The sequence below is a fragment of the Triturus cristatus genome, chromosome 2_2, assembly GCF_964204655.1.
Source record: "Triturus cristatus chromosome 2_2, aTriCri1.1, whole genome shotgun sequence".
NCBI lineage: Eukaryota > Metazoa > Chordata > Amphibia > Caudata > Salamandridae > Triturus > Triturus cristatus.
This window is the reverse complement of record NC_140582.1, coordinates 733447797-733591975: the sequence shown is the minus strand read 5'-3', so window position 1 is coordinate 733591975 and position 144179 is coordinate 733447797.

Below are 144179 nucleotides of genomic sequence, written 5' to 3'. Positions count from 1 at the left end.
ACCTTCCGTATGTACCCTTCCCTTAGGTTGAATGAATGTATGCATTGTTCCAGGAAGGCCCATGGAACTGTCGAAGGCCTTCTCGGCATCTTGGGTGATAGCCACAGCTGGCTCTGTCAGTTTAGCGATGTGATCTAGAATGTGGCAGAGGAGTCTGGTATTGTCATTAGACATACGGGTCTTTAGGAAGCCTACTTGTGAGTTGCTTATTAGACTGGGTAGGACGGGGTTTAGTCTTGTTTCCAGGATTTTTGCATATATTTTGCAGTCCACATTAATTAAGGATATGGGCCTGTAATTCTTGGGTAGCAGTTCATCCTTGCCTTCCTTTAGGATTACAATTATGTTGGCCTCGGACATGGATTGTGATACCAGCCCATTCTCCGCACAATGGTTGAACACCTTTTTCATGGTGGGTTTCAGGTGATCAAGAGAGGACTTGTAAAAAGTGGCTGTGTACCCGTCTGGGCCTGGGGCTTTATTGTCCTTCATAGACTTGACCGCCATTTCAATCTCGGCCATACTAATTTCTTGCCCTAATCTCTGTGCTTCTACATTTGTTAGCTTACGGAGGCCGAGTCTGTTAAGGTATTTTGTGCACGCCTCCAGGTTTAGGGATTGGTCGGTTTTATAGAGTTCCTGGTAAAACTCTTGGAAGGTTTTTAGGATGTCTTTGTGCCTTGTGTGGGTATTGTTGTGTGAATCAGTGATGGATGAGATGGTAAATTGGTTGCGTTTGTGCTTTAGGTAGGAGGCTAGTAGGTTCCCCGCTCTGTTAGCTTCGCAAAGGTTAATGGCCTTGTATTTGTTGACCCACAGTCCGGCCCTCTCACTCAGGATTTTGTTATATTCGTACATTTTTCTGTTTAGGTCCGATAGGGTTCTAGTGTTGTGGGTGGCTCTGGTGTGGGCAGTTTCTAAATTTTTGATGTCCTGCTCGAGCTGGCTCAGTTGTAGGTTTGTGTTTTTGTTAATTTTGGACTTAATTTCGATTATTGTGCCTCTGACTGTCGCCTTGAGTGCGTCCCATAAGGTAGTGGGGATGGTCTCCTGTGTATCATTGTGTCTAAAGTATTCTTTTATGGCCTCCTCAATCTTTTTTTTGTTTTCTGGGTCAGCCAAGACGTCACTGTTAAAACGCCACCTTCGGGGGATGTCTTTATTGTGGCAACCGCTCAGCTTTAGGCTAATGCATGAGTGGTCTGACACTAGCCTAGGCGCTATGTCAGTATGCTCTATCAGGTGTGTGTGTGGGCCTGTGATTAATATGTAATCTATCCTGCTGTATGAGTTGTGCGGGTTGGAGTAGAAGGTGTAGTCTGGGGTGTCCGGGTGCTGGAGTCGCCATGGGTCTTTGAGGTTGAATTTGGCACAGATGTTCTTTAGCATGGAGTGTGCGCTTGTGGGTTGGGAGTGGCAGAGTGATTGTCTGTCGTGTATATGGTCCAGAGGAGTGTTAGGGTCCCCCGCCACCACCGTAAGGTCGTCCTGTGGGAGGCTATCAAGTTTGTGCCATACCCCCTCCCAGAATGCGGGGTCGTCTATGTTAGGGCCGTAAATGTTGGCAACATGAATGAGCTCCTCCCCCCTTCTCCAGTATGTTATCAAGAGTCTTCCTACCTCATCATGATAATGCAATTCTATTGTTAGGTTGGAGTTTTTAGATATCAGTGTAATTAACCCATGTTTCTTCCCTTCTGCCGGTGTACACTCCACCTGTGATATCCAGTTGGCTTTCACTAGTTTGAGATCATCCAGGGATAGTTTGGTTTCTTGTATCAGGACCACATCCCCCTTACTCTTAGCAAGGTAGTCGAGTATCTTCTTCCTCTTGATGGGGTGGTTGAGCCCCTTGACATTGAGGGATACTATCTTTAGATCAGACGCCAGGTTAAGCTTGTTGGTGGGTGCCATTATCTATGGTGAGGAAACTCTGGTAAACCTAATCTGCACCCCCAGCTCTCGTTTATTGTGTTTCCTCCTCTCCCGCTAGTCCCAGTTTTCTGGTGTAGGGCGGGTGTCTGTCCCGTGCACGCCCCAGTGTTATGTCTACCGCTTCTGAGTATTATTCAGGTCAAAGTGTACCTTCTTGTAAGGAAATGTGATAGTAAGGAAGTGAAAATAGAGTAGACGACAGTGACAAACGAAAAATAAGAAGAAAATAGTGCCCCTTCACCCCCTCCCCACCCTTCCCCCTACATAAAAACATCGAATGCTGAACGTGCGACGACAGGATCGCCGCTCCGTCTCCCTGGGAGTTGTTAGTTACTATTCTGTGTTTTGCCATTCCCAAGAGTCCATCTTTACAGTCTTTCTACAGTCTATTTGCCGTGCCAAAGTCTGTGTTGGTTCCCCCCCTCCCCGCCCTCTTACGTTTCCCTGACAGATTAGGTAAAAAGGATATGTTGGTAGTACTCGATTCCGTGCGAAGAGACGGTGTGACACTTGTGCTGGTTGCTACTTCGAGTGTCTGTTGTCCTGGGCATAATCACGACTTGGTATTGTTGAGAGATCTCCATCGAGGTAGTTGGTGTTGTAACCGTGTTCTGTGGGTCTGGTGCAACTGCGCCTGGCTTGACATGATTGTTTGGTTCTGGCCCGTCAAAAGGGTAGGACCGCTGTGTCTGGGCTTCCGCGGTTACGGTGAGACTTGCTGGTATTTGTGCTGTTTGTGCCTCTTGTGGTATCTTGAGGTAGTTAGGTAGCTAGTACCTGCTACTTAAAGACTATTTAGCTATTTAGGTAGATAAGGTTACTATTACAGTTCATTACGAGCTTTTCCTTACAAGAATTGTACCGGTTTTTGACCCACTCATTCCACCTTCAGCTCCTGTGAGGCTCTTCTCATACTGGTGCCTGCTTGGGAGGTGTCCATTTCTTGTGCTGCTGGACCATCCAGGTATCTGCCTAGTTCTCTCGGGTCATCGAAGACATGAGAGTGGCCATTGTCGCTTATCCGGAATTTTGCCAGACCGATGAATGAGAACAGAATGTGTTTCTTCCTCATTTTGTCACGTAGGGCGAGGAATCCCTTCCTAATGTCCACTGTGGGCTTGGAGTAGGCCTGCGTGAGAATTATCTTCTGCCCATTCTACGTGATCTGGTGGTTTTTCCGTGTGAAGCTTAAAATTGTTTCTGTGTGTTGTGTTCTCAGCGGTTTGCATATTATTGGTCGAGCTCCGGTCTTTGTTGCGGATCTGAAGGTAGGAGCTCTATAATCTCTATCCAGCTCAAAGGGATGGTCGAATTTGAGGTTTGTAATTGAGACCCCCCATTTCTAACAGTAATATATTTCTTAGCCTGCGAGGTGTATGCTGCTGATGTGAAAACAGTAGCAGCTAATTTCAATAAGTCATTTCTCTGGAGAAATTAGGAAAAATAACTCACACTGCTTGTAGGTTTAAGATATATTCAGAAACAACAGTAACTCTGATGTACCCATACACCCTACAGAATATTTCACAGAGTGTATCCACACTCACTCAGATTCATACAACTGTCGGATGTCATCGAGGGGCACTTCACTGACAGATAATGCTGTGTGATGCCTTAATGAGAACCATATGTGTTTGTGTACAGTGTATCGAGGTGAACCATATCTGCACTCGTCACTCTGCTTGCCTTAGTGATAGCAACGTGTTACAGGTGAAATAATCTTTATATGACCACAGTAGCACATTTCTATTTATGTGCTAATTTCTCCTAACAGAAACACACCTTTTCCGCACAAACCATGGAATGAATTTTCATATTAACACAACCCCGTGATTACGAGTAGAATTGATGGGGCTGACATATTTACCACACCGCGGGGTGAGGTGTTAATTGGATGCAATAAACACTTCCTACTGCCAGTCTTCAAGTTTTCATTTAAAAGAAAGTGTGGTTAACATGCACAATTCAGTGATAACCAGACCAAATCACTAATTTATCAGTATTTATCAGGCATTTTGTTCCCACAGTAAATTTCATCAGGTTTGACCTTCCGAAATTTATAGTGGGACATTGCCGAGGTGCGATAATGGCTTCTTATCTGAGAATTACCATCCCTTCACAAATAGTGTAGGTATCATAATTTTGCCTTCCAGTTTTGACTAATGTCATGGACCACAATTTTAAATGTGTTGTTGTCATACGTGCTTGTAGTGCGCAAAGGCAAGTGACACAAAGTCTCTCGCTCCCATACTCGGCCATTCTCTCCTTGTGTGGTACCTGCCTATTATTCCCACACTCACCCTTCTCTCCCTTGCTCCTTCTCTTTTTGCCCGGCATCATGAAACCTCCACAGGATGCTAGGCAGAACCACTCACTGTTCTTTCTCTCGTCGCAATTCGTTTAATTTTTACTTTCCCTCCAAGGTTTCCAAAAACGCAGCAAAAACCTTCAAGCACAAAGCTCTCAAATCACATCCTGCAACACTTTTTCTCGATTACTATTTTTGCATTAACAAGAGTACATTAATTAATGACCTTATATTTTTCACCTTTTGTCGTGCTCAGTGGAGAAATGCCCAATCCTCAGTTCTCAAACCCACCACCACTAAGAAAATATCTCACAGTCACAAACTAACTATTTCACCCTCCCCTTTTTGCAAGCGACTTTCTCCATCTATAACACTGGCATAGTGCTCATTCAGTCTTCTGACCGCAACATGGAACTTTTCGACTATGTCTTCCCGTTCCTCAAGGACAAACTCAACACTGACTTTACCTCACCCCACCTATCCCAACTACCTACGGATCCCCCTCCCATTAACCTACACTGCCCATCCATTCCTATCCACTCGTACTCGGAGTCCTAACTTTACTACCACTAAACTGAGAAAAATCCTAATATTAAGACTTTCGGTATTCACAGAAGGCATTTAGGAGTCCTAAAGTTAGGAGTCCTAACTTCTGTGAATACCAAAATGAGTAAGTGCCTTCTGTGAATACCAAAATGAGTAAGTGCCTTCTGTGAATACCAAAATGGCAGTAAGTTTAGGATTTTGTCTTAAGTTAGTTCTGTGAATCGGGCCCTCTGTCTTACTTACAGAGCACTCTTCATGACTCTGGACCTTTATTTTGGAAAAAAACACTAACCTGGTATGCACGGACTAGAAACTTAAGATCCTCATGGGCTTTTAAAGTCAATATTGTTAGATTTAAGAAAGTAAAATGGGGAGAAAGTAGTTTTGGGGTGAGAGCATCAAGAGCTTGGAACCTTCTTCTGCTACCCCAAAGGGCAGCCCCATCCCTTCTCCAATTCAGAAAAAACTTAAAGACATGGTTATTCAATCAGTAAGCTCCCATCTCAAGTTGACTTACAGTTGTTCTGCAGAAATTAGCGCTAAGACACCTCCGGGTATACGCTGGGCTCTACAAATTGGCTAACATAACATGTGTCAGTGGTTCTTAATACCTGGGAGATTGTTGTACTTTGCTGTTTTCACATCTACCTTTTACAACATTTTAGTCAACTGTATGCTTGTACCATACACGTTTGCTTTTGTCCTTACTTTGCGGTTTCATGAAGATGATCTTCTATACAGTCTTGGAGTGTCTTCTGTATCTTTTTTCGGTAGGTCCTAAAATCTATACAAACACGTCAATAAAATAAAGGCACAAAAGATCGACTGTCTTGATTGTGCACGGATATTACTTACTCATTTCGGTATTCACATTATCCAAATGTGCAAGATCTATGTATGCACTAAAGGGAGATTTAGCCCTGCTTATCTCCCTCAGCGACAACCTCTTATGATTCGTCAAAATGTCCAGTAGCAACCTTTTTTCCGTAATCTGGATTTCATGAGTTAATACAGACTCTGCTTGAGTTAGAAAGGCATCCAGTGCCCCCACTAAGCTTCCCGCACCACCTAGGGAAGAGCGAGTCTCCTTACGTTTAGGGCGTTTGGTCATTTTGAGTTAAGCAATGGGCTGAACAGTATAATAAACAGTACCTTCTCAAACTGACAGCTCAGTGCCCCCTCTCTTGGGTTGGTCGTCAGAGGATGGGCCCAGCCTAGTCTTCTCTGGTCTTTGACAGGCAAGGACGGACCCACTCTTGGCCCGGGCTTAGCCCGGCATGCGCACACGCGCGTCCCATGAAGCGGGTGATGCATGGTCTCATATATGCCCTCTGGGCGCGAGCAACAGCGGCGGTGCCTCCCGGCGTGGTATGCACAGCCTTCTGGGTGTTGGAGTCCCCTCTCACAATGTAAGCAGTCAGTTCCCAGCAAATTGGCTCCCGCGAAGCGGGTGCCGCGCGGTCTTATATATGCCCCTGGGCGCCAACAACAGCGGCGGCGCCTCCTGGCGCGGTATGCACAGCCTTCTGGGGGTTGGAGTCCCCTCTCACAATGTCAGCAGTCAGTTCCCAGCAAAGTCATAACTTTACTACTCCTAAAGTGATAAAAATCCTAACATTATGACTTTCGGTATTCACAGAAGGCGTTTAGGAGTCCTAAAGTTAGGAGTCCTAACTTTACTACTAAACTGAGAAAAATCCTAACATTAAGACTTTCGGTATTCACAGTAGGCATTTAGGAGTCCTAAAGTTACGACTCCTAACTTCTGTGAATACCGAAATGAGTAAGTGCCTTCTGTGAATACCAAAATGAGAAAGTGCCTTCTGTGAATACCAAAATGGTGGTAAGTTTAGGATTTTGTCTTTAGTTAGTTCTGTGAATCGGGCCCAGAGTGCTTTATACGTGATTCTGTGTTTGACCTTCAACCAGTGAAGGTCTTTCAGTGCCTGGGAGGCAGATTGATGTCTAGGAAGTCCCAATAGTGACCTAGCTGCAGAGTTTTGAAGAACTTGCAGTTTGTTCAAATATTGGGCTTGTAAGCGATTGTAGAGACCGTTGCAGTAATCGATGTTAGATAAAACAAGTGTGGAGATGACTGATTTCCTAACTGCAATGGGGAGGAAATTCATTATCTTCTTTAGAATTCTTAGCACGTTATATGATGACGAGATTACTGCATTGACTTGTTTGCCTAAATTTAGGTAATCATCTAAGATGACTCCCAAGCACTTTGCTTTGCTACCTGGAATAGGGAGGGGACCCAATTCGAACGGCCAGCAAGAAGCTGACCAGAAGTTAGGATTATTCCCAAACAATATTGCTGGAGCAGGGTTTTCTATTGAAAATTTATTTAGATTTAAATTCCAGTTTATGTTTATATGTCATAATTAAAATTACTGATAATTAATTGTTAATTATTAATTTTGTTGAAGTTTCTGATTAACCAACATTACTAATGAAAGAATTACACGTGGGAATGCATTTATGTTGCTTCATTAATACGTGAACTAAGTCAGTGAGCGAATTAATTAAATAAGTGTCGCAAAAGTGCTATTTGTTTCGTGCTTGCGCTTTAAAATAACGTGCTTTAATGCTTTTATATGTCGCAGACGGCTAGATAATTACATACACATAAGGGTATTAGTGGGAATTAACACTGTATTATCATTACGATGTAGTAACTTTGTTTTGTATTTCTTTTAATTAAGATGGTCTGTTTTGGCCTAATCCAAGATGGCCGATATTTACAGCCTGCATTTGAGTTGCTGAAATGCGAAGAGAGGCCTTGCTGAATATGGTTAGAAACCACCTGACTTCGGCCTCTGACTGTATTAAAAGTTTCCGTGAGGACAGCAGCTCCACAATGGTTCCGAGGAAGAGCATTCATGGATGTTTCATTTTTTAGTTTGAGCTTCCTTCTTCCGTGTTTTTATTTTTGTGATTTTCGAGAGCGGAGATTTTCTAAATGTTGCAAGTCAACATCCTTTCCTGCTCGCTCTGCTCAATGGCTCAACGGACGTTTAGAGTTTGTTACTTTCAATTTGTTAGTTTCCCTATAAATAATGTTAGACTAGAGAGGGTCTAAGGCCACTTCTTCTTGAACCTATGCTCGAGAGGATCGACGCTGATTGAGTGGACGGCGACTCGGGAGACTTTACTGAGAGACCTGTCCTGACTCAAATGACACTTAGCTAGAATAGGTAACTATGAGAATAATAATTTCGCTATTGATTGACTTTCTTTGAACTAATTTAGATAAAAGATAACCTTTGTTTGAATTACAGTGTCGGGTGGTTATTTCTTTGTCATTTATTGAGTTTCAAATGTATCTCCAATGCTTAAAAATCATGACTCAAGACAGTTTCTTTAGGTTGCATTGACCTCGCTTTAGACGCAGATTGTTTAGGATTTCTCCTATATATTCAGTGTGGATAGAGTAATAGAATGAATGTTTGTGTGATGGGCCCTAACGTATGATGAGTGTATGTGCGTATGACTGTGGAATTACTCTGTCCGTGGAAGTAGGGAGAATTTATATGTTCCGATCTGCAGCAGTTTCCTGGTAGCAGTATGATGGTTAGATTATTGTCTTGATCTGATAGATTGCTTGTACATAGGCTTTTGGATTCATTGATTTATTGAATGATGTTGGTATATGTACTAATACAATATGTTGAAGTCGTTGTATTGAGTTATATGTAGTGTGTACGGCTTCTGGAACGAAGGGAGCTGGTGACGGTTCCGTAGTAGGGCAGAGGGAAGTGAGTGCTGCTCTCGGGAAAGACGGGATTGTTGGCCCTGTACGTATGTGGGGAAAAACGTGTGACAATTGAAGTTGCGCGTCACATTGTCTGGGTTCGGAATCAGTGACATTGTCGTGTGTTACTATTAGAGACATATTTTCAGTATAAAAGGAGTGCGTATGGTAGCAAAGGTTATCTGTGAAACTCTGGTCTTAAGTCCCAGGGATCCGTAAGGTTTGCCGTTAAAGCTTACTGCTGGAGAAGTAATAGGTATTCTCTGAGCTTGTTTGAAGGACTGGGCAGAGGTAAGCGCTGCTTGGTTAACGTGTGTTATAATTCTGTAGTGGGACAGACTGTTTGCTGTTCTCAGGAAAGGCAGGATTCTGTGTGGGTGTACTACATTTTCTAGTGTGAAAGTGCGTGAATGTATGAGCATTTAGTTGATTGTGAGACTCTTTGGAGCATTCCTGGAGGAAACAGTTAATGGATGCATGTTAGAAGGGCAGAGTAGAGGGATGTGCTACTGTGTCAACGAAAGTAATAATTCCGTGGTAGAGCAGAGGCAAGCGCTGTTCTAGAGAGAAGCGGGATTCTTGTGAGAAAGACTTTCTTTACTATTCTGTGGATAGCGAAGCAGACGATGGAGATGTTTATATGTTGTAACTAATAGATTTTGTAGAATCTGAAACGAAGTCTACTGAGAAGGCTTTGTAAAGGAGGGGTAGACGAGTGACAGGAGACAGAGTAGAAGCGACTGCAGTGACTACTGACGTCAGACAGACCGCACTGTGATTGGGCAGTGGATTAGAACAGTGCTCGCGCTGGGATTGGTGCGTTGGTGTGAGCCGCGCAGGGATTGGAAGGAGTACAGGGTGACGTAGACGCTCCAGGATTGGTGCGTTAGTGTGAGTCGCGCTGTTATTGGACAAAAGATCGTACAGTTGCGGAAAGGACTAGAGGGTTGTAGTAAACGCGAAAATGTATTATCAACCGGAGGAAAAGAAGAAGAAATCCTTGTTCGGTAAAATTAAAAGGTGGTTCGACAAGGATAAGGACATAATAACTAGAGAAGGTGAATTGCTACCGCCGACAAGAACTCCTGCATCCTTCATGGTTGCGAAATATGGGTATCATACCTGTATTTGGTTAGACAACTGGGCTAAGTACACTAAGGAGGATGGTGTTTTAGCGTTGCCGGAACATGGTTCATTTAATCTGGCCGTGTTGAGAAATTTACGGGAAAAGATGATGTGTCTAGAGCCTAGACCAAGGCCGACACAGTTTGAGGCGTTGGTGGAATGGGAAGATGAGGTGCATGAGCGAGAAAAGCAGAGGAGTGGAGGCGATTATAGGTATATTTTTGGGAGGAAATATGATCGTGAAACTCATCATGATCGAATGAGGAGATGGCGAGATGCTAGTATGTCAGAGGGATTATATCCTATGAGAACTGTTGAGGAAGCGGAAGGGAGAAAAGGTGCAGAAAAGGTACCTGATACAGAAGTGAGAAGGTATGGGGCTAATGATTATGAGGATGAGGTCTTGGATGACATGATTTATAAGAGACCACCTCCATATAGACCAGAACCAGAAGAGAGAACGCCGGTTGCTACTCCCATAAGAGATACTTTACGAATTGTTAAAACTGAGATTGTGACACCTGATTTGAAAAGTGGTAGCTCTTTCATGGAAAGGGAGAGAGAGAGAGAGCAAGAGAGAGAGAGTCAAATTGATGATGAGAAAACAAGAGAATTAGCCAGAACCACATCTGAGCTGACTGAGAAAATTAGAGAGCTGACGAAAAATCTAGAAGCTGTTACAGTGCCTGTAACCATAGGTCCGGTTGTGCCTATTTTTGATAAGCAAAGAATGGGTGAAAATGGTTTGACAGTTCCCTATGTAGGAAATGGTTTGGTTGGTTCTTGTTCTTTGGAGGAATCAGGAATGAGGACGGGAGAAAATAATTTGAGACAGCTGAGACATGACACATGTAGTGGAGGATCAGATGTACAGCCTAGTTCAGGATTGAATACTGGTTGTATGGGAGGAACGATTTTGGAACCACAGAGGATGGCAAAACAAGTGGGTGCAGTAAAGAGGTCTACAGAAATAACGGCTGAGGATTTGAATGATTGGTTGAAAGTTCTTCAAAAGAAGGATAAAGATTCACAGGCAGTGGATGTAGCCAGATTGCGCATAGAACTGGAGGAACTCATAGCAGGGACAATTCCTACAGAAATGTTGAAAAATCATCATGATGGAGAGTTGTTCATGTGCAAGAGTATCACCTGGAGGGCTAAGAGTACCCATGATAGGTTAAAAGCAATAGCGAGTGAACTAGGAGTTGACATGGTTAAAGTGAAAGCTTTGCAGAAGCCTTACAGGGTGGATTTCTCTGATAAGGACATTGAGAATCTAAATGATGTTGGCAGAACAGGGCAGATTAAGGAAATGATTTCCTTATTGCGAAAATGGGGTGATGTGGAAAAATGGAAGGATAGGTGGTACAAGAAAAGGGAAGATTCAGTGGACAGGACTTACTCAGCTTTTCCTATGAGAGAAAAAGAGAAAACAGCGGATGCTTATCCTATGAGAGAGATTCCTGGAGGAGGATATGTACATGTCCCATGGACTAGACAGGATATTTTGTCATTTACGAATGATTTTCCTCGACTGAGAGAAAAGCCCGTCGAGTGTTATAGGCAGGTAGACAGGTTTGTGAAATTGTCAAAAGTGCTGTGGATTGACCTGAATAGTCTGTTTGATATAATTGTTCCAGCAGACTTGTGGGCAGAGTGTAAAATAGTTGTAGATTGGCCTGCTAAGGAGTACCCAAGAGATCCGAAAACGGGAGCACCAGACCCAGAGGTGATGAAGAAGTATGAACAGGTTATTGTGTTTCTGAAAAATAGGGTACCCCCTAAAGAGACAGACTGAATTAAAAAAGATCGAACACATCAGGAAGCAAAAAAATCAGTTCATGCTTTTTATGAAAGGCTGATACTGGCTTTTAAACAGTTTAGTGGAGATGAACACCTGGGTGCTAAGGATTTGAGTCATTTTGTATACAGATTTGTATATGGCTTGAGACCTGAAATCAGTGAAAGGATTCGAGAGCATACAGTTGACTGGCAGAGTAAAAAGATTGATGAAATCTTGAGACATGCGAAGTACTTCAGTGATGAGATTGAGGCAAAACAAAGAAAGCTGAAAGAGAAAGCAATGTGGGCACAGGTGAAAGTTGCTGAAAGACAAGAAGCACAGATGGTGGAACAAGCAAATAATCCAGGAAATAGGCCCAGATATGGTACAGGAAAAGGAAAGGGGAATTTAGAGGAGGCCAAGAAAAAGTTCCCATGTCACAACTGTGGACAATTGGGGCATTGGAGATCCGAGTGTACCAATCCACCATTAGTGAGTAATGAGAATAAATCATTGAATCAACAGGTGCAGAACGAGGGGTGTAATCATCAGCAACAACAGCAGAAGGTTGTCAGATAGCAGAGTCAAGAGCCAAAACCGCCCTTGCCGCAGAAAAGAGGGTCCCAAAAGTATAACCAAGACTCAGGATTCTACAATGATGAGCAGGTAAACAAACCGAGACGTTCAAACCTGGTACAGCAGTACTGGTTAAAGAATGAGGGGAGTGAGTCTGAAGGGGACTATTGACGGTGCCGAAGAGAGGAGGAAGAGTGCATACTTGGAGCAACTCTAGAAATAGACCAGGCAGGACCATTTGTAGATGGGAAAATAGTTACTTTTTTGGTAGACACAGGAGCGACGAGATCAACTGTCAGGTCAGCAGATATAAGAAATCTTCCTCTCTCGGACGAAGCAATCCAAGTGGTTGGTGTAGGTAATACACAGATTAAGACTCGTCTTACCGAACCAGTAAGGGTAAGAATAGGGAAATTTTCAGACATGCACAGATTTGTAGTCTGTGACACTAGTCCAGTGAACTTGTTAGGTAGGGACTTATTGTGTAAGATGAATTGCACAATTTTCTGTACTCCGGATGGAATAGCTTTTGAGACACCAGATGAGGATGTTCTGTACAGGATGACTCTAGATAATAGAGAGAGTGAGATTGTTGGTACGTATGCTGTGTTCAATCCAGATGATTTGCCTCAAGAGTTGAGACACACAGTGAAAACAGCGGTTTGCGATTTTACTGGAGAAGATGTGGGATTGATGAATAATGTAGATCCAGTGAATATTTCAGTGAAAGAGGGAATCGTTTATCCTAATATCCCACAGTACAGATTAACACCAGAGATAATTGAGGGAATAACCCCTATAATTGATAAGATGATTCAACAGCGTGTTTTGAGAGAGTTACTGAGTAGCCCGTGTAATTCTCCGATAATGGGGCTAAAGAAACCTAATGGAAAGTTCAGGATTGTACAAGATTTGAGAAAAGTTAACAAAATTGTGGTGGCATGTTGTCCCATTGTGCCAAATCCGTCAGTGATTTTGTATCAGATTCCTCATGATGCTGAATGGTACACGGTAATTGATTTGTGTCATGCTTTCTTTTCAATTCCATTGCATCATGACAGCCAGCCGATTTTTGCATTTCGGTTTGGACAGCGTATTTTGGCATGGTGTCGTATCCCACAGGGGTATACAAAGAGTCCTTCGATTTTCAATCAGTTGTTGAAGAAATCATTGGAGAGTTTGATCATGCCTGAAAGCTCAGTACTAGTGCAGTACATCGATGACCTACTTGTGACATCGAAGACACGTGAAGCTTGTGAAGTAGATACCATAGCTTTACTGAATCATCTGGCAGATGGAGGGTTAAAGGTATCTCCAGCTAAATTGCAATTTTGCAAGAAAGAGGTGCATTATCTTGGACACAATATTGAAAAAGGTCTGAGAAAGGTGACCGATGACAGGATTAAAATAATCAGAGGAATGAGAGCCCCAATGACCCAGAGAGAAGTGAGGATGTTTCTGGGAATGGTGGGTTATTGTCGTCAGTGGATAAGTAATTTCTCCCTGATAGCAAAGCCATTGATTAAATTGACCAAAAGTGAAGTGAAAGACCCATTGGAACTGAATGCAGAACAAATGGCAGCATTTGAAGAGTTAAAGAGCAGAATGTGTGAAGCTCCTGCTTTGGGAATGCCAGACTATGAGAAAGAGTTTGAGTTGTATTGCAGTGAGAGAAATGGTTGTGCACTTTCAGTGTTAATTCAGGAACATGGACAACTGAGAAGGCCAATTGCGTACTTCTCATCAACACTTGACCCCGTAGCTGTGGGTTTGCCAGGTTGCCTGAAAGCAGTAGCTGCTACATGCAGAAGCTTGGAACAAAGTGAGGGTATAATAATGGGATATCCTGTACGGGTATTTGTACCTCATGATGTAGCAATTCTTTTGACAAGAAGCAGGACTCAATATATGTCACACAGTCGGTTGACTAAATATGAGAAAATTATTCTGGGAGCATCAAATGTGACTCTTGAGAGATGTGTGAATGTGAATCCAGCAACTCTGTTGCCAGATGCTGAAAATGTGAGTGTGGGAGATGATGTTGATCATGATTGTTTGGATGTGCTTGACTACTGCACAAAACCCAGACCAGACAGAAGAGATTTGCCATTACCTGAGAGTGATCATGTGCTGTTTGTGGATGGATCATGTCTGAGAACTGATGATGGTGTGCTGAGTGCAGCATATGCAGTGTGCAAGGTTTCAGAAGTTATGGAAGCTTCGTCTCTGAAAGGAGTAAGATCTGCTCAAGTGGCTGAATTGGTGGCATTGACAAAAGCTTGCAAGATTGGGAAAAATTTGAGAGTGACTGTGATGACTGATAGTCAGTATAGATTTGGAGTGGTTCATGATTTTGGCCAACTTTGGCTTCAGAGAGGTTTCTTGACGTCAGGTGGAACTCCGATAAAGAATGCTGAGGTGATTGGGAAGTTGCTTGAGGCGATACAGCTGCCGAAAGAGCTAGCAGTTGTGAAATGTGCTGCTCATGGACAAGGAGATGATTTTGTTACTCTTGGTAATCGTTTTGCTAATGACATAGCACAGTATTGTGCAAAGAATAATCATTCGATTAACCGTGGACGAGAAAGGGAGATGTCTTTTTGTTCTGTGATGTTTACTAATGTCCTAGAAACGTGGGATGAAGTGAAACAGTTGCAGGATGAAGCAGGAGATGAGGAAATGAGAGATTGGATCAAGGCAGGTTGTGCCCCAAGAGAGACAGATCATGTTTGGATCTATAGAGATGGAAGACCAGTCATGCCTAACTCGATGTTATCAACAATGGCAAGGATGTATCATGGCCAGGGACATCTGGGGAGGGACGCAATGATTAGATCCTTTAAGCAAACCTGGTACAATGCAAAGTTCAGGCTGATTGCAGAGAGCATCTGTCAAAGATGTTTGATTTGTCAGCAGTTCAATACAGGAAAAAAGACAGTGGTGAGCCTAGGAACAATAGGCAGAGAAGGAGGTCCTTTTACCAGAATGCAAATAGATTTCATTGAAATGCCTCAAGTGAATAGATTGAGGTATGTTCTAGTGGTAGTCTGTTTGTTCTCAAGATGGGTGGAGGCCTATCCGACTAGGAGGAATGATGGAATAACAGTGGCAAAGTTACTGTTAAGAGAGTTGATTCCTAGGTACGGGTTCCCAGTGACAATTGAGTCAGACAGAGGTGGACACTTCTACAATGAGCTCATGGGTTTAATTTGTGAAGCATTGAGCATACAGCAGAAGCTACATTGTGCATACAGACCAGAGGCTTCTGGTGTTGTTGAACAGATGAATGGCACAATAAAAAAACGAATTGGTAAGATGTGTTTAGCCACTGGAATGAAATGGCCTGATGTCTTGCCTCTAGTGCTAATGACTATTAGGTCTACTCCAGATAGAACCACAGGGTTGAGTCCACATGAAATATTGATGGGACGTGCGATGAGACATGCTTTCGTGCCTGTCAACAAGTTGATGACAATAACTGATGACATGATTTTGGATTACTGTAAAGGCCTGGCTGACGCAGTTCATTCTGTGTTTCACCAGGTTGGAGAAGACGCCACCACACTTGAAAAGAAGCAAGCCCATGATCTGAGTCCAGGGGACTGGGTGAGGATAAAGGTGCACAGAAGAAGAAATTGCTTGGTTCCAAGGTGGGGAAGGCCAAGACAAGTTATTCTGACTACGACAACTGCAGTAAAGTGTGCTGGTGTGACAAACTGGGTTCATGCAAGTCATACTCTGAGAGTTCCGAATCCAAAGGATGGGACTGGTAAGGAGTATTTTGAAGAGTCAGATTCCAGTGATGATGCGGAGACTGAACCAGTGAGAAGAAAAAAGAATCCTGAAAGGGGGGAAGGAGAAAGAGAGTCAGAGTCAGGTGATTCTTTTTTCTTTCCGAGAGAGACTTCAAGGGAAACATTGAGAGCCTCAGAGGAGAGATCGGATTCTGTAAGAGTGCCTGAAGTTCCAACAAGCAGTGGAGAGGAAAGAGGGGAAAAGAACAAATCCGCAGAGACTACACCTGAATCAGATGAGGAGGTTGAAAATCCGCTTGAGATTACTCCTGAAGAAGTAGGGTCAGTAGAAGATAGAGAGGGACAGATTGCGGAAGACCCCTGAGGAGGTGTAGGGAACATTCCTGATAAGCTAGGTGAAGGGACAAGTAGACAGCAAGAAGATTGCGTGTCGGAGACCCGAGGAGGGACAGTTGCAGGGAAATCTCAATCGGTGGGAAAGAAGTCTGTGGAGCAAAAGAGAATTGTTGAATAACAAGAGGCAAATGAAACAGAATCAGATGAAAGTGAGAATGAGAAATCAGAGGGTCGAGTTCTGAGAAAGAGAACTTGGATCGGAGAGAGAAATAATAAAGAAGTGAGACCGAAAAGGAGTGTAAGAGGAGATCTTTGGCCTCACAAGATAAAGAGGCTGAGGTACAGACTGACACGAGCAAGTGCAAGTTCAAGTTCATCAAAAGCTGAACAGGTGAACGAGGTGTCGAGTCAGAATCAAGCAAAAGGTGAACACCGAGAAGAATCAAAAGAACCAGAGGAGATCAAGAGAATCAGAAAACCTAACCAGAAGTATAGGTCACCGGAATGGACGTACGTGGCACTGTCTGAAGGTGAAGAGGCAGAGAGTCAAGGAAATCCAGAGGGGACCTTACGAGAAGTGGTTGAGGAAGAGAAAACAGTTGGAGTCCTGAAAGTTATCTTGACTGACATTGGAGAATAGTCAGATGCTCAGGATGTTGAAGATCTGATACAATGTGATGTTGCTGAAGAAGAAATAAAAAGTGATGAAAATCCAAATTGAGTGAATTAAAGGAGTCGCTTGGAGAAAAGTGAAAAAAAAGAAATCCAAAACTAGCAGATTGGAATAATCTAGTGTTCTAGTGTTTCCAGTAGTGGAGTAGAAGAGGCTAAGTCAAAAGACACTGCCAAAGTAATAAAATCGCTAACACAGAAAATAATCAAAGTAGATGTTCCTTCTTGAAAAGATGGTGTAGAATGTGCTGCTGCTGTACAGGATTATTAATGCTGTTATGGGGTGTACTTGCTCTATTAGTTACTTTTAGAGTTACAATAGACACTTTTGGAATACATACTAAAAATGTGACTAACATAGAGAAGAGTTCACAGACGGTAGTTCCAACTAGAAGTAGTAACATTTACATACATAAAGATAGATCGATTAATGATTTTTCTAGTAATGTTTTTTCAAAGTTGTTGTACGAATACGTAAAGACGATGGAAGTTAGGGATTGCTACGTCTGTATGCAATTACCTGCATCCGTTTCAGAGGGTGTTACTTATCATCATTTACCAGCTACGTATGGGATTTCATGTAGTGTGCTAAGTAGTGTTATTTATTTGTTAGGGAAAATAGATTATGAGATGTCTAACAAAGATAACATTTTTGGGCAATTACCTATGAATAAGAAGCTGAATCCAGATAAAGAAGCTAACATTTTTGGTGAGATTTTTATTGAGACAGAAGAATTAACATTAGATTACATTTTTAGAAACAATTTAACTTGCAGTTTGAAAGAAGAAGAAAAAGCTTTTCTAGACATGGTAGAGAAAAGAAGAGTGAGCATGCATGAAGAGGCAGGGAAATATAAAGTGAGTGAGACAATATGGGATATTGAGATGGGAAAGGAGTTGAGGAATGGGGCCAGTCCAACTTTGGCTTTAGATGCACCACAGAAGGGTAAATTATGCATTACCAGAAGGAAATCCCAATATGATAGGTATTTTGTTGGGACTAGTGAGAGTCATGATACATACTTTATTGCAACAGGATGGGGTTTTAAAGGTGGAGAAGATCCAGTTTTCCCGGGAGTGTATTATATTTGTGGGAATAGGGCTTATTACAGGTTGCCTGACCATTGGTATGGCACGTGTTATGTTGGCCTGGTCTTTCCAAAGATTTTTCATATAGATAAGATAGAAGATGTAGAACACATTAATTTACTAACACGCTTTAAGAGAGAAACTTGATCAGAAATTGTAGGTGATATTTTTGGAGCTTTAATTCCAGCAGTGGGAATTTCATTAAATGCATATGGAATTCGGAAGCTGTCAACAGTGGTGGATCGCTTATCGAAAAGTACCGCTGGAGGGTATCTTTTGGTAAATACGGAGATGATTGCCGTACCCGCGATGTCTATGCAAAATCGACTTGCCCTTGATATTCTATTGGCCAAGGAGGGTGGAGTCTGTGGAATGCTGAAAGTTCAACATTGTTGTACTTACATTCCTGACGAAAGCAGAGATCTAAAGGTCTATATCAAAAATATTACTGATTTGCATGAAGAATTAGTACCACTGGAAGCTGAAGGTATCTGGACTAAAATGGCTAATAAGCTACTTGCTGTTAAAAGTTTTATTGCTAAGATAGGTAGTGCCATTATTGGTAAGATATTATTTCCTTTGACATGTGTAATTGTTGCTTTATTGATGCTTAGATTAGGGTGTTTGTGTTGTAAAAACAGGGGAGGGAAAAAGAGAATAATTAGACAGAATACTGAAAAGAAACAAAAGAGGTCAAAAAGAGACCCACAAGAAATAGAATTAGAAGAATTGAGGGAGAGTGTTTACTTGGAGTCGAAGAGGGATGATGAAAGAGAGACTGGTGTGTAGTGTCGTAAAAAGACATTTCAATTTCTCATAAAAATGGGGACTACATTTTTTTTTTTGGGTTGGTTTTTGTGGTGATATATATCACCAAAGGGGGGATTGCTGGAGCAGGGTTTTCTATTGAAAATTTATTTAGATTTAAATTCCAGTTTATGTTTATATGTCATAATTAAAATTACTGATAATTAATTGTTAATTATTGATTTTGTTGAAGTTTCTGATTAACCAACATTACTAATAAAAGAATTACATGCGGGAATGCATTTATGTTGCTTCATTAATACGTGAACTAAGTCAGTGAGCGAATTAATTACATAAGTGTCGCAAAAGTGCTATTTGTTTCGTGCTTGCGCTTTAAAATAACGTGCTTTAATGCTTTTATATGTCGCAGACGGCTAGATAATTACATACACATAAGGGTATTAGTGGGAAATAACACTGTATTATAATTACGATGTAGTAACGTTGTTTTGTATTTCTTTTAATTAAGATGGTCTGTTTTGGCCTAATCCAAGATGGCCGATATTTACAGCCTGCATTTTCGTTGCTGAAATGCGGAGAGACCTTGCTGAATATGGTTAGAAACCACCTGACTTCGGCCTCTGACTGTATTAAAAGTTTCCGTGATGACAGCAGCTCCAGGCATACTGCCAGTTGCCCTTGGAGAAGAATAAAGCCACAATGAACTCTGATAAACTTGTGGTGGCTTCACAATGGTTCCGAGGAAGAGCATTCATGGATGTTTCATTTTTTAGTTTGAGCTTCCTTCTTCCGTGTTTTTATTTTTGTGATTTTCGAGAGCGGAGATTTTCTAAATGTTGCAAGTCAACATCCTTTCCTGCTCGCTCTGCTCAGTGGCTCAACGGACGTTTAGAGTTTGTTTGTTACTTTCAATTTGTTAGTTTCCCTATAAATAATGTTAGACTAGAGAGGGTCTAAGGCCACTTCTTCTTGAACCTATGCTCGAGAGGATCGACGCTGATTGAGTGGACGGCGACTCGGGAGACTTTACTGAGAGACCTGTCCTGACTCAAATGACACTTAGCTAGAATAGGTAACTATGAGAATAATAATTTCGCTATTGATTGACTTTCTTTGAACTAATTTAGATAAAAGATAACCTTTGTTTGAATTACAGTGTCGGGTGGTTATTTCTTTGTCATTTATTGAGTTTCAAATGTATCTCCAATGCTTAAAAATCATGACTCAAGACAGTTTCTTTAGGTTGCATTGACCTCGCTTTAGTCGCAGATTGTTTAGGATTTCTCCTATATATTAAGTGTGGATAGAGTAATAGAATGAATGTTAGTGTGATGGGCCCTAGCGTATGATGAGTGTATGTGCGTATGACTGTGGAATTACTCTGTCCGTGGAAGTAGGGAGAATTTATATGTTCCGATCTGCAGCAGTTTCACCTCTGTTTTCCCGTCATTAAGCTTGAGACAGTGTTTATCCATTCAAATGTTAATATGTCCCATGCATTGCTGAATGTGATGACTCATCTCATTGGAAGTGTTTCGCATCATACCTCAAAATACATTGCCCAAAAACACTCAAATATACTGTGCACTGTAGATTGGCATCAGTGACCCGGCATGAGTTTTTCTGCCTCATATTATATAACTAGCGATGAGCTACAACCACAAAAACACAGCGTGCAGGCTTTATAACAGGAACATCATGATCCTAATCTACATTTTGTTCTTTTATGTAAATATTTTTCTCATCTTAGGAGACTGTTTCTTAAAACTTTATTAAAAGACTTGAGATTTAGGCATGCTCGTGTTGCTTTACTGTATCTGCAGCTTCTGCCCAATGTTCGCATGCTTTTTATAGTAATGAACTTTCTAAGAGCAGCTTTAAGACCCAGAACTTCTAGATGTGACTGATGGCTGTTAGGACTTTTGTGACTTTACACAAAATTTGACATGATGTTTGTAAGTGAATTGTTGCTCTTTTTATATTTCTGTAGTTTCGTCTTTTATGGCTGTGACTACTTCCGAATTAAGATTATTCATTCATTTGTCCTAATCTAAGGCATAACTAGAAGCAAAAATGATGAGAACAATGAAGTGATAACGTATGCACCACCTCAGTACTGTCAAAGTATTTATTTATCAAGCCGAGCCACATCTACTCCAACAGGGACTCAAGGGATAACAGCTATGCATAGAATCCCATGATGTCAATGGGAATTCTGTGACGTGGTCACACTCTGCACATTACATCACCACTGGCACAAACACACTGATCATGAAGTATAAGAGAAGTAAAAATGATATGCCATGTTACCAAACACATACACTTTGTGTAGGTATGTTTACTTCAAGAAACCAAATTTGATGGCTGTTGTAATGTGAATCCAATATATTGGCCAACACTCAAGATCATGATAATAATTGAGCACACGAAAAACATTGTTTCACATTTATCAAAAACTATTCCTTAAATACATTCACAAATTGGGAAACACAGTTTCAGTGCATCATTCCCGCCCAAAAGTCTACACAGAACATCACCCATTTGACAGAGGAGTGTGCACATTGTCATTCAATTGTTTACTGCAGTTATTGGAAACTCTGATTTATTGCTACTGGGAACAATTGTTAACATTTTCAACATTTGGGAAAGAGCAACTCAGAAGAAAGGGCACATGATATTCAGAGGAGTATTCTGTGCAACCTCTGACTGACACAGTTATCCTGGCATACTTTTGAGAAAGTGCTGTAGATTTATGAGTTTTCATTGTTAATCAGGCCTTTGGTTTTATATGTGAATGAATACTCTTCTGAACATCCGTGACGGGGCACATTTATTAAGGTGGAAACAAATCACTTCTCCAATCAGAAAAAACATAAGTGTGAAAGTCGTTTGTGACTTAATAACTTCAATTTCAGTTTCACTTTTATGGCCCCCAAAACAATATAAATAAACAGAGAACAAGAAAATATGATTCTCTTCCTGGTGAATAGAAAATAAGATATGAAACAGAATTGGAAAAAATTATTTCTCAAGTAACAAGTCATTTTATGTTATTTTCTAAAACAACAAACTTAAATTGTGCAATTTAGGATGTGCACATTAACCGGCACTTTGAGCTATTATCCTTTTTATTCAAAAATTTCTGTAAATGCATTTTGTTTTAGAGAATCTGTAATATCATTTGTGTTGGGGTTGCCACAATGATTATAGCCAAGTTCCTTCATGGGATAATAAGCTTCATAAATCTAGGCATTGTGTATTCTTTCAATATATACAAACTCGGTTTGTGTAGCAAGCAATAAAGGATTTTATTGTTGGAGCATTCCGTCAAATTTATTATTTTAATTTCAACTAGCAGAGTGTTTGGGAAAATCTCATTGCAAGTCAAGAATTTAAGTGAAAGCACAATTTATGCTATTGGTTTAAAAAGAGCTTAATATGACAGTGTGTTGTGTATCTAGATACGGGTTCTTGACCTTAATATAGCAAAAAATAATATATATATATTACGTTATAGTTAGTTGGACATTTCACTCGTACAAAACCAGAGAAATTCTGCCGTTATAGTTAGTTCAGCTAACTATAACTCGTGCCCCCACAATGCACTGCTGATGACGTCACATATTACATCACTCATGACATGGTCAGTGACATCACTCATGACATCACTGATGACATCTCAAATGACATCACTGATGACATCACTGATGACATCATCCTTGTGTAAGAGTGGCAGACCTCCTCTTATCCGAATATAAACTTTGTTACACACATTGAAAAATACAAACTAAGGTTTTGAATACTATAGAGATATCAATATCAGTTAGAACAACCTATTCAGTAATTCCAAAATCTACATGCGCATCCACTCATTCATGAACACTTTTATATAGTCACTCATACATGTACTCAGTCATCATATGTACTCATACACCTATACATCCTGTTACACACCTACACTCATACATAGAGTTACTCACACACATACTCACACATGCAAATAAACATCTATTTACTTGCATGTACAGCTATACACACACCAGTACACTTACTTCTACAGAAACGTACACATACTTACTCTCTAAAACAATCACTTATAGAAACACATACTTATTTATACAGGAACTCTTCCAATCTCTCACTCTCATATATCCTCACTTATATACATAAATACTCACATATACTAGTTCAAAACATATGGACTTACTCATAAAGACACTATTGAGAAAGTCATTCACACTCTTACTCACCCATACACACACTCATCCACCCATACTGTCCTGCTCACATACGGTCTTCAAAATACATACAAACAGTGAGTCACTCATTCATGCATCCATACGCTAAGTAACATCCCCCACTGAACCATACACTTTATATGGCTAACATGACACTTACTTTCACTTAAAACTTTTGCATAGGCGTATTCGCCGACGCTACTTCATGGACCACAATGCCTTGGGGTAACACGCTGGTAGGACGAGCAGAGTGCAGCCAATCAGATTTTTGTTTGTATTCAGGCACCTTAAGCCGGTGGGGCTGCCGAGCCCATGGATCAGCACCTGCGCGCCATGAGTGGTACTTTACCTGAGAATACTTTTTTGGCAGCCTACGCAGCAACCCTACACATATACCTACTCCCTGCTGACGAGAAGCAACTACCTCGAAACACGTGTCTAGGGATGGCTAACGCGACACTTACTTTCACTTAAAACTTTGGCACAGGCGTATTTGCCGACGCTACTTCATGGACCACAATACCTTGGGGTAACACGCTGGTCGGACGAGCAGAGTGCGGCCAATCAGACTTTTGTTTGTATTCAGGCTCCCTTGAGCCGGTGGGGCTGACGAGCCCATGGATCAGCACCTGCGCACCATGAGTGGTACTTTACCTGAGAATACTTTTTTGGCAGCCTACGCAGCAACCCTACACATATACCTACTCCCTGCTGACGAGAGGCAACTACCTCGAAACACGTCTCCAGGGATGGCTAACGCGACACTTACTTTCACTTAAAACTTTGGCACAGGCGTATTCGCCAACGCTACTTCATGGACCACAATGCCTTGGGGTAACACGCTGGTAGGACGAGCAAAGTGCGGCCAATCGGATTTTTGTTTGTATTCAGGCTCCCTTGAGCCGGTGGGGCTGACGAGCCCATGGATCAGCACCTGCGCGCCATGAGTGGTACTTTACCTGAGAATACTTTTTTGGCAGCCTACGCAGCAACCCTACACATATACCTACTCCCTGCTGACGAGAGGCAACTACCTCGAAACACATGTCCAGGGATGGCTAAAGCGACACTTACTTTCACTTAAAACTTTGGCACAGGCGTATTCGCCGACGCTACTTCATGGACCACAATGCCTTGGGGTAAAACGCTGGTAGGACGAGCAGAGTGCGGCCAATCAGATTTTTGTTTGTATTCAGGCTCCCTTGAGTAGGCCTGGGCAAAAATTTCGTTCCGTTCGCGGAAATTGCGATAATTTGACATTTTTGCGTTCCGCGGAGAGCGCGAAAATGTCAAAAATTCCGGTTTCCGCATCTTGGCGATAATTTGTTTCTTGCTCGCGCTGTAAAATAATACATTCTCGCGCGCGCGCGATCGCCTTACCTGAATCCCTGCTTTCGCCGACAAGTTTTCTTGATCCGGTCGCGTTCTCCATGAGATGTTGTATTGTTTTTAGCCATTTGCGCTGTCTCGCGACAGTTCGCGCCCGCAGTGACGTCATGCGTCGCGCGATCACGTCTTTCTTCTCGCGATCATGCACCGCGAGAACAACTCAAATCAAGATGGCCGCGCCCGCAAGCAACCACATGGGTAAGTTGGCGACCCGCAACCATGCAGAAAATCTCGCGAACATGCCGGAAAAAAACTTCCGCATCTTCGCGATATTTCTGCTTGTTTGCGATAATTTTAAACATTCTCGCGATAATTTGCGAAGGTTAATTCCGCAAATTCCGCCCACCCCTACCCTTGAGCCGGTGGGGCTGACGAGCCCATGGATCAGCACGTGCGCGCCATGAGTGATACTTTACCTGAGAATACTTTTTTGGCAGCCTACGCAGCAACCCTACACATATACCTACTCCCTGCTGACGAGAGGCAACTACCTCGAAACACGTGTCCAGGGATGGCTAACGCGACACTTACTTTCACTTAAAACTTTGGCACAGGCATATTCGCCGACGCTACTTCATGGACCACAATGCCTTGGGGTAACACGCTGGTAGGACGAGCAGAGTGCGGGCAATCGGATTTTTGTTTGTATTCAGGCTCCCTTGAGCCGGTGGGGCTGACGAGCCCATGGATCAGCACCTGCACGCCATGAGTGGTACTTTACCTGAGAATACTTGTTTGGCAGCCTACGCAGCAACCCTACACATATACCTACTCCGTGCTGACGAGAGGCAACTACCTCGAAACACGTGTCCAGGGATGGCTAAGGCGACACTTACTTTCACTTAAAACTTTGGCACAGGCGTATTCGCCGACGCTACTTCATGGACCACAATGCCTTGGGGTAACATGCTGGTAGGACGAGCGGAGTGCGGCCAATCAGATTTTTTCTTGTATTCAGGCTCCCTTGAGCCGGTGGGGCTGACGAGCCCATGGATCAGCACCTGCACGCCATGAGTGGTACTTTACCTGAGAATACTTTTTTGGCATCCTACGCAGCAACCCTACACATATACCTTCTCCCTGCTGACGAGAGGCAACTACCTGGAAACACGTGTCCAGTGATGGCTAACGCAACACTTACTTTCACTTAAAACTTTGGCACAGGTGTATTCGCCGACGCTTCTTCATGGACCACAATGCCTTGGGGTAACACGCTGGTAGGACGAGCAGAGTGCGGCCAATCGGAATTTTGTTTGTATTCAGGCTCCCTTGAGCCGGTGGGGCTGACGAGCCCATGGATCAGCACCTGCACGCCATGAGTGGTACTTTACCTGAGAATACTTTTTCGGCAGCCTACGCAGCAACCCTACACATATACCTACTCCCTGCTGACGAGAGGCAACTACCTCGAAACACGTGTCCAGGGATGGCTAACGCGACACTTACTTTCACTTAAAACTTTGGCACAGGGGTATTCGCCGACGCTACTTCATGGACCACAATGCCTTGGGGTAACACGCTGGTAGGACGAGCAGAGTGCGGCCAATCAGATTTTTGTTTGTATTCAGGCTCCCTTGAGCCGGTGGGGCTGACGAGCCCATGGATCAGCACCTGCGCGCCATGAGTGGTACTTTACCTGCGAATACTTTTTTGGCAGCCTACGCAGCAACCATACACATATACTTACTCCCTGCTGACGTGAGGCAACTACCTCGAAACACGTGTCCAGGGATGGCTAACGCGACACTTACTTTCACTTAAAACTTTGGCACAGGCGTATTCGCCGACGCTACTTCATGGACCACAATGCCTTGGGGTAACATGCTGGTAGGACGAGCAGAGTGCGGCCAATCGGATTTTTTTTTGTATTCAGGCTCCCTTGAGTCGGTGGGGCTGACGAGCCCATGGATCAGCACCTGCGCGCCATGAGTGGTACTTTACCTGAGAATACTTTTTTGGCAGCCTACGCAGCAACCCTACACATATACCTACTCCCTGCTGACGAGAGGCAACTACCTCGAAGCACGTGTCCAGGGATGGCTAACGCGACACTTACTTTCACTTAAAACTTTGGCGCAGGCGTATTTGCCGACGCTACTTCATGGACCACAATGCCTTGGGGTAACACGCTGGTAGGACGAGCAGAGTGCGGCCAATCGGATTTTTGTTTGTATTCAGGCTCCCTTGAGCCGGTGGGGCTGACGAGCCCATGGATCATCACCTGCGCGCCATGAGTGGTACTTTACCTGAGAATACTTTTTTGGCAGCCTACGCAGCAACCCTACACATATACCTACTCCCTGCTGACGAGAGGCAACTACCTCGAAACACGTGTCCAGGGATGGCTAACGCGACACTTACTTTCACTTAAAACTGTGGCACAGGCGTATTCGCCGACGCTACTTCATGGACCACAATGCCTTGGGGTAACATGCTGGTAGGATGAGCAGAGTGCGGCCAATCGGATTTTTTTTTGTATTCAGGCTCCCTTGAGCCGGTGGGGCTGACGAGCCCATGGATCAGCACCTGCGCGCCATGAGTGGTACTTTACCTGAGAATACTTTTTTGGCAGCCTACGCAGCAACCCTACACATATACCTACTCCCTGCTAACGAGAGGCAACTACCTCGAAGCACGTGTCCAGGGATGGCTAACGCAACACTTACTTTCACTTAAAACTTTGGTGCAGGCGTATTCGCCGACGCTGCTTCATGGACCACAATGCCTTGGGGTAACACGCTGGTAGGACGAGCAGTGTGCGGCCAATCGGATTTTTGTTTGTATTCAGGCTCCCTTGAGCCGGTGGGGCTGACGAGCCCATGGATCATCACCTGCGCGCCATGAATGGTACTTTACCTGAGAATACTTTTTTGGCAGCCTACGCAGCAACCCTACACATGTACCTACTCCCTGCTGACGAGAGGCAACTACCTCGAAACACGTGTCCAGGGATGGCTAACGCGACACTTACTTTCACTTAAAACTTTGGCACAGGCGTATTCGCCGACGCTACTTCATGGACCACAATGCCTTGGGGTAACACGCTGGTAGGACGAGCAGAGTGCGGCCAATCGGATTTTTGTTTGTATTCAGGCTCCCTTGAGCCGGTGAGGCTGACGAGCCCATGGATCAGCACTGCGCGCCATGAGTGGTACTTTACCTTAGAATACTTTTTTGGCAGCCTACGCAGCAACCCTACACATATACCTACTCCCTGCTGACGAGAGGCAACTACCTCGAAACACGTGTCCAGGGATGGCTGACGCGACACTTACTTTCACTTAAAACTTTGGCACAGGCGTATTCGCCAACGCTACTTCATGGACCACAATGCCTTGTGGTAACACGCTGGTAGGACGAGCAGAGTGCGGCCAATCGGATAAATATAATATATTTATATATAATATGGCCATGTTCAATTATTCTAAAATGTGAAATAGATAGATAGATAGATAGATAGATAGATAGATAGATAGATAGATAGATAGATAGATAGATAGATAGATAGATAGATAGATAGATAGACAGATAGACAGATAGACAGATAGACAGATAGACAGATAGATAGATAGACAGATAGACAGATAGACAGATAGATAGATAGATAGATAGATAGATAGATAGATAGATAGATAGATAGATAGATAGATAGATAGATAGATAGATAGATAGATAGATAGATAGATAGATAGATAGATAGATAGATAGATAGATAGATAGATAGATAGATAGATAGATAGATAGATAGATAGATAGATAGATAGATAGATAGATAGATAGATAGATAGATAGATAGATAGATAGATAGATAGATAGATAGATAGATAGATAGATAGATAGATAGATAGACAGATAGATAGATAGATAGACAGATAGATTGATAGACAGACACATGCCCTCTGGTGTAAAAAGGACATTTTATTTATGAGTATGGTTATAGGTTCAGGCAAAAGACTTTTCAATGTTAGTGAATGTCACTCACAGAAATAAATGCACTTTTTGCAGTTTCATCCATTGTCTCTGTTCCAAAAGGAGTGGGCAACTGGGCATGTAATGTAAAATGCTTCAGGGTGTATATATCCACTGCTGAGTGCATCAAAGCCCAGAGTTATATAAAATTCACACAGCACATGGCAGTTATATAATTTTCTGCGCTGCTTTATAGGGACAGGACAGGAACGTGACAAATGTATTAATTTAGAAATGCTGCATTCCTGTTCTCTCCCTGCGCTGATACAGTGAGTGCTACCTGTCACCACCGTAGGTACCCTTGCCTCATGGTGCAGGATGCCACATTACACTGCACCCTGCATTGTTGTTGTGCAGGAAGGGGACACCGCCTGCATAAAAACAATACTAAGAGTCCAGGGCACCACTAACCCTTGATAAATCTGGACCCTGAGTGCAACGGTGCATGGTGCCTGCCTGACCAGGAGGATGTTGGATCATAGGAGTGGAGCGAATGTCGAGTGAATGATACTGCCTGGATTCTTTTCTAGTGTTAGTTAGCCAGGGGCTCGCTTGAAATGTTTTAACCCTGATACTGCTAGGCTTTCTCCCCCACAATGTTAACCCCTTCAGCGCGGCGCGGATTTCCGCGCCGCGCTGAAGATTCCGTGCGCGGGCGGGGCCATGATGGAGCGGTTCCGTCATGCGCACAGCGCAACCGACGCACGTGACGGAACCGCTCCGTCACAAGCGTCGAACAGGTTAAGACTTTTTTTGTGTTGCTATTTGGGGTAGTTTGCACTTAGGCCTCCAGAATGTTTTGTCCAGATAAGGTATCCATGCTAAATGTTTGTCCTTTTTTTTCAACATCCTGTGATTCTAAAAGTACCCAGGGTTTGTGTATTCTCCTCGAGGGGAGCATGCAATTGGGAAGAAATGAAAAAAGTGCTGCCGGAGAGAGAATCATTGAAGGGTTTGTGGTGCTAAAATCACCATCTTCTCAGCTTTCAGGAACAGGCAGACTTGAACCAGAAAAGCACATTTTTCAACACCATTTTTGCATTTTACTGAGAGATAGACCATTTTTTCTATTTTTGTGCTATTAACCTCCTTCCAGTTTGTGGTAGAAACAGGTATGCATCCCATGGTGGACCCTGAAAAGCTAAACATTTCTGAAAACTGGACAAAAATCGGAATTTAGCAAGGGGTCACTTGTGTAGATCCTTCAAAATCTTCCTATAAAATGTAGCAGTAGAAATAAAATAAATTGAAATTGAGTTGAAAAACACAGCCATTTTTGTTTACATTTTCATCTGTAATGTCCTGTTACTATGGCAGATGTTCAAAAGCAATATACCATTATGTCTGCTGGACCTTTCTGGTTGCGGTGACATATGGGGCTTGCAGGTTCTCTAAGAACCCGAGGTACCCCGAGTCAGCAACCGAGCTGCACTTTACAATGGATTTTCATTGTATAGTGACTATTCATCAATTCATTTGATAAATTATAAAGAATATAAAAAGGGTATGAAGGAAAGGCACAAACATAGAAATATTCAATTGGTGATAACAAATATTCTACTATTCTGTATTCCCACATTTCTCCCAATAAAAGTGGTACCCCACATTTGTGGCTGGGCCTTGTGCCTATGACACAAAAGGTGACCTATGAAACATCCTATTTCAGCCAGCAGAATGCATGGTTTCTTTACAAAGTGGGTATTTGTATTTTGGTCCCTAACTAAGCCGGCATCTAGAGAAACAACAAATTTTTTAAAACTAGGCACCCGGGGAAGTCCAGGGTGGGGTGACTAAGGCAGATCTCACAAGGTTTTTTTGCTCAGAATTCGCTGCGAAGCTCAAACTTTGAGCAATAAAAATCCACCATACAGTAATCAAAATAGGAATATTGCAAAAATAGTCTAAAAATACAGGACCTCATTTATGAAAAGTGACGCATCGCTGCGTGAAAACAGCAATGCGTCACTTTACATTGTGCCTACCTTGAGACATGATGGATGCATCATATTTACTGTATGACCCATCATGTCGCAAGGAATGACAGATACGTCAGTTTTACTGGCGTATCTGTTGGTGCAAAAATGATGCATTGCTGGAGTTGTGTCGGAAGCATGATGCAACTCCAGCAATGCAGGGGGAGGGCTATGGATATAGCCCTGTGTCACCCTTACCCCTGCCATGAGGCAAACGTAAGGTTTTAACACATTTGCGTCCTAGATGTGATGCAGTGAAATCTCATAGATTTTACTGCATCACTTCTACGAGGCTTACTTGCATGGGAACGACCCCCCAACATACATTATACATGACGCAGGTATAATGTAGCACAGGGGTTTACAAAGTGATGCATCTTCTTAGATGTGTCACTTTGTAAACAGGGCACAACAGGGGGCATGTTTTTTGCTGCTGATGCATCATAAAAAGTGACGCAACGGCAGCGCAAAACTGTTGCAAGGCCACATAAATAAGGCCCACAGTCCTTGAAGTTGATAGCTCCATCTGGGGCTATCTGGGCATCGAGAACAAACAAATCTGTGGCATTGCAGGCCAGCTACGGTGTCAGAAAGACCCACAAACAGTACCTTGGAAATATAGGGTCATCGTGGACCTTGCGTGAGCTCCGAAAAAGCGGCATTGTTGGTTCCAAGGGTAGTGCAGGAGTCATCAGGCCCTTGAAGTAACATGAGTTGCCGATCAAACTCCGGTGACAGCAGTGATAGGGGCAGGGGTGTGAAGAGGAGCGGTGCAACATGCAGTGTCATCAGATTGCAGTACAGGCAGCGACCCGTGACAGCATCCAATGGCGTCGGTGAGACTGTGGCTGTGGTGCGAAGTGGGACAGTGTTTGTCGCGGGCTGGTAGGTCACAAAACAAAGTGCTGTAATAGGTAGATGATCTAGAGTCGAAGATGGGGCAAGGCTGCGGTGTGGGATGGAGCGGTGCATCGAGTAACTTACGAGCTGTGCCCCCGGGCCACGGTGCAGGAAGTGGCATCAGTGTTGATGTGGATTGTCTCCTTCGGGGATACCAGGGTGGCAATGTGAAGTGAGGTGGTGCGAAGTGCAGTGCCCTAAGGTCACATTTCAAGCAGCGGCTCGGTGGTGGCATCGGTAGTTGGCAGCGGTGAGACCAGGTTTGGGGTGCAAATTGGGGTGGGGTTCTATGCATTGTCAACAGGTCGCAGAGCCAGCAGCAGCGTCATTGACGTTGTTGGGTTGCTTTATCTTCTGTTGCAGCACAGCACACACAGGGGCAGATTTACAAACCCTCTACACCACCATTGCATCACTATTTTTGATGCAACGGCGGCGCTGCATCTGCTCCATAATTACATGGATGCAGATTCGTCACTTTTCTACAGGCTGCATCAGTTTTCACCTGTGTGAAAATCACCTGTGCCGCCTTAGATTTTAATTCATGCAAGGGAGGCATTCTGTCGGAAACACCTACCTTGAAAATGCTCCAATGGTATTTACTACTTTTTTTATGGCAATGCCTTTATCTGCACAGCAAATGTGTCACAATCTCTATGCCTGCTAAACCCAGGTGTAGGGATGACGCATTGGCTGTGCAGAAGGGGCCACACCAGCTGTAGTAACGCCTGCAATATGCAATCAAGTCACAAGGTAAATGAGCCACCTAAGGTAAGTATATGCATGTAATGTCACAATGAGTGACATTACGTACTGACATCACACATACAAGTGGGCACTATGTCCACTTGTATGCGTCACATCCAGTGCCAATATGTGTGAGTGCAAAGTGATTTTGTCACCTTTTTAAGCTCCAACACATTGGTCCCCATTCAGTAGACGATGTGTAAGTTAAAACTGACTCATCAGCTCTAATTTTGATGGATTGCTGGAGTTGCGTTGGTTTTCATGACAACTCCAGCAATGTACCAGAAACCCCTACGTCATGTAGTGACATATTGTAAATACGGTGCATCCATTGGTGGCACAAGAGTTTCTCCTGCAGGCGCAAGAAAACTCACGCATCGCTGCTTTAACGCAACGATGCATCACTTTTGTTAATCTGCCCCACAGTTCTCAGTGCTGATAGCAGATGATCTTGAAGTCTTTGCTGTTCCTGAGACTTCTCGAACAGGGGACAAGTTCTACCTCAAGCCCTTGGAGAAACTCAGGAAATTAAGTTGCAGAAAGTCCAGTTCAGTCCTTTCACTGCCCAAGTCAGGAGCAGCCACTGCAGCAAAACACACAGCAAAATGGTAGTTCTTCCTCACAGCTTCCCCAGCTCTTCATCTTGGCAGGTTCCATAGTCCAAGAGAGTTCTAAAGTTCTGGTGTGAGGACCCCAATATTTACACTACTTTTCCCTTTGAAGTTTTAGGCAGAAAGTCTTTGTTGCTCAGTGGAAACCACGTATGTCCTCTCTAGTACAGCTTTACTGCAGGAGGTGGAGACAGCATTGTGCATGGCAGACACAGCCAATTCAGGTGCTAGTGAAATCTCCTCCCACCACTCTAAGCACAAAAGGATCGATTCAGCCTGCCTATGATTCTCCCAGGAAAGGCAGGACATACCTCAACCCCGCCTTGTGACTGTCTAGTTTGAATGCACCTCCCCAGCCCTGTCACTCAAAAACCAGATGGTGAAAACACAAACAGGCAGAGATACATGGAATGGTTAAGTAGGAAAATGCCCTCTTTCTAAAAGTAAAAGACACACAGATGATGGAATGAATGCAGAGCAAATCAAATATTCACCCCCAGTCAAGAGATCTGGGTTAAATCCATTGTTCTTTTGCTCACATTACCACCTCACTATAGACCCAGCAGTATGCAAATGAATATTGACCCTGTGCCTCATGGGAACAGTCCAGCCCGAACTGCCAAGCCGGGTCCTCACTGGAGCAGAAACAAGCATCCTGGGACCGGTTTCGGAACATCACCCCTCATCAGCTAGGCTAGCTTGAATCCAGTGGCACAGTGATCCCGGGACCCATGTCTGGGCATACTCAGTGCACTTAGGGCAAAGAAGCAAAAGACAAATAGATGATGGATGGAATGCAGAGAAAATCAAACATTCACACCCAGTCGCGGGATCTGGGTTAAATCTATCTTTCTTTGCTCACTATGCCAATCCAGTTTAGAAACAGCCATAAGCAAACCAGTCTTAACCTTGTGCCTCATGGGAACAGTCCAGCCGAACTGCCAAGTAATGTCCTCACTTGACCGGACACAAGCATCCTGGGACTAGTTTTGGGGCATCGCCCCTAATCAGCCAGGCTAGCTTTAATCCAGTGGCAGAGTGAGCCCGGGACCCACGTCTGGGCATACTCAGTGGACTTAGGGCAAAGACGCAACATACACACAGATGTTGGAGGGTATGCAGAGCAAATCAAACATTCACCCCATGTCAAGAAATCAGGGTTAAATCCATTGTTCTTTTGCTTATCATGCAAACCCCATTTTAGACCCAGCCATATGCCAATCAGTCTTGACCCTGTGCCTCATGGGAACAGTCCAGCCTGAACTACCAAGCTAGGTTCTCACTGGACTGGAAACAAACATCCTGGGACCGGTTTCAGGTAATCACCCCTCATCAGGACAGGCTATCTTGAATCCGGTGGCACAGTGAGCCCGGGACCAACGTCTGGGCATACCCGGTGCACTTAGGGCCAAGAAGCAAAAGACACACAGATGATGGATAGAATGCAGAACAATTAAAAACATTCACACCCAGTCACAAGATCTGGGTTAAATCCATCGTTCCTTTGCTCACTATGCCTCTCCAGTTTAGAAACAACCATATGCAAAACAGTCTTGATGCTGTGCCTCATAGGAACAGTCCAGGCCAAACTGCCAAGCCATGAACTTACTTGATCGGACACAAGCATCCTGGGACTGGTTTTGGGGCATCACCCCTTATCAGCCAGGCTAGCTTCAGTTCAGTGGCACAGTGAACCCAGGACACACGTCTGGGCATGCGCCGCACACTTAGGGTGAAGACACAAAAGACACAGAGATGATGGCTGGAATGCAGAGCAAATCAAACATTTTCCCCCAGTCAAGAGATTTCAGTTAAATGTATTGTTCTTTTTCTCACCATGCCACCCCATGTTATACTCAGGAATATGCAAATCAGTCTTGACCCTATGCCTCATGGGAACAGTCCAGACCGAACTACCAAGCCAGGTCCTCACAGAACCGGAAACAAGCATCCTGGGACCAGTTTTGGGGCATCACCCCATTTCAGAGAGGCTAGCTTGAATCCCGTGGCACAGTGAGCCCGGGACCTACGTCTGGGCATACCCGGTGCACTTAGGGCAAAGATGCAAAAGACACACCGATGATTGATGGAATACAGAGCAAATCAAACATTCACCCCAGTCAAAAGATCTGGGTTAAATCCATTGATATTTGCTCACCATGATACCCCAGCTTAGACCCAGCCATATGCAAATAAGTCTTGACCCTGTGCCTCATGGGAACAGTCCAGCCCGAACTGCCAAGCCACGTTCTTACTGGACTGGAAACAAGCATACTGGAATTGGTTTCGGAGCATCACCCCTCATCAGCCACGCTAGCTTGAATCCAGTGGCACAGTGAGCCTGGGATGTACTTCTGGGCATATCTGGCACACTGAGAGCAAAGAAGCAAAAGACACACAGAAGATGGATGAAATCCAATAAAACAATCACCCCAGGCAAGAGATCTGGGTTAAATGCTTTGTACATTTGTTAACCATTCAACCGCAGTTTAGACCGATACATATGCAAATCAGTCTTGACCCTGTGCCTCTTGGGAACAGTCCAGCCTGAACTGCCAAGCCTGGTCCTCGCCAGTCTGGAAACAAGCATCCTGGGACCGGTTTTGGGACATCACCAATATCAGCCAGGCTGGCTTGAATCCAGTGGCACAGTAAGCTCGGGACCCATGTCGGGCATACCCGGAGCATTTAGGGCGAAGATGAAAAAGACACACAGATGATGGATGGAATGCAGACCAAGTCAAAAATTCACCCCCAGTCAACAGACCTGGGTTAAATCCATTGTTCTTTTGCTCACCATGGCACCCCAGTTTGGACCCAGCCATATGCAAATCAGTCTGTACCCTTTATCTCACGGGAACAGTTCAGGCCAAACTGCCAAGCCAGGTCCTCTCTTGACCAGAAACAAGCATCCTGGGACCAGTTTCAGGGCATCATTCCTCATCAGCCAGGCTCGCTTGAATCCAGTGGCACAGTAAGCCCGGGACCCATGTCGGGCATACCCGGAGCATTTAGGGCGAAGACACAAAAGACACACAGATGATGGATGGAATGCAGACCTAGTCAAACATTCACCCCCAGTCAACAGATCTGGGTTAAATCCACTGTTCTTTTGCTTACCATAACACCCTAGTTTAGACCCAGCCATATGCAAATCAGTCTTGACCCTGTGCCTTAAGGGAACAGTTCAGCCTGAACTGCCAAGCCAGGTCCTCTCTGGACCAGAAACAAGCATCCTGGGACCGGTTTTGGAGCATCACCCTTCATCATCCAGGCTAGCTTGAATCCAGTGGCACAGTGAGCCCAGACCCACGTTGGGCATGCCCGATTCACATACGGTGAAGACGCAAAAGACACACAGATGATGGACGGAATGCAGAGCAAATCAAACATTCACCCCCAGTTAAGAGATCTGTGTTAAATCCATTGCTCTTTTGATCACCATGCCAACCAGATTTAGAACCAGTCATATGCAAATCAGTCTTGACCCTGTGCCTCATGGGAACAGTTCAGGCTGAACTGCCAAGCCAGGTCCTCACTGGACTGGAAACAAGCATCCTGGGACTGATTTCGGGGCATCACCCCAGATGACCCAGGCTAGCTTGAATCTAGTAGCACAGTGAGCCCGGGACCCACATCTCAACATACCCGGTGCACTTATGGCAAAGATGCAAAAGACACACAGATGATGGACAGAATGCAGAGCAAATTAAACATTCACCCCAGTAAAGAGATCTGGGTTAAATCCATTGTTCTTTTGCTCACCATGATACCCCAGCTTAGACCCAGCCATATGCAAATCAGTCTTGACCCTGTGCCTCATTGGACAAATCCAGCCCGAACTGCCAAGCCAGATTCTCACTGTACCAGAAACTAGCATTATGGGACTGGTTTTGGGGCATCTCTCTAAAAGTGGCATTTTCCAACACCCAATTTAAAAACCTTCTTTACTAAAAGATGTGTTATTGTGAGACCGGCCTCGTGGCGTGGGCCCTCCCGACCAGCAAGTTACCCTGCAACCACGCCAAACCTCGTTGATACAGCCTTCCGGCTCCCGTGAGCCAACATCCCGAGGGCCGACCAGATCCCCAACACGCATGCCCGGCCGAGGGAGAGCGAAACCCCCCCAAACCAGACCGAGAGGCGCCGATCCTGTCACACCTCTGGTCTCTCCCCCGAGGGAGGTTTCGATCGACCACCAGGCCCCCGGGGAGCAGGCGCCTCGGCTGCTGGGTGTCTGGAGTCCCTCCCGGACCTACCTGAACAGATCAAAGGGCCGAGCGACAGGAAACCCCGACACACCTCCCCCCAGGCACCAGACCCCTCTCCGCGAGGACTCCGGACTTCAAAGAGGAGGGGGAGTATAACAAGGGGTGCTGAAGGGACGAGAGCAGAGAAGACCTGGACTGACGAGAGCCTGCTGACCTGGTCGCGGCTCAATCGCTCCCCGAACCGAAGAACGCTACCCGAACTCTGAACCATCTGAGCCCTGCTGACGCTGTCGCGGCTCCCCGAACTCTGAACCATCTGAGCCCTGCTGACGCTGTCGCGGCTCCCCGAACTCCGAACCATCTGAGCCCTGCTGACGCTGTCGCGGCTCCCCGAACTCTGAACCATCTGAGCCCTTCTGACGCTGTCGCGGCTCCCCGAACTCTGAACCATCTGAGCCCTGCTGACGCTGTCGCGGCTCCCCGAACTACGAACCTCCGGTGCCTGCTGAGTGACTCGCGGCCCGCTCGTCCAAGAGAAACGGCAGAGATTGCCGAGAGAAGCAACATCCCCTTAGCTCGAGGATTGAGAGCTGTGCGCCGGATACCTCGCAGAGACACTGATTCAAAGACTGTCCCGCTACCCTTTTTCCCTCATCACGAGATCGCTGCCGTTTGTGGCATTAATTCGGCACCTGCCTGCCGGATCATAAAGATCCCTGACAACTACCGATAAAAGCATATTGTCTTACAACGAATTACTGTGTGGTGTCCCTCTATCCGAAGAGAGAGTAAGCGCAGCGTGTGCGATCCTAGGTACGAGACCCTTCCAGGAAGGGCCTCCCCGCTCTTGCTCGGCCTAACTCTGGGAAAGGTGGGCCTCCGGGTGGTCGGGAACGTATTCCGTAGCCTCCCCGGGGAACGCCTTCCAACATTTGGTTGCAGGCGACGGGATCCGAGCCAACACCTAGAGATCGTGCAGTAGACGGCTTACGCACTACCAAGAAGAAATGGAAGGAGAAACTTCCCTAGGTGCCGCAGGCACCAACCCGAGCACGACATTCCAAACGGACCAGTTAGAATCGTATACGCACCGAGAACTGAAACAATTTTGCAAAGACTTTGGAATCGCTACCACCGGACTAAGCACGAAAGAGGACTTCCAGGGGGCATTAAAAACCTGGGTCGAGGTGGGAACTCCCCGGACACAAACAGAAGGAGAGCCTCCCAACGAACCACGAAGCACCCCGGGGAGGAACGGCGCCCCCGAGGGGGGACTATCCCCAGAGGAACTAGCGGACGGAGAAAGAGGTCGCAACCACGAACTAGAACAAGCAAAATTAAAAATCGAAGGAGAGCTAAAACTGGCTGAATAAAAGCTGGCGGTGGAACAGTTACGCCTACAAGGAGAACTCGAGGAAAAGAAACGACAAAGAGAACACGAAGAAAGAAAACTCCAACTAGAGCACGAACGTAGCCTAAAAGAGATCGAGCTCAAGGCTAAGAATGCGGAGGCCAGACCCTCGGAAACCCAACCCCTCTTCTCCACCTTGGAACCAAAGGTCCACATCCCCAAAGATGTGGTGAAAGAATACTATAAGAACGACGACATCCAGCAATGGTTCAAAGCCTACGAAGTCGCCATGACCTCCCACCGAGTCCTGCAGAAAGACTGGGGGGCTGGGCTGTGGGGCCGGTTCCTGAGCGAGGGGAGAGATACCCTGCTGGACCTGCCCTCCACGGTGATGAACTCCTACAGTCACATGAAAGAGGCCCTAGTAGCCAGATATGGGCTCACCCCTGAAATGTACCGGCAACGGTTTAGAGACTGCAAGAAGATACCCGGTACCACCTGGGTGGAGTACATGAACTTTTACAGCCGGGCCTTGGACGGATGGATCAAGGGCAGCAAGGTCTCCACCTTTGAGGAGCTGTTCGACCTAATCGCATGGGAACACTTGTCCGCTAATTGCTTTGTAGAGCTGTGCCAGCACCTCCTGGACAGCAAACTCACAGACCCTCGGAAACTGGCCGTCGAGGCTGACCGGTGGGTAAACACCCGGGCCTCCCGGGGCCCCGTGGGAGACTACAGTATCCACAGTCAGGGACCCCCCCGCCGGAGGGGCAGAGGGAATCAAGGCCGGCCAAGGGAACTCCCGGGGGGATCCCCGCTTAGCCCCCCCAGAGGACAACCTCCACCTTTCCAGCTCCACCTCCGGCCAGCACCGGGCCACCAGGGAGGCCGGGGCCCCGAGTGAGGATCACCTGTTTCCGCTGCCAACAGACCGGACACTATGCAAGCGACCCTCAATGTCCCATGTACCAGCGAACCGCCACAACAACCCCGCCGGCTCAACAAATGGCCTCCGTAGCCCTGGGGGAAGAGATGGAAGACTCCGAAGAATGGGAACCAGCCGCCATGGCCTTGGTCTCCCTAGGGGACCGGGAGATGGTCCCCGGAATGTCCCTGCCCGCCAACACGAAGAAGTACTGACAGCAGGTAACGGTCAACGGTCACCACGTCGAGGGCCTCCGGGACACGGGGGCGAGTATCACGGCGGTTCATTGTCACCTGGTCTCCGAAGATCAGATCCTGCCCGGCGCCTTTTGTCCCGTCATATCATCAGACAATTCCGAGAACCTCTGCCGGATGGCCCTAGTACCCTTCGAATGGGGGGGAGTCACCGGTAAGTTAAAGGTGGCGGTCCAAACCTCCCAGCCCGTGGACTGCCTCCTGGGCAACGACCTTGAGAACTCCCCGTGGGGACAAGTGGAACGAAGAGCCCATCTCGAGATGATGGGCCTAGCCGAATGGGTATGCGCCACCACGCGCTCGATGACTCTCAGAGTGCCTTCCTCCGAGGGGGGAGAAGCCCTGCCGCTAAGCACCGCCACCATCCCCGAGGTCCAGAATACGCCACCAGGGGCCAACGACCCCCTTCTGGACGAAACGACCGCTCCCGACGAAGGGTCCGTGCCTTCCGACCCCGAATCCCTGACCGAACTCGGGGACTTGCCAGAACTGGCCCAGTGGCAGTGCGAAGGGGGCCCCTCCCGTGAAGAATTCTGCCAAGAACAATCCACCTGCCCATCCCTCATTGGACCCCGACAACAGGCCGAGGCCCAAGCAGCAGGCGACCGGACCGGCACCCACTGGGTATACTGGGAAAATGGCCTCCTGTACAGCGAACAGAAGTCGGCCGAGTTGGGATCGGCCCGAGTACTAGTGGTACCCCTGCGCTTCCGAAGTCTCCTCCTGGGCCTGGCCAATGATGTACCCCTGGCCGGACACTTAGGCCAAGATAAGACCTACCAACGACTCGTCACCCACTTCTATTGGCCCAAGATGCGAGCAAATGTGGAGGCCCACTGCAAGTCCTGTCCCACGTGCCAGGCCAGTGGAAAGAGTTGGGGCAAGTGCAAGGCTCCGCTACAACCCTTCCCGGTCGTCAGTACCCCTTTTGAGCGGGTAGGAATCGACATCGTGGGACCACTGGACCCCAAGACCGCCCAGGGCCACCGGTTCATCCTCGTCCTGGTGGATCATGCCACCTGTTACCCCGAAGCCATCCCTCTCCGCACCGTGACGGCCCCTGTGGTAGGCCAGGCCTTGATGGGGATCTTCTCCCACGTGGGGTACCCCCGCGAAGTCGTGAGTGACCGGGGTATGAACTTTATCTCCCGATATATGAGATCCCTCTGGCAGCAGTGCGGAGTATCATACAAGTTCACCACCCCGTACCACCCCCAAGGAAACGGCCTAGTCGAGCGCTTTAACAAAACACTGAAAGGAATGATCATGGGCCTCGAGGAACCCCTACGCCGGAGGTGGGACGTCCTCCTCCCATGCCTCCTGTTCGCCTACCGGGAGGTTCCACAAAAATCCCTGGGATTCAGCCCATTCGAACTACTATATGGACACCCCGTCCGGGGACCCCTGAGCCTGGTCAAGGAGGGATGGGAAACGACTCCCCGGGGGACCCCTCCGGATGTGTTCCGATACATCTTGGCGCTCCGCAACCAGACCCGGAAATTCCGAGACCTCGCAGAAGCAAACCTCGAGGCTAGCCAGGAAGAGATGAAGCGCTGGTATGACCAGAATGCTACGCTGGTCGAGTTTCAGCCGGGCCAACAAGTCTGGGTCATGGCCCCGGTGAAACCCTGCGCCCTCCAAGATAAATGGACTGGACCCTTCAAGGTGGTCAAGCGGAAGAGCCAAGTCACCTATCTCATCGATGTGCAGTCCCCGCGGAACCCCCTCCGGGTTCTCCACGTGAACCGCCTCAAACCCCACTTTGTACGGACAGAATTGAGTTTACTCCCGGCCACCGACGATGGGGCCGAAGAAGACACCGAGCCCCTTCCAGACCCCCTGGGGGCGAAAGAGACCGATGGTTCCGTGGAGGGGGTGAGACTATCAACCACCCTCACAGCCCAACAGTCCGACAACTGTTGCCAGCTACTAAGGCGGTTCGCGGACCTCTTCTCCCTAACCCCTGGGGTCACCAACTAGTGTGTCCACGACGTGAACACCGGCGACAGCCTGCCAGTGAGACACCGGGCCTGCCGGGTCCCTGATCGGGTCCAAACCTGCATCCAGACCGAGGTGGCGAAGATGCTGGACCTCGGGGTGATTGAACCCTCCGACAGCCCCTGGGCCAGCCCGGTAGTCCTGGTTCCGAAAGCGGCTACCCCGGGTGTCGCCCCCGAGCTGAGGTTTTGCGTGGACTACCGAGGACTCAATGCGGTCACCCGAGCGGACGCTCACCCTATCCCCCGTGCCGACGAGCTCATTGACCGCCTCGGGGCCGCTCGCTACCTCAGCACCTTCGACCTGACTAGTGGATACTGGCAGATTGCCCTCACCGAGGGAGCCAAGGAGCGCTCCGCCTTCTCCACCCCGGATGGGCACTACCGCTTTAGGGTGATGCCGTTTGGAATGAAGAATGCCCCGGCCACCTTCCAGCGGCTGGTGAACAGGGTCCTGTCCGGACTAGAGGGGTTCAGCGCAGCATACCTCGACGATATAGCGGTATTCGGCTCCCAATGGACCGAGCACCTCCAGCACCTCCGGCAAGTCCTGCTGGCTCTGCGCCGGGACGGCCTCACCATCAAAGCCAGCAAATGTCAAGTTGGGCACGGCTCCGTAACCTATCAGGGGCACCACGTGGGAAGTGGGCAGGTCGCCCCCCTCCAGCCGAAGATCGACGCCATCTTGTCCTGGGAACCCCCCACGACCCAAACGGAAGTCCGGGCCTTCCTGGGCCTCACCGGTTACTACCGGAGGTTTATTAAGAACTATGGCAGCATCGCAGGCCCCCTCAAAGAACTAACCTCCAAAAAACACCCCAAGAAAATACACTGGACTCCCTCCTGCCAGAAGGCATTCGACACCCTAAAGGCTGCCATGTGCGCGGCTCCGGTGCTCAAAGCACCCGACTACGCCCAGGAGTTTGTGGTCCAGACGGACGCCTCGGAACACGGCATCGGGGCAGTCCTCTCCCAGTTCGACGACAAGGGCATAGATCGGCCCATAGCCTTCATCAGCCGAAGGTTGCTGCCCCGAGAACAGCGGTGGAGCACCATTGAGAGAGAGACCTTCGCAGTAGTCTGGGCCCTCAAAAAGCTACGGCCCTACCTGTTCGGAACACACTTCCGAGTACAAACGGATCACCGCCCCTTGCGGTGGTTGATGCAGATGCGAGGGGAAAACCCCAAGCTGCTACGCTGGTCCATCTCCCTCCAGGGGATGGATTTCACGGTGGAACATCGCCCCGGGATGGACCACGCCAACGCGGACGGCCTGTCCCGATTCTTCCGCTTCAGCGAGGAGAACCCCCAAGTGGATGGGTAGTTCTCCCCGCCTTTCAGCTGGGGGGGGCACGTGTGAGACTGGCCTTGTGGCGTGGGCCCTCCCGACCAGCAAGTTACCCTGCAACCACGCCGAACCTCGTTGATACAGCCTTCCGGCTCCCGTGGGCCAACATCCCGAGGGCCGACCAGATCCCCAACACGCATGCCCGGCCGAGGGAGAGCGAAACCCCCTCAAACCAGACCGAGAGGCGCCGATTCTGTCACACCTCTGGTCTCTCCCCCGAGGGAGGTTTCGATCGACCACCAGGCTCCCGGGGAGCAGGCGCCTCGGCCGCTGGGTGTCTGGAGTCCCTCCCGGATCCACCTGAACATATCAAAGGGCCGAGTGACAGGAAACCCCGACACACCGCCCCCCAGGCACCAGACCCCTCTCCGCGAGGACTCCGGACTTCAAAGAGGAGGGGGAGTATAACAAGGGGTGCTGAAGGGACGAGAGCAGAGAAGACCTGGACTGACAAGAGCCTGCTGACCTGGTCGCGGCTCGATCGCTCCCCGAACCGAAGAACGCTACCCGAACTCTAAACCATCTGAGCCCTGCTGACGCTGTCGCAGCTCCCCGAACTCTGAACCATCTGAGCCCTGCTGACACTGTCGCGGCTCCCCGAACTCAGAACCATCTGAGCCCTGCTGACGCTGTCGCGGCTCCCCGAACTCTGAACCATCTGAGCCCTGCTGACGCTGTCGCGGCTCCCCGAACTCTGAACAATCTGAGCCCTGCTGACGCCGTCGCGGCTCCCCGAACTACGAACCTCCGGTGCCTGCTGAGTGACTCGCGGCCCGCTCGTCCAAGAGAAACGGCAGAGATTGCTGAGAGAAGCAACATCCCCTCAGCTCGAGGATTGAGAGCTGTGCGCCGGATACCTCGCAGAGACACTGATTCAAAGACTGTCCCGCTACCCCTTTTCCCTCATCACGAGATCGCTGCCGCTTGTGGCATTAATTCGGCACCTGCCTGCCGGATCATAAAAATCCCTGACAACTACCGATAAAAACATATTGTCTTACAACGAATTACTGTGTGGTGTCCCTCTATCCGAAGAGAGAGTAAGCGCAGCGTGTGCGATCCTAGGTACGAGACCCTTCCAGGAAGGGCCTCCACGCTCTTGCTCGGCCTAACTCTGGGAAAGGTGGGCCTCCGGGTGGTCGGGAACGCATTCCATAGCCTCCCCGGGGAACGCCTTCCAACAGTTATTAAATTTGGAGCTTAGGGTGCCTAAACTCCATCTTTATATCTTTTCCCAATTGAAAGTTATGCTTGTAAAAGATTTCAAGGCAGCTCCAACAATGTTATGTTATGTTATTGTGTTTATAAAGCGCTCAACTCACCCTGGGGCATCTCGGCGCTGCCTAGTAGACCAACAACTTAGACAAATGAAAACCAGCAGAAAAGACTAGGAGCAAGTTCAGAACAAAATAGCTTTAAGCTTTTTCTTGAAAAATTCATATCTGGGTGTTGCTCGCAGAGCAAACGGGAGCTGGTTCCAATATTTTGGGGCCAGATAAGAGAAAGATCTGCCCCCTGACTGAGAAAGACGGAAACGGGGGACCTGCAGAAGACCCTGAGAGCTCGATCTGAGATTCCTTGCGGGACAATATTTAAAAAGGTTTTTTTTGTAAATAGAGAGGTCCACTATTGTTAATAGCAGAATAGGTGAAGCAGCAGATCTTAAAGAAAGCTCTCTTTTTCACCGTTAGCCAGTGGAGTTCTCTAAGTAGTGGTCGAGAGGGGGTGCCTGTAGGTTGATTCAAGATCATCCTTGCAGCTGTGTTCTGGACTACCTGCAGCTTAGCTAGGTGGGTCTCGCCTACTTCTGCCATCAATGCATTGCCATAATCCAGCCGACTGGTGACCAGGGCTTGTACCAGAGTTCTGCGATGGTAGGTAGGCATATAAGGGAGGATTTTCCGCAAAAGTCGAAGGCTATAGTAGCAGGATGTAGTTGTGGACACGATATGCTCTTTCATAGACAGTGCCCTGTCAATTTTTATGCCCAGGTCATTGACTGAGATTATTGGGGTGGGGGCAGAGCCCAGTTTAGTTGGCCACCAATCGCTTGACCAGGCATCGGTTGCTTTACCCAGTAACATAATCTCTGATTTGTCTGGGTTTACTTGTCGGAAGTTTGCCGTTATCCAATCATATATTGTCTCCAGACCATTTACAAAGCAAATTTTTTCCTCCTCTAAGTTACCCCCGATATTGAACAAGAGCTGCGTATCATCTGCGTAAGAGATGATCTCGAAACCTAACTGTTCAGCTATTCTTGCCAGAGGAGACATGTACATATTGAAGAGGGTCGGGCTCAAACAAGAGCCTTGCGGGACACCTCTCTTCAAGGGCATCTTTGGCGAGGAATAGGGACCCAGGATAACTGTTTGGGATCTATCCGCCAGGAAATGTTTTAGCCATTTCAGAGCCATTCCTTTAATACCCCCCCCCGAAACTAGTTTCTCCGCAAGCTTAGTATGCGAGATGGTATCAAAAGCTGCGGAGAGATCTACAAGGATCAGTATTACTGCACCCCCTGCATCAATTGTTCGTCTAAGTGAATCAGTTACTTCCAGCACGACTGTTTCTGCACTGAATCCTTTCCGAAAGCCCGATTGAGAGGGTTTTAGAATTTCATTTTGTTCAAGGTAAGAACAAAGTTGTTTATTTACAAAACCTTCCAACAATTTACCCAAAAGTGGTAAAAGGGAGATGGGACGGTAATTGGAAAGAATAGCTGGGTCCGCTGAGGGCTTTTTCAGAATAGGACGGACAGATGCCTCTTTCCAAGCCGTAGGGATGGTGCCTGTAATTAGAGAAGAGTTGAGAATGTCTCTAACGGCAGGAGCACAGCTAGTGGCTAAAAGGGCCATGGTTCTTGGGGGACCTAGGTCATTAGGGGAGCCTGATTTTGCCTTGGACAGGCCCTTTATGATCACATCAGTGGTTGTTAATTCAAAGTGCTCCAAAAAACCCTTAACCTTTGGGGCTCCAACAATCACCTATGGGAAAGACAATAGTGAAAATCGAAATGCACAGTATTTCACTATCAGGACATAAAACACACACTACTTCATGTCCTACCTTTTACATACACTGCACCTTGGGCCAACCTTAAGTGTGAGTCATATGTGAGAAAAGAGAAATATAGGGCCTGGAACGTGGGTGCACGTGCCTGGTCAAAATGGAAATAAAAACTGCACACAGACACTGCAGTGGCAGGCCTGAGACACCTTTGAAATGCTATTTGTATGGGTAGCACACCCAGTACTACAGACCCATTAGTATCATTTGATTTGCAGGTCCTAGGCACACACAGTGCACTGTACTAGGAACTTACTAGTAAATCAACTATATCAATCATGGAAACCCATTCATAACACAACTTACAGCAGGAGCATTTACACTTTAACGCTGAATAGCAGTGAAAAAGTGCTCAGAGACACTAAACCAGCATACCATCAAAAAAGGACGTCAGAAGGCAAAAAAACAGGAGAAAACATTCCAAACGATGCCACGTCTAACAGACTCACATTAGGGAATTCCTTTGTCAATACAATACAATATCTGGTAAACACTCTAAATATCTAGTTTTTTATTTCGACCTACAAGAACATGGAGTTGGAAACATCGTAGGGACATAATATCGAAGTCAAGAATATCAACGACTAGAATATCAACCTGAAGGTAAGAAATATCGTTTTTGTTAATATATATCTTTTTTTGTTAACAAAAGATCTAGCAAGTGACAGAGTGTGAGCTGTAGCAAGTCTTATTTTTAGGTCTCACCTGATACAGCTCACACTCTGTCACTTGCTACATCTTTTGTTAACAAAAAAAGATATATATTTTTTTAAAAGGGCTTACAGTCATCCCATTATGTACTATTGGTTGGGCTTCATTGTCAAGCTCATTTCCTTACTTTTTAATGGTCAGCGCATGCCAGTTTTGCTTTCTGTTCATTTGTTTGTCCCTTCGATGGAATATGGACCGCAACGGGCCCCCAAATGAGGAAACCGCATGCCTTTCAGTCTGCTTCCCTTTGCCATCCTAATATGGATGGTGGTGTCTAGCAGACACCGCCACCATATCAGGCCCCTTTTCTGCCCGGTCACCTGTGTGACCGTCGGAAAACCGGCGGACGGTCTTTCAGTCCTCCTGGGTCCCCCCGCCATACTAATATGGTGGGGGGCAAATGGCATGCGGGCGGAGGAGAATGTTGGGTGGATCACCACCTCCATGCGGGTGGTGGCGATCCGCCCGACATTCTAATAGACCTCTCAGTATCCAATATTTGAGTTCCACAGTGCCGGAGAGAATCTTAAAGGAGGTGATGGCCTTTGCTGTCTGTACACTAGATATATGGAGAGTAAGACATTGGATTATTATTTGGGCTATTTGACTGCCCACCTTAAAGAATATTCACAACTGTTGTCAAGGTGCACCCTTAAATAACTACATTTTCCTGAGCTCAAACTCTGCTGTTTGTTATGGCACAGACCAGAAACGCTTAATGTAAGGCAATGTGGAAAGTATTTTTGGAGTACTAACACTGTAATAAGGTCAAAACATCAAGCAATACAAATCCCAAAATGATTATAAAGCTAGAGGGAACCAGGATATGATCTAAATAGAAATAGCACCTAAAAGCGGAAAGCACCAATGATTTTGCAAGGTCACGGTAGACCTGGACCTAGGCGCAATTTGAGACCAGCCTTGATGCAACCCTGGGTGGATACAACAAGTGAGTTGGTAAACAGTCTAAATATCGAGTTTTTTATTTCGACCTACAAGAACATCGAGTTGGAAACATCGTAGGGACATAAATCGAAGTCAAGAATATCGGCGACTAGAATATCAACCTGAAGGTAAGAAATATCGTTTTTGTTAATATATATCTTTTTTTGTTAACAAAAGATCTAGCAAGTGACAGAGTGTGAGCTGTAGCAGGTCTTATTTTTAGGTCTCACCTGATACAGCTCACACTCTGTCACTTGCTACATCTTTTGTTAACAAAAAAGGATATATATTTTTTTAAAAGGGCTTACAGTCAGCCCATTCTGTACTATTGGTTGGGCTTCATTGTCAAGCTCATTTCCTTACTTTTTAATGGTCAGCGCATGCCAGTTTTGCTTTCTGTTCATTTGTTTGTCCCTTCGATGGAATATGGACCGCAACGGGCCCCCAAATGAGGAAACCGCGTGCCTTTCAGTCTGCTTCCCTTTGCCATCCTAATATGGATGGTGTTGTCTAGCAGACACCGCCACCATATCAGGCCCCTTTTCTGCCCGGTCACCTGTGTGACCGTCGGAAAACCGGCGGACGGTTTTTCAGTCCTCCTGGGTCCCCCCGCTATACTAATATGGTGGGGGGCAAATGGCATGTGGGCGGAGGAGAATGTTGGGTGGATCACCACCTCCATGCGGGTGGTGGCGATCCGCCCGACATTCTAATAGACCTCTCAGTATCCAATATTTGAGTTCCACAGTGCCGGAGAGAATCTTAAAGGAGGTGATGGCCTTTGCTGTCTGTACACTAGATATATGGAGAGAAAGACATTGGATTATTATTTGGGCTATTTGACTGCCCACCTTAAAGAATATTCACAACTGTTGTCAAGGTGCACCCTTAAATAACTACATTTTCCTGAGCTCAAACTCTGCTGTTTGTTATGGCACAGACCAGAAAGGCTTAATGTAAGGCAATGTGGAAAGTATTTATGGAGTACTAACACTGTAATAAGGTCAAAACATCAAGCAATACAAATCCCAAAATGATTATAAAGCTAGAGGGAACCAGGATATGATCTTAATAGAAATAGCACCTAAAAGCGGAAAGCACCAATGATTTTGCAAGGTCACGGTAGACCTGGACCTAGGCGCAATTTGAGACCAGCCTTGATGCAACCCTGGGTGGATACAACAAGTGAGTTGGTCATGTAAAAAAGTATGGAAGTCCAAATTCAACAGGATCTCTAAATCCTAATTCAAAAAGGACCATTGTCACCATTTTGAGTTGAAAAGGCTATCCACGCAGGTCAAAGTTAAAACTGTAGCTACCACCGTGGATCCACAGTTAAGCTACTGAAAGCAGGTTGGTCCTGGTAATGCTCTGGATTGTTTGCATTTTTGGTCAAAAATTCTTTTAAGTTCCAAAGCAGAAAGGGACTTTATCATTTTTTGACAAGTGACACTGTTAGTTTTAGACTGCAGTAGGCAGGCTACACACAGTATGCCAATAGGCATGCTTGTAGGACCACAATAGTGGATAGCACAAGAGATGCTGCAGTATACAAATGGTATTTGACTTTTAAGCCCTAGCTAGATTTTATACACCGTATACTAGGCTTTATAGTCAAGTTAAAGTTGTCAATCCGGAATAAGCCAATTTTTAAAGGAAGATATACCTCCTGGTTAGATGGGATAAGGCACACAGAGTTCTAAATCCAGCAAAGCATATAGTAAAAAAATCTGGAGGCATGTCAAACAAAAAATGATCATTTCCTACATGGAGTTATAATCGGATTTAGTTGTCAGAGGTACAGAGAACTTGTCTAAAAAATATGGTCACAATTTGCAACCAGTAATTTTGCAACCTGTAAAGAATTTTATGAAGCACCCTTCGTACTTAAAGGGCACTTCATAAAAATCTGAATCAGAGTTGGCCGCAATCAGATCAACATACCTCATGAATATTAATGACTTACCGCAATTGAAGACCATCAGGGGGATGGTGCTCTGCTAGGGTCAGCAGATCTCCTTGTATGTGATTGCTTTCCAATAAAGAAACGTTTTTTCTTTAGATGTAGTCCGTTTGTTGGACCTTTTACTTTCTGCGGGGGTCACCCCAGATTTTTGCCTTCCTTTGTATTTCTTTGATGAGCCCGTTTTTGTCAGCTTTTAAGACTGTGCACTTTTTTCCTGCTAGCCAGTGGTAAAGTGCCCCCGCTCTCTCCCACAAACTTGATACAATTTGTCTACATATAAATTGTACATTTAATTTGAATTACCTAGTAAATGGAACTATATGTACCAAGGGTCTGTAAATGAGATGCTACTAGTGTGCTGCAGCACTCACTACTACTGGGCTGCAGCACTCATTGCACACACAGTGGGGCATATTTACAATAACTGGCGCATCCCTGCATATCAGCAGGGATGCGCCAGTTATTGTGCGCCACAGCTCCACCACCATGGATGCGCCGCATTTACAATGCGGCGCACCATGGGGTAAAAACGGCACAGATGCGTGACGCATCTGTGCCGTAAAAGTGACGCATCTCCCAGATGCGTCACGTTGTAAGTACCCCGCACCATGGCGCAGGATTTGCGCCGCCGCTGCATCACAAAAGTGACGCACCGGCGGAGTAAATGAGGCGCAAGTGGCTTGTAAATCTGCCCCAGTATCTTTTATAACACGTCTCAGACCTGCCACTGCAGCCTGGAGTGCAGTTTTAAACTGCCATTTTGACCTGGTAAAATAAACATTTGCCAGGCCTAAACCTTCCTTCTTATTACTTATTCCTATGGTTTAAACTAAGGGTCCAAAGGGTCACAGGTCAGGGTGTATGATAATTAAAAAGTAGGACATGTGTGTTTAGGTTTTACCTGTCCTGGCAGTGAGACCCTCCTAATGTCTTTTTTCACTGGTGGAAGGCCTAGCTCTCCTATAGACTAACAAGGGGTTACTGTATTCAAACAAATTTAATAAATGCTAATTTCAGATTGGGAGCAGATAGAGCTATGCTGTTTGCTCTAAAACATTAAGATGCTTTTTAATGTTGAAGTTGAGTTACAATTTTGAAAATGTCATTTTAAGAAAGTTGGCATGTTCTTGTCCTAACCAGCTGACAGTGTCTTGACTGTTGTATGTATGGCTTTGCTGATGGGGTTTGTCTATTGCTTCCAGATAGTGACACAAAAGAAGGCTATGTGTGAGGATGAGGATCTTCCTGACAGGATGGCTGGGGAGGAGCTCTCCCTTGCCCTGATCACATTTCAAAAGGCTTTGCCTGCAGCACACACCAAGTAACATGACATCAGGCCAGTTCTGCCTTTTTTTACCCTAGACAGCTTGGAGCCATGACCAGGTGAAGGGGAAAAACTGACCAGAAACAGTTTTGGGGTTAGGTAGGGAATACCTCCACACAGACGCTGGTGCCAGGTATAAAAGTAGGACCTTCAGAACCTGTCATCAGAATACACCTGGACCTGTGGAAAATTCAGAAGAAGGACTGCTCTGCTGCTAGAATTGGCTTTTTGTCAGGAGTTTCTGGTGCTTGAAAAACTAAGATCGGCCTGCTTGGTTTGATCCAAGGCTACCCAGAGTGACCAAGGGTAAGTTGGCTGACATCCTGTGTGAGCTACAGGGACACAGCCAGCTCCCGGTGATCTCTCAGCAACTTCCTAGTTGACTAGCACAAAATGAATATGTCTGGACCTGCCTGAGCTTTGCTGCTGGCCTCTGCTGGAGTGAGTCTTGATCCCCAAGAGGTAACACCCAGCATCTGATTCCTTGGCTGGCATCAGTGAGAGCATTTCCTGAAGAAAAGTATAAAATCCTGATGTTTGGGCTCCTTGCAACTGCCAAGTGATCTTAGCAACAAGATTCAACTGCCCATGATGATGGCCAATGCAGAACTCCAGCAGGACCTTCTCTCTGTGTCAATATTGACTACCCATGATGACTGGAAACCCAAGCCTAGCACTTCACCTGTCAGTGTCCATCAGTGACGATTAACCATCGTAAAGCTAAAGCAACAGCCAGCTCTTTGTGCAACATCAGTAACCACCCTCAACGCACACATTGCTCTTCATACTGAGAGCCTCCACCTCTCGACCTCCTCCAGCATGAAGGGAATACCGGAATCAAGAAGGCAGCTCTTTGGAAGGACTACCCTTGACCCTGTAGCTGACCCCATAAATAAAGTACACTTCAAAATATCCTGAAATTTGTCCCATCCCCAGTGTAGTACCACCACAAGTGGCACTTTAGCTACTTTTTTGCTGTTCTGATATCATTTTATTCATTAAAATTTACTCTATTTTTCTAAATTGTTTAGCTGTAGTCTGTTTGCTGTAAACTGGCCTCCGTGGGGTGAGGCATGTGTGCTGTAAACTGGACACAATGGCACTCAGTTGAATCATCCCCTAGGAAAGTAGACTTGTGTTGTAATTCCTAATGCACTAATGAAGAGACACTGATGAGTGAGGTCCCTGATGCCACTGCCAGGAGTGGAGATGCTGTGAGGAGGAGTAGATGGTGACAAGTGAGAATGCTGCCCCTGCTGCTGCCACAGCCAGTAGAGAGTGCACAGTGTGTGTGACATGTCCTCCCGGGTGCCAAAAGAGGGAGTAGTGGCCGAGGGGTGGGCCACGATGGTGAGAGGAGAGCCCAGGGCTTAAGAGTGAAGGTCACACTAAGTACTCACAGAGGTGCACAGGCCCTCATTAGGCTCCTGACTCTGAAACTTCTCTGGCGCAACCCTGTTGTTACAGCCTCTGCTGCAGGTGATGGCATCTGGGGGATGAGCTGCGAAGGAGTCGGGCTTGCCGTACAGATTTGAGGCTTGTCTCTAATACGTACACTTTGTTCTTCTGGCATTCTGATCTCTTGTCATTTTCTCCTTGCCTCAAGTTTTTGATATTCTTTAGTTGCTGTGGTGTTTGTGCCAGGACCCATAGTCCAGCATTGCATACTTTAGTAGGGGTAGGTGCAACATACCTCGATCTGCAGAACCCATCCCTTGGGGTCCCTCCGAAGCCTGAGGATTTGGGACATAAATAGGGTCCGTCTTCTGGAGTGGGGAAGTAGGGGTTGGGGAGAACAACTCCTCAGTCAGGGCTGATCATGTGTGGTCTGAGCAGCACCAGTGAGTACACAGCTGAGAGACACTAAGGAGCATAGTAGGATGGCGGGTGGTGGCACCACCGTGGTGCTGGCGGTGCAGAAAAATGAATTTTACCACCCGCAAGCAGCGGACCCCACGCCTGCCGTATTAGTATGGCCAAACATAGCCCATTTCCCGTCCGCCGTGGTGCAACGTGAACCGCCATCAAAGTGTGCCCGCCACCATGGCTGTGTGAGCCAATGGAGACTCACCACCGTGTGGAATGACGTCCGCCACGCTCCACAAATTAGGATGCCCCAAACAAGCAGTCGCACCACAGCGGACAAACTGCCCAACCAGAGATGGTGGAAGCTCGACAGCGGAGCACGAAACCAGAGTCCCGGTCCACACCACCCAGACACGACCGCATTGGACCCAGCCCTACACATTTTTCCGGTGCTGTATCTGATACAACACCAGCAACTCATGGACCACCGCGGATGCCGCTGCAGGTACGCAATAACACAAACACAACACACAACTCATGGGCTGCTACAGGGTCCAAATCTACATCAGACACCCTGGTGGGGGCAGTAACACATCCACAAGTGCACCCACACATGACCCACCTGCCACCAAGTCACCCCACCGCATCCTGGACACATGTTTTCTGCGATCATGCAGTAATGTCCCGGTCATGTTACCGCAGCGGTGAAGAGAAGGGAATACATGCGCACAATGCAGAAGGCAGGGCCAGTGAGAGGCATGGGCAGGGCACAAAGTGCACAGGGCCACACCTCTAACCTCCACACACTAGCACACCCCATGAAGGCACATGCCATGTGCCCCTCCTGTGCACCCCCATGTACAACAACAAGACAGGTAAATCCACACCTTGCACCACACAACAAACAACCAGGGAGACAGCCACAGCAGGAGTGGCTGCAGAGGAACACACAGCACAGTAGAACAGGGCCAGGGAAACACACACACCTCAACACCCCCACACTCATGGCAATAAACATGAGTACAAGCACCAAATGAACACACACACATACAAGGAACAAACATCCTACTGGATACACATCCTGCCAAGTCACACATACATACCCCATAATGACACACAGACACATACACACACCACATGCCAACAGCAATGGAGCACAACAAATAGAAAAGCCAAAGTGGGGTGCACACAAATGGAAGGCCATGGAGACAAACAACAAGCATGTGTACATCACATGCAAGACAAGGAACAGAGAACAACACCCTCAGACCATCAAAGCACACATGGCTGGTACAGTCAGTGAGGACAAACCACAGACATCACAGTGCAAAAACACAGGGAGACAGCAAGGCAAATAATATAGAGGCACAAGGATGAAATGAAGGCCCTGAAGTCAAACTGTGAACAGCCACACATATGTATACAACTACTTCACAGGAGTACGCCAGCAGCACTACACACAGGGCCCATTGACACACCCCATGACTGACAAACACCAGTAGGAATCTACACACATAACCCCCCTCACACCAGCAGCACACAGCACCAGTGTCAAACACACTGAAGGCTGGCAATACTTGCCAGGCAACACACACACAAACAATCACACACTCTGGGGGTAGCCATAAACATCACACACACACAGGGATGCCACAACAAATGTCTGCACAAAAACAACACACAAACGCATAACCCAACATAAACACACACATAACCACAACAAGACCACATATTCCCTGTGCAGCTAAACTGTAGAAAGGCAATGGGAGCACAGACACAACAGAAGGGCACAACATCATCCCTCAGGAACAATGCACTGACAAAATACCACAACACACACAAGAAGTGCACCATCACAGAACAACACAGCCACATCAAACAAACAACAGATGCACTGGCAAAAAAATCAAATAGCAAACACAGCAGGACATCAGGGGATGCACACCAGGCAATGACAAGGCAACATACACACACAGCACTGCATGCACAACAAGCAGTGTGTGCACACCAAGCATACCAACCCCACACAGACATGAGTGACATAACATTAACCCACACAACGCCAATCAGCACAGCACAAAGACAACAGCACACGCAGGAGGTGAAGCAGTACCACAGCCAACACACATATATCTAACACAACACCAAGGGATGCACAAGTCTGGGACAGAAAGGTGGAAACAACTTGACCAGAGGACTGGGCAGCACACACAGTTTAACTGCATATGAGCAACCATGACTGCCAAACAGCACAAGAACATGACATATAACCCATTGGGGAAATTCCTTGAGTGACACATTGCTCCTGGCCAAAGAACTACACCACAAAGCACAGTGTCACAAATGAAGTGATGGGGAGGCACACACACATGTAAACCAAGGGGACAGCTGACATCAAAGTAAAATCTACTGCATGTCAGTAGGGGACATGGCAGGAGTGTGCAGTACACAAATAGAGGTAGTGCAGACTCACAATGGGTAGGCATCTGAAGCACAGATTGGGGATGGTATGACACCACACACAACATGCCATACTGGAGGTAAAAAGGCACCATGTGACAGCAATGCATGAGAAAATACAACCACAATGGCAGTGTGGAGCAGCAGGTCTGCACTGTCTCCGCAAACAGTAACAAGACACATGGATGATCAACAAAACACAACACTGACTTGCCAGTCACACACTCTGCATACTCACAAGTGGGGAAAACAACAAGTAGGAGTCAGCCAGAACTGCAAGGACACACCAACACACTGCACAGTGCACAGCATACAACTCACACATGTGCATACAACCACATCCACAGAGCTGAACAATCAAAACAACACGCAAACAACTCCTGGGTGACACGTGTGTAGTTGACAATGCAGGGGCATGCACACATCAACACTCCCAACAAAGTCACCCCCTTCACACTGCACACTTCTTGACCACCCAAGAGCACACATTGAAAGTAATCCAAGGGACTAGGATGACAAGCCATCACAAGATGACCACACACATACACCACTGGGCACATATAAAGGAAGAATACACATACATGATGACCCTGGCCAGCCTGCCTGCAATACTGTGAATATAATCCCACTCTGTGCTGGCAGTGCCCCCCAACCTTACATGTGTACAATATAGCCAACATGAACAAATTAAGAAACTGAAAATTGCTTTTCATTTAAAATTGACATCATTGCCCCCACAAGTATCAGGGTCAGGAAGAACTGAAGTCACTGTCACCCCTGTAAAAAATAGAATAAGTGAGCCAAGACATTGGCTATGTTGACGTGGCACACAGACCATGTGGCACAGTAAACCATATGCACACAGCAAAAGAACTTTATTCAGTAAGGACACTGACAAAACAGACAACAGGTTTATTCACATATTGCACAGATAGGCACCATGAGTAGAGAAGAGCAAGGCACAAAATGTAGAGTATGTCCATGAGAAGCTGTAGAGGCAAGGGGCACACAGCAGTGAATGACAAGGCCAGTTGGCAGGGCAAAGTGAAGAGTATGTCCATGAGAAGCTGCACAGGCAAGGGCAAAACAGCAAGGCCAGTGGCCAGTTTAGGGTGCAGAATATGACCATGAGAAGCTGCACAGGGAATACTTGAACACAGCAAAGAGCAACAAGGCTAGTGGCTAAAATGAAGTTCAGAGTATGTCCATGAGAAGCTGCACAGGCAAGGGCAAAACAGCAAGGCCAGTGGCCAGGGCCAAGTGCAGAGTATGTCCATGAGAAGCTGCACAGGCAAAGCCAAAACAGCAAGGCCAGTGGCCAGGCCAGGGTGCAGAGTATGTCCATGAGAAGCTGCACTGGGAATACTTGAACACAGCAAAGAGCAACAAGGCCAGTGGTAAAAACGAAGTGCAGAGTATGTCGAGGAGAGGCTGCACAGGGAATGTGTGTGACTGTACCTTTCCATGGTCAGCAACACAGTCAGGGGGTAACAATGTGCAGTACAGGCCCACCTGTGTGAGAGACAGGTGTGTGAGGTTGAATACCACTCTGACTTGGCTGTCAGGAAGACTGGGAGCTGGCTGTGTCTCTGGGACTGTCGAGGCACTTGACCGGAAGGAGAGCGGCCTAGCTGAGGTAGAGATATCAGTGGCTTGGCAAGCCGGAGGGCTGCTTGGACCAGGTGATGTAGTGGCACGTGGAGGCGGAGTCATACAGACGGGAGACACGGTATGGCTGGGAGATTATGGAGGGGTGTCTTTCCACTTCTTGGGGATCCTAACTGGCTTGACTGACATTGGATCAATGGGAAGTGGTGTGACCACAACAGGCACTCACCACCAAAGCTGCATCAGGTGCAGATGCTGGCACGCCCTCTGGTGATATGCTGGATCCAGCGGAACACTTTGCCTGGCTATGCCTTTGCCGCTCCCTCCCCTGTTTACTATGTGTTTCCCCTTTAGTGCCCTCTTTCCCCTGCTTCACTGGGCTTGGAATGGGAGTCGAGGTGGTGGGTGAATGTGCCTTGGAGCCCTTCCTAGGTGTACCCTTGGCATGCACCACCTTCTTGGTGGGCACAAAAACTGTATGCTTCTCTTTGCAAGATGCTTTAGAAACAGGAGAGTCCTTGGATGGGGATGCCTCTGAGGCATGTGAGCCTGAGGTATGCTTCTTAGCATTTTTGCCCCTGGTGTCGCCTGATGGGCTTTTGTCCTTGCGCTCTGGGGTGGCTTTGGTCTTCTGTGGGGATGGTGTCTGCGCCTGTGACTGCTTGGGTTGTTGATGCTGTGTGCTTTGTGTGCTGTATCGTGACTTTGAGGTATGACCATGTGCCTGTTGAAGAGCTGACGTCACTGTGGAGGACAAAGCCTGGACAGTCCGGTGCAGCCCACCCACGTCTGAATGTATGCCCTCCATGAAAGCAACCAGCTGTGCCAATTTATTGTCATGGTCAATGAAGGCATTGAGGAGAGCTGTCTGGCCTACACACAGCTGGCGCAAAAGGTCCACAGACTCAGCACTGATGGAAGCAGGGGAGACAGGGGCAGTAGTGCCCGGGGTGAAGGACACTCTTTCTCTCTTACTGAGGCGAGCACAGACAGCACCAGAGGAAGTGGCTGGGAGGGTGGGCACTGGCCGCTGTGTGGTGGAAGACGATGCAGAGTCCCCGTTCCCTGAGCCGGCCAACATGGATGCATCCCCGCTGGCATCAAATGATGTGGTACTTTGCGTCTCAGGCTGGGATTCCTCCAGCAGACTCCTGTCCCCCTCTGAGGCGCTGGTGACATCTGTGTCACTGGGCTCCTGTGCAGCTGCTGTGCTTGTTTCACCCCCACTGGTGTCCGTCTCCTGTCCCTCCGTGACCACAGGAGATGCTGCATGAGAGAGAGAGAGATTAAGGGTCAGTTCAGTGGCAGCAACAGAACAAACATATGCAAGCAATGTATAACAAAAGATGACTAAATCTACATTTTGCACACCACCCTGTGCAATCACATTGTGCTAACTCACTATAATGACTCAAACAGTGCGTGGAAACTGGAAATTCAGCCATAAGTGAGCCATTTGATGACCACACAGTACAACACCCTGCTAGTGGCTCTGTTCAACCAGACACACAAATAGCTCTGAGCACACCTATGGACATGATGGGGGCACACTACTTGCTACCACTGACAGATCTGGATGGAACAGGAGTGGACAACACAGACACAGACTACAACATGACTTTCCACAATGCCCATGGGCCCATGCCACCCACCATGTTGTACTTTGCGGCCCAAAGACTGGTACACATTGTTGTCAGATATGTAGGCCTCCCAAATCTGAGTGCATGCAATGGACGCATTGATGAAGGCACACTCAGATCGGGCACACTGCCGTTCCCTCCCATGGTATTCCCCACACTACCCCAATGCAGACGGTACCTGAAGACCACGACTGCAATGGGAATGCACAGTATTCAAATTACCTTTCTAAGTACAGGTAGGGCAAATGCGTAACACCTGCACCCAGCCCAGCAGCCACTTACATGCCACTGCATCACACTACCAACATCACATAGGCCAGCGCTGGCACAGGCTCTGTACACATGCAGCGACTCCCAGCCAAAGTCACCCTTCCCAGAAAGCTGACCCCTGGCTTGCTGCTGATGCTCCTTCAAACGTGCATCCAGCTCAGGCTGTGTCACCGCCAAGATGCGGCCCATTAGTGGTGTCATGCTGCGCCGTGCCAAACAGCCAGTGCGAGGAAGCAGCCCCAAGATCATCTCCGCCACGTTCTTTGCCAGCTGGCTGATGTCGTCCCACCTCTTGTGGCAGTGGGTGCGCCGTCAGTTTGAGACACCCAGAGCCTGCACCTTGGTTGCAATGGCCCTCCACACTGCCTTATGCTGGTGTACCTTGAGCTGTAGGCATGGGAGACAAGAGGGGGAAATGATCAGTGACACAGTGTTATGTACCTATGTTAGAATCCGGGTTGGCACAGGTAGGTACTTGTGTCAAGCAGGGAACCTTTCCTCCAGTCAGGGTAGGGGGTACACTCCAACAATAACCCCTGCTCACCCTCTAGGTAGCTTGGCGCGAGCAGACAAGGCCTATCTCAGAGCGTTCAGGTTAAGCATTTGTGAACACACACACAGTAACTCATTGACAACCCCACAAATGGATTCCACATTGGGATATATAAAAATAATACTTTATATATATATATAGTTTAGGCTCAGCACAAGACCAGATAACATTTAAACGGCCCACAATACTTATTAAACAAAGAGTTCTTGGTTTTAGCGTAGTTTCAAAGTTCTGTGCTCTTCGTTCCTGTCCGTACACTTCGTACGCAGTGAAAACTGCTTGGGAACGGGTCTCACACGCACTGTAGGCGCTTCGGGATGAAGCGTACACCCTACGGTGCGAACAGGCACAGTACCTTTACTTGGTGAGTTCATCACGGATGCTGCGCTGGCATCAAGCGCGATGTATGGTGCGTTGTCCTCTTGGTGCGATGCGTACTACATTACATTAGACCTTGGGTGTGCAGGGCTTCAGGGGACGGTGCGTAGGTACGGTGCGTACAAAGTTCGTCGTGGCGTTTGTGCCGTACCATGAGATCAGCAATCTTGATTCGAAGTGCTGGATACAAGCGAACAGTACACTCTGCACAGGGGAGACGTACGCAACTACCGTACGCACCGCAGCCTTTCCAAAGCAGAGGAGAGGAGCGTACGCCGGCAGTACGGTTCGTAGGGGATAGAAGCAAGTACGGTTCGCAGTCCTTCCGTTACGGTGCGAGCTACGGCTCGTAGGGGCCTGTTAGTCGCATAACTCAGGCCAGACGATACCTTCCTTTGTGGTGAGAGCTACGGCTCATAGAGGGGCCTTAGTCACGTTGTTCGGGCTGGACAGCGGGATAGCAGCTTTCAGGGGGTATGCTGCGATCAGCGAGACGTACGCAGCAGTTCGAGTCGAAGATGCAGGGAAAATGGTCCGTTTTCCAAGGCGATCTCACGGCGGTGAAGTCCACTGGTCCTGGGACTTCGTTCAGGGGGCAAGCTCACTCACAAGCCCTTGGAGATCTCTCAGCACAAGTCAGATAAAAGTTCCTTGAGTCTTTTCTTCCTCTTCTTCAGCAGCAAGGCAACCACTGCAGGCCAATCCCCCAGGTCAGGGACAGTACTCCTCCATGCAGCTTTTTCAGTTCCTTCAGGTCGGACAGAGGTTTCTTCTTGGCAGGACAGGATCTAGTTTCTTAGGAGCAGGGCTCCTACATTTATACCACAGATCCTTTGTTCTCTCAGGCCAGGGTGGTCCTTGCCTAGTTCAGTCCAGTTCTGGAGCACTTTGTTGATGCGATGCAGGCTTCTTCTTTCAGGGTGCAGGGCAGAGCCATCAGACGATCCACAGGGGGCGGAGCCAGTATTGTGGTGGCAGAGCACAGCCCTATTCAGAGTCCAGATGTTCTCCTCCCACCCATCTACAGGTCCATCTTTCTATTCACCACCAGGCTACCTTGCCCTGCCCATCTGGGTTTCCCCAGCCCTGTCACTCACACAAGCCAGACAGCAGATACACATCACGCAGAGGCGGGCTGAAATGGTTAGGCAAGCAAAGGCCAACTTTCTAAAAGTGGCATTTGCAAACGCAGAATATTAAAATAAACCTTACTAAAAGATGTACCTTATTATTCTGAGTTCAGGCATACTAAACTCGATTTTCTACCACGTTCCCTGGGTCTGTTAGTGTTGGAAGGCGTTCCCCGGGGAGGCTGCGGAATGGGTTCCTGCCCACCCTGAGGCCCACCTTTCCCAGAATTAGGCCGAGCAAGAGCAGGGAGGCCCTTCCTGGAAGGGTCTCGCACCTAGGATCGCACGCGCTGCGCTTACTCTCTCTTCGGATAGAGGGACACCACACAGTAGTTCGTTATAAGGCAATAAGCTTTTATCGGTAGTTTGTCAGGGATCTTTATGATCTGGCAGGCAGGTGCAGAATTAATGCCACAAGCGGTAGCGATCTTGTGATGATGGGAAAAGGGGTAGCGGGACAGTCTTTCAATCAGTGTCTCTGCGAGGTATCCGGCGCACAGCTCTCAATCCTCGAGCTGAGGGGATGTTGCTTCTCTCGGCAATCTCTGCCGATTCTCTTGGAGGAGCGGGCCGCGAGTCTCTCAGCAGGCACCGGAGGGTCGTAGTTCAGGGAGCCGCGACGTCGTCAGCAGGGCTTAGATGGATCAGCGTTCGGGGAGCCGCGACGGCGTCAGCAGGGCTCAGATGGTTCAGAATTCGAGGAGCCGCGACGGCGTCAGCAGGGCTCAGATGGTTCAGCGTTCGGGGAGCCGTGACGGCGTCAGCAGGGCTCAGTTGGTTCAGAGTTCGGGGAGCCGCGACGGTGTCAGCAGGCCCCAGGTGGTTTCAGAGTTTGGATAGCGTCTCTTCTGTTCGGTGAGCGATCGAGCCGCGACCAGGTCCGCAGGCTCTCGTCAGTCCAGGTCTTCTCTGTCCTCGTCCCTTCAGCACCCCTTGTTATACTCCCCCTCCTCTTTGAAGTCCGGAGTCCTTGCGGAGAGGGGTCTCGTGCCTGGGGGGCGATGTGTCGGGGTTTCCTGTCGCTCAGCCCCTTGATCTATTCAGATGTGTCCGGGAGGGACCCCAGACGCCCAGCAGGAGAGGCGCCCGCTCACCGGGGGCCTGGTGGCCGATCGAAACCTCCCTCGGGGAAGAGTCCAGAGGTGTGCCAGAGTCGGCGCCTTTCGGTCTGGTTTGGGGGGGGTTTCGTTCTCCCTCGGCCGGGCATGCGTGTTGGGGATCTGGTCGGCCCTCGGGATGTTGGTCCACGGGAGCCCGAAGGCCGTGTCCACGAGGTTCGGCGTGGTTGTAGTGTACTTTGCTGGTCGGGAGGGCCCACGCCACGAGGCCGGTCTCAAACGTGCCCCCCCAGCTGAAAGGCGGGGAGAACTACCCATCCACTTGGGAGTTTTCCTCGCTGAAGCGGAAGAATCGGGACAGGCCGTCCGCGTTGGTGTGGTCAGTCCCGGGGCGATGTTCCACAGTGAAATCCATCCCCTGGAGAGAGATGGACCAGCGTAGCAGCTTGGGGTTTTCCCCTCGCATCTGCATGAACCACCGCAGGGGTCGATGATCTGTTTGCACTCGGAAGTGTGTTCCGAACAGGTAGGGCCGTAGCTTTTTGAGAGCCCAGACTACGGCGAACGTCTCACGTTCAATCGTGCTCCACCGCTGTTCCCGGGGCAGTAACCTTCGGCTGATGAAGGCTATGGGCTGATCTATGCCTTTGTCGTCGTATTGTGAGAGGACTGCCCCGATGCCGTGTTCCGAGGCGTCCGTCTGGACCACAAACTCCTGGGCGTAGTCGGGTGCTTTGAGTACTGGAGCCGCGCACATTGCGGCCTTTAGGGTGTCGAACGCCTTCTGGCAGGCGGGAGTCCAGTGTATTTTCTTGGGGTGTTTTTTGGAGGTTAGTTCTGTGAGATGGCCTGCGATGCTGCCATAGTTTTTAATGAACCTTCGGTAGTAGCCGGTAAGGCCCAGGAAGGCTCGGACTTCCGTTTGGGTTGTAGGGGGTTCCCAGGACAAGATGGCGTCGATCTTCGGCTGGAGGGGGGCGACCTGCCCACTCCCCACCTGGTGCCCCAGATAAGTTACGGAGCCGTGCCCAATTTGACATTTGCTAGCTTTGATGGTGAGGCCGGCCCGGCGCAGAGCCAGCAGGACTTGACGGAGGTGCTGGAGGTGCTCGGTCCATTGGGAGCTGAAGACCGCTATGTCGTCAAGGTATGCTGCGCTGAACCCCCTTAGTCCGGCCAGGACCCTGTTCACCAGCCGCTGGAAGGTGGCCGGGGCATTTTTCATTCCAAACGGCATCACCCTAAAGCGGTAGTGCCCATCCAGGGTGGAGAAGGCGGAGCGCTCCTTGGCTCCCTCGGTGAGGGCAATCTGCCAGTACCCACTGGTCAGGTCGAAGGTGCTGAGGTAGCAGGCGGCCCCAAGGCGGTCAATGAGTTCGTTGGCACGGGGGATAGGGTGAGCGTCTGCTCGGGTGACCACATTGAGGCCTCGGTAGTCCACGCAGAATCTCAGCTCGGGGGCAACACCCGGGGTAGTCGCCTTCGGAACCAGGACTACCGGGCTGGCCCAGGGGCTGTCGGAGGGTTCAATCACCCCAAGGTCTAACATCCTTGCCACCTCGGTCTGGATGCAGGTCCGGACCCGATCAGGGACCCGGTAGGCCCGATGTCTCACTGGCGGGCTGTCTCCGGTGTCCACGTCGTGGACACACCAGCTGGTGACCCCGGGGGTCAGGGAGAAGAGATCCGCGAACTGCCCAAGTAGCTGGCGGCAGTCGTCGGTCTGTTGGGCTGTGAGGGCGGTCGACAGTCTCACTACCTCCACCTTCCATCGGTTGCCTTCGCCCCAGGGGGTCTGGGAGGGGCTCGGTGTCTTCTTCGGTCCCATCGTCGGTGGCCAGGAGTAGACTTAATTCGGTCCGCACAAAGTGGGGCTTGAGGCGGTTCACGTGGAGAACCCGGAGGGGGTTCCGCGGGGACTGCACATCGATGAGATAGGTGACTTGGCTCTTCCGCTCAATCACCTTGAAGGGTCCAGTCCATTTATCCTGGAGAGCGCAGGGTCTCACCGGGGCCATGACCCAGACTTGTTGGCCTGGCTGAAACTCGACCAGCGAAGCATTCTGGTCATACCAGCGCTTCATCTCTTCTTGACTGGCCTCGAGGTTTGCTTCTGCGAGTTCCCTGAATTTTCGGGTCTGGTGGCGGAGCGCCAGGATGTATCGGAACACGTCTGGAGGGGTCCCCCGGGGGGTTGCTTCCCACCCCTCCTTGACCAGGCTCAGGGGTCCTAGGACGGGGTGTCCATATAACAGTTCGAATGGGCTGAACCCCAGGGATTTTTGGGGGACCTCCCGGTAGGCGAACACGAGGCATGGGAGGAGGACGTCCCACCTCCGGCGTAGGGGTTCTACTAGTACTCGGGCCGATCCCAACTCGGCCGACTTCTGTTCACTGTACAGCAGTCCGTTCTCCCAGTATACCCAGTGGGTGCCAGTCTGGTCGCCTGCTGCTTGGGCCTCGGCCTGTTGTCGGGGTCCAATGAGGGACGGGCAGGTGGATTGTTCTTGGCAGAACTCTTCACGGGAGGGGCCCCCTTCGCAGGGCCACGGGGCCAGTTCTGGCAAGTCCCTGAGTTTGGTCAGGGTTGCGGGGTCGGAAGGCCCGGATTCTTCGCAGGGAGCGGTTGGTTCGTCCAGAAGGGGGTCGTCGGCCATTGGTGGTGTATCCTGGCTCTCAGGGATGGTGGCGGTGTTCAGGGGCATGGCCTCTCCCCCCTCGGAGGGAGGCGCCCGGAGAGTAATCGAGCGCGGGGTGGCGCATACCCACTCGGGTAGGCCCATCATCTCGAGGTGGGCCCTTCGTTCCACTTGTCCCCACGGGGAGTTCTCCAGGTCGTTGCCCAGGAGGCAGTCCACGGCCTGGGAGGTTCGGACTGCTACTTTGAACTTGCCGGTGACTCCCCCCCATTCGAAGGGGACTAGGGCCATCCGGCAGAGGCTCTCGGAATTGTCTGATGAGATGACGGGGCAAAAGGCGTCAGGCAGGATCTGATCCTCGGAAATCAGGTAACAGTGGACCGCCGTGACACTCGCCCCCGTGTCCCGGAGCCCCTCGATGCGGTGACCGTTAACCGTCACCTGCTGTCGGTACTTCTTCGTGTTGGCGGGCAGGGGCGTGCCGGGGACCATCTCCCGGTCCCCTAGGGAGACCAAGGCCATGGCGGCTGGTTCCCATTCTTCAGAGTCTTCCATCTCTTCCCCCAGGGCTACAGAGGCCATCTGTCGAGCCGGCGGGCTTGTGGTGGTGGTTCGCTGGTACAGGGGACACTGAGGGTCACTGGCATAGTGTCCGGTCTGCTGGCAACATTTGATTCTCCCTCGGGGTCCCGGCCTCCCTGGGGGCCCGGTGCTGGCCGGAGGCGGAGCTGGAAAGGGCGGAGATTGTCCTCTGGGAGGGCTGAGCGGGGATCCCCCCGGGAGCTCCCTTTGCCGGCCTTGGTTCCCTCCGCCCCTCTGGCGGGGGGGTCCCTGATTGTGGCGACCGTAGTCTCCCACGGGGCCCCGGGAGGTCCGGGTGTTCACCCACCGGTCAGCCTCGACGGCCAGTTTCCGAGGGTCTGTGAGTTTGCTGTCCAGGAGGTGCTGGCGCAGCTCTACGAAGCAATTAGCGGCCAAGTGTTCCCATGCGATCAGGTCGAACAGCTCCTCAAAGGTGGAGACCTTGCTGCCCTTGATCCATCCGTCCAACGCCCGGCTGTAAAAGTTCACGTACTCCACCCATGTGGTACCGGGTATCTTTTTGCAGTCTCTAAACCGTTGCCGGTACATTTCAGGGGTGAGCCCATATCTGGCTACCAGGGCCTCTTTCATGTGACTGTAGGAGTTCATCACGGTGGAGGGCAGGTCCAGCAGGGTATCTCTCCCCTCGCTCAGGAACCGGCCCCACAGCCCAGCCCCCCAGTCTTTCTGCGGGACTCGGTGGGAGGTCATGGCGACTTCGTAGGCCTTGAACCATTGCTGAATATCGTCGTTTTTATAATATTCTTTCACCACATCCTTGGGGATGTGGACCTTCGGTTCCACGGTGGAGGAGATGGGTTGCGTTTCCGAGGGTCGGGTCTCCGCCCGCTTGGCCTGGAGCTCGATCTCCTTCAGGCTACGTTCGTGCTCTAGTTGGAGTTTCTTTTCTTCGTGTTCTCTCTGTCGTTTCTTTTCCTCTAGTTCTCCGTGTAGGCGTAACTGTTCTACTGCCAGTTTTTTCTCAGCCAGTTTTATCTCTCCTTCGATTTTTAGCTTTGCTAGTTCCAGTTCGTGGTTGCGACTTCTTTCTCGATCCACTAGTTCCTCTGGGGATAGGCACCCCTCGGGGGCGCCGTTCCTCCACGGGCTGCTTCGTGGTTCGTTGGGGTGCTCTCCTTCTGCTTGTGACCGGGGAGTTTCTGCCTCGACCCAGGTTTTTAATGCCCCCTGGAAGTCCTCTTTCGTGCTTAGTCCGGTGGTAGCGATTCCAAAGTCTTTGCAAAATTGTTTCAGTTCTCGGTGCGTATACAATTCTAACTGGTCTTTTTGAAATGCCGTGCTTGGGTTGGTGCCTGCGGCACCTAGGGAAGTTTCTCCTTCCATTCTTCTTGGTGGTGCGTAAGCCGTCTACTGCACGATCTCCAGGTGTTGGCTCGGATCCCGTCGCCTGCCACCAAATGTTGGAAGGCGTTCCCCGGGGAGGCTGCGGAATGGGTTATTGCCCACCCTGAGGCCCACCTTTCCCAGAATTAGGCCGAGCAAGAGCAGGGAGGCCCTTCCTGGAAGGGTCTCGCACCTAGGATCGCACACGCTGCGCTTACTCTCTCTTCGGATAGAGGGACACCACACAGTAGTTCGTTATAAGGCAATAAGCTTTTATCGGTAGTTTGTCAGGGATCTTTATGATCCGGCAGGCAGGTGTAGAATTAATGCCACAAGCGGCAGCGATCTTGTGATGATGGGAAAAGGGGTAGCGGGACAGTCTTTCAATCAGTGTCTCTGCGAGGTATCCGGCGCACAGCTCTCAATCCTCGAGCTGAGGGGATATTGTTTCTCTCGGCAATCTCTGCCGATTCTCTTGGAGGAGCGGGCCGCGAGTCACTCAGCAGGCACCGGAGGGTCGTAGTTCAGGGAGCCGCGACGTCGTCAGCAGGGCTTAGATGGATCAGCGTTCGGGGAGCCGCGACGGCGTCAGCAGGGCTCAGTTGGTTCAGAGTTCGGGGAGCCGCGACGGCGTCAGCAGGCCCCAGGTTGTTTCAGAGATCGGATAGCGTTTCTTCTGTTCGGTGAGCGATCGAGCCGCGACCAGGTCCGCAGGCTCTCGTCAGTCCAGGTCTTCTCTGCCCTCGTCCCTTCAGCACCCCTTGTTATACTCCCCCTCCTCTTTGAAGTCCGGAGTCCTCGCGGAGAGGGGTCTCGTGCCTGGGGGGCGATGTGTCGCGGTTTCCTGTCGCTCAGCCCCTTGATCTATTCAGATGTGTCCGGGAGGGACCCCAGACGCCCAGCAGGAGAGGCGCCCGCTCACCGGGGGCCTGGTGGCCGATCGAAACCTCCCTCGGGGAAGAGTCCAGAGGTGTGCCAGAGTCGGTGCCTTTCGGTCTGGTTTGGGGGGGGGGTTTTGTTCTCCCTCGGCCGGGCATGCGTGTTGGGGATCTGGTCGGCCCTCGGGATGTTGGTCCACGGGAGCCGGAAGGCCGTGTCCACGAGGTTCGGCGTGGTTGTAGTGTACTTTGCTGGTCAGGAGGGCCCACACCACGAGGCCGGTCTCACAGTTAGGATCATAGGATGTAACAATCTTAACAGCCCATTCTGGCCTATGAGAACAGGGTAGCCTTACAATAGTGAAAAACGAAAATGGCTTTAATTCACTATTAGGACATGCCACACACATCAGGGCTTGTCCTACCTTATGCTACAATGCACCCTGCCCTTGGGCCTACCATAGGGGTGACTAACATGAAGTTAAGGGAAGGTTTAGGGACTGGCAAGTGGGTGCACTTGCCAGTCAGCATGTCAGTACCAGACTGCACGCAGGTTCTGCAATGGCAGACCTAGACACATTTTACCAGGCCGCTTCTGTGGGTGGCACAACCAGTGCTGCAAGCCCACCAGCGGCATTTGTATTTACAAGCCCTGGGCACTCCTGGTGCACTTTACTGGGGTCTGATAGTAAACCAAATAAGCCAATCATGGAATCCAACCAACGTATAAATTTACAATGGGGAGAGCATATGCACTTTAGCACTGAACAGCAGTGGTAAAGTGCCAACAGCCAACAACAGGTCAGAAAAAAGGCAGGAGGGAGGCAAAAAGTTTAGGGATGACCGTGCAAAAAGGGCCAAGTCCAACAACCTACATCTCTCAGTACAGCAGCAAGATACAAACTCATCACAAATCCAAAGATATGTCTAACAGAGACAAGATTACATCACACATGGTACATCTGCATGGGAAAAGCTGATGTATAGGCATGCAGGTGTGAGGGGGAACACAGTCCCTGCACATCTCACACACATGCAGGATGCCAGCACTGAAACCCCTGTGTAGCCAGCCACCATCTCCAGTCCATTTTTAGGTTGAGCAACACATACATCACATATCAACCTGTGTTTGGTGGAAGACTCACTGTGTCCAAGACTGTGCAGCCCTCAATGTCCCTGCCCTGTGAATAGATAACTGTGCCATGGATGTCACATTGAGGGACATGATCTCACAAATCCAAAATCCTCATCACAAGGCCGGTCGTGTGCAATCTACAGTGCTGAGATGGCTCATAGCTGGAGTGCAATGAGAAAAGACTGATTTAATACTCTGTAAGTGAAGTGATTCATCCTTGTCTTTTTGGGTGGGGACTGTGCAGGCCAGCTGGGCTCACACTGAGATGGACAACAGGGGCACACACAGCCATTCAGCCAATCACCGTCCTGACTCCTGCATGAACTACTTTGTGCGCCACTGTATGGCTGACAACACAGGTCACTCAAACATACATGTGCAGGCAGGAAACCTGTGGCATTGGGTACACACACCTTCCCTCTGGAGACAGCATGTTAGGCAGTGCATGACGCAACCACACACTCTCAGGCACATACTGCATCAGTCCAACTACTTGTGTGCCCCCTGCCCTACCCCACACTGTTGAGAGCTTACCATGACATTTGGGGAATCATATAGCCTTGGGTACTGTGTGCCACCTCGTCCATCGGGACGTCCAGCTCCTCGCTTGTGAAGGGACTGGCACGGATCTTCTCTGTCCTTGACATTACTGTGGACATGAGAGAAAAGCGATGGAATTGGGTGGTGAGGGGTCTCTGGCAGCAGTCCCTGGAGGCAGCAGCAGCAGGTGAGGGGCCTCTGGCAGCAGTCCCTGGAGGCAGCAGCAGGTGAGGGGTCTCTGGCAGCAGGCTCTGGGAGCAGTGGAAATGTGAGGCTCCCTCCCACACATATATAGCCCCCTGGGGTCGTTTCAAAGGTGCCAAGCTGCAGCAATTGGTTGTCCAGGTCTGCTTTTTTCAAATGCATCCAATGACCGCCTTCGCGGTGGCAGAGCACGCCTACCGCGATTTTCAAAATTGCGTCATGCCACCGCAATCAAGGTTCCCATTGGCTGTAATTGCATGCTCCATGGCAGTGACACACCGCAGGGGCCCGGCAGTAGCTACCGCGATGGTGCATCTTTCAATTGCATCCAATGACCGGCTCAGCGGTGGCAGAGCACGCCTACCGCAATTTTTAAAATTGCATCATGCCACCACAATCAAGGTCCCCATTGGCTGTAAGAGCATGCTCCATGGAGGTGATACACTGCAGAGGCCCGGCGGTAGCTGCCGCGATTTGGGTGGCGGGGCATGCCAACCCCCATTTGGGCATGTTTCCGTGGCTATCACTACCGCACTTGTGTATATGGGGAGTGCTGGTGACACACAGCTGGGGACAGGCGGTAGCTACCACTATTTGGGTGCCATACAATCACAATGGCCATCTGGCAAACATCAACAGTGCACAGTGCCCACATGGTCAATGACACATCATTGTGCACACAATGCCAATGTTCCATTTACTCCACTGGTGACTACACATGCCATGTTTGTGTATGTGATTTCATAGATTGTCATTTACTCCCTCACATGTCACTTGTGATATTGATGGTCCTGTACACAGGACAGTGTTGTTATGGACTCTACAATGTGTCAAGTGTTGAGGTGCAGTGACAATCACAGCAATGTTCATCTTAATGAATGATGTTCTTTTGTGCATGTCCTCTTATGTCTGATCATGCACACAATCGTCATTTCTGCTCAGACTGTGGTAATTGTGTTGTGGATGTGTGCCAGGTACAAATGATGCATGAAGGTGTGTCAGGTACAGCAGCTAGGTATGAGACAGTGGGGTTGATTTGTTACACATATGCTGGATGCTATACTACCATGCGTACCCATGGTAAATGTGGCCATATTCCTATGTGCATTCACATCGACTGAGGTGGTGTTTGAGGTACTTGTTTTGTGTAAGTTGACAGGTGTGCCATTTGTGTAGCTGAAGGTGCCCCTACATGTAAGCTGGTCTGTAACTCAATTTTGATGACAGTCATTGTTGTTGTTTTGTCATCCAGAACATGAGATGCTGTGCCCATCTCATGATGTATTGCATTGACATGTGTCCACTTTCATCTCAACTAGGAGGAGACTAAATCTGCTTCGTCACTTGACAGTGCTGGAGGACATGGAGGATGAGGCGATCATCCGGAAATGATGTTTGTCTGGATACAGCCACCCTAAAAACCCTTTGTGGTCTGTTGGAGCCCCACCTGCAGCCTCGCAGAACATATCCAACAGCTTTCACTCCAACGTATAAGGTGATAGCGGCACTGCATTTTTTTGCCACTGGATCATTCCAGCACACAGTGCCAGTACAGGTGGGATGTCACAGCCTATGTTCAGCATGGTGCTGCATGATGTTCTGTTCGCCATGATGATCTACAAGGACAGACTTATCCATTTCCCCAGGGGAACTGAAATGGCAGCTGTGAAGGGAGATTTCTATCCCCTCGGACACATCCGCCATGTTGTTGGTGCCATTTATTGCACCCATGTTGGGCTTGTGCCACCACAGGCAGGTGAGCACATCTACAGGAATCGTAAACATTACCACTCCATAAATGTGCAAGCGGTGTGCCTGGCAGATATGATCATCTCACACATGTGTACCAAATTCCCAGGCTCAGCCCATGACTCCTACATCCTGCGGAACAGCATTGTACCCCAGCTGATGGCTAATCTGCTTCCGGAGCGTGCAAGGATTGTGGGTGAGTATGCCTAGTTGTATGGCATGCTGGGTGTGTGACCTGCTGCCCGCTGCCTCAGCGACATTGCAATGTTTATTTATGTTTGTCATACCGAGGTGACTCTGCATATCCCAACCGTACCTGGTTGCTGAGCCCAGTGCAGAATCCCAGGACCCTGGCTGAAGTCCACTACAATGATGCACATGGGAGGACACTTCTTGTAGTGGAGCGTTCTTTTGGTCTGCCTAAGTCACGTTTCCGCTGCCTGGACAAGAGAGGAGGTGCACTGGTGTACTCGCCCGGGAAGGTGTGTCAGATTGTAGTGGCATGCTGCATGCTCCACAACCTGGCCATTCGCAAGGAGATTCCCCTGCTCCTGGATGATGATGAGTACCCAAGGCCCCCGCCTGCAAACCAACCCATGTCCAGTGATGAAGACAGTGGAGAGGAGGAAGGTTTTGACCTGCGTCAACAGCTCATCACCCGTTACTTCACTTGAAGGTGGGTGACAGTGTCCAACGCACCCATTGTCTGATGATGTTGCTGTTGTTGTGAAGGGGTATGTGAGATTTGTGACAGCAGCCGGTTGTAGACTCAGTGGTGGCTGGCAATCTTTCTGGGACAGGTCATTTAGGAATATCTACAGGATGTGTATGTTGACGCTTGTTGCCCATTGTGATGTGTGCATGTTGGATTATCTTGATGGTAGGTGTTGTGTGATGTCTGTGAAGCCACACCCAGACCCGTGAATGCTGTTCTGTTGTGTTTTCCTAGGTGCCTTCAACTTCTCATGTTGAAGACTGTACATCCTGGAATAAAGACGGAGCAGACACAACAACATGTGTGTAAGGATTTTTTATTTACAATGGTGACGTGTGAGGGGGGGTGAATATTTACATTGAGTTGATTAGTGGAGAAGTGAGTTGACAGTAATGGTAAATGAGCTAATCGAGTAGTCACCACATTGATGTGGTGTCCCAGTCCAACAGACAGATGCCATTCACAAGGCAGTGTGGGGAAGGACAGTCCAAAAAGTCAATGCAGTGGTGAAGAGGGTTGCCCTCATGGCTGGCTCTGTGACTGGTGTTTGCCAGGTGCTTTGCATCCACATACTCCCAGGGTTTTCTTAGGATGACCCCTTCGTCACTTGGCAGGGGGGGCCCCTGCTGCAGGGCCAGTGGGGTCTGAGGACTGACCTCTCTCTGTGGCCACAGGGGAGGATAGTTAACTGTCATCCTGCGGCCTACCAGACGGAGGTGGAGGTGTTGGTTGTGGTGCAGGCCTGTCCCTCAGTACAGCCACTTGCTGGCCTAAGAAGTGATCAATTTGTCCCATGCAGGTGTCGATGGACCTCATCCGCAGGATGAGCTCACGGAACAGTTTGTCCGACCGGCCCGTTCGTCCCTGGGCCCGTTCATACGCTCCAAGGACTCTGGTGATGTGGTCCAGGGATTGGGTCCCAGCCTCTTGTTGTCTGTGGGTGACCCTGCCCCTCCCACCTTCCCTGCTGCCACGGACCTGTTGTCTCACCACTGTAGGCACCCGCATCCTCTCCCTGCCCTCCTCAATCGGTGGGGTGGGGTGGTCATCCTCTAGGATAAGGGGAGTGTTGCAGGCAGCACTGGTGGTGGTGATGTTGGAGGTGGTTGTGGTGATGGTGGTGATGGAGGACGCACAGGCCGTGACAGCAGGGGTCTGCAGAGACGTTTGTATTGTAGCAGATGTGATGGGGGGACGATGGGGTCCTGGGACCTGTTGCACCCTGGCAAACCAGATGGGCCGGCTTCAAGCTCATCGTCAAGAGAATACCGGGAGTCAACATCCGAGAGCCCATGTACCGGCGGGGGAGACTGGCTCTGCAGGTTGCTGGTGTTGTCCTCTGCAGTCAGTTCTTGGTCACCTGTGGGTCAGATGGGAAATGGTCATTGTAGTGCAACCCGCAAGCTTTGTGTTAGCTGTGTGTCATTCACTGTTTGTACACTACACAGTTGACTGATCATCACATTGTTTTCTATGTGCACTACTGTGCCTCATGACATGATGTTGTGGTACATGCATTACTTGTCAATGGTGTGAGGTGTCAATACATACTATGCGCCACGTGCATTATTTGTGATTACAGGGATGTGTTGACATCTAGGGACTAGCACAACATATTATTTAATTGAGGACTCTGTTGATTTGTCTGACCTGGCAGACGTCACATCTGGCCATGGACTGGCCATTGTCATCTCCTGCATACCTTTGTCCTGTCATGTGCATATCTTGATTTGTACCACCAAACATGCTTTCTTATTTTTCAAATGGTCCTTGTTGTTCTGGCCCCATGGCAGTGCACGTCAATAGGTGCTGTGCAAACTTATGCACAGACTTTCTTCTACATGTGCATTGGTGTGTCACACTTTGGTTGCTGTGACAGTTTCCTTTGCTTACCTGTGTGCACACTGTGGGTGGCAATAGGGTTGGTGTGCATATTTGTGCAAGGAGAGGGCTGGTGTTGTCATATGGCACCATTTATTTTGTGACGAATGGGTGGATGCACGTACTGGCTACTTACCTGTTATGTGCTCACATTTGGCTTTGTTATGTGACACATCTATGTGTGCGTGGTGGAGGCTTACATCCTGCTCAGTGGAGTCACAAGGCAGAATAATATGTCCACCTACCTGTTAGTTTGTTTGAGGTGTTCCATTAGATGCCACATGCATCTGGGTGGTATGGAGAGCTCCATCTTGCTGTACTGGGGGACAAGGGTGCATGGTGGGAGTAGTGGTGCAGACCTCCCACTCACAAACACCCTCTGAGGGAAGATGGCTACCTACCTGTAAGTTTGTTAGGTGTACTGCAATGGCTTGCAACTGCTTCTGGGTGGGGGAGTGCTCCATCCTGCTCAGGTGTAGGACAGGGGGCATGGTGGGAGTAGTGGTACAGGTCTCCCAACTACAAACACCCTCCCAGGGAAGATGGCTACCTACCTGTAAGTTTGTTAGGTGTACTGCAATGGCTTCCAACTGCTTCTGGGTGGGAGAGTGCTCCATTCTGCTGATGCAGTGGGACAAGGGGGTCTGGTGGGAATTGTAGTGCTGTCTGCCTGTACACATGCCCCCATGGTAATGTTGGTAGCTACATTTGGGGTGTATGGGAGTGAGTGGATGTTGGATCTGTGAGACATGTTTTTGTGAGTGTGTGGTGCAGATGAATGGATTTTGTCCTAGGTGGTGTAGCTTTGTAGTTGTACATAACAGTGTGGTGGTAGTCATTTGTTTGTACTTACCAGCCTCCACACCCCCGGATACTCCTGTGAGACTCTCTGAGTACAGTATGGCAAGCACCTTCCCCTTCCATGGTGTATATGATTTTGGAAGAATGGGAGGGCCACCGCCAGTCCTCTGAGTCAGCTCATGGTTTTTGCTCCTCCTCTCTTTGACAACCCTCTTCAAGTCATGCCACCGCTTCATGATTTCCTTTTTTGAACTTGGGGTGGTCCATACTGCATTGACCTTCTCGACTATCCTTGCCCACATTTGTGTTCTTGTGGCTACCAAATAGTTGTGGTTCCACTCTGACGATCTCATCTATCATGACTGTCTACTCACTCTCTGTGAATTTGGGCATTTTATGTGTTGCCATGGTGTGTGGTGCGCAAAGTGGTTGTGGGTGCAGGATTGTGAATGGTGGGTGTGGTTGTGATGTGTATGGTGTGTGATGTGCAGGGGGTTAGTAGTGCAGGTGTGGAAGTGGTGGTGGTGCTGTGTGTGGTGTGGCGAGTGATGTGTTCTTTGCCTCTCCTTTAAGCTGGGGTGTATGTCCCTTCACTCCTGGAGAATTGCAAAGGATTGTGGTCAGGAAAGGGGCTGGTTTTATACTCAGCTATGTGGGATTGTCCAAATGGGGTATAGCTGTCAGGTGTGTTGTGTGTGTTGTCCTGGGAATTGTATTTTTATTTTTGCCATGTGGTTGTGTCATTGGGGTGTGTTTTGTGTTTTTGGGGGGCATGGCTAGTTTGCTGTGTGCAGTTTTCGGCCTTATTGTAGCTTTTTTAATTCGTCCACCATATATTTCACGGATCGTTCGCAGCGGTGGCTATGCTGCAGCTCTTCCGCCGGCTCTCCCATTCATTCCTGTTTGCAACCTCGGCGGTCGGAAACAGCGGAATGTACCGCGGGACCATCGGGTATATCCTAATTTCCCGTGCGGTGTCTTCGCTATACTTGGGGCGGGTTGGTGTTTTTCTGCCGCGAATCCGACCGCCGCAGACGGATTTTGGCCATCTCTGCCCGCTACAGGCGGTTTTTCTTGGCCCCGTTCCAACGCGGTCTGTGTTTTTGGGCGGTTGATCCTAATTTCACCACTGTTTTTTCCACGGTGCCGGCCGGCGGTTGTTTTCCGCTTCCATGGCGGTCGGGGTGGTTTTCCTAATAGACCCCTTAATGTCTCAATAACAACCTACTAGACACCTACCAATTTGCATTGCTTAGTTAATGGTGCAATTAACAGAGCACTGCTGGGATCCTAAGGTTTCTGCTGGGTGTTGGCAATCTCAAGGATCTCATATTTCTGTTAAAAGACAACAATTTCAAGAATCTGTTTGACTTTTAAGTGATGTATCAGGGTTGTTGAAATCAAGCAGGCTGCTGAGAATGACAACTAAATCACTAAGTTTTCTATGCTCGAAGCCCAGAGCAAATGCTGGGGTGTTCTTCGGCTGCTGAAAAATCCGCCAGTGCCAATCCTGTCCCCAAACATGTGGGAGACTGCTGTCCTCCTGTTGCGCCCCCACTCTCTGTATCTCTATGAAAATTGTCAATATGAACTTTAAATCAGCCAGTGCTCTGAAGAACACTCCAACTGAATTACATACCTATGAAGGGGCTGGAGGGTTCCTGCTCAGATGCTTCTACCCCTGAGTCCCAACCAGTTCACAACCCTAGTATTTTTGGTAGTGGTTCAGTTTTATCTGTTGATGTCTCCGAATGGGGGCATCCGTCCGTAGGGACCTCAGCCAGGATATCTGGCCTTTATTCTCACAGCAGGCCTGATACTATTATTAGGGGTGTGCGGAACTCAAAGACTTTAACTATGCGGAATTTCGCAGAGTTACACAAAATCTCCATGAGACTTTACGGAGTTCCGCCCTCTTTGTTCTGAAATTTAGCCCCAGTAGCAAAAGCATCACTGAAAGATCAGTGCGAATCGTACCATGCACTGAGTGCACTGCCATTTGAGTTGATTTGGCTGCAGCTCAAGTACAAAATCTACTCGAGCAGCAGCAAATCCGCTTGAGAAAAAGCCCTCTGACTCTGGCCGCTCTCAACCGCCTGCGTTAGTGTGATGCCAAATCGCGCTCGCATTTCTGAGGCCTTGCAAGAAAACATTCCGCCACATGGTGTTTGGCAGAATTTAGCTGGAACTCTGCATTACAAGAGTAAGGCAGAGTCGCCAAATTCCGCCAATTGCACGGGCGGAATATAATTATTGTCTGATTGGACAAAGAAGCAATTAATTTTATTACCAGCTCTTTCTTTAACGAATCCCTGAAGTTTGCGGATTAGATTGGGCACTGCTTATCATTGTCAACACACCTTACTCCAGGGGAAGGACACCGGGAGCAGAGAGGAGAATGTTTCACCTACTCTACTGCTTGTTAGTATCCCGAAGCCCAGCAAATCGTCACTGCCAAAACGAATGGCCCAGTTGATGAAGAAAATATATTTTGTAATCTTCCCCAGATGCGATCCTCACCTCTTAGTTTTGCTGACCTGATGGGAACACTTGAACATGCCTTCCTTAATGGAAACTACAGTCTACGGTGTGCTAAAGGTCCTAGTTCTGCTTACATCGCAGATTGCCCTGTTGGAAAGCATAAACATGTGGATGTCAGGACATTTTCAAGAACATGCTATTTTACCCGTGGAACCAAACCTTGCCCCCGGTTTACCTGAATGTTCTTTACATCATGGTCTGGTTCAGTGTGATCAAAACGTCTTTTCTCCTCTCTTCTTTCTGGGGTAAATAAGATAGGAGAATGACATGGAAGAAATAGGCAACTTTACCATAATACTCAACTAGGAGGTAAGCCTTTTTCAAAGAAATAATCTAAATAATCTGTTATGGTGAGATCATTCAAAAATAAAGCTTCCAATACCCCCTAATCTGACCATATCAATTATAAATGTAATAGAATCTCAAAATGCCTTCTGAATCCTAGCACTAATTCTGATTGATGTGAGTCAGAAAAGGTGGTTATAAGAATTTTAAAATCTATTCCTCTGAGCTTGGGCCCCATAGTCTGCTTCTCTGATTTTTTGGTGACTAAAATGTCTGCACCAAAAAGTGCTCCCAACTTCTGGAAAGTCGAGCCAAGTAAGGAAGATTCTAGGTTGAAATCTTCTCCAATGAGAACAAAAGGAGAATTACCAATGCTCACTATTTTAAACCCCTAAAAAAAGAGAAAAGAAAATGAAAGATCCACCCTCTCAATTGCTCACAACTTTTAGAAGTGTTTATGGCAGTGCTGAGTCTAAATGTGTTAACGTCATCTGATATGCTATCTGAGGAATTTTACAAGCACGGTGGGAGCAAAGAGACTTGAGTACAATTCCAAACCAAACTTGCTCTGCATATTAGACAGGAAGCTGAACTGGAGCTAAGGGCCCATGGCATTGAAATCAAGAATGGATGGTCAGAGGTAATTGGCAAGCGTTGCAGTCACAAGCACCGTGCTTGAGTAGGCACTGAGGGTTGTCTGCAACACAAATGGGACTTCCCTTCCTCAAATTCTCAGGCCCAAAATATAACATAGAAAGAACCATTGGTGCTTCTGACAACTAGTGCAGGCTGCTAATACATTTTCTTTCCTAATTCCTATTCAGCAATGACTCATTTCAATCACATTCTCTTTTGCATTACAAAAAAGTCCTACAAGGAACTTGAGAGGCTTTTGCTCTATGGATGTTTGTTTATAGGTGAAAGGACAACGTGGACTAACCAAGTATCTCACACAAAATGGTCCTGGATGCAAGAACGTTTTACATTAATTTAATTCTATATTGAAGGACCTAAATAATTTGATTTTTATTTTCCAGAAAAGCTCTTCAAAAGAAAGCCCACATCTTAACGGGTACCTCGGTTGTGTTAGAAATGCCTATTTAAGTGCTTATGGCACGTAATGGGGGATAGGGGGCAGTTTATCTGTGCATTATGGGAACACTGTGGTATTTGTGGACACCACTTGTAATTGGCTGTTGGTTTGTTACATTGATATATCATCCTCCTCAGGCTACCCTAACTCATTGTTAGATTTCTATATTCCACCAAAGCCTTTATAGTTAAGGAAAACAGAAGGTTTTCTTAAAATAACCCCCACCCACCAAGATGTTCCAGATGTTTTAGTGAATTCTGGGACTGTGACCCAGATTGATTATGTATTTGTACCCAATGAGCATTTTAACATGGTAACCGATTTCATGATTATTGCTTTCTTTTCCAGTCACCATGGTGTATTGACTTAAGTCTAAGTAATAATCAAAAATGTGTGGGTCACAGTTACAGATGAAAACTTGCATTAATTATTTGCTGTATGGCTAGATACCATTCACAGAATTGCTGGTAATGATCAAAACCTAGCATGGTGCAATGCACTGATGAATACAAAGTATTATTCATGGTGAAGACCCAATTTAGTACTTGATTCTTTTAAACAAATTAGCAGAGAAAGGTGTACTCAGAATGTCACCTGCTGAGGGAAGCTCTTAATAAGCTCTGACACAATCTATACAAAGGGGTAGTGATGAAATCAATCATGAGCTAATTTTAGCACAAAACAAGTACCAAATCAATCTACTGTAAAAGAAACATAGGTCTTATGACTATCATTGGGATTTGGTGAACCAAACTATTTCCCAGAGCAACAAAAAATTATTTTGGTGATTGATTAACATGGAAATAAGAGTCTTTCCAATGAGCCTTGAGACCCAGGTCTATGAATTCTGATGGATGAACTGTATTGCTGACCTATAGAGATGTTTGTTAGACCTATCATCCTTAAGGTGGCCTTCCCCCAACTTTGTGCCTGCTTACCTCCACTTTTTGCTATATCTTTTTGTTGGCCGTAGTATTTTGAGCACTTTACCACTGCTAACCAGTACTAAAGTGCATGTGCTTCACCCTTAAACATGGTGAGATTACTGTAAACCTGATTGGCATATTTTGGTTACCTGTAGGTCCCTTATAAAGTGGTATTCCATATACCCAGGAACATTAACCTAAATGGTACTAGTGGGCTTGCAGCACTGGTTGTGCCACCCACACAAGTAGCCTTTCAAACTTGTCTCAGGCCTGCCATTGCAAGGCCTGTATGTGTAGTTTACTGCCACTTCGACTTGGAATTTAAAACCACTTACGAAGCCTTAAACTCCCCTTTTTATAACATATAGGTGACCCCAGCTATAGGCTCATTGGTAGCCCTAAGGGCAGGATGCTGCTTAAGTAAAAGGTAGGACATGTACTTTTAAGTTCTTTATGTCCTGGTAATGAAGAACAGCTAATTTCATTTTTCACTACTGTAAGGCCTACTCCTCTCATAGGTTAGCATTAGGAATTCCTTCAAACAATTTAAAGCTGTAATTCCTGATTAGGAAGGAGTAGCTGAAATCATGTTTCATATCTTTGGAATGGTAATGATAAATCCTCCTTAGTGGTAAAGTTGGATTTACATTAACATTTTAGGAATACCACTTTTAGAAAATGGACATTTCTCTCTTCTTAACTTAGCTCTGTGTGACTGCAGCCTGTCTCCAAGACACGTCTGAAGTGGGTGGCAGATACACTTTGGGCATTCCCTGTTGACATATAGGGGTGGGCAGAATTTGCGAAGTTGCCTTTCACAAAATTCCACGAAACGGCATATAATCTCCACGAACACGTGAAATTTCGCGTGCTCGTGGAGATTTTGCTGCGCCCCTTGAGGTTTAATTTTTGTGACAGGAGCATCATGCCAGAATGAATCCTGCCCTCATATTTATCAAAGAATTGAATCCAGCCTCCATTGTATTGCCAGGAGCAATTTTAGACTGACGAGAATGGAAGGCCTTCTGCTGCAGCCCACTTTCAACCTGCATAGGCTTTGAGAGCCTTTGTGATTAACTTCACCCTGTTTGAGAGAACCCATCTGCCACCAATCTCCCTGGTTCCCCAAGTCTCTACGAGGAACAGCTTGAGGTTGTGTGTGCTGCATTCTCTGTCAGCGTGGAGAACACCCATGATCCTCTGTGACTAATTCCTATCTCTGTGCTTGAGCAAACTTGCCTGTCCCTGCAACTCCGGCCTGGCTGCTGAACTTCTCTCTTGTTCACATTCTTCACATCTGCAGCTACCATGCCTAGTCAAACAACTGAAGGAATCACAAAAATGGTGCCTCCTACACAGACTGTGTCCAGATAGTGCAGTTCCCCTAGACTGCACAGGGGAACCAGAACAGTGTTGTGCCATACCTCGTACTGCCCACGTGATGCTAAAAAGGACTCTGCTCATTTATATCTCTGCAGCTCATTTTCAACACCCTATCATATCGACACCCTGTAAAAAAAAAAAAACTGTATTTATTTACTTTTCCAATACAGCGCTCCTGCTCTCATGAGTCTTGCTCAGCACTTTGTAAAACTATGTAAAGAAGTAGCATTTGTGTTAAATAATTATAAAATGTAAACATAGTTCCATAACCTTTTCTCATTTCCTTTCTCTCTCTTAATGTCTTGGCTGAACTAACTGCACACAAGGCTTGGTAGAGGTCAATGTATGATCACGTGGTAATGTAGATCATGTAGGGTAACAGTTTCTACTGCCCTCATGCCCCCTAATTCCGTTCAGCCGCTGATCGCGGAAGTTTCGACATTTTCGCGAAAATGCCGAAATTTTGCACGTTCTGCAGGCGGAACGGAATTTGCCACCCACCCCTATTGACAAATACAGAAAGGGTGGGTGTGACAGAGGACTCATTTGCATTACTCTGTATTCTGATAGTCTTGCTGGGCAGGAAGGGGGAGAGGAAGCTGTCACTTGCATTTGAGGAAGCTGTGTCCTGTCTCCACACAAAGGACTGATTACCCGCCACAGATAGCCTGGCAGACAAGCCTGAGATGAAAGGGGACCTTTGTACTTCATGAAGTTGCTTTCAAGTCACCCCCACTTCAAAAGAACATTTGGGTATAATTATTGGGGCTCTGACCCTAACGAGACAGTACACTACTGAACCTGTGAAGAACTTCGCCAGGCATAAGGACTGCTGTGCTACAAGTATTGCCACACTTGATTGACTGTTCTAAAGAACTGTTTCACTGCTGTGCTGAGCTGCCACTGATGCCTGCTAATCTGAGTGCTGAGAACAAGGACGAGATCTATCTTACTTGAACCCAGAATGACTCCAAGGGCTTGCTGGCTTGCCTCTTGTTTCTGAAATCTCAGGGTCATAAAAAACATTTTACAATTCTGTTGGTGTTGCTGGACTCTGCTATCTGTGAGTCCTACCTTTGCCTGAGGAGCTTTGACCAGCCTTGCGCCTCCGAAGTGGGTTTTGCAGATGTTTTGCTACAAAACTGATGTATCGTCATTTGTCACCACTGACCTTTTTCTATTCTCCCTGAATGGCCTTTTTGATTGTTCTGCTAAAGTATGTGTCTTTTTGGAGAAGCTACATCTGAACCAACAGTAATTGAGTTAGAACTGGTCTGGTTAGAATCCTAGACTGTGCAGCAGCTGAAAGATGTCTGCAAGGTCTTTCAAGTGTCTACAAGGGGCTTTATCAGGAAAGTGGAGCTACAGAAGGCTTTGAGGGCCTGGGCGGAGACCCAGTTTGCAGGTGATGATATCCCAGAGGAGGAGTAGGAGATCCCTGAGAAATAGGGTGACCTTATTTTGGAGTCTGAAATGGCTCTGGAACCACCTGTGGAGAGGGACATAAACTTACCAGCATCAGTACTAGATCCCAGATCAGGGAGCAGTGTCTCCTCCAGGAACCTGCCCCTAGAGGAGCTGGCAGATAAGAGGGAGGAAAGAAAGTTTAAGGTAGAGCTTGCCAAGATGGGGCAGGCTCGAGACGAAAGGAGACTGGTTATGGAGGAGTGAAAACTTACCCATTAGCTCAATTTCAGGAAGCTGGACATAAGAGCCCTACAAGTGGGGTCAAGCAACAGCAATGGTGGCAGCATACCTACAGTGTTCACTAGTGAGTCCAGAGTCAGGATTCCCAAAGGATTTGGTGCCCAGGTATGTGGTGGGGTAGCGCATAAATAAATGGTTTACAACTTATGAAGTGGCTCTGAGTGTGCGGATGGTTCCAGAGGAGTTCTGGGGTGATAGTTTGGAAACGTATATGTTCACAGTAGAGAGGGACACACTCTTCACACTAAAGGTATAGGACCAAACATGTTACAATGAAATGAAGGACATCCTAGTCAGCAAGTTTGGACTGACCCCTGAGAGGTATAGGCTCAGATCAGGGGCAGCCACAAGATCTCTTCACAGACCTGGGTAATTTCTTGGATTATTCCAGTAAGGCACTGAAGGGCTGACAGATGGGCAGCGGGATGTATGATTATTCAGGGCTGTACAAATTGATTTTGAAGGAGGAAATACTTGATATTTGTTTTACAGAGCTGTGCCAACACCTTGTTGATAGCAAATTAACTGACCCCAGGAAACTTGCTGAAGAGGCGAACATCACGGTTAGGACCAGAGTGTCCAAGAAGGCATGTCGGGGGACTCCCAAAAGGGTGGTCAGGGTCCCTACCAGGAGAAGGAGGGGGGGATAAAATGACAGAGTTCTCTAAAGCATCCCAAAACAGCTCACAGGGGAAAGGGTCTAGTTCTCATTCCCAATCTATCCATCTGAAGAAAAAACTACCCTGACAAAGGTCAGACACCCAAGACGATCAAGTGCTATGAGTGCTTCGAGTATAGACACTGCAAGGGGGATTCCAAGTGTACATAAAGAGCACTACCTCCCACTGGAGGAAATAATCCAGGGTTGGCTAGTATAGTGCTGGGTTAGGAGCTTATCCCAGTTAATAGTGGGGTTACCCTCGGGTCCTTCGGTGACATTGAGATGGTTCCTAAGATCCATGTGCTCTCAAATACTACTAGGTATAGGCAGTGAGTCACCATTAGTGGGCAAAATGTTCAGGCTCTTAGAGGCACAGGTGCCAGCATTACTATGTTAAGGAGTCATCCGGTAGCCCCGGAGAAGAGCACATTATAATTTCAGGAGTAAAACAAGACTAGAACAACAAAAATTCAATAAGTAGAGCCGGAGTATTGAATTTCTTAAGAATAAATTAAAAAGTAGTGCTTAGAAACAAATAGCCCTTAGGGGTTACTTGAGTTCCTCCTGAGGGCAGGCCGGCTACAGGTTTTAAGCAGTTCGCTCTGAAAGAGTACCTTGGATGGAGCAAGCGTTGATGTCAAAGACTCAATGCGTCGGTTCTGATACGTGCAAACGATAAAGGCTTCGTTGACGAACTCCTTTATGATGCAGACACCGCGTCGTCATCGAGCCACGCTGTCCACCGTTGTCGAGCTGTGCAGTCCGTCAAATCAATGTCATCAATCAGCTCCTGCATAAGCGTCGAAGGGCAATTTATCGGTTCTGATTGCCACAAAGTCCTCACTGTGTAGGTTTTGATGGTTCTGCAGGGCAAAACTTCTCTTTGAAATACCCAAAACTGGATTGGCACCACTTTGCAGGCCAGGACTCACCGATGGCAGAGCCGAGATGCAGTTGCAGGGTTTAAGTTAGTCTTTGATGGCCCTGGGACTTCAGAACAGCGGGCAAACCAGCAAGCCCTTGGAGTCAAACTGGTTTCAACTAGATGGGTCTAGTCCTTGTCCTCAGCTGGGCAGAAATCAGCAGGCAGCAGGACAGCACATCAAAGCAGAAAAGCATTTCTTCCAAAAAAGCAGACCAGCAGAGTGGCAACCCTTGTAGCACAGCAGTCTTTACTCCTGGCAGAGTTCCTCATAGGTCCAGTAGTATAATGTCTTGGTAGGGTCTGAGGCCCAGTACTTATACCCAGTTGTGCCTTTAAGGTAGGGGTGACTTCAAAGCAGGCCCTTGATGTCCACAGGTCCCTCTTCCTTTCCTCCCCTGGCTCCAGACTATCAATAGGGGTAATCAGACCCTTGCGTGAAAAACAGCACACTGCCTGTTCAGATGTAAGTGTCATCTCCCCCTCTCTATTCCTGCCAAGGAATACTGCAGATAAATGCAGATGAGTTCTCTATTCCCACCCACCCTTCCTGTGTTTGTGGCTGTCTAGAAGGAATGCACAAAGTGTAGCTGTCACCCACCCCAGACATGTATTGGAGTGGAATTCCTAAAATGATAATGTTAAATCCTACTTTATCACTAAAGAGGATTTATCATTACCATTCCAGAGATATGAAACATGATTTAGCTACTCCTTTCTAATCAGGAATTATAACTGAAAAGTGTTTTAAGGAATTCCCAATGCTAGCCGATGAAGAGGAGTAGGCCTCACTGTAGTGAAAAATGAATGTGGTTGTTTGTCTCTACCAGTACACGTGGACCTTAAAAGTATGTGCCCTACCTTTTACTTGCACAGCACACTGCCCTTAGGGCCATTTAGGCCTACCTTAGGGGTGACGTGTAATAAAATGGGAGTTTAAGGCTTGGCAAGTGGTTTAAATGCCAAGTCGAAGTGGCAGTAAGCTTCACGCAATGGCCTTGCATTTGAAAGCCTGATACAGGTTTTAAAGTCTACTTTTGTGGGTAGCACTATCATTTCTGAAGGCCCACTAGTAGCATTTAGGTTACAGGCCCTGGGTATACCACTTTACAGGGGACTTACCAGTAACCAAACTTTGTAAATTGGTTATACACCGTTCTCACCATGTTTAGGGGAAAAGCACATGCACCTTAGCACTGATCAGCAGTGGTAAAGTGCCCAGAGTCCTAAGGCCAACAAAAAGATTTTTTTTAAAAAGAGGAGGTAAGCAGACAAAAAGTTTGGGGAAGACCACCCTAAGGATGACAGGGCCTACAGTTAGGTTATCAGGAGACCTTCTAAAAAAAAGCGATATAAGACAAATCAGTCCTGCAAAACCTATACGGGCAGAGGCTGAGTTGCTATATCTTGATTTCTGAAAAGCAATGACAATGTGTAAAGGATGTGTCTCAATAAACCTTTTTTTTTCCTCAGAATGCAATGATCCAAACTCTATGACCCAACTTAAGTTTGCTCTCCTCATAATTTTTAGCTAAAACTTTTTCCCCAAGATTCTTATTTCCCCTGATAGAAGATGAGGATGATTTTAATTTTTCTGCTCTTATTGAGAGAGACGCCCAGCCTCACTCAGACTACATTTCATGCCACATCACCAAGTTTGCCTCTAATTCCCAGTTTGGATTTAATGTTTTTAATCTGGGAACGTTAAAAGTTTTGCTGAATGAATCAATAAGGGTGGTCAGCTTGTTGTCAGACAGGGACTATCTGCTGGCTAAATGTAATACTTGACTGTATATCAAAGCGTTAGTAATACAAATCCTTTGCTAACATTTTTAAAAGATATGGATTTTTATCAAGAACAGAAGCACTGAGCCCTTTATTTGTGATAGCTATAGCAAGATGTATTAATCCAAAGTCATGTTTTACGGCATTCTACTACTTCTTGAGAGCTCTGTTGTAGATTCTACAGTGTTGCCAACTATTACTATTGCACAGGACAATCCTACATGTATCGAGATGCTTCAATTTTATACCTTACCTAAATCTCTTCTCTCTATATAATTTGAACAGTGCTCATAGGCAAGCATTCCAAGTGAATAATACAAGACAAAAATATTTTTGTAGTTTTTAGTACCTCAAATAAGGTTTCCTCATTAACAACAAACTTAAACACAATCGGCTTCGCTATCTGTAGAGTAAGCTCATACTAGCAATATGCATATGCACAGAGTAAATTCTAAAACAATTCTTGTTTTAAATTATCTTGTATTGTAACTGCCATTCTAAAGTTTAATTTAGATTATTTTTTTGTGTTATCAACTGTTTTTGTTTGTTATTGTTGTAATCCATCGCTTATCTATTGTATTGTGTTGTTCTGAGCTTGTGATCTTTTTTTGTGAAGGTGCTGTGTTGTTTCACTGTGTTGTCCTGTTGTGTTGGTATTGCGTTGGATTGTGTTGCTGTTCTGTATCCTGTCGCAGACATTTTGTTGTTTTTTTCCCCCTTTTCTTTCGTTCTGCTGCTGTGTTGGGTTGTTATTGTGTTTTTTTTTTGTGGTGTGTCTTTTTGCCTTGTTTTGAGTCTTGATTTTTGTTTGTGTTGCTGTGGTGTAAGATATTATTTTGGTATATCATTGGGGTTAAGCGTATTCTGTTATTGCAGTGTATAGAGTCCATAATAATCTTAACAAATCCTGTTATGTTTACAGTCAAAAGCAACACTTTCCATAGTCGTAAAATACTCACCACACATCTTCACATGATGCCTGGAAGTATAGACCATGTCACATATTGTGGCTTAGAACACCACTTCTGAAGCTCAGTTTATGCAATCTTTTCCACTGTAGCTGCAGACAAGAATAAACTGATTCATAATGACCAGGGACAAGCTCAGTAGAGCTCTGCTGGAGGGTAGTCTTTAAAAGTGATACCCACCCACTTGGACATTTTGTAACATGTCTGTATTTATTCTGCATCCCATCATTCATATGCCTCTTATTATACTGACAAATACAGAACAGATGTGTGTGTATACATACATTTTGCCAAGACTATAAACAATCTAAAAACATTTTTTCTATTTCGGCGTCATGCACAGAAAACTGACAGGCGTTAAAAACTTGGAGAACAGGTCTTCATTACCCGAGGACCGGTTCAGATGCAAGGAATGATTAAGGGCAACACATTGCTGAGACAAGTATCAAAGCCGCTGCGATGGTCGATGGTGAGGGCGGAGGCGGTGTCCTGCGATGGTAAAGGTCCTTGCATCAGCCATGCGTCCGCGCTCTCTCGACGCCAACACCAGTTACCTCTGAAGACAATCAATCTGAGTATCCTGCATCGGAAACACATACCCGGGGTAAAGGTAATCAAGCCAAAAGCTCCCCTGCAAATGATGAATTGACAGTGTGTGGAAACAGAGTCACAGACGGCCGTCTGCGCTCATGGTTCACACGGCTGTTTGGAATTCCTTCTTAACGTGGCCAATGTGTTGCACACTAGTACCTAGAAGTCAGCCCCATTGTACATCTCTGCAGCATGTATGATGTTTGACCGAAACTGCCTGCATGTTTTCTGTAAATTGGGCTCTGATGACGCTGCCGCCCTTTCATCTTAAGCCAAAGAGGCTTAAAAGTATCAAAAAAACGTCCTTACAAAAGTGTGCAACAGCAGGGAATATCTACTTTAAGGAATGTTAATACACAGCCTATAACAAAATATCTTCACATTACCACCCTGATGATGACCTTTGGCCTTTATTTGTAATGTTTTAGACACACGGAAATAGCGCAATTAATGCAATTCAAAGCTGCTTACATTTTCCAGATCGCTGGCTTTTGTTTTATCATATGGCATAGTCCCATTCCAGAATTGTACTTCAATTTAAAAAATAAAACGTATGTAGTTCCTGGGATTTGACATACATGTTAAAACAAGCATTGGCAAATCCAATTGGTTCCTCACTGTGGGGCATATCAACAACAACCAGCGATAATTATCGCCGGCTAGCGTGCTATTAGCAACGCTTATCTCAAAAGCGATAAAAATCCTAGTGCTAACTGCCTAACGTGAGATTATCGCTGGAAACCCATGTAGAACCCTTGCTATGTAGAAGCCAAACATAGCAGCAATAGGCGCATTAAACCATGACATTGTCACTGTGCTGGCAAACCAGAAGGCCCTTTTTAATACTGTGCTGCTTTACTTGGTGCAGAGGAATGCTGCTGGGGATGGGAGAATCACATTTTCAGCTCCTGGTGTGTGTATCCCTCCATCACCACCAGCACTAACAACATCCCCCTCGCAGGGGTCACCACACACATCAGAGGACGAAGATGTTGACTTCCCCTGTTTCCGACGAAAAAATGGCTGGTAGCATTTATCTGTGCCACATGGCCAGTTTCCCTTATTTATCTTTGCGTATGGCCATGCCAGTGTATTAAGCAACTGGTATTGTCCTTGCTTTGCTTTTCCACCTGTTGATCTCACCCATTTGTGGTCTGTCTATGTAGCCTATCCTCCCTAATGGCAATTTGGTCCTCCTTCTCCTCAATGGAATTCTCTTCTTTTCCACATGTCCCATGACATGTATCCCCAATGGACTCTGCCTGAACAGCCAATGGTTCACAAACTATGTTATGTTATTGTGTCTTATAAAGCGCGACAGCTTCCCCAGCAAAGGGGCGTACCAGCGCTAGTACAGGAAAGACTGACAAAGCAAAAGAAGCAGCCAAGGACTAAGATGCAGGGAGAAGATAAGTCTTAATGGCCTTTCTGAATGCTAAATAATTATCAAGCCAGTGGAGGAAACCATTTCAGTTCCATCAGGCTGCACAGCCCCGACATAATTTGAATCAAATGAATCAATTTCATATGCTTTTTTATCCTATTTTTCTTCATTGTTTTCTTCATTATTTTCACCATACTTTTGTATCAATTTCTCTTAACTCATGTTCAATTCATTTTATCCAATCATAACTCGACGTCGATGTTCACAAAAACACAGGAGTGTGAAGTGGGTTTCACATGCCATGATTTTAATCCAATAACCCAATGCATTTCGGGAAATACATTCCCTTCTTCAGGGGTATCTACAAATACAAATGTATGTTACGTTTTAATTTTCTTCATAAGCTTAAAAGAACATTTGTTTGTTAAGACACTTTCACAAGATTGTTTAAAAAAAAACAAATTCATCGGTTTTGGACTGTAATCTTATCTACTAAAACATGTGTGAATTAATTTCCCCGGAGCCACTAACATATTGCATCCAAACCGTTAAAACCCATCCTTAATCACACAACTATAACCCAGCGCATTATCTCCCAATTGTTTTACCCTCTCGGTATGCCTAAAAACGATATAACTATTGCCATAAGTGTAAGTACTAATATTTACTCAAGTAAGCTGACCATAGCCTGCTGGTCAACCCGTCACCTTAAAATAATGAATTTCGTCCTTTCATTTCCCAGCGTGCAAGAGCACTTAAATCACGTTCGTATACGAGCTCAAAACGTTTAAACTGAAGCATCCTTAGTTGCCTTCATTCCCTTGTTTCACATCACCTAGCAATTAACTACACGTGTGTACACCGGAAATCTAAATCGATAATGACAAAGGACTAACCAAGCTGCGCTTCAACGGTTATTTAAATCGGACTCTCTACATCTCCCAAAATAATTATCAAGGCCACAATTCTGCTCAGGGAGTGAGTTCTAAAGAGTGGCGGCTCTGTAACGAAAAGAGCGGCCCTAACTCTACGTGTCCGGGGAACCACCACCAAGCGCTGACCCTGTGAACGGAGAAGCCGTGTAGGGGTGTATGGCAACAGGATATTGGCCAGGATGGGAGGAGTGGCCAGTTTCAAAATCTTGAAAGAGATACATAAGGTTTTGAATTCAATGCGCCTGGCCACAGGTAACCAGTGAAGACGGCGGATGGCGTTTTATACACAGTAAGATTTGCGCAGACCTAAGAGTGTTCTTGCTGCTGCATTCTGTGCCCTTTGTAACCTCGAGACCTACGCTTTATTGGACCCTAGATAGAGAGAACAGGCATAATCAAGTCTCAACAGAACCGTCGCCTGAATGATGACCTGACGCGTGGAAGCATAAAAAAAAACTGTTTTGGGGAAGGGGGTTTACCTTGGGTGGCTGGCCACCAGAGATCACTCCACCGACCATGGCTCCTACCTACTAACAGTACCTCTAACTTGTTGGAATTCAGTTGGAGGCAGTTGCTGTTCATCCACTCGGCCACTGCCGCAAGGTCGCCCTGAAACTTAAGGGCGTCCCGCTCGGCGTTATTAGAGAGTGCCACCACCAACTGAGTATCGTCAGCGTAGGAGACCATGGTCAGACTCCTGCTGCTGGCTACTGCCGCAAAAGGTTGAACATAGCTATTAAATAACAGGGGACTGAGGGAGGAGCCCTGTGGTACCCCTTGTTTAACTGGATATTCACCAGAAGCAAACGGGGGGCAGTTACCGTAAATTACCTCTCATGGAGAAATGAAGCAAGCCACTCCAGAGCCAAGCCCCTAATTCCAACCTCCACGAAACATCTCAGCAGTATATCATGAGACACAGTATCAAATGCGGTGCTCAGATCTAACAGGATCAGCTCCGACGTTTGACCCTCATCCATTGCTGACCAGAGATGTTCTGTAACAGCTAGGAGAGCTGGCGCCATGCTGTGGCCTGGCCTGGCACCATTGTGGGAGGGTTATATTAGGGTTGTTGCCCCACAGACTGCCACTTGCTCCTTGCTCCTTGGTTCACATGTCAATAAATCTCTTACTGGAACCAGCGTGCTTTATTTCTGGTCATGATTGGACTAAGTAGACCATGGTGGATGTGTTGACCCTAAAGACACTATCTAATATCTAAAGGAAATTGTGTTTTATTGACCTAGGGTTAAATCTGCACTGTACATGCAAAATAGTTTATGTGATCCATATGTGCATCTAAACTAGCAAATAATTGCCCAAGATCACATGCGTGAAGTGCTACAATTAGCAATCAGTCAATGGTAAGACTGAATGTCGTTTCTGCCCAAGTGGGGGATATTTCCATACATACTTGTCAGGAACAAACATTGATGAGGCAAAACGAGTGGTGCTAGGGAGAGCATGCAAGTGGCAGCAATCAGTGTGGCACCAATCACTTCCTAGATTAGTCACAATGGTTTGACTAAATCTTCCATACAAAACATGCAGCATCACATACACACACAGAGCAACAGTAGGATAATACCTGTTTTGGGCTGTGTGTCTATTCACAGCAAGAATGAACCTTACAGTGCATAATCACGTTTGAATATCCCTTAAGTTACTCCACTGCAAACTTTACATGATCTACTCCTTAGGTGCACCACCTAGTAACACATGTATACAAACACTGACAGAAAATCTTTCAGCATGTGCTTAACCCAACCTAAGCAGTTGTGCCAACTGCCATGCAGGTAATAAGTAAGCAGAAAGTGCCAAAAAATATTTATTTCACACACCATAAAAATCGTAATATCTAAAAATCTATAACACACACTAACTATTCCTACATAAACTATGTCTAAACTAACCTATGCTAACTTACCTCCACTATCCTAACTTAAAACGAACCATACATGCCTAGCCTTAACTTATCTTACTCTACACATATACCACAATAGACAGGCTAAATCAACCCCCACCTCCCTTAGTATACATTTGCACAAGAGACAGACATGTACAACACCTATACACAAACTACCAAACCATTAAAATCTAAACAAATATATGTATTTTTTAAAATATTTTTTATAACCCATGGTAAACATTAACACCCATCAACTTAACAACCTACCCACCCATATCCCCATCAAGAAAAGATACATATTAAAAGCTGTAAAACATCAAAACTACCCTAACCCAACCTATAACTATTTATGTATTTTCTTAGAACTTATAATGCGCAACAGCTACCCGCAGTGGGTTTCCCGGCGCCAAATCCTATCCTAACTTATGGTAAACATCTAAACAAAAAAACAAGAAATTTGAACTGGAGAGTGCCAGGAAAATGGAGGGAGGGCCTAACCTCTCTGCTCTAAACAGTCCATAGTTTGTTGCAAGGTGCAAACCATTTGCATTATTGTCAACACCTGCAGTTGTTAGGCTGCCAGTTTCAAATTTGTCTCTGCTTTTGCCTGCAACAACTGCCTCTCAAACTCAGTTGGCTGAGCTGATGTACTGCCCACCGCCTGTAGTGCCAATGCTGGTGGGGCTGTGGAGGATCCCAGAACTGGTCCTGAATCAGACCCACAGGAATTCTCCACTTGTCACCTGGTGCCTGCCCTGTCCAAGGATTTCTGTCCCCAATTTGGCATACTTCCTGGTCCCTGCTGTCCTTGATTTTTCATACCAGCTCCCCATACACCTGTAGGCCTTGGCAACATGCCAAATGTGTTGGTACTTCTCCAACCCGATTAAATAGGATCAGAGGTCATGTTGTCTGTTGGAAAAGAATGATATATGTATCAGACCAAGCTGAATTCGTCCAAATTGTCATCAATGACATGCGTGAATTACTATTAGCAGCACAAGTGTCATGTCCTTCCACAAAAATGACAAATATGTAACTAATCATAACCAATTGTCATGAGAAGCATGTCCTTCCCCTAAAATTACAATGCTAAAGTACTCCGGTCTTGGCCTTGTAGGTACAGGAAATTCTCATCTGAGAGACCAGTTAATACATACCAGACCACGTATGAACAAGCCCAACACACAGACCACCCTTTGGAATCTTCCACCAGATGTTGGACACTACCCATGCTGTGGTTGTAACTCATGCAGCTCAACTTCACACTACACCACTCTACAGTTAGGCTCATTCTCCTGGACACAAAGGCAACACACTAACTGCAACACAAAAAACTGAGTTTATCTCATCACCTGTCCCTGCACAATGTACCACCCAAGGATGACAAAATGATCTGTGAAAATCCGGATAGGAGAACACAGGAGCACGATTAGATGTGGTCGCAGTGTGACTAAAATGAGCAACCATTTCACGGAGAAAAAGCACTCCGTTGATGACTTAAAATGGACAGTCCTCGAGAGCAACCCACTCTGGAGTGCCACAACCCTCTTTAGACATGAACAGCGATAGGTGTTCCGTCTACATACTAACAAGAGTGGATTCAATGATGATATACAGTGGATTGTGGTCTAGACATCCATATTCAATCTCTTGGTATCCAGATGTCTGCTCTGGATGATAAAATTCATGTACGTTAGCCCTTGCTCAGATTTATACCATGGAGAGTTACCCAATCCATAAAAAAGGTACTCACCTGAACGAGATGTCAATATCACTCTAGGACCCTCACGAGATATATAGCTCTCATATTGCTTCCACATTCCAACAATATTGGTCTCACATCTAAACGATACCACACTAGAAAATACTAACTTCAACATATTTATCAATGATATGATTCTTCATAATGGTAGGGAATAGTCGGTCCAACTGAGCCACCGGAAATCCTCTGGGGATTAGTTACAAGTTGGTGACATTACAAAAATTACATTAATATGGACTCCCTCAGAGATGAGACACCCTCTATGGTCCTTTCTTATCTACATTCACCCCAAGAATGCAGAAGTAATACTCATGATTGCAAGATTTACAAATAGATTACGCTTACAATTCTATGGTTCCCAAGCAATTCTATTTTACAGAACAATCATTTCAACATGGATGCGTACAATGTGAAAGATTCTCACGACTACGTGAATTTAGAAAATGTCACATCTCCGTATCCTATAGTTGCCACGATAATCAATTTCAACTGACTAACTGTTCTAATATGTCCGCCGGACATGCGCAGCCATACCGGAACGACTGCTTATTTTTGCATACGCCCACCTCGTCTCACTCCATATAACCAAGCACCATGGATCTGCCAAGTCCCAATTCCAGGGATCGTGAGTACCCATGCAGTACCATCGGCCAGCTGACTGACATATTACCTTAATTTTCTGCGAGCCCCGCTGATTCTAACTAACTGTGCTGTTTTCACAGCGGGGCATGCTTAAACGCAACACCTCCGCGCCACCTGATGTAGCAAGAGCGATTTAGCTTTAGGTAAGCAACTAGTTGACTCGAGCTACACCAACTTGAATAATTTCCTGATTGTTGACAGGACTCTTCCACGCATAGTTATAATATAGGCAAATAGTCACTAATGTATCATTGCATCGGGTGCTTAGTCATATGCCGCTAATGAGCAACAGTCATTTTGAGCACTTTTGAATGCAAGCACGTTCGAATGCAAGCATGAGCACAACCTCCATATGTATTGCAATGTGGGTCATGCTCATGTGGGACAAACTGATGTTGTCTTGAGGAGCTGTGTACTACATGAGTAGCCACAATACATTTTTCACATGTATGTGTAAGACTAAAAGTTGTAGGGGATTGTGTAAGTGTTTATTCTCATAGCTGTGGGAGATACATGTTGAGCTTGGTATCCTGAGTACACTGTGGTGCCTCGTCCAGGTTGGATATTATTCTATGTGATGACTTTAGGAGTGTTGACATATGTGAGTTGTGGGTTTTCTTGACACATGTGGCATGATGCATGGTGAATATATGTGGCACACCCCTCATACTTATGAGCCGATCTGCTCCGACAGACACAGAAATGGATATTATGTAATTAAATTCTGACTGTTAGCGGGTCTATTAGGTAATTGGGTTTTGAGTTGAGTTTGAGTTTGAAAGTATTTTTAGAGCGCACGTATACCAGCGGTTTCTTGGCGCTATGGCTGACGGGGACTGAGGTTAGAGGCAGGGAGGGAAGGGGGAGCGTTTATTCAAAGGACTTTGTAAATAAGTGGGTTTTAAGACATTTCCGGAACTGTGAATAGAGGGTGATGGAGCGAAGTTCAAGGGGAAGGGAATTCCAGAGGGTGGGGGCAAGAATAGCAAATTTGGATCCTCCCCACTTCTTTCTCCGGAAGCGTGGGATGGTGAGGAGGGACTGGGAGGAGGAACGTAGAGCCCTGGTGGGGATATATGAGACAATCTCAGAGGAGATGAAGGCTGGCGCCAAACCCGATCGGGCCAGAAAAGTGATGGAGGCGAGCTTGAAATGAATTCTTGCTCGCACGGGGAGCCAATGTAGTGAATTCAGAAGTGGGGTGGAATGATGAAATTTAGGGAGATTGAAAACCAGGCGAGCCGCCTGGTTTTGTATCTGTTGTAGGCGACGCAAACTGTATGCAGGGATGCCGGCATACAGGGCGTTCCCATAGTACAGGCGGGACACCACCATGGCCAAGATAATGAGTTTGAGGGCATAGAAAGTGAAGAAGCGGGACACCCTGCGTATAGTGCGCAGTGAGAGAAAGGAGGAAGATACCACAGAGCTAACCTGGGAGTGAAGGGTGAGTTGAGAGTTAAGTTTTATGCCTAAAGTTTTAACTGAGGAAGAAGGAGCAGGAGAAGGACCAAGGGAGGGGGGCCAGAAAAGAGGGGACCAGGGGCTGGATGAACCGCCCGTCAACACCAACTCGGTTTTATCAGGGTTGAGTTTAAGGTGGTTGTGGTTCATCCAGTCCCTGATATGGAGCATGACAGTTTGGAAATTAAGAACAGCAGAGGGAGAAGAAAGATTAAAGACCAGCTGGAGGTCATCCGCATAATTGAATACGGTGACCTCCATCTGTTGAAGAGAAAAAATCAAAGGGGCAATATACAAATTAAACAAAAGGGGAGAGAGAGAGGAACCTTGGGGGACCCCGCACTGAACTTTCCGGATGTCCGCTGTGAAATCACCCAGGCGGACAGCCTGGGTGCGGTTGCTCAGGAAGGAGGATAACCAGACCAGGGCAGTCCCCCCGATCCCCGCCGCCCCGATACGGGAGAGTAAGATGTTATAATCCACTGTATCAAAGGCGGCTGAGAGATCGAGGAGCACAAGGGCCTGGTGCTGATTAGTATCCATACCCTCCCTGAGGGTGTCTAGAACCGACATAACAACGGACTCCGTAGAGTGTGCGGGGCGGAAGCCAGCTTGGCGGGGGGCAAGGGCTCCGTGCTTCTCCACAAAGGAACTCAGGGCGCAGGTGACGTGGCGCTCGAGCACTTTAGCCAGAAATGGAAAAAGGGAGATGGGGCGGAAATTGGCTGGGACAGAAGGATCTGCCCCCGGTTTTTTCAGGATGGGCACAATTACCGCGGATTTCAGGGAGCTAGGGACTATGCCTTGAGAAAGGGAGCTGTTTAGGAGGTGAAGGGGAGGGTCTGGGCAAGAAACAAAGATGTGACGGAGGATGTGGGCAGGACAGGGATCGTGCGGGGAGCCAGATTTGATCAAAGGCACCAAAGAGGTCAGACTTTCCTGAGTGATAGGAGGAAAGGTGGTCAGTGCGCCTTTGGGGGGAGGACATCGAGGATCATCAAAAGATGGGGAAGGAGGAGGGATGTTGGACTTGATGGTTGCAATTTTCTGAATGAAATAATCATTGAGAGAGAGGCAGAGATCTTCAGACGGGACTGGTTTTAAAGTAGTTCTGTCCGAGAACGCCAGGTTATGAACGATGGTAAATATCTCCTTGGACGGGTTCTCTGCTGCTAAAATCTTGGAGGAGAAGTAAGATGTTTTAGCCTCCAAGATACCTTTTGCTTATCTACAATTAGGCCATTCCCATATTGGCCATTCTGGAAGTGTTTATTTATGATGGATTGCCTGAAGATGTATACATCATACACACTCCCTGGGTATTTGGCCAGCACATTGTTGAACATCCCCAGGTGGTCGACGATGGCCTGGATATTGATGGAATGGTTGTGCTTCTGGTTCCTGTAGACATGGGATGTTGCTGCAGGAGAAACCAGTTGCAGATGTGTGCAGTCCATGGCACTCAACACATGTGGGGAACCGGCGATGGCATAGAAGCCTTGCTTGATCTCTAGCTGCAGTTGTTGTGTGTTGGGGAAGAAGAGGCACTGTGGCATTAGGCGGATGATGACATCCAGGACAGCGGGTAGAAAAGCCAAAAAAGTTCACTGGGAGTTTCCTGCCTCTCTGCCTGTTGTGATCTAGAATGAGCCTGCTGCCAACATGTGTAGGACAGCCATGAGTTTTACCTGGGGAGGTATGTTGGTGGCCCTGGGAGTTCGTGCCTTGAGCCATGGCGCTATCTACTGTATCAGTTGGATGATGGACTTCCTCCTGAGCTAGTAGTAAGTGATGACCTCATCCTCCCTGAGATCAATTAGGGTAGTCCGCTGGCGATTAATGAGCTCCCTTCTTCTGCGTTGCCTTTGTGGTGGTGAGGGCAGCAGGAGTGGGTGGGTTGTGTAATGCTGGATGTGGTGGTTGTCTCCTTACGAAAACCAGCTGCAAAAGGAGCACCTCCATGGTTGCGCTTGCCACACTGTTCTCTCTGGCGTCTCTTTATATACCAATGTCAATGTGTCATTTCCTATGTAAAGGTTTCACAGGCGCAGGGATGTTGACACTATTGGGCCTCTGTGTCACTCAAACAGGTGATGTGTCACTTTTGTGAAAACTCGTAAATATCCACTCATCGGTTTTACGGTGGAAATTATGATGAAATTCCTACCGTGCATATATTAATGCTTACGTGACGCAGGTGTTTCTTACTCAGCTTCATATTGATGCAGGACTCCAAAAAGTTATGCATCCTCCAAGATACGTCACCTTGTAAATAAGAAGGGCCCAGTTCACAAAGGTAAACTCAAACATTTGGTCTAAACTTAGATGAAACGTCTCTGTTTACAACTTTGGGTACTCACAAAGGGTATTTACGAGTACTATCTTTATGTCCCCTCTCAGGGCGGAGATCACAACCAATTGCGGACAGAAAGATAGTACTTGTAAATGCCATTTGTTAATTGCCTAAGTAGTAAACTTAGATGTTTGGTCTAAGTTTAGACCAAATGTCTATGTATACCTTTGCAAATCGGGCTTGATGTACTGACAGTGCCGCCAATGCGTCAAAAATGTTGATGCATTAGCAGCACAAGCTCCTTGTAAAGAAGCTCCTTAGTGTTTTTGGTGTTACTGAGTGTAAAATATTTAAGATATTAAGAATTGATCTGGGGTTTATGGCTTGTAAGTTCAGTCAAATTATTCAAATGAGGGAACTGAGGTAGATTGAAAGAAGTAAACTTGCACAGAATGAAACATTTTGTTCAAAGAAGCCAGGCTTAAAGCTGTGCTCTCCCCCAGACATACCCTTGCAGGTAGGTGCAGTCACTAAAAAGTAAAAGTGCAGATGGGTGCCGCCTGCCCTGTGAAAGCATGGAGCGGCTTGAAAGCAGCCTCTCTGTGTTTTCACATGAATGCGCTGCCCTGCAGCGCATTTACTGTAATAGGGCAAACTTTCTTTGTCTGCACTGGGCACACTTTTCAATAGGTGAGCCCGGTCAAACAAAGAAAATTCATAATATGGCAGAGGAAGCACTGCTGCAGCAAAAGGTTATGAGAGTTCAACTCTGCCAGGGAGTCTGGAGAAACCTCCACAGCACCACCATTACAAAGGTCGGGACAACGGCACTAGCAAGCATTGGCAATGTGAGCAAGTTTTGTCTTAAGGACCTATTGACTTTGGTAATGGAAATTAAAAGGAAAGTGAGTAATAGAGGTGTTGAAGTAACACAGATGGCAGTGAAAATACAGGATTGAGATGGAGGATTACACTGAGTGGCAGGGTGCAGAGAAGCACACGGGCAAAAGAAAGTAATACGGGCATGGGTGGGGCAAACAAGGGTACACAGGTGAGGCAGTAATGGGGAGTTAGAGAGGGGTTGTACAGAAGCACATGGAAGCATGTGGCATTGAGAGCGACATGGAGCGTGGCGGAAGAGAAGCATACAAGGGAAATTACTCGTTAACATTCCACTCTTGTGTAGTACTTCAAGAAAAATTAATCCTTGGTAAATGCATTAGGTTTCACTCATGTGATTAATAATAAGCTGTTTTTTGTTGTTTAGGTTGTAGCTTGCTCAGCAGTTGTACAATATAAGTTACATAAAGTCTGTTAAAGAAGTATGACTTGTTTATGTACAAAAAGGCAATATATTGTGCTGTTACTAGTGGTATAGTGAGGGTAAGTAATAGCAATATTTTGAAAAATTAAACAAAAGAGGGAAACAATCGAATTAATTGATGTAAAAGCAATATTATGTGTTTAGAGGAGTTCTGACAAATGTTGGGCCTGGTGCCACTGCACCTGCTGCACAATTCAAATCCTGCCCCTAGTGCCTGCAAGCTAACTTCATTTGTGACTGCCTGTTTAGTCATAAAATATAGCAATATTTGGTGTTTAGAGGGGTTATGAAAACTTTTGGCCCAGGTGCCATGCATCTGCTGCACCATTCAAATCATCACCCTATTGCCTGTAAGGTAGCTGCACTTGAGACTGCCTGTTTGGCAGTAAAATACTGCAATATTTGGGGTTTAGAGAGGTGCCTGGTAGTAAAATACTGCAATATTTGGGGCTTAGATAGGTTTCTAGAGATTTTGGCCCAGGTGTCACTGCACCTGCTGCACCATTGAATTCATGAACCTAGTGCCTGAAAGGTAACTGCACCTGTGACTGCTTATTCAGTAGTTAAATATAGCAATATTAGGTGTTTATATGAGTTCTGACAACTTCTGTCCCTAACGCCACCTAACCTGCAGCACCATTGAAATCATCGCCCTAGTGCCTGCTAGATAACTGCACTTGTGACTGCTTGTTTAAAAGTAAAATGTAGCAATAGTCTACTTTTAGTGGGGTCCCTAAATCCTTTGGTACCGTTGCCTCTGCACCATTTAAATCAGGCTCATTTTAACTGCAAAATAAATACAATTGTGTCTGCCTGTATAGTAGTGAAATAAAGCAATATTAGGTGTTTAGAGGAGTTCTGACAACCACTGGGCCCGGTGCCGCTGCACCTGCTGCACCATTTAAATCATGATCCTGTCTGCAAGGTAACTGCACTTGTGACTGCATGTTTAGTAGTAAAATATAGCAATATGCAGTGTTTAGTAGGGTGCCTAGAGCTTTTGGTCCTGGTGCTTATGTGCCTGCTGCACCATTCAAATCATGACCCTATTGCCTGCTGGATAACTACTTGTGACTGTTTTGTTTAGTAGTAAAATGTAGCAATAATATGAGTTTAGTGGGGTCCCTAGAGCTTTTACCCCAGTGTCACTACACCTGCTGCACAAATTCAAATCAACCCTGTTCTGGCGTGGGAGGGGTATTGCGCCAAATTCCCTCTTTGAACATTTCTTCCAGTTCTGGGAGGGAAGGGCCACATCTTGAGTGTTGTGTTTTATTCTTTGGAGTGGGAAGGGGTAGAGAAGGACAGCACACAGGAGAACTACCAGATAGTGAAAAGACTAGAGCACGAAGTGCAGTAAAAGAGACGCAGAAGCAGACACAGAGCTGAGACAATGTCTGCCACCTCACAAAGACCAAAACCAAATCGGCTTATGCAAGTGTACATGTACATTTAAAGGAAGAACTTAACATAAGTGCAATGGCAATTATGATAATTTAAGAAAATAAAAGGAAACAGCTCACTGTGCCCACATCATCTTTATCATATACCTTGAATGATATGTAACACCCTCCCACACAGAAAGTTCAATACATTTTGTAATATGGCAAGACATTTAACATTTGGTTAAGAGTAAGAAAATAATAGAATCAAACAGCATGGTTATGGGACTTAGCCCTCAAGATGTACCCTCCCACCTCACTAGAAATATTTGGCTCCCATGCAATATTTCCAGCGGCATATGTGTATTCAGATAAAATGAGAAATACTGCAATACAGTGCATTAGGTGGCTGACCAAATTAAACATGTGACTTAAGTACAAGAACATATTTTAACTTTGTGTGTGAGTGTGAGGTGGGAGAGTGAAATTATTCTAGGTAAGGGGGGGGGACCAGGCATCAATAATGTGAGGGGCCCCGGGATAGAGGGGCAGGACTGGGCATGAGTGTGTTCAGTTGTATCCTTTTGGGGGAGCACAGGGCTTATACAGGAACAATGAAAATACCTGTTAAACCAGTGGACCCATAAAACATTAGCAAAGTGCAGAATGTGTGATTTCTGAATCCAGCTATGAGATGCAACTTAAGTGGGAGGAAAGAAAAGTTTTGTGTAATAGAGATACAAAATGCAGCAAGGTGAGGGGGTAAATAAGCCACACAAACACACAAAGAACTCCCATGCCACACCAAAGAAGTACTCGTCCCCACGCTAATGAGCTCCCAAGCTGCCTGGCCCGAGCATTTAGCAGTCTCTTGCGACGAATAAAATAACAAGCATTAGCAAAGCCAATAGGTCTTGGCAATCCGAGAGCTATTAACGTGGTCAATGGTAATGTCTTTTAGCCATGCGGAATAGCAGCACATCTAATGTTCAGGGTGGCTGAAAGAGAATTAAAAAAGCATGAAGCTGGAGCCTGTAGAAGTGTAGAATTTCTTTTTTATTTGCAAAATCGTAACAACAAATAAAAAATATCACTACTTTAAAAAAAAGAATTCCAGAGTATTCAGCAGTAAACCATATTTTTTTGAAGTTTTATATAGCGAAAATGCGACCCAAAGGTATTGAAGTGCTGTACATGAGCACCAGTTGCATTCATTAACCTTTCAGAACAGAAAAAGTGAATTGCTCAGAATCACGGGATGATGAGATAATGGCGTAATTCCAACCCGGTTCCCCAGCTTCAAAGTCAGTTGCTCTAGTAAGTCATACCACATCCTCTCCCCATGTTTACAAAAGGAAGCATAGGGAATAGTAAAGAGGAAAGCTTTTAACAACTTAGGAGGCAAGCATTTCTTCTGTGCATACTTATAAGCAAGGTTTATAGGCCTGTTTACAGAAATAGAGCTCTCAGACAAATGCTGAAAAAGGCAACAGCAAATGGAGAATGGAGAAGTGAAAACACGAGTGCTCATGTGCAGTGCTCAAAAATAAAGAACAAAGTACGTCCTAAAATGGAAGCAGTGGACTGATGCTAGTACTTGGTTCATGCTCTCTCGAGAGCTTAACACAACTAGAGACATGAGGCATGCATGCCATGGAAAAAAGGAGAGAAAGTATATGAGAGCGACAATGAAGCAAGAAAATAGGAAGATTATGGCCAGGCTAAAGCCCACAGGTTTATTACAATGTTTCTTTGAGACAGCGCATTTGCTGTCTAGCCTTGACTTAAAAATGCAAAATTTCCGAATTTTTGCTCTCAGCTGTTATTAAGTCTTTTTTGCCTTTTAAAATATCAAGAGAGAGGTGTGAATGCAGTGCCTTTAATAGTTGGAATGTTGCTGTTTTAGCAAGCCAGCTCTCATGGGGCAACCCACACGTTCAGCTCAACCCAGGATATTTTTTTGTAGGGCTTATCCACCTTTAGTAGAAAGGGAAGGTCTGGGGCTGGGTTTGGTACCAGGCTTTTAGTCCTGCATTTCACAGTCTCACGTAAGATGCTTGTGCAGTTTCACAGCCTGACCATAAATCGTAATAAAATTAGTATATCATGTACATAAAGTGCTATTTCTGTTGCAATAACTAAGCCTCTCACATCATTTGATTAATAGGCTTAGCAGGCACACAGATGAATAGAAGTAGATAGATCAATACATTTTCGTCTTTGGGCCCATTTGTGTCCTCTGCCTCTTTAAAAATAATTTCTGGAGAAGCCTCAGAAAAGGGATAGGAGCAAATCATTTTTCAGCCAAATATCTGTTGGAGTATTGACACCCAAGTACAATGTTCTGATTACATCAGCCCCCCTCCACCGTAGAGAAGATGCTGGCCCAGATAGATAGTGAACCTTACTGACATCAAAATGATTGCATTTCCTGCCTAACAAAGTGATTGAATAAAGAGGCACATTTACTTCCAAAATCTTCGCTATGCCCACCTAAGATTTAGTTTTTTAAAGGTGTCCTCAGAACCCAGTCAGCATTGCTTCATGTGCAGCATTTAGCATGAACATGTAAAAACTAAGCCTGGGTGTAAAACTCTGCTTCGTTTGTGGAGTTTGTGAAATTCGGCAACTCCCCAATCCATGAAGAATGCAGTTTCCAGTAAACTCTGCACTCTGTAACAGAGCAGAGTTTTTTTTTGATCCGTGGACTCAAAATGCAATTTTTGAGCACGTAGGAGCCACTTGCCAGGCACTCAGATTTGCCCATGAGATTTTCAGGACCTTTCGTGGGCACCACGAGTTTTGCAGTTACCAACACATCATTCGGGCATGCCAGCGGCTTCCGGCGAAAGTTTTCTGCTGTACGCAGACCCGAACGCACAGGATCAGCCACAGCTACAATCTGGGGAAGATTCTTTCCTCGAGAAGTATCAAAATCTTACCAAACTGACAATTTAGAGTTAAAAACCTCCTCAAATTGACATTTGGTGTTGTGCTTTTGTGCAGAAAGTCCTCTTTTTTAAAAACTTTTTTTCAAACTGGAAGGAAGCGCCTCAGAGTCTCCAACTTCCTGTTCCTGTCCAGCAGGCTCCTCCCAGTTCTTTGTCCATCTCCTGGTCACTTTTCACTTGGATTTGGACTTGGAAGGATCATTCTTTGTGTCTGCTGCATATCCCATTGGATTTAAAGATTTTTTGTATTTAAGATTTCACAAGTAAGTTGCAAAACTGGTGTTTGTTTCATTGGGGCCATGCACCTGGATTTATTTGTACTTTTAATAGATTTTCGAAATGTATTGTGGTGGGTGGCCTGTAGTTTCAGTAGGGGCCTAGTAATTTCTTTGCATTGCATTTTTCTTCTTTGGTAACGGAAAAATGTTTCATAGTTCACTATATTTTCTCCATGTTTTTTTAAATACATTTGCAATATGGATTTAAATCCTTATGTGGCTTGTCTGCAATTTGCATTCCAGCCAGTAGGCCCAGTGCTAGTCATGGGGGCATGAAGCAACTGTTTCTGTGGTGTCTGTTGAATTTGAAACAGCATTTAGGCCATGGATATATGTGGATTAAATACAAAATGTTTTTTTTGTGTAGTATTTCACATCTTTTTTCCTGCTAACAGTGTATAAGACTAGGTGGGGTAATGCCTTTGAAGAATGTGAGTTGGTGTTAATTTTGTTTTTTAGCCCTGTTGATTTTCACTTTTGGAATTGCTGAATTAATGCTGTGTTCTCTGTTTTACCATGCCTTCTTTGTTTGGCCAGTGTGTGTGTGTGTTTGCCATAGGCCACCTTTTGCCTTTGTTCCAGATGCCAGAAGGCCACTCACCAGGGGCTACTTTGTATAGTCAGTGGACTGTCCATAGGCCTTCATGTGCTCTTTGTTTTACTGGCCTCCTACCTCTTGTGAGTGACCATGTGGCTAGCGGCCATTTTTTACCTCCAGCCAGTGTACTTTTGCCATAGGCCTGCATGTCTTCTTTGTTGTGGCCATGCCTTGTTGCTGGTTGCTGTGACGATGTGGCTGGCAGCCATTTTGTGTAGGCAGTCAGTGTGCTTGTGCTTTAGGCCTGAATGCGTTCTTTGTTTTCTAGGCCTCCTACTTCTTGTTGGGACCGTGTGACTAGTGGCAATTTTGGGTATCCTGCCAGTGTGCTTTTTCCATAGGCCTGCATGTGCTTTTTGTTTTCTAGGCCTCCTGCTTTTTGTTGTGAGTCTTTGACCATGTGGCTGGCGGCCATTTTGAGTATTCGGCCAGTGTGCTTTTGCTATAGGCCTGCATGTCTTCCTTGTTGTAGCCATGCCTTCTTGCTGGTTGTTGTTGTAATGGCCCTATGGCTGGCAGCCATTTTGTGTAGGCAGCCAGTGTGCTTTTGCTATAGGCCTGCATGTGTTCTTTGTTCTAGGTCTCCTACTTTTTGTTGTGACCATGTGGCTGGAGGCCATTTTGTATAGGCAGCTAGTGTGCTTATGCCATAGGCCTGTATGCGTTCTTTGTTTTCTATGCCTCCTTCTTCTTAATGTGAGTCTGTGATCAAGTGGCTGGTGGACATTTTGTGTATCCAGCCAGTGTGCTTTTGCTTCTGGCCTGCTTGTCTTCTTTGTTGTGTTCATGTCTTCTTGCTGTTTGTTGTAGTTATGACCATGTTGCTCGCAGCCATTTTGTATATCCAGCCAGTGTGTTTTTGCCATAGCCTGCATGCGTTCTTTGATCTAGGCCTCCTGCTTCTTGTTTTGAACATGTACTGTCAGTCATTTTCTGTAGGCATCCAGTGTGCTTTTGCCATAGGCTTGCATGCATTCTTGGTTTTCTATGCCTCCTTCCTCTTAATGTGAGTCTGTGATCATGTGGCTGGTGGGCATTTTGTGTATCCAGCCAGTGTGCTTTTGCCACTGGCCTGCTTGTCTTCTTTGTTGTAACCATGATTTCTTGCTGGTTGTTGTTGTTGTCACCATGTAGCTGGCAGCCATATTTTCTATCCAGCCAGTGAGCATTTGCAGTAGGCCTGCATGCGTTTTTTGTTTTCTAGGCCTCCTGCTTCTTGTTGTGAGTCTGTGACTATGTGGCTGGCAGCCATTTTGTGTATCCAGCCAGTGTGCTTTTGCCACAGTCCTGCATGTCTTCTTTATTGTGGCCATGCCTTCTTGCTGGTTGTTGTTGTTGTGACCATGTGGTTGGTGGTCATTTTGTCTATCCAGCCAGTGTGCTTTTGAGATAGGCCAGCATGCGTTCTAACTTTTAGGCATCTTGTTGTGACCATGTGGCTGGCAGCCAATTTGTATTTGCCACCAGCCAGCTAGTGTGCTTTTCCCAAAGGCCTACATGTGTTCTATTGCTGTGATCATGTGGTCGTTGTCTGGGCATTTGTGGTGTAGGCTAGGCAGCTAGTGTGCTTTCCCTATAGACCAGGATGTCTTCTCTTTGTTCCAAATGCCTTCCTGCTCAGTGTTGTTGTTGATGACAATATGGCAGCCAAATTCGGCCCTTTGTCATAGGCTGCACGGATCGTTGAACAAAGGGATAGCATTTTAATAATGTATTATTATGTCTTTGAGGACTACTTCACTTATGTTTAATTTTTGTAATTTTTATTTTTTTATTAATTGGTAAATTACATTTTTTTTTTAAATGTTTTTTTTCCATACCATTTTCCACTTCATCTGGCATCTATCAACCCCATGTCTGCTTAAGGTGCACAATAGCATTCATTATCTAGGGATTATTCCTTCCATTGTCATTTGTCAGCTGCACCTTCCTGAGCGCCACATTACACGTGAGTGACGTCACATGACGCATAAAAAGCAGGGAGTATCCAGCGACCACACTAAATGACTTTGTGTTTGTTTGTACTACTAAATGAACAGCAACAATGCCACATTTAACTGATGTCCTTCTTGCTTCTTTTCTTTTAAGTGCACAAGAAAAGAGACAACATCACCCACAGTACTGCCAGAAAGAAAGGCTGTGCACGGCGTGACAAGTGAGTGACCCACATATCACAGACATCTCTTCAACTTGTGCAGCTAAGTGCCACTGCTAACTGACAGCTTCAAGATGACCTCAAAGAAAGGTACTAAATCCGCTACCAAGAAAGTGGTCAGTGAGAAGAAGAAGGAGCTTACCACCACCGCCACTGTTATGTCGCCCCCAGATGTTTTCTGGAATGCAAAAAATGGTAAGTGCCGCACCGGCCTTTAAGGAGCAAGCTAGGAGCAGCACACCCAAATCAGTGGACCCACCCCAAAGGTTGGCCCAAGGCAAAAGACGTCTAGTAATGTGGAGCACCAACAATGCCCATTGAGCAAATGGTCCAGACCTATCTGGATGACGCCACAGAGGTCTGCCTTGATCAAAACCCATTGGTGTATTGTTACAGAAAGAGATGCCAATGGCCAGTGCTCAGCAGTCTGGCAATAAACAATCTGGCTTGCCCTGTAGCCAGTGTCTCCACTGAAAATGTTTTCAGTGCTGCTGGTGCTGTTGTCACAGTGAGAAGGACCAGTATCTCACCCCAAAACCTGGAGAAATTAACCATGATCCAAATGAATCAGCACTTTCTACAACTGGATTACACCATACCTGAAGCACCGCATGAGGAAAATGAGGGAGACTAAGGTCATGGAAGTGGTGTTTTAGATTACCTACTTCTGAGTGAACCACCAGACTTTGAGGATGAGCTCTACTTTCCTGACTATTAGGCCTGGACCAACAACAACCATAGAACTTTCTCAGTCTTTATTCTATCGCTGATCTGCTTTCTTCATTTCTTTAATGCCAAAATAAAGCTGTAGCTACTAGGGAACATTATTATTGACTTGATTTTTAGTTGGTGTCTGGTTGATCAATTTATCCCCACCATCTTACTCTTAGACACATTTTATTGCTGAATTGGAGTTGCAACTGTGTGCAGTGAAAAATCCCTGACTCCCCCCCACACCCATTTCCCTCAAGCCGGCAGTGGATGGGAAATACAAACAAATGTTTGCCTGCCTCCAACTGTTGCGGGGATTCTACTCATGCACAGAACTATGCACAGGAAACCAGGACCTCAGTGAATTGTGGTGTATCAAAAAACTCACCTCAGTACCCAGAACCCCTATCCAACTAGCATCAGTGTCTCATTCGTTCTCCGTATCATCTCGAAGCTACTAATTAATAGACAATCCAGAACAAGTGACTTAGAGTACTCTCAGGAACGGTGGGAATCAGAAACACCTTTTCGTTATTATTCTCATATCAGTCCACAACAAGAGTAATGAGAGACACTGAAAAGTTTAAAATGTTTATTTTTAACTACGTGCTCTAAGTTGCAGTACTTTGGTTAACATAAGCAGACAAATAATTAGAAATAAAACCATAAGCATTGTTACAATTCCATAGAAAATGAAGGGGGAAATCATATTAAAAATGATAGTGGAAAACAGGTCCTATAATACCTTGTAAACCACCCTCCCTTGGCTAGTAAACTAGTTTTATAAACTAATAGAAGGTCTCTAGGTTTGAATGGGGAACCCCATACCTCAAAGATCAGCTTAGGTAAATCACATCACAGGATCAGCTCTGCTCTCTGTGTCTGGAAAGGTTTTCTTCAAGTGCCTGAATCATGCATGCAAATGCAATATTAAAGGCACCCGAGTTTCAGATATTTGCAGCTGTGCGCTTGTTGTGTCTAGAGCGTGGGCCGATCAACCTCAATTCAACAGCATACATTTTTATTTGTCCTTGACGGCTTCTGCACACAGTGTTCAGACTAAGGTCCCGGGGCACGTCTAGGGATGTGAACAACAGACCGTTCTCATGTGAAGAAAAAGCAAGCAAGCAGTTTTACTTGTAATAACAGCTACCTGTAGTGTCGTGTGCAAAAGAGAAAAAGTAAAAAATTAAAACATCTCTCAGGGGCAGTATACAGCCCACTGTGGAGTAAAAAAAGAAAAATTAAAAAATCTGGATTAGGACGTGCGGAAGATGCCAATTTAATCCATCAACTTGTAGGCACAATATGTTGCAACTGCCTCCAAGAGGAAGTCATTGTAATGTTCAGTAAATGAGTCAGCCATCCAGTCAAGTAAAGTAAACGAACATACATGTTCTTCAACAACCGGAGCCTCTAGCACCATCAGAGGACAACTTGCGTATTCTTCAAGATAACTTCACGTCAGGAAGTCATGGGCTGCAGCATAGATATCCCAACTCCCTAGGATTCCGTCCGCCACTCCACAGGCCATAATCCCGATACCAGAACAGTCCAACTCATGAGCCACTAAGGGACTCATTAGTCGATCGTAATCCGGAGCAGGAGACACCGTGTTCGACACGCACAAATCCAGAGCCCATTCGAATTGACAATCGAGGCAATGGAAAACAGGTTGCACGCAAGTAAAATATGAGAACCGGAAGGACAATCCATAGGCTATGCTCAAAGTGGCCAGTGGTAGTGTTCCATAGTATTCAAGTTGCACAGTTGAAGCAGCCGGGCCGGCTGTTGTGTGGCAAAGAGCGTGCAGCCATTGCGGTGCAAACAAATCAACAGCAGCACACCAGCAGTCAAGGCGAGAATTAACGGAAGCCCGCCGAAGACGCTGAAAAAGATAGAATGAAAAAATGCTGGTATCACACCAAATATTGTTTGGAACGAGGTCACAAGGCCGAAGCCCACAACTTTGAAAAAATGCACCAAGCCAGTTGTTGACGAGGCATTGAATATAGTGTGAATCAGAGTACCGAAATTAAGTGGGAGATCAGTATTTAAAAGCGCATGCACCTCGGTGCGGGTGTTTGCTACGGGAAGGACAAATGTTTCACGGGAGGAAGTCAGGGCGACTTCTTTTTGAGACAATAGAGCTCATCTTGTTGAACTCTGCATTCAAGGTTGGTATGGAAAGCCAGATGGATACATCCAGTCTCCCACGTGGGGGTGGGAAAAGGACATTTTTACAACAGACTACTCGTTGTGAGACAGTTACAATGTACGGGATCCCTACTAGCATCCCGCAGCATGCCTCATTATTTAAAAGCAAATAACTACTGTTTGCTAATAACGTGAAAGTGGGTGTGATTGCTGGCACAGGATTTCCCTTCAAAATGCAAGCTAAATTCGGGGTGTGAACATTGCATGCGCCATGCAATTGGATGTTTCTATAGACTACTGAGTGATCAGGTGTGAAAGTGTATTCCTCTCCTTTTAAATAAACCTCTTTACCCTCTCTCAGGCACCTGTATGTAAATGGGAGTGACCAAACTTCATGCAGGAAAGCGGTACCCAATGATTTGTATCTGCCTAACGCCTAGTGTTTCATACATGAACTGAACTTAAACAATGGAAATGGTAGAGTGATTAATCCATGGATAAGCCATACAGCTGAGTTCGATTCGGCCACAGAGAATGGTAAAGGTTCCAACTTTTCAATATGCAATAATGAGTATGTCGCATCCTTCATGGACATGAACTGTTGTTTTCAGTCAAATTAAACAGCAGGAATAAAGATAATGTGTTCATGTAGTCCCAGGGAACTTTCCCAGCCTTCAATGTTTGTAAAGTCCATGCAAACTGCATTATAGAACGCAATTGATTTTGACCATGGTATAAAACAGACATATCATCCTGTATAATATCCACAACAGATGAAACAATATTATCAAATGTGTAAATTCTGGAAGAAAGGGTGTTAATGCTATTATCAATGACAGCAAGCACTTTTTCCAAATTTGCTTGAACAATAGCTCTTAATCTAGAAGCAGCTTCAATTTGAGATAATTTCCAAACTTCTTTGTAAACAGCATACACCCATCTTTTGGACCTGCCACCCACAGGGCCCTTAACAAAATCATTCAAATCTACTTTGTCATTTAATTTGGACAAATGAAGTTTAATAGATGCCACGATGGAATGTTGCAGCCAGTTTTGACCGAATGGGAAGATTCAAATCAGGAATCCACCCTAACCTGTGTATAACCGGGGAGCAGACTCAGAAAATGATGTTGACAGGAATCTGAACGTTTCTGCCATAATACCCATCCTTAAAGATCCAGGGTAGAAATATTGAAGGATGTATTAGTAATGAAGGAGTGCAATTCATCAACGGACAGATCTGTGTTATTATCCCATGTTGGATAAGCGCCCAGATCAGGAATAGAAGGGGAATTCATATTTTTAGAAGTAGCCAATCCAAAACAGGTGGTCTGAAAAAATAGTAGAATTCAAAAACAACAGGTGGTTAGTTATATGGCATGCATGATGCAGTGCTTCTGTGCCTTGTACCTGCCATGCTTTAGAACCCCAAACAGATTTACGTTCAATGGTATCTTTCCACAGCTCATAGCCCCCTACAGCTAATTCATCCATAAAGGACTTTGAATACAGTAATTTAGTGTGGGTCAGTCTAACTTTGGAAGCTGAATCAGCAGCCATTTTAAAATAAAAGGCTTCAGGCTTAGATACACTGAAATCAGCTGCCTTCAACCGGTGCTGGACAATGTTTCCATTGAGTATAATTAAAGACATTTCTAAATGTATTTGCTTTATGCAGGAAATGATTGCCATCGTGTTGGTAACAAAACAATTCTCAATAATTTGCTGTGTCTAAATACAAATCCTCAGCATCAAAAGCAGCATAATATTTCAAATCAGAAAAAGAGCCTTGACGGCTTGGACATCCCAATCATCAGAGCGTATGTTTTGTTTCACAACAACCCCCATAGAAACTAGAAGTACATTGGGGACATTAATCACCTCTGTGGGACCATGAATTTGAAATTTTACAGCATCCCGTACAATCCCATCTAACACAGGCGAGGCAGTAATATTAACAATAGTCTGGTCTCTCTTCATGATGTGTGATGAGGAGTGGGGTGCCAAAGTTCCATCAATTAATCTAATTGCAGATCTTTCGGTTAGATAGTGTCCATTTACCAGACGGAAAAATACAACCACAAATCCAATAAACATAATCAAAAAAATAGATATGAACCCCAGCCAAATGTAAGTCCAAGTGGGAATTAAAAAATTTCTTTTAAACCAAACAGCAAAAATAGAGATTTTCGATGGGGCATTTGAAGTTATAGAGTTAGTGTCAAATGAAAAACGTGACTGGTCAACTGCACTTGATTGTAAACCAGGCAACGACACATCTGTGGGATAAGTATACACTGTATCTTCAACTTGACCACCAGCCGGTGGAGGCAATAAAGGATTAGTAACTGTATGCATCTCGATGGCAATGTCAGGCCTGTTGGTATTTGCGGGAGCCAAAACAGAATTTCTCAGCATTGCTGGACAAGAAACCGCTGAAGTCATACTAAGAAGAGTCGTCCACTCGTTATAGTTTGACATTGCCAATGGAGATGCACCTGTTATCCTTGCAACCAGAAAGTGGAGGTAAAATGACTGTTCTTGTACCCAGCACGCCAAGCACTGGAACCAGTGCACGATAAGAGGGGCCAAACTCATTCTTGTTCTCCACCTTCTCATGGACCAGGTCACCAGCTCAAGGTAGCCAGCCAACAACCGGAATATGAAGTGCAGCATCAGTTGTGGAGGGCAAGTTTTCCTTTGCAAGACTGTTTTGGGTCTCTTGTAGATTCTGTAATACAGCAGAATGATCATCTACGTCAAAGGGTGCGGCTCACACCACCATGTCTAGACCATCAAGGTCTGGGACAAACATCTTTATGCCAAAGAGCATTTCGTATGGGGTCCGCCCACCCAGAGACCTTCTAGGGAGATTATTAAGTGAACGTTGAACGCTATATAAATGGGCCAACCAGTTCCTGCCAGTACCTAAAACCCTAGCTGTCAGGGATTGCTTTAAGTCATGGTTCATTCGCTCCACAACACTATTGCCCTCAGGCCGGTATGGAGACAAAAATTTGACTTGGACCCCCAAAGATCTCATGGCATCCTTGTAGGCCTTAGAGGCGAATGCTCGACCCTGGTCTAAATGGAGGGTACCACATTAAAAAATTCCCACAAAGACAAGCAAATCCATGATGACAGTTCGAGCATCAGCACTCCGTTGTGACCAGACCCATAGAAAACGTGTGCACGAATCCACTGCAACTAAGATGTACTTATACGCAATATCAGAGGAGAAAGGACCGCAGTGATCTAAATAAACACACCCAAGTGGTTTATTAGATATGTACAACTGTGTTTGAGGTGGATGCGCAGTAGTCAAAGGTTTAATCTGCTGGCAAACATCCCAATTAAGGACATAAGCACGAGTCTATTTATACAATCCACGCCACCAGTAACGTTGTTGTAAGATAGTAACAGTCGCTGAAATTCCGGGATGCGCAGAAGCCATACCTTCATGAGCTGCTGTTATCAAGGAAAGTCTGCAGTCCACGTTGGGAATCAATCTGTCACCAACGTCGTTAATTCTCACATAGGTAAATTTATCAGGATTAAATGATTAGAGTATTTAGAAGGGAAACCACAAGGGTAATTATCACCCTTCTCTGTTGCAGCAATTGCTGCCAAGATGTCATCATCAATCTTACATTTGGATCTTGTAACTGCTACTACTAAATGTGTTGCCACTGCTGTTTTCGCTGCTTCATCAGCTAAACTGTTGCCAACAGCGTATACCCCGACGCGCTGGTGACCAAGAGTGTGAATTACATTCACAAGCGGCAGATGTTGTTCAAGTTCTGCGACTCGAACCCAAAGCATTTTATGTTTGATTGTGCTACCTTTGGAATCACGATATTCATTTTGAGACCAAAAGAATAAATTGTCGTTGTAAGACTGAACACAGTAAAAAGAGTCAATCACTATAAGAGTAGTCACTCGAGGATCAGCAAACTCCAGTGCAAGCACCAGAGCACGAAGCTCTGCCAACTGGGAGGTACAATCACCCAATGTCTGGGTGTGCACAACATCAGACTTGAATTCACCATTTACGAAAGTACCTGCCACCATTGCACAGGCCGCTGATTAAGCATGCTTAGATTGCGTCGCCGGTTGCACCGAACCGTCTGTGTAAATGATACAATGATAATCCTCAAGCGGGCGCAAGGACAGAGGAGCTGGATGAACAAATTAATTCTGCAAATACTCCTGAGTCTGCAATGAGGCATCAAAGATGAAAGTGACATCCAGAGATGTCAAAGAAGTGGCCCATTGTATCCAACGCGGATGCAAAGCTTTAGAATTTGGTACACTGGCTTTCGTCACTGCCTCTAGGGCAGTATATGGTGTGACAACCAACATGTGTTTCCCTTGCAACAGCGCTCTCTCTTTCAGAATCGCCATCTGCACTGCAGTCAAAACGTTTTCGACAGTGGAAAAGCGCATTTCAGCCGAAGTGTACAGGTGTGACTTGTAAGCGATAGGGACTGTGTCTCCCTCATTGATCGTTAAGTACGTGAAACCCACTGCGCCAGGCACAATTCTTATTACCAGGTGTCCGTGGTTATCACGCGTCAGTAAGTATTTAGAAGCAAGAAGATCAGCCTCCAAAGATTGCAGGATAGCTGAAGGTTCTGGCAGCCAGTTCGATTTGGAAAAAGTAGGTTGTACCAAGGCATATAGCGGTTTGATGCGCTGGGCATAATCGGGAATGTAAGTACGCCGGAAATTTAAAAAAAACAGCAACGATTGTAGTTTTTTCAGAGTTGTTGGAGCGCGCAAGCATGCGCATTTCTCCAGGAAGAGAGGTGCTAAACCTCGACCTTCGTTGTTGAGTTCATATCCCAAAAACAACACTGTAAACTCCGCAATGTGTGATTTTGCAAAGTTACATTTGTAACCGAAGTCCGCAAACATGACAATGATGCGGTCAACGCGACACAGATGTGGCCATAATTCATCGTCTGTGAGATATATATCATCAACATACGAGTACGCATCAGGGTCAATGCTCTCCAACAGAGAGACTACACGTGCGGCAAAGACACCTGGACTCTTTTTGCAGCCCACGGCTAATCTTTTAAACTGTTTTTGTTTGTCTCCTGAAGTAAAGGCTGTCCATTGACTGCTAATAGAGGACAGGTTATGGCTATAAAAGCCATTGGAGATGTCAAGTGTGGTTTTTAACCTTTTTCTCACAAGACAATCAACCAGGGCGGAACTGTGGGTATTGTGTACCGCGCAGGTTCGACAATGAGAGTTCAAATGTCGATAATCCAAAACTAGGCGGTACAACCCATCAGGTTTGGTTACAGTGAAAAGAGGATTATTCATGGGTGACACACATTTTTCTATTACACCTTGATATTCCAATTGATCAAGGATTTCTGCGACGTGAGATCTAGCTTTGCGGCGCATGAGATATTGGGGTTGTGGCTGTGGCATAGACCGTAACGGAATCTCATGGCTTGGTGATAATTTATCCCACCCAACCTGAGTACGGTACAACGCCGGAGCAAGCACCTGTGCCCACTCTTCTGCAAAGTTCTGAGCTTGCTCCTTCGGTACAGTGTGCGCAAAATATTAGAGGATTGCCTCCTCCCCTTTAGGAGCGGCCAGAACGAAAGCTGTGGGCCAGTCTGCCTCTGCTAGCATAATGTCATATGTAGAAGTCAGGTTTTCCCAAAAAATCCCTTTTATGGTATGTTGTATGTCACCTTCAATTAAAAGGACTATGGGGCATATTATCACGAAACGGCGTTAACATTATCGCCGCTTTAGCGGCAGAAAACTGCCGCTTAAGCGGAGATAATGGGCTTGATAATATGCCCTTGAGAATTCCCATAGAAGCCCATGGTCTGGTGTCAACATGGGCTTCTATGGGAATTCTCTGCGGCATATTATCAAGCCCATTATCGCCGCTTTAGTGGCAGTTTTCTGCCGCTAAAGCAGCGATAATGTTAACGGCGTGCCTGATAATATGCCCCCCCCGTCATATAGTCTGTCAGGGGGAGCCACTCTAGTGTCAGCAGTTTCTACAGTAATAAATGTGTCAGTTGCTGTCGCCTTGTGATATGGATGCAGTGCTTGCCGCACTATAGTAACCTCCGCTGCGCTGTCTAGCAGCGTTAGTGCCCATGTCAGGTTACGAAGCTGTGTTCTCACTATCTGTGGCATACCTCACTGTTAGTGCAGCAACCTTCTTTTTCTGAAACAGGGGTCGTTGACGTGCAAACTCTTCCTGCTTGCCTTTACCATCAGCCGGCTGGGGCTGCTCACGTCCTTGTGGGGCACCACGCCCTTTGCCATGTTCTCCTCCACCGGACTGTGAGACCGATGTTTCCTGTGAAGAACGAGGAGAACGTTGTTCAGGAACCTAAAATCTATCAGGAGACCTAATTATAGTACGATCGCGCAATTCATAAGTGCATTCAGTAGTCACTTGTACTGGTGACGCGGGACGAGACCCCTGTTTCTGTTGCTGCTTCCCCTGTTTCCTAGTTTTCCAATTTTGTTTAGGAGAAGTTGGACGGTCATCTTTAGTAAACTTAACCATCTGTGTTTGCAGTTGTGCTGTTGTTTTAGCAAAAGGCTTAGGGCCCGATTCACAGAACTAACTTAAGACAAAATCCTAAACTTACTACCATTTTGGTATTCACAGAAGGCACTTACTCATTTTGGTATTCACAGAAGGCACTTACTCATTTCGGTATTCACAGAAGTTAGGAGTCCTAACTTTAGGACTCCTAAATGCCTTCTGTGAATACCGAAAGTCTTAAAATTAGGATTTTTCTCAGTTTAGTAGTAGTATAGTTAGGACTCCTAACTTTAGGACTCCTAAATGCCTTCTGTGAATACCGAAATTCTTAAAATTAGGATTTTTCTCAATTTAGTAGTCCTAAGTTTAGGACTCCTAACTTTAGGACCCCTAAATGCCTTCTGTGACTACCGAAAGCCTTAAAATTAGGATTTTTCTCAGTTTAGTAGTAGTATAGTTAGGACTCCTAACTTTAGGACTCCTAAATGCCTTCTGTGAATACCAAAATTCTTAAAATTAGGATTTTTCTCAATTTAGTAGTCCTAAATCTAAATTTAGGACTACTAAATTGAGAACAATCCTAATTTTAAGACTTTCAGTATTCACAGAAGGCATTTAGGAGTCCTAAAGTTAGAAGTCCTAACTATACTACTACTAAACTGCGAAAAATCCTAATTTAAAGACTTTCGGTATTCACAGAAGGCATTTAGGAGTCCTAAAGTTAGGACTCCTAACTTCTGTGAATACCGAAATGAGTAAGTGCCTTCTGTGAATACCAAAATGAGTAAGTGCCTTCTGTGAATACCAAAATGGTAGTAAGTTTAGGATTTTGTCTTAAGTTAGTTCTGTGAATCGGGCCCATAACCCCCAAACTATTGCGGCCAATGGTCTTATAAGCCTTCGCAATAATTCTTGGTAACTGCCGGGGTTTATCGACGTCGGCGACGAGGCGCAGCTCATTCGACACTTAAAAGTTAACTGCATCTCCCTTGACGTTAGCAAAGATGAGATCAGCAACTACGTCGAACACGCCGACAAGCCTCATTCCCAGCTCGACCGCTGCCTCCGGAGCGTGCTCATCCTGAACACGCTTGATCACGGAGGGCATAGACGGTGTGTCGAAGCACTTTGAGTAGACTGCTGCAAACACTTTACCCCAGTTCTCATAATCAGTTACCTCTGGGACCAAGTCTTTCTGCAAACTAATGGACCAGCTGGTCAAATGTCTCAGCAAGCCAATAAGGCATATTGTTCTTATTCTGGGGGCGCTTGCCCATCACCGAATTAACCATGACGGGACTAATAGTAATTCCGGGCGGGCCAGCTGGTTGCGTGGCAACCCCAGGTGCCCCCACCTGGACATTGCGAGAGACGTATTACACTAAAGCCCTATGCACTTCAATCAAGCTGGTGTGGAGTTGACGTAAGTCATCCAGCGGGGCTAGCAAACATCGTGGATGTGGTGTGCAGCTGGCCAAGACTGGCCAAGTGGCCCCTGGAATAGACAAGGGACCTAACCAAACCGGTGTGACGGTGTGGGGGAGGGTGCCATTGAACCAAATACGATGCTGCCAAGCAGAAATAGGAATCTCTTGTGTCCGATATGGCGTGTAATTAGCTGGAACAGCTGTAGGAGTGTATGCATGAAACGTCTTATCATCCGCATTCACCTCTGGAAAAGTAACCCAAGAGTAAAAAAGCTCATCGTCTGGCACCCCGAACTGCGTCAAATGACGCCGGAGAGGTGCGCGATTATGCGCTGCAATAGCGACTTCAGCCATAAGGACGCAGAGAAGAAAAAACAATCTATATTAACCCGTAGCACAAAAAGGGTAGTAATTGAAAAAGAAAACCTTTTTAATTGTCAAGCTTGAATGAACCTATAAATCAACTATATAGGTAGGTTTAAACCGTCACTCCCGTCAAACGGAAACAAGAGTGAGGGTGTTATGGACAAATATAAGCACTACTAAGGCATCTCAATCATAAGACCAAAACGTTAGGTGCACCATGTTGTGGGGATTCTGCTCATGCACAGAACTATGCACAGAAAAACAGGACCTCAGTGAATTGTAGTGTACAAAAAAACTCACCTCAGTACACAGAACCCCTATCCGACTAGCATCAGTGTCTCATTCGTTCTCCGTATCATCTCGAAGCTACCAGACAACCCAAAACAAGTGACTTAGAGTACTCTCAGGAATGGTGGGAAAATTAGAAACACCTTTTCGTTATTATTCTCATATCAGTCCACAACAAGACTGATCAGAGACATGGAAAAGTTTAAAATGTTTATTTTTAACTAAAGGTGCAGTACTTTGGCTAACATAAGCAGACAAATGATTGGAAATAAAACCATCAGCATTGTTACAATTCCATAGAAAATGAAGGGAGAAATGATATTAAAAATGATAATGGAAAACAGGTCCTATAATACCTTGTGAACCACCCTCCCTTGGCTAGTAAACTAGTTTTATAAACTAATAGAAGGTATCTAGGTTTGAATGGGGAACCCCATACCTCAAAGAACAGCTTAGGTGAATCACATCACAGGATCAGCTCTGCTCTCTGTGTCTGGAAAGGTTTTCTCCAAGTGCCTGACTCATGCATGCAAATGCAATATTAAAGGCACCCTAGTTTCAGATATTTACAGCTGTGTGCATGTTGTGTCTAGAGCGTGGGCTGATCAACCGGAACTCAACAGCATACATTGTTATTTGACCTTGACGGCTTCGACACACAGTGTTCAGACTAAGGACCCGGGGCACGTCTAGGGATGTGAACAACAGACCATTCTCATGTGAACAAAAAGCAAGCAAGCAGTTTTACTTGTCATAACAGCTACCTGTAGTGTTGTGTGCAAAAGCAGCAAAGTGGCAAGATGGCGTTTAACTTCTAAAGCGCTTATGCTAACAGAGCAATGTGTGCACATAAAACCCTGTCTCCACTACACAACCCTGGGTCATTACTATCTTTCCTTTCCTACCCTAGAGGGACTGCCCCACATGTGACATTATAATTTGATTTACACTGGCCATTCTCTGCTTCGTGAACAAAGGGATCTGCATTCTGCAATGTCCCACAAATCTATTACAGTGAGTACACCGGAAGAACAGGTAAATGGAATGCATCGCATGCTGAATGATTGTTGTTTGTTGTGAACTTGTTGTGATGTGTCATCATGTGTGTTGAGAAGAGATGATGCATGTGGAGACGGGCAGTGTTCCACTGTGTGTGTGTTATCTGTAACTTACTCTTAAAATGTGTTAGTGATGATTTACAATGTTGGTGGCCTACTGATGGCTGATCAATAATTTTCCCCTGAAGGTTATTTTTTTTCCTTCCTCTTTGAGAGATAGCAAGATTCCTTTGCCGGGTCCACTCCATAGTCCAAACTGCTTTGTATTCCTGCTTTCTGCTTAATACTCCTCAAAGAGTCAGACCCAGCCAGTCCCTTATATAACTCAAACACAAATCTAGTCTACACCGAAAATGAATCAATCTTTCCCTTCTTGTTGTGCAACAACAACATTGTACTACAGGCTGATCTATTGCATTTGAGATGGGACTTCGGACACAGTTGGTTGGAGTTGGACACCATACTCGGAGTCAGACTCAGGATGATCAGAGATGATGGAATGACGCAGGGCTTGGGCGCAACACTTCGAGAACTGTCACCAAAAGAAGATGGAAGTTTTCAAATTCACTGAAGCCAACCGATTTGCATGATGACTATGAAGTGGCCGAAAGGTAAACAACAGACCTACACAACTCTGTGTAGTGGTGGTGAGTGACAGCAGTGTGTTGATTTTTACTTTGTTGGGAAAATGCTGTGTGTGTGTGTGCTCAGTGCTGTCTGGCTGAAATTTGAAGCTATGTGGTGGTTGGCTGGGGTGTCTGTTGTTGAAGGTCACTGGGAACAGACATTTAGCCATGCTGCCTCTGAGTCTTCTTGTTGCACTACTTATGCAGTTTACCTTTTTTCCTTGATTCTTCAATATCATTTTTGTTTTTCAATCTGCAGGCCCTTTACCCTATGCCATACTGGAAAAAAAATGTAACATACTGACACTTACCTTAGACCTGTGTGTGTTGTTTATGGTTGTTTACTTGACTCCTACAGATATTGTTTTTACTATCTTTCAAAGCTTCGTACGACAGAACATAATGTTTTTTGGGTCTCTCTGGGCGCAGATTGACAATTTGATTTGGTTCACCTGTACTACTCATCATCATTCCTCCATTTCTTTTTCCTCTCATAACATATTTATGATGGTCAGCTGCCAAGATGAATGTTGCCCTTGTGTGGTGTTTGTCTTTGTCAAACCTCTCCCTCAATTCTCCCTTTCTATCCATTCATCGAAATTCTAACCCTGGTACCCCGGAATTTATTGAGGTGTGTCTAAGTTAAATTGACACCACTAATCACTCACACACTTGGTGGGGCGGATGTGGTAAAAGCAACATCAAATCAAGGCAGGGCGAGGATCTTTTGCAGCTTTAAGTAGGACCCACACTGGCAATATTATATATATTTAGATTACCCACCCATGCACAGAATTTGATATAAAAAATAAAATCAGAGGTACATAATCCATAATTGACAGCATCATTGTTCTTGTGTAGTGTTTGTCAAACCTTTCCCTCAATTCCACCTTTCTATCCATTCATCGAAACTCTAACCCTCTTACCCCGGGCTGTGTGCTTTATTGAGGTGTGACTAAATTAAATTGACACCACTAATCGATCACACACTTGGTGGGGCGGATGTGGTGAAAGCAATACCAACTCAAGGCAGGGCGAGGATCTTTCTCAGCTTAAAGTAAGACCCACACTTGCAATATTATATATATTTAGATTACCCACCCATGCACAGTAATTGATATTAATTTTTTTTCTTCAGAGAAACATAATCCATTATTGCCAGCATCATCATCCTTCCGGCACTGTGTTGCGTGCATCAAAGGTTACGCTTGTCCACTTCATAGCTCGTGTTGACCTCATTTGTAACTTTTGCTTGCTCACCATTTTGATTATTTTAATTTAGAATTGCTTGTCATGTTTTCTCTATTGGCTCTCTTCTTCTTGTGCACTAGTATTCTAGCCTCCCTCTGGTGACTGTCTCATTTGTTTGGTAAAGCTTGCATATAGAGCAGCATTAACTCAGTTTGTATTTCAATTTAATTAGTTCCCTGTGATGAATATTCCTCATCTTACTGTTTGAGTTCAGCTAGGAGGGACTGGGACCTCACTCCTGGATCTGGTTCTTTGACTATTCGCCTAGTGTGATAGCATGCTGCTACTGTCTACTACCACCACCATAGCATCTAGGGAAAACAAGCCGTCATCGCTTCATTTAATCACAAGTAAGAGAAGAACCGTGGGGGGTTCATTGTTGAGCTGCAATAATCTATATACAATAGAAATTCACACACCCACACCACCTCCGAGTCTTTAAGGGTTAGTATAGTTGCAGACTGCAGAGACTAGGAGGAGAGAACAGTAGGACTAGTGAGGATACCACATAACTATATGTTGGTGTTACACTATCAGCAGATTTAAAAAACTGGCTGCAGGCCTGTGGCATAGGAAGCAGTGCGAAGTAAAACAGTAACGCCCCAAAAGAGATTTAAATCATATGTACAACTACAAAAAATATATTTCCCTAACAAATATAAACTAGAAAACCCACAACACCTGGCCCACCCCTCTCCCTAACCCCAACCAATGTCCAAAGTAACCTTGGAAAGAAAGTCCAAAAACGTAATTGTCTATAATTAAATAAAAGTAAACCTCCAAAATGCCCTAACTCCCACATTCCCACCCTCTAACCAACAAGTCCCACCAACCAAACAGAAGATTAAAAAAGAGGTAAGAGAGGCCTACAAATGGACTAGGAGCTTCCTCTCCAAATGGTCAAAACGCTCCTCCATCGTGGCTTCCAGGGGTGCCATCCTACGGATCATGCATCGCTGAAAGGCTCTATAGAGACTTTAGGGGGTGCAGCAGTAGTTGAATTGCAGCGTGCGGCTGCCTGACCATGGCGCCAGACTAACGGATGAACTGGGGCCTGGGGCATTTGAGGCTGCGGCTGCTGTCAACTCCTCCTCCTCGGCGACCAGCCACTGGCATTCGGCCCTGATGGCCTCCAGCTTTCTTTGTTGGATCATGACTGCTACCCCATGCCTGTTGGGTTGTTGTGAAAATGATGGAATGGCATGAGTAGTTAAACCAAGGAAGAAAACGACAAATTGTAACCAATACTCTTAGCAAAACAGTAAAACACAAAATTATTTAGTGACACAGTAGCACTAGCAGTACATAACATTTGCTGGTATTCTCGATTCTTCAACCCGTTAGATTTTGAGGTGATTAGAGTTTCAGACATTAAGCACTATGGAGTATAGAAGTATTCTTCTTCTCTCTCTTGTTAAGCAAGTGTAGGAATGCCAGCTCAGCTTGCGCCCTAGACAGACATGCTTGTGTTGCATTACTTTGCTACTGTCTGCAGGTGGAGCAGCTGTACTAGACAATTATCTTGTTTCCTATCATGGCCATGCTCTGTTAAATGTTATGTTATGTTAACAGGTTTTATAGAGCACGACATCTGCCTCAGCTAAGAGGCGTCCCGGCGCTAAGCAACAAAAGAGCCGTACGCAAATGACACTGAAGGCCTAAAGGGAGGGGAACAAAAATGTTTTAATGGCTTTTCTAAAATGAAAGTAGTTAGTGAGCCCACGAATGCGGGCCGGCAAAGAGTTCCACAGAATGGCAGCTCTATTGCGAAAAGAGCGCCCACCAGCTCTGACTCTTCTCACCCGGGGAACAACCACCAAACATTGTCCCATAGATCAAAGTGATCGTGTAGGAATGTAAGGTAGAGGAAGGTCAGACAGAATTTGTGGAGATGCCAATTTCAGAATTTTTCACAATTTTCGTAATTTAAGCCTAATTACAACAAGGTAAATGAATAGTTACTAATATATCAATGATATACGTTATGTGAGGTACTACTATTGTAATCATGCAGCCGATAAGTCACCCATGGCTGTCAGTAGTGAAATGCCATGGGTAGAGAGTCAGAGAGAGACAATTGATGATGGGTAGGTACATAATATATGTTGCACTTGAAAACTACTGTGAGTCAAGGGAGTAGTCTGAAATACCAACTCAAACCTTGAATCAAAAACCTTGATAAAAAAACATTCCTTGTTTACTCTTCTTCCCAGAGATTTCTCCATTCATCATTGCATTGTTCTTCTAGTATTTTATATTCTTCACCCTTGGATTTGCTACTCAGTAACCATTTACGCTCTACATTCCCTTCATCCAGTCTTCACCTATGAATACCATCCATCCATCCATCCATCCATCTACCATCCATCCATCCATCCATCCAAGCATGGCTCTCATTTTCAACAAGCCTTTCACCAACATACATTTGTCATTTAACCACTCATTCGTCCTTGCTTTGACACATCAAACCCCCCGGAGGATTCCTTTAGTCCATACACTTTCACCCACCCAGGCAGGCATCCTTTCACCTTTCATCCATCCTTTGCCCACCTATGCATCCAATCAGTCACTTATAGTATATGCATCCTTTCACCCACACATCCTTCTCTGCTAGTCATATTACAATGCACCCACCCTTCCTCCTTCCATCCTTCTTTCCCATTTCCATCAAACCATCAAGGTCTTACTCTTCATTAAACTTTCTCTGTTGAGTTGAAGATAGAAGAGGCCATTAGTTACTCAACTCCCACTGTATATGCTACGTAGAAAAGGGTGTCTTCAACTGTTTGCAAGTCTCAACAGTACAGTGTACACCCTTGCAGATAGTATAGAAATTGTCAATAAGCAAGCGCTATGACTTACTACCACCCGTCACTGCCACTGGCTCACCCTCTTCAGCTGTCTCATCTGCTTCCTGGATGGCGCCGCCATCCCCGCTAGCCCCGGCACTGGTGGTCAGTGCGGCTAGAAAAAATATGACACTTTTTAGATGCCATATACACCTCCCCCAATTTATTTATTTTTGTAGCAAAATTAAAAATACATACACCACACACATCACTACAATTCAGACAGTATGTTCTATCAATTATATCTGATTGGGCATTAAATTGACGACAATTTTTTTAAAAGCCTCTCGAGAAGATAGCCTGTGAATGACTGGACTGAGTGGCTAGAGCTATTGATGAATCTGAGTTTTTGAAAAGAAATAAGAGTGGACAACTGGACAGACATAAGATCTTCTTGGATGGCAAATGCAATGGGGCTGTCTTCCTCCTCCTCATACTTCCTTCCAGCCATGGTGCACAGTAATCAGTTCACCATGAACTGCTGCTAATAATACTAGGCCTAGATAAGAAGAAGACACAAATTCAGGATGTTCAACATGCCATGGCCACTCTCTTGATTTTCTGATTGAGCAATGATGACATGAGAGAGCAAAAGAAAGCCTTTTCATCTCAACAAACATGTATATAATACCTTATTTGGGACTGCCATCTACACGGCAGAGTAGTACTAGCAGTAGTAAGTGACCATGACCAATGGGTTCTCAGAGTCTTACTGTACCACCTCTAGGCAGTACACAAAAGATATATATTGGGTTAGGGAAAGCTGACCAGAAGACAAGAAGCTACAAACAGACTAATACAGATAGAGAAAGTCTGAGGAAATTTAAGACACTAGAAATATGAAATAACTTAGTAAATGGGATAATGCAGTGATAACAAGAATTTAGAAACTGATAGATCAAAGAGGATTTGTAAGAAAAATAAAATTAGGAAATGGGTAGAAATAAGTAGTTCTTAATAAGGAGTGTTGAAGTTAGGGAAATATATATTAATATTAACAACAGCAGGACTTACTGGGGCCAGAACAGCCATAAGACAATGAACATTTTTGTGAGGCATCTTCAGCTCCCGCACCAGCCTCGGATGAACTTGTCTTGCCCCTGGATGCTGATGTAAGACATAATTAAAGAGACAAAAAATGATTGGTGATAAATAAGTAATAGTAAATGATCCCTCCAAAAAGATTTTTTGAGAGTAAACGGCAATTGAAATAACATTAACCTTTCCTAAATCAGATCGACTAGTAGTAAACTAGTATCACGTTCGCAGACCATCATTTCTTTATTCCCCATTTTCTAAACCTACCTAGTTTGCCTATTGCAAAGACTTTCGAATAAACTGCAACAAATGATATTCCTATCTCATTCACAATCATTCTCAACCTCCCTTTGACGGGCCAATTCACTAAGTCTGCATTTTGTCTTCAAATGCATAGACAAAGACAGTATACATACACCGATTTGGTTGGTTGCTAGACACTCACTGTATGAGCTACAAGCAAAGTTCTAATTAAGAACTGTAGTGGATGCGCACTGCTAAATTACTAATACGAACTACCATTACCGTAGTGACAGGACAAGGAAAAGGAGTCTCTCAAGTATGCATTGCTTAAGTTCCTGCATAATCAGCCAAAGCAAACAGAAAGTCGCAAACAAGTATGATTAGGTAGCGCTGAGCACCTGTCTAGAATAATGATCACATAATATAGGATTTGTAAACTGACCTTAACTGCATGTGAGCAACATGCTAGCTATTTGGGAAAAAAATATTAGCAGTAGCATGGAACACACAAGTAATAATAATAATAATTAGCTGCTCACTGAGCCCCAGTACCTCAAAGAATATCAGGTCCAGCAGGTCCTGCTCTCGGTCCAGTATGTCAAATCACAGGTGCATCAGCTGATTGTGGGTACGCTGCACCCCAAGGCAGTAATACACTTTCCAGTGCACACTTGCCCAGCACTGCAGGTGCTCTCAGAGCCCATACCCAGACCTGCTGCCAGGGTGTAGGGTAGGAGGGGCTGCACAAAAAAGCAAGCGCTGCTGCTTCCACCTCCAAAAACATGGCCCAGGGCTGCAACCCTTCCGGGCGCTGCCTTCCGCAAAGAAGGCAGCTCTTGGTTCCCGCCTTTTTTGCGATACGCTTCTCTGCCATGATGTTGATGGGGTGCAGAAAATGCAATTTATTTAGAAAGTATAAAAAAATAACAGGACGAAGATGGAAGGAAGTAAAAAAATGAGGACAGAACTAGCAAGGAAAACAGAACAAAACTCACTAAAACTAGGCCTGGGCGTAGTTTGCGGAGTTTTGCTATGCCAAACTCGGCAAAGTTACAAAAAACTCTGCGAAGTTCCGCGAGAGGTGGAGTGCAGCGCGAACTGCTGTTTGTTCTGGCATTCCTGCCGCTCGGGTAGAATTTCTACCCGAGCGGCAGCTTGCAATCGCGAACTTACCATTCGCCATTGAGAGCGGGGAAAAAACTCCGCTGCCCATCGTGAAGCGGAGTTTTCTGCACTCCGCGAATGGAGCGAAGTTCACCGCCCAGACCTAACTAAAACACACAGAGAAGTAGCAAATAGTGCAAAATACACACTTAAAAAAGATAATAAATAAAAAAGATCAGAAAAATGTTTTGGAAAACAATGATTGAAAGGACTAAGAAGGAATTCCAAAAGTAGGCCCCAGCACCATAACAGAGAAAGAAACAAGATGGCCGCGCCCATGCGTTACCGCGTCGTGCAGTTTGCGCAGTATTTCTGCCTGAACACGCAATCAGTGTTACCATATGGCAGAAATATCACACAAGTGGGTGGGACAAGCAACTCTGCCCGCAAGCTGAACTCCGCGTGGGGTGGCATATTTTTTTATGGCTTCGCTGAGTTCCACGTAGCACAGCTACACAAACTTTGCCAAGCTCAGAAAAAACGGAGAACGTTAGAGATATGAGAACACACACTTATCTTCGCTGCCAGGAAGGTGCCCGGATGTGGAGATGTTCTGTGGAGTGGAAAAACTGCAATGGGGTTACACAGGGAATACCAACTTAAGGACAGTAACAACTCCCAACCAGTGTGAAGAAAGCTCAGCTTCTGCAAGTGGTGCTCTGGCAGGTGTATTTCAGGCATCCAAATTACGCAGGTAGGTATAATCCAGACTGGTGAGCAAGTAATCTTTTCTGCATGTGAGAGAATCAGGGCTTTCCTTTCAGCCTTGAGGGATCAATTCCTACTTTGAAGGCAAAGATCTCCTTTTTGAAGGCAAACAACACGTGCAGTCCTAGGTTATAAAATGTAGAGACTTTTTCATAATAGGAGGGTCTTAATAGAAGTTCTAAGTATACCAGTCCTCGCAGAGGTAAGCTGCATGTTCTGCGAATCATGGAATGGGGCTCCAGGGGTCTCCGGGAGGCCAAACTCAGAATTTGAGCCTTTGGGATTCCCAAAAATCTGCTTTCCAGACACAGGGGCGACAGTGCATGCTTCCAAGGCACTGAGGATGCTTGTTTCATTCAGGAAGATGCTCACCACTGCAGTAACACCAACATTCAAGTCAACACTGTGTGCGCAAAGCAGCCACGGGTGATGAATGTTCACACAGTTTATTGTAGTCCAGGGCAGGAGGCTCTATCGAGGCACAAGATTCAATTGTCAAAAAACTCATCCACATTTAAAAATAGTTAGGCAGAAGCAGTCAAACCAAGCATACACCAGAACAAAATGAAGTAATGCATCGGTAAACTTCACGTACACATAAAAGGTAGGGGTGGGCGGAATTTGCGAAAGTGACTTTCGCAAATTATCGCGAAAATGTTAAAAATATCCGCAAACACGCGGAAATATCACGAAGATGCGGAAGTTTTTTTCCCGCCCGTTCGCGGCATTTTCTGCGTGGTCGCGGCTTGCCAACTTACCCATGCGGTTGCTCGCGTGCGCGGCCATCTTGTTTTCACTCTTCTCGCGGTGCATGATTGCGAGAAGAAAGACGTGATCGCGCGACCAATGACATTACTTCGGGCGCGAACTGTCGCGAGACAGCGCAAATGGCTACCAACAATCCAACATCTCGTGGAGAACGCGACCGGATCGGGAAAACTTGTTGGCAAACGCGGGGATTCAGGTAAGGCGATCGCGCGTGCTCGAGAATGTATTATTTTACAGCGCGAGCAAGAAACAAATTATCGCTAAGCTGCGGAATGCGGAAATTTTGACATTTTCGCGCTCTCCGCGGAACGCGAAAATGTCAAATTATCGCAATTTCCGCGAGCGGAACGGAAATTTAGCCCAGGCCGAATAAAAGGCCCGGAGCAGGTGTGTTTATCCCAAACAAGACACATGACTGTTGCAGATCCTGCTAGGTATCACTAGGTTCAGCACTTATGTGTAGGAACTTAGTGAAGGTGTTAAGTTTGTCTAAAGTGTGCTTGCCCAATACACTTACTGTGTGTGGTGTGCTTGGGATACAGTTAGATTTGCTTCAGAAAAGAATATGGTATACAGAGAGGGATATTTTTGTGTGTGTGTTTGTGGCTCTCCTGTTAAAGCCTCTTAACAAGATGTGTTTGTTGTGGGTTTGTATTATATGGCTGGCTTTGTCTATATGTAGGAAGTTGCTGGTTCAGCTCACTGAGTAGGTATGAATGCAGACCCTCGCAAATGGCAGGGGCTGCGAGTCTGCATTGATAGTGATGTGTGTGTGTGTGTGTGTGTGTGTGCGTGTGCGTGTGCGTGTGCATGTGCGTGTGCGTGTGTGTGTGTGTATACACATATATCCACCAGAGTGCTTGACATTGTGCATATGATTAAGACCTAGGAAAGGTCGAAACGCATTATGCCAGATATCCCTGCAAATAGAAGATTTTGTTTGTCTTTGACCGGTTTGGTGGGCTTGAATTTGAATCGTGGAAGCTGCGGTGTGTTATCTTATGGAATATGTCAAGCGGTGACGCTATGCCAGCGAGCCCCGACCCGTGAGGAAGGGCATGCGTTTTCAGCATCAATTTCATGTGGATTATATTTAAGGATGCCTGCCAGCTGCAAAATAATGAAGATACGATTAACCTTTGGAAGTAAGTGCCACTGTGCATTAATGGGAGGCATTTCCAATCTCTGTTGGACTTTGAAGCATTTTGGCAGTCAGGGTTTGTAGGGGTCAATTGATCCATGTACATACTGTGATAAATATTTACAGACTATTTTGCAGGGAAACACTTAAGAACTGTGCAAAGCAATATTCCTAATGAGCGCAAAGAACAGAATTGTCGTTCTACATATTGCATTGGATGCACACAGACCTCATTCCAATATGAAATTGTATTCTTTGAGACATTATGAGGTCATTGTATGCCAACATTCAATTGAAGGAACTGGATTTTGAAGTATAATATGAACTTTGAGGACTGAAGGACCATTGGTTTTGAAAACACTGGTGCAATACACTGTGGACATCGGAGTCCGTGGTAATGGATGTACATAAAACACACCTTGATGGAATACAATAATGAAAAGTAGCAAATATAAAAGTGAATAATTGTGTTTAATAGGAAATGGAAGTACTATAGCAAGGTTTTATAGAGTCTTTAAAACCATCACAAGGTTGTTTTAATTGTCAATGGAACAGAAGTCTCTCTACAGTGTTGATACATGGAAAGCCTTAAAGGACAAACACCTGAGTGCTTGACATTGTGCATATGATTAAGACCTAGGGAAGGTGAAAACACGTTATGCCATATATCCCTGCAAATGAAAGATGTTATATGTTATTGACCGGTTGGATGGAATACATATATATGGTGGTCGCGAGTAGGTAGTTATAGTTAGGACCTAGTTTCCATAGGAAAAGCGTTATTTTTGATTTGCCCATAGCTTTGGCGCTGTTTGACAAATCTTTGCGAAATTTCCAAAACTAATTGGGTGCTCCGGTCAGCTTCTGTCTTGAAAGTTTCAGGGTGATTCATCAAACGGGGGCCTAGAAAAAAGCGGGGCCCATAACGCTTTTCCCCATGTTAATTACCATAGGAACTTTTGTTGCGGCTTCAGCCCGAACTGCTGAACGGAATTACACCATTAATGGCAGAGAGTTAGCTGTTGCTCCAGAGTGCACTCTTTGCTTCAAGTGGTGTAAATCCGTTCAGTAGTTACTGAGAAATTTAAAAATAAAAAATATCTATATCTGAGCACCGAGAAGGATTTGCGAACCCTCCCGAGCACGAGCTTCATTGTTATTGGCTGTTAACACTCCAAACCAGGAAGTGTTGGCAGCCATCTTGTGACATGGTAAAACCGAGTCACAAGACAGAAGGGGGCTGGGTAGAAACACCCTGACCCCATAGGCCTGATCAGGGGTTTCCACAAGGACCCCCGGGGCCCAAAAAATCTTTTTTTTTTTTTTTTAAATCAGGCGAATTCCCTCTGGATGTGCAAATCCAGGTTAGAAAAAAATAAAAAAATAAAGCACGGGCCAGGGGCAATGTCCAATAAATTAGTGAGGCCCTGCTGGGGGCCCCGGTGTCCGCCACCTCCCCGGTGCTTTACCCATAATGTGCGGGGGGCAACCAACCTACCCACAGCCCCAGGGACCGTCACCTCCTCAGGGCTTATTTATAAAAGAGTGCATGGGAGTTCCTTCCCCCCATGCTGCCCTGGGCCCACCACCTCCCGGGGCTTTAGTGTATTAGGTGTGTTGAGGTCTCGCGGGCCTTCGAAGCCCAGGGGACCACCACCTCCCTGGGACTCTGGGGCCCCACGAGGCCCCCATCCCTGTAAAATGAAAAATAATTTTTAAAAACGAGGGCAGGCACCATGGCTGGGGTACCTGGGGCCAGAAGTGGCCCAGGGGAGGGAGTCCACGCGTCTCCCTCCCTGTTTTGAAAATAAAACAATGCTCAGGCCCTGGGGGATGGGGTCTTCAGGGCCCAAAATAAACTAAAAGAAGGGGGGCCACAAGCACCCCTTCTAAAAATATTTTTTTTAAAGAAAAGACGGCATCTCGATGGAGGCCCTGTCCCCTCTCTGCACCACTCTGCAAAAGCGCCTCCTGGTGCGTTCTAAGTTGGGGGATTAAGTCCCCTTGAATCCTGAGGGTCCCTGGGGGCCAACTAGCAGACCAGGTACCTCTAAGGTTCGAGACCACGCCCCTTTTTACACCACTCTGCAAACGCATCTCTTGCGCACTGCTGATGGGGCGATGAGGTCCTCTTGCTTCCTTAGGACCTCAGGACTAAAGTGGACTTCAACCCTCAAGCAGCAGTGTGCCAGGAGGCGCGTTTGCAGAGTGGTGTAATAAGGGGGCGTGGCCTCAAACCACTCTCATCAATCGAGCTGTATGGAGCTTACTAGAGGAGGGCTAGTTGGCCCCCAGGGACCCTCAGGAGGCAAGGGGACCTCATCCCCTAACCAAGAGCGCACCAGGAGGCACTTTTGCAGAGTGGTGGAGAAAGGGGGTATGGCCTGTGTCCACCACTCAGCAATCCCACTATCTGGGGCTTACTGGAGGTATCAGGTAGGCTAGTTGGCCCCAAAGGACCCCCAGCAGCGAAGGGGACGTTAATCCCCATCGAAGAGCACGCCACGGAGCGCTTTTGCAGACTGGTGGTTAAAGGGGGCGTGGCCTGCTATGAGTACTTACCAATGCTGCTGTGTGGGACTTACTGGAGGCAATAGGAAGGGTAGTTGGCCCAAAGGTTGTCTTTGGGGGCCAACTACCCCTCCTGTCACCTCCAGTAAGTCCCACACAGTGGGATTGCTAAGAGGTCTTCAGAGGCCACACCTTCCCTTTGTCCACCACTCTGCAAATGCGCCTCCTGGCACACTAAGGGTTGGCGACAAAGTTCACTTTACTCCTGAGGGACATTCGGGGCCAAGAAGCCCTTCTGGTTCCTCCTGTAACTCCTACGCAGTGGAATTTCTGAGCACTGGTTGGAGGCCCAGTCCCCTTTATCCACCACTCTGCAAACACGACTACCTGTTGAAGAAGCATTTGGAAAGTAATAGGTTTCGCTTTTGCAAAAGTTAGAGCTATTGGCATTGTAAATGTAAAAGTTTTTTACTAATGTTTATTGGAGTGGAGTGGATGTATGTTGTGTATAGTGAAATGATGTGGTATGTTGTGCAGTGAAATTAAGTGGTTAGAAAGTATGTGGTCTTTAGTGTGTAGGAATTTTGTAGAGTGGGATTATGTGTTATGGAGAGTAATTGTGTGGTATGATAGTCAGTGTTGTGGAGTTCTAACCTCAGGTTTAGTATTCCTCATTTCCATAGAAGCTAAACTATAAACTCAATGAGACAAAAAAAAGAAGGAACCACTGATGAGTACTTCTGGACCTAGTCAGAGATATGAGCAGGACCACTGGAATCATGTGACTGTTTGGCTGCACCTACTTTTGCACAATTATACATTTTCCGCATGTGCCACATAACCTATCAGCTGCTGCCTAATCTGCAGAGTTCAACAAAAAAAACCTTGTTTCTAGCTCAAACGGCTCAAACGTTACCAAAAATGCAGCGACAAGTGTTACAGCGTGATGGAAGGCCCTTTGCAAACCTAGAATTGTCACCTCTTACTTATTGCTAAATGTGGGTATTAAACTGGTACTAATGGTGTGTAAACCACTCTTGCTTCTTTCTGCTCCTCTCTTGCCTCTTTCTGCATTTCTGTTGCTTCTTTTTGCCCATTTCTTTCTTTTTCTGCACTTTTTTTGCCTCGTTCTGCTCATCTCATGCACTTGCTGCACCTCTCTTGACTCTTTCTGCATCTCTGTTGCCTCTTTCTGCACCTCACTTGCTTCTTTCTGTACCCCTCTTCTGGGAGTGGAACGCCCACAGCAACACCCATTGCACGTCCTTTCACACTAAGTGACCCGTGTAAAGGGGCCTTATTTACGAGGCTACTTTTAAACTGACCTCAGGCTCAGCAGTGCACACGTGCAAGTGCAGAAAAGGGCTGCTGGCCTCTAAACTGCCATTCCCTATTATATACTAGGGACTTAGAGGAAGTTTTAATACCTTTGCCCTATTATGTACTAGGGCCTTACAGTGGAGGTCATGCCAATACCGGTGTACCCCAACCCATGGTGTACCCTAGTGTATGTAGGTGGTTTCAATGTATTCTAAGTGTCATTCAGCATAGTACTGGCTCTGGGCCTGGTTAGGTAGAGCCCATGGTCAGTCAGAGTTAGTTACCACCAGTACCAGTCAGCAAGAAGTTGGGGGGAGCCCAGGGCACAGGATTACTTTGCAACAAGACTTCTTTCTGCACCTCTGTTGGTTCTTTCTGCATATCTCTTGCTTCGTTCTACACCTTTCCTCCTCTTTCTGGACTTCTGTTGCCTCTTTCTGCATTTCTCTTGATTCTTTCTGTGCCTTTCTTCCTCTTTCTGCACCTCCTACCTCTGTAGGCATAGTTAGAAAATAGCATTTAAAAAACCTTAGACATTCACCCAAAAAACCCATAGGTTTCAGGAACGGTATAGTTAGAAATTAGCATTTAAAAAACCTTCGAAATTCACTGAAAAAACCCACATGTTTATGGAACATTATAGTTAGATGGACATTTCACTCACACAGAACCAGAGAAATTTGTCTGTTATGGTTAGTTCAGCTAACTATAACTCATACCCCCGCAATGCACTGCTGATGACGTCACATATTACACCATTCATGACATGGTCAGTGACATCACTGATGACATCTCAAATGACATCACTGATGACATCATCCACGTGATAATCTGATGCACCTCCTCACACCCTAATATAACCTTTGATACACCCATTCTAAAATACAGACTACCATTCTCAAAACCATAGACATACCAATACCAGTTACCACTTACCCACTCACTGATTCCTAGGTCTACACACACATCTACTCATTCACACATACAGTCACTAATATATGCAGTCACTAATCAATACAGCACTATCATATGCACTCGTACACCTATACAGACACTCACACACCACCACCCATCCATAGAGTTACTCACGCACCTAGTCAGTCATGCAAGGAATCAATCACACTCCCATTTCTCACCTATACAGTTATACACACACCACCTCACTTATTCCTATAGATACCAACACATACTTACTCTCTTATACAATCACTGATACAAGCACACACTTATCCATACAGTCACTCTCACAATCACTCACTCTCACATATAGTCATTTATATACTCCAACACAACACTCACATACACTGCCTTCACATATGTAGTTACTCACACATGTACCACTGAGACATCCATTCCCTCACCTATATACCCATACACATACTCACTCACTCGTACAGCCCTTCACAGATGAACTCTTGAACCCATACACCCAGTGAATCACTGTTGTATCCTGCCTATTGTATATTCCTATGTATGCCTTTACCCACTTCATGAGTTTGAGTTTGAGTTTAAAAATATTTATATAGCGCACTTTCACCAGCGGTTTCATGGCGCTGCAACAGACAGATCCCCAGAGTAGGAGTAACAAAACATAATAGGAAAGAGACAAAAAACAACAAGTGATCTAATTAAAAGATTTAGCAAATAAATAGGCTTTAAGTTTTTTCTGGAATTGAGGGTAAAGAGTTAGAGATCTAAGCTTAAAAGGCAGGGAATTCCACAGGATTGGGGCAAGGGGCGCAAACTTTGATCCTCCCCATTTCTTCCTCCGGAAACGGGAGACTGACAACAGAGATTGCGTGGATGAGCGTAGTTCCCTAGTTGGAACATAGGGAACGATCTCAGATGTTATAAAGGCCAGAGCCGCGCCCAGTCGTGCTTGAAAGATGATAGAAGCAAGCTTAAACTGGACGCGTTCACGGACAGGGAGCCAGTGTAAGGATTTGAGAAGGGGGGTTACGTGGTAGGATTTTGGAAGATTGAACACCAACCGTGCCGCCTGGTTCTGGATCAGCTGCAAACGCCTTAAACTATATGCAGGTATACCTGCATATAGGGCGTTGCCATAATCCAGGCGGGAAATAACCATCGCCAAGATGATCAATTTCAAGGCATCGAAGGAAAAAAAGCGGGATACCTTGCGGATGGTGCGTAGTGACAGGAAAGAAGAGGACACCACAGAACTAACCTGGGAGTGAAGAGTGAGCTGAGAATTAAGTTTGATACCTAAAGTTTTATCTGAGGTAGAAGGGACTGGGGGAGAACCTAGGGAAGGGGGCCAAAAAAGCGAAGACCAGGGACTGGAGCAACCACCCGTCAACACCAGCTCGGTCTTATCCGGGTTAAGTTTCAAGTGGTTGTAGTTCATCCAGTCCTGGATAAAAATCATAATAGACTGGAAATTTGAGATGGAAGCAGAGGAAGAAGACAGATTGAAAACAAGTTGGAGGTCATCCGCATAATTGTATACGCTGACCTCCATTTGCTGCAATGAAAAAATAAGGGGGGCAATATAAAGGTTAAACAAAAGAGGTGAAAGGGAGGAACCTTGGGGAACCCCACACTGAACTTTCCTGAAGTCCGCAGAAAAGTCACCCAGGCGAACAGCCTGGGTGCGGTCCCTCAGGAAGGAGGATAACCATACCAGAGCGGTACCCCCGATCCCCGCCGTCCCGACACGGGAAAGTAAGATGGTATGGTCAACCGTGTCAAAGGCGGCTGAGAGATCGAGGAAAACCAAAGCCTGGGGCTGGTTGGTATCCATTCCCTCCCTGAGGTTGTCAAGGACCGAGAGTACTACGGACTCCGTAGAGTGTGCGGGGCGGAAGCCTGCCTGGCGAGGAGCCAAGACCCCATACTCCTCCACACAAGTGCTCAAAGACCTGGTAACATGGCGTTCGAGCACCTTGGCCATAAATGGTAGGAGGGAGATAGGGCGGTAATTGGCGGGGACCGAAGGGTCTGCGCCAGGCTTCTTTAAGATGGGAACAATAACAGCTGTTTTCAGTGGATTGGCTACAACCCCCTGGGAAAGGGAACTGTTAAGGAAGTGACCTTCTAGTGGAATGCCTCTGCACTGTGATGCACTACGGAATGTTGGGTGCTGGTTGAAGATAAGCCACAGTTATGATGGGGCTGAGCTGCCTGCTGGCTGCTCCTGGTGGGGCTTATTCCAGGCTACTTAACAACTTACAATAAATCTTCATGAAATACCTCAACCAGTCTGGAGTTCATTACTACATTTTTATGGCGACAATTTTATATTACCTACGTGCTCAATTAAAGAAGTCACGTTTCAAGAAGGCAAGTTATTCTAAATCCTTATCAATCTTCAAACATAGACTCTGGCACCGAGCCCCACCAGTGACCTGCACACCGGTCGCCCCAATCTGCACATGCCAGATCTATTTTCTATATTCATCAATTCAAGTTTGTTCTCAACATCTTCAACTTCAAGGGAAATCATCTACTTTAACCTCTATACTACAACAGCAGTATTTCAACAAGGATGGTAACTGGTGGTTGTCTGATTGTGTCTCCCTGCATAGTATGGTGTTAAGTTCTGCGCATATCAACTTCAACCAGATTCAAAATTGGCCAGTTCTTCCTGCCTGCGCCTCCTTGCTACTTTCCAGTTCCTGCTGCTTCCTAGTGCCCACTGCTCATAGAGGATCTCAAGAGGGAAGTTAAAGGCAGGGATTAATTTCTACAACCTACGGTGTTTTTTTTCAAACTGCTGTGGATGTTTTCAACATTAAAACTTCATTAGGTGAGCTGTGGAAACGGCAATATATATATTTATCCTAGTTCCTTCTACCTTCGTTTCCTGCTACCTCCCAGTTTCTGCTGCCTACTAGTTTCTGCTGCCCTTCAATTCAATTTGAATGTGTGACCGGTGTTACACGTTGGATGTCAGGACTGTGTGTAGTCAGGGGTCAAGTGCAGTGCTGGAGCGGCGTGGGCAAGAGTTCGTTTTCAACAACAGGGCGATATTTCACCAATTACTTGACACACTCTAACAGACTTCATCCAATCTTCAGCCTGTTTTTACAGTGGTCGAGTGTGATGGGCATCTCTCAACCAACCAAGACACCTCTGCGGTGAGTCTTTGCTTTTTTTTAATATGTGGCCCAGCCATACTCTCCACGTTTGGCAGTTCAACTACCTGTTTCAATACTTTGACACGCGCCATGCACGGGGCGCTCTATTCTCATGTGCACTTTCTCTAAAGATGCCTCATTCAAGCTGCTGCACGTGTGGTCCTACCTGCTGGTTTCCAGTGCAGTGTTTCTTGGATCCCTTGTGACGTCTCTCCTCCGTGGGATCGTCTTTTCGACAGTGAGGTATTTGATTGCTGTGTGATGCTTGGGTGCACTGTCAAGCCGTTATCCACCCGGCATGACGTTCACGGCTTGGCACCATTTTTAAGTCCTCTGTGGTGCTCTTATTTCTACTTTGCCAACCACGTGAATGATTTTCATCGCGTTTTGATTGCTTCCTTCAGTGTTGCGATGTGTGGGTCTCCTCTCCTGTCTCGGTTGTTCCGACACTACCTCTCAAGTGAGCACCTCTACATTGTCAACGTTTGGGCAGCGAAGTCTTAAGTGAGTACTTTTACGGAGTCAATGTTTGGGAAGTTATTTCTTCCTCTAGACACCGGACTTTGGCCTCTGTTCCCTTTTCTGGGTAAGCCTAGTCGTCTCGCGGTGAGTTTCCTGTCTGGTCGCTCTCCAGTAGAGACGCTGGTTCTTCCCAGCTCAAATTTTGCAAAGACATCACCTCAAGTATTTTTCAAGTGAAGTTTATCTCACTTGTTTTCTAGGTGAATGGCAAAGGCATGTACATTGTGTTTTTATTTTTCCACGTTTCTAGCACTATGTCAAAGACCAATCTTCGCTGTGTTCTCTTTCATTTAGTTCAATATGCTCAATTTCAAATGCCATAATTCTTTTTTTGCTTGTGCACAGTTTGTCCAGTGCTCTTTAAAAATTGTATTTAAGGTTAACCATTACATGAATTTGTCCTCAAGATTTCAATTATGCAATTATCAATGTACTTGCATGTTTACCGTGACATTTAAATGCACTGTTTTACATCTTTCTGTTTTACAGGTTGCACGTTTTCAAAAATTCAATTACTCACTGTTCCTCTATTTTTCAATTTGTTGCATGTCAAGTTCCCTTTGCTTAGGTTTGCATAGTTGACATTTACATGCGCGCAGTATTCTCTGTAGGGATTGCACATATCAACTTATTTACTCAATTATCTCAATGTACATGCATGCGTGAAGTATTCCTTATTAGGGAATGCGCACCTCAATTCACTTATCAAGTCACATGCATTCCAGTAGTATTCCCTGGTTGGGATTACATTGTGTTGTATTTACTATTGTACTCACGGTTTCAAATGGTCAGTCTCAATAGTCAATTACTCGATTTTTCAATGTCTTTCAATTTGTGACCTTTGTGAGGTTTACAATTTGTGTTACTGCCTCACAAAATTTCAATGTTTTCAATGTTTGACCTTTTAGGTTGTCGATATGGGGTTTATCCCATCAATTTTTCAATGGAACTTCTATGTAACCTTCACTAGGTTGTCGAGTTACACTCCTCTATTTTCAATGTGTGGCCTTTTACGAGGTCGTCTCTATATAGGTTTTATCCCTCTCAAATGTTTTAATGTTTTTCAATCTTTGACATTTTACGTTGTCAATATGGGGTTTTTCACTCTCTATTCTTCAATGTCTACTTAGGGGTTTATTCATTTCAATTTTTTTCAAATTTGTTTTTTTTCAATCTATCTAATTTTAATGCTGTTTTGCAGGGTGGTATGAAGGATCTTTTGTTGTTCTTTCCTCTGCTTCTCTGTTTGCTATTTCCATTATTTACTCAATGCCTGTCTCTTTTCATACTCTTCCTGCCAGTTGGTGTGTCTGGAACAGTTCTTGGGTATATCTTTCTATTCTCTTTCTCATTGTTCTATGGAGAAGGGAAGAAGAGTATTTATTTTTGTGTTTGTACCTTCCTCAAGTCTTATTGTTTTACTTTTTGTATTTTGCTTTGCATTGTTTACAGAGAAGGAGTGTGTCTGATCTTTATTTATTCATTCCTTTTCTGTATTTTCTACCCCTCATGCTGTGGTTTGCCTCCTGTCACATCTGTCTGGCCAGTGGGTGTGTCAGCAGGTAATGATCGGTACGCTCTCTCCTTCTTTTAGTTTCTATGCGTCTCTGTTCATTGTTCTGTTGTGGAAGAAAAGGAGGTATGTTGTATCCTGCCTATTGTATATTTCTATGTATGCCTTTACCCACTTCATGACCTTCTAGTGGAATGCCTCTGCACTGTGATGCACTATGGAATGTTGGGTGCTGGTTGAAGATAAGCCACAGTTATGATGGGGCTGAGCTGCCTGGTGGGGCTTATTCCAGGCTACTTAAGAAATTACAATAAATCTTCATGAAATACCTCAACCAGTCTGGAGTTCATTACTACATTCACCCACTCACACATCTATGCACAGAGTCACACACCCCCATCCACTCACACAGATACTCAGGCACCCATGCAGCTACTCAGACAACCAATCAATAACTCATATAGACACTCAAGTAGCTACTCACCAAACCATGCAGCTGCTTACAAACCAACTGACAGACTAATAGTGACAGTCACACAATTTAGTCACTAACCTATGCATTCAGTAAGACACGTTTAATCACTCACTTATACAGTCAGTCACGCACCTACTGAATCATCCATTCAGACACTTATACAGCCACTCATTCTTCAATACACCTTAGCATTAACCCTGGATGGATAACTACACTACGCTTGTGAAGTGTGCATAGTTTATACTACTTTGCGCTACGCGAATTGCACGTAGCACAGTGCAAAACCGCATAGCATAGTTGGCATTTTTTGCTCGCTCGCGGTCCTCAACATCAAGTTGGCGAGCGCGAGCGAGCCAAATGACATCCCAGCAAGACTTTTTCCTCATTCGCGATCAGCAACATCAAGTTGCTGATCACGAACGTGGAAAATAAACCTCCCGGCGACATTCTCAACGCTGGGAGGCCAGGTTTCTCATTGCAAGTGGTTGTGTATGCTCGCGACCGCTCGCATGAGAAACTACCAGTCCGTGTTGAGAAAGCTGCCGCTCGAGTAAAAATCTACTTGAGCAGCAGAAAACAACCACTTGCACTGTGCAAGATGCCGTTTGCAATGATCGCACAGTGCGGACAAGCATCCGGCACTGTGCAATCATCGCAGTTTGCGTAGTGCTACGCATATCTTGCATAGTGCAAAGTGAATATCTTTTACAAACATCATCTGTAACTAGTTCTGTTACGAGAAGGACCTATGCAATAAGGCAGCATCTTACATGTCGCTCAACATGCATTATTTATGTGATTCAGTGCCAACGGCAAAGCTGTAAAAAACAATATGTAGGCCAAACAGTGAATGACCTCCATACATGATTCCGGAACCACAAATCCGCAATAATTAATAAGAAAATTGACCAGCCTGTAGCCAATCATTTCAACCTTGTGGATCATTCACTATCAGATTTGAAGATTTTCCCTGTGGAACATGTTTCAAAGGAAGAACTACTGGACTCCAGCAGGGAAAACTTCTGGATGTACCGTTTAAAATCACTGCATCCAGATGGACTGAACATTACTGACAACACAACCTGATTACTGCATATCTCAAGAACTCTCAGGACTGCATTGATTCCACATTCCAAATGGAATCTTCACTCAAGATGCTTTTTGAAAATTCAGCTGTGTCATCTGTGCAGCCACAGAGCAAACCATCTTGTACTACCTGAGGAAGACGGAAACTGAAACGTTGTAGTGGAAATATATTTTTGTTCTTTGGTGAATCTATCTGTTTGAGTCACTTCTTTCTTGGATATTTTATTTCTTTGTGACTCATTGTATCCTTTGGGATCCATATTTTTGCCCTGGCTGGCTGCTGTTTTCTTGTGATCCTTCATCTTCACAAAACAGTTGAGGAACAGGAAATAGGGTATATTATGCCAAGTAGGATTGATTAACAGTAGTAGAAATACTTAAAAAAATTTAAAATCCTAATATTTTAATCATGTGAATTTATTCCATGTATTTTTAAGTTACATGATATCCCAATATTAGGCATGTATTCCTTACTCTTTTCGGTCATACAATATTTGGAGGCATTTAAGCCTTAAAATGTATATTAATTGTATTTACATGCAATGCTATGTACAACTGTATCACTTTCAAATGGCAGTAACTCTTCCATGTTTACACTTTCTTGACAATTTAAAGGGACATGTCGCCCATGCGCTGTTGTGTGAGCAAGGTCGGAGTTTCCGACCGAAACGCGTCATGGCGACATGGTGGTGAGCTAAATAAAATCACTATCGACGAATCTGGGTCTGCTCTTGTTTTCCGTCATCACGAAGGAGTTAAAGCAAGGATCACTGATATATATATATATATATATATTCACTGAAAAAAAACATAGGTTTCAGGAACGTTATACTTAGAAATTAGCATTTAAAAAACCTTAGAAATTCACTGAAAAAAACATAGGTTTCAGGCATGTTATAGTTAGAAATTAGCATTTAAAAACCTTAGCAATTCACTGAAAAAACCATAGGCTTCAGGGACGTTATAGTTACTTGGACATTTGACTAATATAAAACCTGAGAAATTCGCTCGTTATAGTTAGTTGAGCTAAATATAACTCGTGCGCCCGCAATGCACTGGTGATGACGTCACATATTACATCATTCATGACATTGTCAGTGACATCACTCGTGACATCACTGATGACATCTCAAATGTCAGATATGAGAACACACACTTATCTTCGCTGCCAGGAAGGTGCACAGATGTGGAGATGTTCTGTGGAGTGGAACAACTGCAATGGGGTTACACAGGGAATACCAACTGAAGGACAGCAACAACTCCGAACCAGTGTGAAGAAAGCTCAGATTCTGCAAGTGGTGCACAGGCAGGTGTATTTCAGGCAGCCACATTATGCAGGTAGGTATAATCCAGGCTGGTGAGCAAGTAATCTTTTCTGCATGTGAGGGCATCAGGGCTTTCCTTTCAGTGTGCTCAATTACAACTTTGAAGGCAAAGATCTCCTTTTCGAAGTAAAACAACAAGTGCAGTCCTAGGTTATAAAATTCAGAGACTTTTTCATAATACAAGGCTCTTAATAGAAGTTCTAAGTATACCAGTCCTCGCAGAGGTAAGCTGCATGTTCTACGAATCATGGAATGGGGCTCCAGGGTTCTCCAGGAGGCCAAACTCAGAATTTGAGCCTTTGGGATTCCCAAAAATCTGCTTGTTCCAGACACAGGGGCGACAGTGCATGCTTCCAAGGCACTTGGGATGCTTGTTTCATTCAGGAAGATGCACACCACTGCAGTAACACCAACATTCAAGTCAACACTGTGTGCGCAAAGCAGCCACGGGTCATGAATGTTCACACAGTTTATGGTAGTCCAGGGCAGGAGGCTCTATCGAGGCACAAGATTCAATTGTCAAAAAACTCATCCACATTTAAAAATAGTTAGGCAGAAGCAGTCAAACCAAGCATACACCAGAACAAAATTAAGTAATGCATAGGTAAACTTCACGTTCACTTAAAAGGCACTGAGCAGGTGTGTTTATCCCAAACCAGACACATGACTGTTGCAGATCCTGCCAGGTGGAATACAACAGGTGAATGTCAGTAAAAAACTGCCTGACATCAGCAGATGCAGCGAAATGCAGGTGCTTCACTGTCTGCCAAATCCAGGTATCATGAGGTTCAGCACTCATGTGTAGGAACTTAGTGAAGGTGTTAAGTTTGTCTACAGTGTGCTTGCCCAATGCACTTACCGTGTGTGGTGTGCTTGGGATACAGTTAGATTTGCTTCAGGACAGAATATGGTATACAGAAAGGGATATTTTTTGTGTGTGCTTGTAGTTCTCCTGTTAAAGCCTCTTAACAAGATGTGTTTGTTTTGGGTTCGTATTACATGGCTGGCTTTGTTTATATGTAGGAAGTTGTTGGCTCAGCTCACTGAGTAGGTATGAATGCAGACCCTCGCAAATGGCAGGGGCTGCGAGTCTGTATTGACAGTGATATGTATGAATGTATGTGTGAGTGTGTGTGTGGGTGTGTGCGTGTGTGTGTGTGTGTGTATATATATATATATATACACCAGAGTGCTTGACATTATGCATATGATTAAGACCTAGGAAAGGTCGAAACGCATTATGCCAGATATCCCTGCAAATAAAAGATGTTATTTGTTTTTGAACGGTTTGGTGGGCTTGTGTCTACATCGTGGAAGCTGCGGTGTGTTATCTTATGGAATATGTCAAGCGGTGTCTCTATGCCAGCGAGCCCCGACCCATGAGGAAGGGCATGCATTTTCAGCATCAATTTCATGTGGATTATATTTAAGGATGCCTGCTAGCTGCAACAAAATGAAGATACGATTAACCTTTGGAAGTAAGTGCCACTGTGCATTAATGGGAGGCATTTCCAGTCACTGTTTGACTTTGAAGCGTTTTGGCAGCCAGGGTTTGTAGGGGTCAATTGATCCATGCACATACTGTGATAAATATTTACAGACTATTTTGCAGGGAAATGCTTAAGAACTGTGCAAAGCAATATTCCTAATGAGCGCTAAGAACAGAATTGTTGATTTACATACTGCATTGGATTCACACAGACCTCATTCCGTTATGAAATTGTATTCTTTGAGACATTATGAGGTCATTTTATGCCAACATTCAATTGAAGGAACTGGATTTTGAAAGTATAATATGAACTTTGAGGACTGAAGCACCATTGGGTTTGAAAACACTGGTGCAATGCACTGTGGACATCGGAGTCCGTGGTAATGGCTGTACATAAAACAGCACCTTGATGGAATACAATAATGAAAAGTAGCAAACATAAAAGTGAATAATTGTGTTTAATATGAAATGGAAGTACTATGGCAAGGTTTTATAGAGTCTTTAAAACCATCACGAGGTTGTTTTACCTGTCAATAGAACGGAAGTATCGCTACAGTGTTGATACATGAAAAGCCTTAAAGGACGAACACCTGAGTGCTTGAAATTGTGCATATGATTAAGACCTAGGGAAGGTGAAAACACGTTATGCCATATATCCCTGCAAATGAAAGATGGTATATGTTATTGACCAGTTGGATGGAATACATATATATGGTGGTCGCCAGTAGGTAGTTATAGTTAGGACCTAGTTTCCATAGGAAAAGCGTTTTTTTTTATCTGCCCATATCTTTGGTGCTGTTTAACAAATCTTTGCGAAATTTTCAAAACCAATGGGGCGCTCCGGTTAGCTCCTGTCTTGATAGTTTCAGGGTGGTTCATCAAGCGGGGGCCTAGAAAAAAGGGGGGGCCCATAACGCTTTTCCCTATGTTAATTTCCATAGGAACTTTTGTTGCGGCTTCAGCCCAAACTGCTGAACAGAATTACACCACATTTCTCGTTCGCTGATGTTCGAGAGTGCACTCTTTGCTTCAAATAGTGTAAATCTGTTCAGTAGTTACTGAGAAATTTAAAAATAAAAAATATCGATATCTGAGCACCGAGAAGGATTTGCGAACCCTCCCGAGCACGAGCTTCATTGTTTTTGGCTGTCAACACTCCAAACCAGGAAGTGTTGGCAGCCATCTTGTGACTCGGTAAAATAGAGTCAAAAGACAGTAAAAAAAAAAAAATCAAGGAAAGTGGGCAGGGTAGAAACACCCTGACCCATAGGCCTGCTCAGGGGTCCCACAAGGACCACCAGGGCCCCAAAAATATATATTTTTTAAATCGGGCAAATACCCGCTGGCTGCGCAAATCCGGCCGAGAAAATAAAAAAAAAATAAGGCACGGGCCAGGTCACGGGGCAATGTCCAATAAATTAGTGGGCCCCTGCTGGGGGCCCCAGGGACTGCCACCTCTCAGGGCTTCACCCGTAATGTGCGGGGGCAACCAGCCTATCCACAGCCCCGGGGCCCACCACCTCCCCGGGCTTTAGTGTATTAGGGGTGTTGAGGTTTTGCGGGCTCTCGAAGCCCAGGGGACCACCACCTCCCCTGAGCTCTGGGACCCCATGA